The 114,917-nt window shown below is 43.0% G+C and overlaps 6 protein-coding genes and 1 pseudogene across 9 annotated transcripts; 2 read left to right on the forward strand and 5 right to left on the reverse strand.

The window, feature by feature from the left end:
- Positions 1–30,782: 30,782 nt before the first annotated feature.
- LOC118399054 (cocaine- and amphetamine-regulated transcript protein-like) lies at positions 30,783–32,684 on the forward strand. The gene is made up of 3 exons (XM_035794813.2): positions 30,783–31,214; positions 32,075–32,164; positions 32,390–32,684. The coding sequence occupies exons 1-3, from the start codon at positions 31,068–31,070 to the stop codon at positions 32,495–32,497; spliced, it is 345 nt and encodes a 114-aa protein (XP_035650706.1). The 5' UTR covers positions 30,783–31,067; the 3' UTR covers positions 32,498–32,684.
- A 3,411-nt stretch (positions 32,685–36,095) lies between these two features.
- Positions 36,096–41,126, reverse strand: LOC118399376 (protein JTB-like). 2 transcript variants are annotated; one of them, XM_035795416.2, is made up of 6 exons: positions 40,968–41,126; positions 39,741–39,928; positions 39,612–39,652; positions 39,188–39,273; positions 38,617–38,693; positions 36,096–38,294 (listed from the first exon to the last, which is right to left on the reverse strand). In XM_035795416.2, the coding sequence occupies exons 2-6, from the start codon at positions 39,836–39,838 to the stop codon at positions 38,138–38,140; spliced, it is 459 nt and encodes a 152-aa protein (XP_035651309.1). In that variant the 5' UTR covers positions 39,839–39,928; positions 40,968–41,126; the 3' UTR covers positions 36,096–38,137. The 2 variants fall into 2 exon arrangements, with proteins under 2 accessions (XP_035651309.1, XP_035651308.1); XM_035795415.2 differs by having other exon boundaries at positions 38,617–38,696.
- Positions 41,127–42,255: 1,129 nt separating this feature from the next.
- LOC118399377 (CREB-regulated transcription coactivator 2-like) lies at positions 42,256–59,076 on the forward strand. Of its 2 annotated transcripts, none has more exons than XM_035795417.2 (14): positions 42,256–42,522; positions 46,451–46,552; positions 48,323–48,436; positions 53,564–53,625; positions 53,712–53,774; positions 53,857–53,960; positions 54,110–54,183; positions 54,345–54,394; positions 54,492–54,703; positions 54,801–55,252; positions 55,365–56,366; positions 57,385–57,471; positions 57,609–57,765; positions 58,221–59,076. In XM_035795417.2, the coding sequence occupies exons 1-14, from the start codon at positions 42,349–42,351 to the stop codon at positions 58,400–58,402; spliced, it is 2,835 nt and encodes a 944-aa protein (XP_035651310.1). In that variant the 5' UTR covers positions 42,256–42,348; the 3' UTR covers positions 58,403–59,076. The 2 variants fall into 2 exon arrangements, with proteins under 2 accessions (XP_035651310.1, XP_035651312.1); XM_035795419.2 differs by having other exon boundaries at positions 55,398–56,366.
- A 1,302-nt stretch (positions 59,077–60,378) lies between these two features.
- On the reverse strand, positions 60,379–65,716 carry LOC118399378 (glycosylated lysosomal membrane protein-like; annotated as a pseudogene).
- A 1,997-nt stretch (positions 65,717–67,713) lies between these two features.
- On the reverse strand, positions 67,714–77,097 carry LOC118399379 (T-complex protein 1 subunit gamma). Its single transcript, XM_035795420.2, has 13 exons — positions 76,932–77,097; positions 75,981–76,042; positions 75,482–75,532; positions 75,311–75,373; positions 75,099–75,195; positions 73,823–73,940; positions 72,425–72,611; positions 72,049–72,331; positions 71,861–71,942; positions 71,484–71,664; positions 70,990–71,235; positions 70,690–70,821; positions 67,714–68,581 (listed from the first exon to the last, which is right to left on the reverse strand). The coding sequence occupies exons 1-13, from the start codon at positions 76,957–76,959 to the stop codon at positions 68,489–68,491; spliced, it is 1,623 nt and encodes a 540-aa protein (XP_035651313.1). The 5' UTR covers positions 76,960–77,097; the 3' UTR covers positions 67,714–68,488.
- A 591-nt stretch (positions 77,098–77,688) lies between these two features.
- On the reverse strand, positions 77,689–86,514 carry LOC118399380 (protein disulfide-isomerase A3-like). Its single transcript, XM_035795421.2, has 13 exons — positions 86,225–86,514; positions 85,731–85,809; positions 84,792–84,909; positions 84,607–84,714; positions 84,261–84,390; positions 83,880–83,993; positions 83,581–83,706; positions 83,033–83,215; positions 81,328–81,436; positions 81,060–81,188; positions 80,762–80,841; positions 80,569–80,626; positions 77,689–80,121 (listed from the first exon to the last, which is right to left on the reverse strand). The coding sequence occupies exons 1-13, from the start codon at positions 86,383–86,385 to the stop codon at positions 80,032–80,034; spliced, it is 1,485 nt and encodes a 494-aa protein (XP_035651314.1). The 5' UTR covers positions 86,386–86,514; the 3' UTR covers positions 77,689–80,031.
- A 237-nt stretch (positions 86,515–86,751) lies between these two features.
- On the reverse strand, positions 86,752–106,309 carry LOC118399381 (GON-4-like protein). 2 transcript variants are annotated; one of them, XM_035795423.2, is made up of 28 exons: positions 106,188–106,309; positions 104,085–104,368; positions 103,840–103,941; positions 103,382–103,587; positions 103,105–103,179; positions 102,929–102,979; positions 102,779–102,829; positions 102,321–102,416; positions 101,898–102,014; positions 101,527–101,724; positions 100,827–101,025; positions 99,009–99,110; positions 98,843–98,883; positions 98,565–98,680; positions 97,904–98,114; positions 95,656–95,742; positions 95,308–95,485; positions 94,970–95,120; positions 94,599–94,749; positions 92,814–92,930; positions 91,308–92,546; positions 91,103–91,187; positions 90,558–90,739; positions 89,202–89,399; positions 88,865–89,008; positions 88,341–88,669; positions 88,092–88,194; positions 86,752–87,845 (listed from the first exon to the last, which is right to left on the reverse strand). In XM_035795423.2, the coding sequence occupies exons 2-28, from the start codon at positions 104,353–104,355 to the stop codon at positions 87,723–87,725; spliced, it is 4,923 nt and encodes a 1,640-aa protein (XP_035651316.1). In that variant the 5' UTR covers positions 104,356–104,368; positions 106,188–106,309; the 3' UTR covers positions 86,752–87,722. The 2 variants fall into 2 exon arrangements, with proteins under 2 accessions (XP_035651316.1, XP_035651315.1); XM_035795422.2 differs by lacking the exon at positions 106,188–106,309 and adding an exon at positions 105,033–106,119.
- Between the last annotated feature and the right edge of the window lie 8,608 nt (positions 106,310–114,917).

Below are 114,917 nucleotides of genomic sequence, written 5' to 3' on the forward strand. Positions count from 1 at the left end.
GTTCAGTAAACCGATATATTTTTTAAAGGTGTCTTTAGTGTATCTTAACTTCCTCCAGTGTGAAGTAATTGGTAGCTTGGTAAACTATATTTTCAGACTAGCTTCCCCAACACTCTTCCTACTCAAAATATGCTTTAGTCTCCTGTAACAGCATAATAGGTTGAGAACTCAAGCGTCACTTTCTTCTCAGTTAAGCCCATTCATGATGCATTAAATGTTTTCTTTACCATGACAATGTTTAACTTCTTTTGGAAAAAAAACCCCACCGTCTACATTTCAAATAATTAATCCTTGTGCTTGACAGTTTACACTGCAACACATTTCCTGACCAGCATTTGTGGGAACGGGAGGCCTTGCAGGTGCCTGAGTCTGGGATCTCATCCAACTCCCAGTCCCCCACTCTTCTTTCACTTCATAGCCTCAGTCCTTTGCCTCTGTGGGCAGTAATGGGAACAGACATTTCAGAGCCTAACATACCCACAGGCAAAACCCCCTATCAAATTCCATTTGAATCAGATTTTTATCCCACCTAATTATTCTATTAAAATACTGTAGCAATTTCTCCCGGGTGGCGCAATGGTCTAAGGCACTGCATCGCAGTGCTATCTGTGCCACCAGAGACTCTGAGTTCGCGCCCAGTCTCTGCCGCAGCCGGCCGTGAGCGGAAGGTCCATGGAAATTGGGGAGAAAATGAGGTAAAATTCAACAACAACAAACAAATATATATATATATATATATATATATATATATATATATACTGTAGCAATTGATCTTTATCCACACAATGATTAGAGATTTGTTGAATCAGACCGTCTGCAAATGTAATCCTGCCACTGTAATGACTGAACCACATTGCCTCAACATTTGGAAATAGTTTCCAAGTTTTTTCTTCCACCCACATCAGATGTTGGGGATAGGGTTGGGTCGGGATGGGCTGAACAATACATTTTAGAGTTTTTTTATATTTTTTACTGGGTTTCTGTTCGGTTACGTGCTGAGTCCTCCAGTGAAGGGAGTTGCATTCCCCTTCTACACATACTTGTTTAAAACGAACCCATCTGTAGAAGTCACAAAGAATTAAAGTGAAGGGTAGTTCCAGTTTACCACCATTGAATCCTGTCATTGTCTTCTCTCCTTTTGTGTTTATGCTTCCCTGGATCTCCTAGATCATGAGTCTGATGGCTATTCTTATCACTGGTGTAAGTCCCCATCCATCAGCTTTAGTTTCTGAGGATGTCTTGAGGATGGCAAACAGGCACTATTATCTGTGGCTAGATTTAATTCAGGGCTCTAAGAAAAGAGGCGGATAGTTGTGACTTCCTCTTTATGGTAGTAGCCAAACGTCTGTTCCTAATTTTGAACAAAAATTGCAAATCTGTGCATGTTTAACACTGCAGTACAGACTTTCTAATTCATGTGTTTGCTTGAAAATATAAGCCTAGTGCTCAGTATAGGTTCACTCTCAGATATCAACAGTAACATTATTCTCAAGTATCAAAAACCCTTTTAGTCTCATTTGAGAAAGCCTTGGCTATTAGATGGGCCACCGTGGGTGTATTACAGGCTCACTGATCTTTCATGTAGATAATGAGCATTGGGAAGATTTTAAACGAGGAGATGATTGAGAAGCCATGATGGAGAGGGAGTGCACGTATGGAAAACAGTTGCTGGAACCGTGCCCAGATTCCATGCAAATGTCCAATGGTAAACATTCACAAATGTGTTCTCCCGCTGGGTTGGACCCTCTGCAAGCACAACAGATCCATCACAACCCCACCCCCAGGGGCCCCCTGGAGCCCAGAGAATTATCTTCTGGATGCTCCCACGGAAAGAAAAAAAAATCTTGTAGATTTCCCTCACACCCACACACGTTTTTCTGTGGGAGAGAACAAAAGCTGACTCAGTCTTCAGAGAGAGAGAGCTCTGGTATTTATAGTTACACAGGGTGTTTGGACTTTATGGCAGTAGGAAGTTGGGATAATAATGAATGGGGGCTTGAGTGTTGTGTGGATAATGAATTTTAAGAGTGAATATCATCCAAGTCTCGAAGAACTCGGATCATATTGTCGAACGTTCAACGAATGTCCAACAGGACCATCCATCAACGCATATAATAGATAGGGCCGCCAAGGAAGCCCTAGAAAGGAAATAACACCTCAGACCTGTCTATCACCTGCTACCCTAACACTTCATTAAACTACCATTCCCTGTCCTCCAGGGGTCCTCTCATCTGCCTTTCATATTTCTACGTCATTGGTAAATAGCACTTCAAACTGGGCTAGGTTACACTTGCTCTAAAGGAGCACACTCTTGCAGGATGCTGACAAGCCGTGTGGATTAAATGAGATTCTTTGGAATATGTATGTCAGCCTGCAAAGCCGACACAGTGGCAACCACAAAACCAGTCCCGGGACATGGCCTCGAACCAAGTTTTGTCCACTTCATTGAACACTGTCTTACAGCCAGCCTGGGGCATGTTGGGCATCCCTGCCAATCCCCCTGTCCATGACTATTTTCAAAACCCTTTCCTCCCACTCCTGTCCCATATCTCTCCGTCAGGGTGTCAGCAGCGTGAATTGTTTACATGCCCTTCCCCGCCACGTTGTTAATGCTGAGGTCAGGGATGTCACTCTTGCTCTCGGGGCTGGTTTCCCAGACATCCCCGGTCACCCTGCAGTCCTGGAACTGGAGACTTTGAGAAGGGTGCATTTGTGCGTATTCCGTTCGTACCATCTGCCCCTAGCAGTGGACCATTCACATCCCTTGACCAGCGGTTCTCTGTGTAAAAAATAACAAATAGCACAGTTCTGTAAAGATTTTTCCAGGCTCCTGCACTCGCCCTTGCCAACTCTGCAGGGAAACCGACGAGACCCTTGGGGTTTGGGCATTTGTTCACATGGGGAAATAAAACAGGCCTCAAGGAGAGAGGGAGCTAGAAAAGAGTTTAATACCGAACCAAACTCTGACCCCGAGATGTTCTTTGGAACTCAACCCCTGTCGGGAAGTTGATCTCATGAGGAAAGTTTGACTTGGCTCTGGGTCGGTGTACTCTAGGTCATCGCCCGTACACTCCCCTATGCACGACAGTGTCCTTGCTCTCGTACCCATGCAAATGACATGAGCTTTCATCCCTTGCAGTTTGTGGGGCCTCTTAGTTTACTGTGATGTGATGCAAGCAGATGGGTTGGACTCGGACACCAGTCAGACCCTGACGCTCACTGGCGGCGAGAAACAAGAGCTGCTTGTAGGAGGCGAACGCCATGGCTCACATATACACTACCATAGCCAGTCACCTACATGGTCCCACGGTCCTGCTCACAGCCGGAGGTGCTTTACAGCAACAACAGAAACCAGGCCAACTCTCACTGAGTCATAGAGCTGACAGGGGAACACAGCCAAGACACAATCATCAGGAGAGCTGAGAGAGCCATGGGATGAAGGGGGCAGGATTTAGGCATACCCACCCCTCCTACACCTACCCAACCCCCCTTTTCTTCCTCATGGGGCATACTTAAATATACCTTACTCCGCGACCCCCCCCTGCTGACTGGAGAGGATGGGGGCAGTCAACCCCCACCTCTCCTATGTAAAACTCAAAAACATCTGGCATTTGGTAAAGAGCATTTCCTCTGCTACAGATACAATAGGGAGAGGGTAGTTGCTTGTGTCTTAACTGGCCGGCTCACAGCAAGATGTCCAAACAACAATGGCTTTTTTTATAGGCACAATTTAAACACGTGTAAAATATGGATGACTGGATACGCATCGTTATACTATGTTATCTAATGATCATGTTAGAATGTGTATTCATATATTGTGTAAATGATATGAAACACCTAATATTATTCCTAAACTCTCCACTAGTTGTGAAAGGCAGATCCGTTTCAGTGCCTTTTGTACTGGAGTCTGTTTAACTGAACACGTTGTTCGTTTAGTGACTTGACAATTGACCACAACTCCATGTCCTTTATAACCTAAAGTTTTACAACCCAGAATCAGGTCATCCAAATATAATCCCTAACCCAAACTACAGTTTGTAAAAAAGTGGTGCTGACTCAAAATCTGATTAATCCTCTGTAATCCTGACCTCAACTCATCAGTGTTAAAAAGTCACGATGGATCCGGAATCATTTTACCTAACCCTAATCCAGACCACAGCCACTTTGTGTGCCACTGACAATTGTTGAGTATGTTTGGTTTACACCCCATGGCACATTGAGGCAAAGGAGAGCTCCCCCCTACTACCGCCTCCTTCCTTTCCCTCTTCCCCCACCCCTCACTCCCTCCCCTATCACACACACTCACACACCACATTCATTCAGAGCCCAGTTTGGAGTCTGATCACTCACTCTCTCTGTCTGGAGCAACATGCACAGGCTGACCCACTACTGCTTTCTCTTGGTCTGCTTGACTGGAGTGCTGTTGTTGCTACCTCTCTGCTGGGGTGAGTACTGCATTAGGCAGTGTTTTTGTTTGTGGGTGCGTAGTATGGTTGTCTGTGCGGCGATTGAGTAACATGAACAAAACAGAATGTAAGAATTGAGAACCTGTGGCATGTGTATTTGTTTGCATTGAGCTCTGATAGAGACAGGCATGTGTGTTAGAGTATTATTGGGTGATCTAGAACATAGCTTGAGTGAGTACTGAGGGGGGCAGGTGTAAGAGCTTTCCCACTGGTCACACACTGGTTGAATCAATGTTGTTTCCATGTCATTTCAATGAAATGACATTGAACCAATGTGGAATAGAAGTTGAATTGATGTCTTTGCCCAGTGGATTGTGTATGTAGGTGAATTTTAAGAGACTGGGAACTTGCTGCAAGATCATTTCAACGTTTTTTTTTTTTAACCTGAAGTTATTGCCAGACTTGTACAATTGGAGTTACAGGGTAATAGCAGGATGAGGTATTGCCGACTATCAGATTTACAAATCTAGTTAATTTCCATCAAAATATTTTATCAGAGGGCTAGTCAGCTAAAATGCTTAAAAGTCTGCGAAAAGTCTGAAAACACACAAGCCAGTGAATCTATCCGAGCGTAACAATTAACGTTGCGCGGAACAAGGCTCCTCTCTCAAGCACAAGAGAACCCTGGAGGCAGAACAATCAGCCGGCGATGTAATCCCACTGCACTTCCCAGCACAGCTGTTATGTGTAGACATGTTTGTGAAGTGAGCACGCTATCCCAGCATCCTCCTTCACTCCCCCTCACACCAATGTCCCACCGTGGGCTGAGCTGGCTTTTAGTCAGTGAGTGGGAAGTTTGATTGTTCTCAGGATATGTCTGCAAGTCCCTGTCAAACCCTCGGCCCAAACGGATAGCAGTTGTGGGTTCAAGTCTGGATGAAAAACATGTTGCATCTTCTGACATGACCGGATGCTACTCATCTTAATGATGATGAATGGCATGTGTTACTTGACGGTTGCCTTTTTGTTTTGAAATCTCAGCACACAGTGTTTGATTGTTTTTCCCCATTTCATTATGGGTGGAGGCTTAACATGGCATGGTGTTTTCATGAGGCTTGGCAACTTCCTCTTGTGGGGGTGTGACAGATTGTACCGACAGGGATTTTTTTCTTTTATATTAATCATAAAAGATTAGATTAGAGCCGAATGAGGGAAAAATGCCATGTGTCACGCTAACCCTTTTTGCCAGTTTCAAATGTTGTTGGTGAGAATCTTTTCCCCGTGCTTTGCAATGTTCAGGCTGTTTTCAGGCTCCTTAGAATAAATGACATTGGCCTTGACATTGGCCACCTGCCAGATTTAGGAAATTTGATCATCTTGCAAACCTTGGTGAGAATGACACATAGAGGTTGAAATGAAAGCCTAAAAGCCTAACAAAGCTGTATGGGGTGTTAAAGTCCTACACCAGACTACTTTTCACCGCAATTAACACTCTACTCTTATCACCTGGGGTCGGCCCGTCAGGAAGTCCAGGATCCAGTTGCAGAGGGAGGTGTTTAGTCCCAGAGTCCTTAGCTTAGTGATGAGCTACGTGGGCACTATGGTGGTGAACACTGAGCTGTAGTCGATGAACAGCATTCTCACATAGGTGTCCCTTTTGTCCAAGTGGGAAAGGACAGTATGGAGTGTGATTGAGATTGTGTTATCTGTGGATCTGTTGGGGCGGTATGTGAATTGGAGTGGGTCTAGGGTGTCCGGGAGGATGCTGTTGACCAGCCTTTCAAAGCACTTCATGGCTACCGACATCAGTGCCACTGGGCCGTAATCATTTAGGCAGGTTGCCTTCACTTCCTTGGGCACAGGGACTATGGTGGTCTGCTTGAAACATGTAGGTATTACAGACTCGGTCAGGGAGAGGTTGAAAATGTCAGTGAAGACACTTGACAGTTGGTCCAGGCATGTTTTGAGTATACGTCCTGGTAATCCGTCTGGCCCAGTGGCTTTGTGAATGTTGACCTGTTTAAAGGTTTTGTTCACATCAGCTACCAAGAGTGTTATCACACAGTCATCCAGTACAACTGGTGCTCTTGTGCATGTTTCAGTGTTGCTTGCCTCGCACAATGGCTTCTGGTTGGGATATGTATGTACAGTCACTGTGGGGACGACTTCATCGATGTACTTATTGATGAAGCCGATGACTGATGTGGTGTATTCCTCAATGCCGTAGGATGAATCCCGGAACATATTTCAGTCTGTGCTAGCAGAGTCCGGTAGTGTAGCATCCGCGTCATCTGACCACTTCCGTATTGAGCGAGTCACTAGTACTTCCTGCTTTAGTTTTTGCTTGTAAGCAGGAATCAGGAGGATCGAATTGTGGTCAGATTTGCCAAATGGAGGGCGGGGGAGAGCTTTGTATGCATCTCTGTGTGTGGAGTAAAGGTGGTCTAGGATTTTTTTTTTCTGGTTGTATATGCGACCTGCTGGTAAAAAATTGGTCAAACTGATTTAAGTTTGCCTGCATTAAAGTCCCCGGCCACTAGGAGCGCCGCTCCCCATCAGTCCAACTCAGTGAATGCCCTACTCCTTGAAGTTTGAAGTTGTGTCTAAAACACACTACTTTGTCCCCAAAAAAATCTTTACCCTTTAGTGTGTGTGCTGTACTGTATTTATACTTGCGATTAAAAACATTGATGGAGGACGTCTTTAAGCTGATGCCTAATTAAAATCTCAGACACACTGGTAGGACTGTCAAATGTTTGCCTGCTGACAGTATTTAGCACCTCTGAACAGACCCCTACGGAAAAAGATTGCAGTCAGAGTGCAGTACACTGCAGTTATTCTGCAATTACTGCGTCCAAAATACCAGTCGACTGCAGTTACTGCACTTTTACTGCAGCTTCAATACTGCAATCTTTTTTTTTTATAAGGGGAGTGTCGGCAGTCAATCTCTTTTGTGTTCACACAGCAAAGACCTTGGATGTCGTCAGTCACTCAGCCAGAAGGTGGCAGTAGCGTTGTTTGGCAATGCATATCCGTGCATATTGCTTATGGTCTAGATTCCAAGCTATCTGCGCTAATGTTGCTATTTTGTAGAAACCCCTTGTTGGTACTAGCTAGATGGCCACAGCTGGATAACTACCTAGCAAGATGACGAAGAAACAATTCAATTCACCCTCCATAATCCCATAATGCCAGTGCAAGGCCAAAGCCAAATGTTTAGCTAGCTAGCACAACACTCGGCAGCTAACACAGGCAGCAGTTTCATGGAAACTCACTAGTCCATTGTAATTTAATTATAATGTCAACACTAAATACAGTGGTTAACTAGCTTGGAGGGAGTATTAAGTGTTGTGTGCATTGTGTCTACCATCCCATAGCCTACATTACATATGAAGTGTGACAGAGAAAATGCCCTACTTTTTTTATTTAAAAAATTGTTGGCTCCCAGTGTTTCATGCGAGGCAACATTTTGAGTGACTTCATTCATGTTCCCTGTTGGAGGGAGACATGAAAGGACCACTCCTTTAATAATAGGGTGTGTGAAAACGGTCCTTCCAGACCTTACTGTCTGTTTGCTAATATATTTTCCCCTACGGGCTTAGCATGTGATGTGGTGGATATTCTGAACTTGTATCTAGTTTGGTATCAGAGCCCACTAGGTGAATCAGCTGAACCTGCAGCATGCAAAGCAGCAGGAGTGAGATTCTCTTCCCACAGTTCTTTCCCTGTACAACACATACAGTGACCACAATGGGACCTTGTCTTCCTAAACTGGAGGGCATGGTTAAAACAAGCAGCCTGTCTTCTCAGATGAAGCACAGATCCACTTATACTCACTATTTACAGGGTTGTGTCACTCGTGGTTGTGTATGGGAGGGTTTTTCAACACTTGCTCATTGACTTTCATAGAGGTAGCATAAATCTCAGTCCTGAGAGGAGACTGCGACTCACAAGCATTGTGAAGGGATTGAATATAGAGGACAGGAGGCCACACACTGCCTCATTAATGATGCATGTGAGCTTCAACGTAGTTAGCCTTGACCCGAGATTCAACGGTTTTCTTAAGTGGTCCACACAATGGCAATGATACTAGTGCATTGATGTTTAGCTCCGTGTAGCACTCCGCTGCCAGTGGCGTGTTTAAAGAGAATGGGATTGTATATCTGAAGTCACGATGGCAGCCTGCCACAAGCTAAGGAGTATGGTTCATCTCTGGGTTCAACTTTTTTTCTTTTTTTTTAAGTTTCAAAAAGAGAAGCTAGAATCAAAGCCCATCTGATACTATTTCTTTGGTAATAACATTTCCCACGTGTATCTTATCGTTTTACACTGACCCTCCCCATCAGTCATTGTAATGTAGGCTATCTCTTATACTTCAAGGCAGTCATTATGACTTCACCAGAAACAGATGATCCGGGAGCGTGACTGGTGCATGATTTATTGGGGTCGGCTCAAGTAGACAAATTGCAGGAGGATGTTTGGGGCAGTGGTTGCATGTGGGAAACTGGAATGAGGAGGGAAATTAGCACAGAAAAAAATGACCCATGATGATCATGATAAGTCTCACTGATGTAGAGAGCAATTGAACACATCTGGAAAAAAAGTTGATGTAAACTTCATAGCAGGGAGTCCCAGTTCAAGCACAGAGGCAGGCAGATACAGTATATATTGTGTCCTTGGGAAATGCACTCGACTCACAGTGAAACGAATACAGCTGTATAAATGAATCACGTGCAACTGGTGGATCCCTATTTACATAGACATTTTTTGGGGACAAGGAAGTGGGGGGGTCAGTTCAATTCCCATCGTCTGTTCTTCAGAACCTCCGAAACACCAGAGGAGGGTCCAGAGCTTCTGTGAGTTCTAATAGTCCCAGAACCACCACAGCGTTGGCGGGTAGGGTGGCCCCTGTCCTGAGGTCTCCCATATCTCTCATGCGGGACAGCCTGGAGTTTTTTAAATTGTATTTTTAGAAGCAGCCAATCATGTCTTCTTTTCCTGAACTCTAGCCCTGGTTCGCATGGCCTAAGTGATGTGTGACCTTCCTAACCGTTTGATGACGAGATGTCCTCTGGCTGCCATCGTCTTTCCCTGATGTCCAGGTGACTGGATGGAAGTCCTGCAGCTTGAATGCTTGAGTGCTTGAGGAAGTTAGGGGTCCCAGTAACTTTGAGGTGGACAGATCGCTGGTGAAAAATGTTGGTGCAGTAAAGAAAAGTGTTTCAAAGTGTCACTTATTTAATTCCAATGTTTCAGCCTTACAATCTTCATCAGACCTACAAAGGTAAACTAATCATACAAAATACTCTCAACTGAGTGAGACCGATTCGTAACTGTTTCAACACAACATTTGGGGATGCAGTGAAATGAATGACAGACGGATATTCTCACAAAACAATTATGTCAATACTTATATTGGGGTAGTACATTATTTCCTTGAGTGACATCAGTGCTGTCCAGATAAAAGCTGACTTCCTGTAACCCTTTTGCCACGTGTCCACCATCATGACTGACTGATAGAACCAGCTTTGCTGTGGATTTTGTTGTCGCTTCTTTATTTATTTACCTGACCCACCTTAATAACCTGAGTTTGTCTCAAATATTGCCTTACCTGAAAAGCTGTTCTAAATTAAGTTTGAGCAACAGCTGACAGAACATTTTGTGAAACCACTGCTTTTAACTGTAAAAGATGTACAGATTTTTACATGTACGTACATTTTAGTAATTTAGCAGATGCTCTTATCCAGAGTGACATACAATTAGAGATGGCATTCAACACCCGGTATATTTAGGACATATCGTGAGAGAGAGAAATTTCCCTCACAGAAACGTCTGTTGGCCAGGCACGATTCATGGATCCCATGCTAAGCTCCCTCCTCACCACACTGCTTGTGTGATAAAACTAAGCATGATTTCCCTTGAGTCAGCTTCTGTTTTTGAGTCGATCAGCTTTGTTTAGCGCTGGATTCTACATACACGAATCGTCGTAAATTATTACGGCTGTCATTAACGTTCAACAGCCTCTGCTGAATCTTTACTGACCAAATGGCATTAGATTATTCAAAATATAAAGGTTCATCACATAATTTTAGTAGTGTTAATGGGGTGACTGTAAATACTGATTAAAAACACTTTAATAATGCTTGACGATTAAAGAGCTCAGGGAATTTAGACAGAGGGCGAGATGGATTAACCCATTTTAAAGGTTTACTGAGATTTAGGATTGGCACCATGATCTATCCCCCCCTTTTTTACTGTCCATTTGGGATCATTTACTCTAAAATCACTGTTTGCGAGACATTTTCAGACCTCTGAAGTCCCAAGCTATCGGTTGTATATATACAGCTATATGCCTCAACCCTAAATGAATATAAGATAAGCCCTGTCTAATTTACTGATTTTATTTGGCGCCTATCATTCTCATTCTTTTGGAATTGAGGCATATACAGTGGAGAGAACAAGTATTTGATACACTGCTGACTTTGCAGGTTTTCCTACTTACAAAGCATGTAGTGGTCTGTAATTTTTAGCATAGGTACACTTCAACAAAAATCCAGAAAATCACATTGTATGATTTTTAAGTAATTAATTTGCATTTTATTGCATGACATAAGTATTTGATCACCTACCAACCAGTAAGAATTCCGGCTCTCGCCGATCTGTTAGTTTTTCTTTAAGAAGCCCTCCTGTTCTCCACTCATTACCTGTATTAACTGCATCTGTTTGAACTCGTTACCTGTATAAAAGACACCTGTCCACACACTCAATCAAACAGACCCCAACCTCTCCACAATGGCCAAGACCAGAGAGCTGTGTAAGGACATCAGGGATAAAATTGTAGACCTGCACAAGGCTGGGATGGGCTACAGGACAATAGGCAAGCAGCTTGGTGAGAAGGCAACAACTGTTGGCGCAATTATTAGAAAATTGAAGAAGTCCAAGTTGACGGTCAATCACCCTCGGTGTGGGGCTCCATGCAAGATCTCACTTCATGGGGCATCAATGATCATGAGGAAGGTGAGGGATCAGCCCAGAACTACACGGCAGGACCTGGTCAATGACCTGGAGAGAGCTGGAACCACAGTCTCAAAGAAAACCATTAGTACACACTACGCCATCATGGATTAAAATCCCGCAGCGCACGCAAGGTCCCCCTGCTCAAGCCAGCGCATGTCCAGGCCCGTCTGAAGTTTGCCAATGACCATCTGGATGATCCAGAGGAGGAATGGGAGAATGTCATGTGGTCTGATGAGACAAAAATAGAGCTTTTTGGTCTAAACTCCACTCGCCGTGTTTGGAGGAAGAAGAAGGATGAGTACAACCCCAAGAACACCATCCCAACCGTGAAGCATGGAGGTGGAAACATCATTCTTTGGGGATGCTTTTCTGCAAAGGGGACAGGACGACTGCACCGTATTGAGGGGAGGATGGATGGGGCCATGTATCGCGAGATCTTGGCCAACAACCTCCTTCCCTCAGTAAGAGCATTGAAGATGGGTCCTGGCTGGGTCTTCCAGCATGACAATGACCCGAAACACACAGCCAGGGCAACTAAGGAGTGGCTCCGTAAGAAGCATCTCAAGGTCCTGGAGTGGCCTAGCCAGTCTCCAGACCTGAACCCAATAGAAAATCTTTGGAGGGAGCTGAAAGTCCGTATTGCCCAGCGACAGCCCCGAAACCTGAAGGATCTGGAGAAGGTCTGTATGGAGGAGTGGGCCAAAATCTCTGCTGCAGTGTGTGCAAACCTGGTCAAGAACTACAGGAAACGTCTGATCTCTGCAATTGCAAATAAAGGTTTCTGTACCAAATATTAAGTTCTGCTTTTCTGATGTATCAAATACTCATGTCATGCAATAAAATGCAAATGAATTACTTAAAAATCATACAATGTGATTCTCTGGATTGTTGTTTTAGATTCCATCTCTCATAGTTGAAGTGTACCTATGATAAAAATTACAGACCTAAGTAGGAAAACCTGCAAAATCGTCAGTGTATCAAATACTTGTTCTCCCCACTGTAGCTGTATCTATACAACCGATAGCTTGGGACTCGTCTTAACATTAGACCACTTTTTAGGTCTGGAAATATCTGATAAACTTTGCATTTTGAGTGGACTATCCCTTTAAGCAATGCTAACGCTAGCCGTGTGCCAGTCAGTACATGGGAAATAAAACATTGTAGGTCAGCTTTCCCCCTCTCATCTTTGACCTTGATTTTCGTTAAATCTTTTTATTTATTCTTTTTTTTTTTTTAGACCCAAACACAATCTGTTCTTGACTCACTGCATTGACATAACCTTCTGTTTCTGCTCCTTCCCTACAGGCCAAAATGAATATGATGACTACGGTGACACAACGCCGACACCGGATTACGACTACAATGCCACCTTTGAATACACATTTTTCAGTATGTTAAAACATTTACTTTTATACATTTTGACCGATGTGTTTATCCCCGTTGGGGGCAACATAATTACAACAACAAAAATCTTTAATCTGCTTCTTTGTGTTTGTGTTTAATTCTTTTGAAATACAGTAAAAGTACTGGAAAGTTACCTCACAAATAAAATGTTGTTCACTAGGTAACACTAGTACTGAGGACCTGGACAAGTTTCTAAGTGGGAGTGAAGAGGAGGATGATGAGGGAGAAGATATGGAGGAAGAGGAAGACACAACCTTCTCGACCACTATGTCGACCACAGACAGCAGCATAGTCATGGCGAAGGTATCCCATCATATTGCTGTAGTCGCTTGTGTCTGATTAGACTCCCTTTTTTATCTCCCAAATGAAATGGTTGAGTCATATATCTTTTAAGATGGAGGCTTAAACCAAAACCACATACCTCTGCCCTGAGAACACTAATGTCACACTGACCTGTTCCATGCCTGCGGACGTTACGAGGATGATTACTTGTGTTCTACGTGGGTGTGTGGATTACCCAGGGGCAAACCAGCACTGGGGAGATTTGATGGGTTCATTCGGAACAATACATTTACTTGGAATCACAGCAATTTTTGGAGCCGCTTCTCCTGCTATTTCCACCACAGTACTTTGTTTTTGTTCATTTCAAATAAACAGCATTTCTACATCCAAATCTTAACTGACAGCAAGAACAAACTATGGCAACCCACTTTTGTTGAGTTAACCTAGTCCTATTTCAAAATGAGTGGATAGCTTTACCAAACTGATAACTGTACTTGATTATTGAACATGTTAAGTCCTCAGACAGGCATACTTTCCCCGGAAAGACAATACAACTTAATGATGACATCTGATACATATTGCTTTGAGGGTACTTCTTTTAGAAGTACAAATTCAGCCCATTTCAGTGGCTTAGTCAAGATCTCAACAGGTGGATCCTATTATCGATGGGTCGGCAGGGTAGCCTAGTGGTTAGAGCATTGGACTAGTAATCGAAAGGTTGCAAGTTCAAATCCCGAGCTGACAAGGTACAAAATCTGTCGTTCTGCCCTTGAACAGGCAGTTAACCCACTGTTCCTAGGCCGTCATTGAAAATAAGAATTTGTTCTTAACTGACTTGCCTAGTAAAATAAAGGTAAAATTAAAAAAAAATTAAAAAAAATCGATACGGGTCTGTCTGAAAGCCCCATCTGCTTTATATCTGTAAACTCAAGTCCAGGAAACCCTTATCAACAAACACCCTGGGATTTGTCCAAAGCCTCCCAACCATGAGAAAGCAGGAGGACCTTCTGCCAAAAAGCTATATCAATCCCCAACTGTGTGTGTGTGTGTGTGTGTGTGTGTGTGTGTGTGTGTGTGTGTGTGTGTGTGTGTGTGTGTGTGTGTGTGTGTGTGTTACTACTTTGTCACTATTTTATGTTGGTCCTCTTGTATTCCTTTACCATTCATACAAATATAAATTCCAATAATAATAGTGATAAAAATACTAAAACTCCTTAGAGTTTACATTAAGAGATACCACAAACGTTTATGTGTAAGTTATTACAGCTGGTCACGCACATTCACGCGCACTTACTACATCAATAAGATGTGATCACTTTATTGGTCAATTGCACACGGGGTCCAACCAAAATTTGACTTCCGCTTATAACCCAACCCCTCCGAAAGGGGAGGCACCCAGTGTGGTAGTACAGCCTGTCTAAAACCTGGTATATGTATGTGTATGTGTGTCTTTCGGAGGGAAGTCATATTTTGGTTGGACCCCGTGTGCAATTGACCAATAAAGTGATCGCATCTTACTGATGTTATAAGTGCGCGTGAAGGTGCATGACCAGCTGTAATACCTTACACATAAACGTTTGTGGTATCTCTTAATGTAAACTCTAGGGGGTTTTAGTCTTGACATTTAAACAAACACTAGTATCATTGGAATTCATGTTTAGATAGAAACTCTTTCTGTGTCTGTGCAAGAATAAAGAGAGTGTGGGATGGCCACCTTGCTCAAGGCTCATACAGGACCTTTCCAAGAATTGTCTAGTATATATAACACTAAGGTTAAGTAACAATCCAGCGCCATTCTTTAGTGGGTGTGTGATTAAATAATTTGAGCATTGCACATTCATATAGAGTTAGCACTGAAGATGCAGACTGCAATACACAGAATATAGACACTGAGTATATAAAACATTAAGAACACCTGCATTGGAGTCAACATTAGACAGAATCCCTGTGGAACGCTTTCGACACCTTGCAGAGACCATGCCCCGATGAATTGAGGCTGTTCTGAGGGGAAAACGGGGAAGGGGTGCAACTCAATATTAGGCAGGTGTTCCCAATGTTTGGTGTACTCAGTGTATTGTATACATAGTAAAGTGTTATGTATGTACATACATGCAAACACATTCACATAACTGTATGAATGTTAAAGGCAACTGTTATTATTACACCCAAACAAGGGCACTGCGTTCATCCACCTCTGGCCTGCTCGCCTCCCTACCACTGAGGAAGTACAGTTCCCGCTCAGCCCAGTCAAAACTGTTCGCTGCTCTGGCTCCCCAATGGTGGAACACACTCCCTCACGACGCCAGGACAGCAGAGTCAATCACCACCTCCCGGAGACACCTGAAACCCCACCTCTTTAAGGAATACCTAGGATAGGATAAAGTAATCCTTCTCACCCCCCTTAAAAGATTTAGATGCACTATTGTAAAGTGGCTGTTCCACTGGATGTCATAAGGTGAATGCACCAATTTGTAAGTCGCTCTGGATAAGAGCGTCTGCTAAATGACTTAAATGTAAATGTAATATATAAGACAGACTTGAACCATACATCTCTCCCACAGTAGATTACATCGAACCTTTCAGCTGAACGTTCAGCTGTTCATGGCACTGGTGGACGTTGGTGGCAGTGGTTGCATCTCACTCCGTTCTCGTCTGGTCACCTTGCCACTCCTCAGTTTATAACTCTCTTGCACGGTTATCTTCTGTTTTTATCCTTGGCAGGACTATTTTACCTTGTTACGGTTGAGAATGACTTACATTGGTGTTGTGTATTGGTTTGTCCAGGGCTCCAGGACCACTCGTCCTTGTTTGCTGCTGGCCGTGGGCTTAACCGTGCACCACCTGGGCCAGCTCCTATGAGCGGGTCGGGACCAATGACGTTATAGGACACACACTTAGGAGGTGGGTCTGACCCACGCTAAAATACATGTATTGAATACAAACTTGAACATACAGTATGTATACACATTGGCGGGTCAAGGACACTAATGCATAATAGTGCATACTACAGATTTACGTGTGAAAGGTTCTAATAAGTGTGTTCTACAGTTATAATAATAATAACATGGTAGGTAGATGTAGTGATACTTTTGATAAAGTTGATGGTGCTTTCTGCACACTAAATGTGGTGAATATGTCTGATTGCTACAGAGCTATTTGCAACCTACGTGTTGATTATGAAGTGGACGCCATTAGTAGCATGCCTCTTTCTCAACCTATGTGCATTACATCGTGTATAGGGTGATGAGTTCATTCTTATTTGGCGGGAAAAAAAACATGACTGTTTTTCCTCGAACATTTCAGATATCCATGGATCGAAGCATGAAGGCAAGAGCGTGAAAGGACAGCAGTGACTCTGGGGGTCATTTCACCTAAATACTGTGAACTCAAACATTCGTATGTAAAAGAACCCCTCAGTCTATGACTGCGCCCCCCTCAGGACCTGAAGCCCAAACCGGGGACTCAAACCACTGCTCCCACTGGACATGTCACTGCAACACATCACCCGTAGTATTCTATAGCAGTCAAGAGACGAAAACCACTACATAGGATAAATCACTTCACATCCTGTTGTTTTTATGTGTTAAGACGCACGCAACACTGCTTAAGTCGCAAACGCTACCACCGCACGATATTCATATGGTTTTGCATCATTCAGGGAGGTAGCTGATCTGTGAAGTTGGTACAGGCAATATGAAGCTGATAGAAAGAAATGCCCAACGACGATGTATTAAAGGGAAGCAGGTCTTAGAAGAGAAAGGAGGCCAGGTTAATGAGAGGATATTAAAGTGTTGCTCGAGAAGTAAGAAACAGATTGGAAATATATACAATACCGAAGCAACCTGCTACGCGCTTTGCCCATCAGGATGTTCAATCGTATTTTTCTTCTGTTTTGGAACTACTTTGATTCACGTGGCTTTGTGTTGAGAAAATGTGTCATTCTGTTAATGAGAAGCTCCCAAAAGACCCAGTTTGAAAAGATTGTGAATCTCGATACCATGAGCACAGATATATCTGATGTTCCGTTTTACACGTGTTCATTCCGAGATTCACTACTTCCCGTGTGTGGCGCATTTACCCTGGTTTGTCTGTGTTTAGGATGTAAGAAGCATCACACACAAACATTGCACAGCATCCTAATCTGAGCCATGCTATTGACCACACACACAGGCACTTTCCTTAGAAAATGGCACTTCTGCATCACCAGTCACCCCCTCATAAGGGGCCGGTGACCCTCTGCAGCACACTCTTATTACCATGTTGTGTTTTCTATCATTCGTACAAGTGTTTTTATAAGTGTTTTATAGACAGTGAATAAATGAACTCTACAGAGGCGGTCATACCGACTACTCAAATGCACACAGGGTTAATCATGTCAACTGGTTAATGGTTTTGTCAATGTAGTGTATGCATTTATACATATTGTTTATATTTCATAATGAATATTTTTGAATACATTTTTTTCTCCTTTTTAATGATTGTTATGTGTCTGATGGACCTATTCATTTTCACATTATATAATGCAATTTTGTGTATTCAAAAGATTAAACTCTGTGAAATTCCACAAAGATGTGTTAAATTCTGACTTCCTACATTGAGTAATCCACCCGGGTTTCATGTATTTGTTAAGGGAAGCATTTTTGAATTTCTCAACTGATACATTCAGCAAATTTCAGCACCTGGGTACACTTGTGCACTCCACTCATGACAGCTTTATTGAAGAAAAGTGGCAAATAATTGTTTATCTTGACTTTGTTTTTATGAATATCAGTTTGTGCAATCATGTTCCATTTCTTCCCTTGACTATTCCACCAAACTATTGCACCATGAATGGTGTCTGAGGGGAGGGAGACTTGGTCAGGCTTTGCAGGGTAGAACTTCAGGTCAAAAGTTTGGACACACCTACTCATTCAAGGGTTTTTCTTTATTTGTACTATTTTCTACATTGTAGAATAATAGTGAAGACATCAAAACTATTAAAAAACACATTGAATCATGTAGTAACCAAAAAAAAGTGTTAAACAAATCAAAATATATTTTATAATCGAGATTCTTCAGTCGCCTCCCTTTGCCTTGATGACGTCTTTGCACACTCTTGACATTCTCTCAACCAGCTTTCACGAGGTAGTCACCTGAAAAACATACAAATTAACGGGTGTGCCTTGTTAAAAGGTAATTTGTGGAATTTCTTTCCCTCTTAATGCGTTTGAGCCAATCAGTTGTGTTGTGACATGGTAGGGGTAGTATACAGAAGATAGCCCTATTTGGTGAAAGACCAAGTTCATATTATGTGAAGAACAGCTCAAATAAGCAAAAAGAAACGACAGTCCATCATTACTTTAAGACATGAAGGTCAGTCAATACGGAACATTTTAAGAACTGAAAGTTTCTTCAGGTGCAGTCCCAAAAACCATCAAGCGGTATGATGAAACTGGCTCTCATGAGGACCGCCACAGCTGCAGAGGATAAGTTCATAATTTCAGCAAAACTGAAAGCGCAAATCACCGCATTTAACCATGGCAAGGTAACTGGAAATATGGCCCAATACAAACAGTGTAGTTATTCCCTCCATATGGCAATCATACAGGCAAAACATCAGTACAGAGACAAAGTGGAGTCGCAATTCAATGGCTCAGACACGAGACGAATGTGGCAGGGACTACAGACAATCACACATTACAAAGGGAAAGCCAGCCACGTCGCGGACACTGACGTCTTACTTCCTGACAAGCTAAACACCTTCTTCACCCGCATTGAGAATGAAAAGTGCCTCCGACACGGCCCGCTACCAAGAACTGTGGGCTCTATTTCTCTGTGGCCGACATGAGTAAGACATTTAAGCGTGTTAACCCTCGAAAGGCTGCCGGCCCAGATGGCATCCCTTGTCACGTCCTCAGAGCATGCGCAGACCAGCTGTCTGGAGTGTTTACAGACATATTCAATCTCTCCCTATCCCAGGCTGCTGATTCCACTTGCTTCAAGATGTCCACCATTGTTCCTGTACCCAAGAAAGCAAAGGTAACTGAACTAAATGACTAGGACACTGTAGCACTCACTTCTGTCATCATGAAGTGCTTTGAGAGGCTAGTTAAGGATCGTATCACCTCTACCTTACCTGACATCCTAGACCCACTTAAATTTTCTTACTGCCACAACAGATGCACAGACAATGCAATTGCCATTGCACTGCACACTGCCCAATCCCAACTGGACAAGAGGAATACCTATGTAAGAATGCTGTTCATTGACAATACAGTGGGGCAAAAAAGTATTTAGTCAGCCAACAATTGTGCAAGTTCTCCCTCTTAAAAAGATGAGAGAGGCCTGTAATTTTCATCATAGGTACACTTCAACTATCACAGACAAAATGAGAAAAAAAATCCAGAAAATCACATTGTAGAATTTTTTAGGAATTTACTTGCAAATTATGGTGGAAAATAAGTATTTGGTCAATAACAAAAGTTTATCTCAATACTTTGTTATATACCCTTTGTTGGCAATGACAGAGGTCAAACGTTTTCTGTAAGTCTTCACAAGGTTTTCACACACTGTTGCTGGTATTTTGGCCCATTCCTCCATGCAGATCTCCTCTAGAGCAGTGATGTTTTGGGGCTGTTGCTGGGCAACACGTACTTTCAACTCCCTCCAAAGATTTTCTATGGGGTTGAGATCTGGAGACTGGCTAGGCCACTCCAGGACCTTGAAATGCTTCTTACGAAGCCACTCCTTAATTGCCTGGGCGGTGTGTTTGGGATCCTTGTAATGCTGAAAGACCCAGCCAAGTTTCATCTTCAATGCCCTTGCTGATGGTAGGCTTTGTTACTTTGGTCCCAGCTCTCTGCAGGTCATTCACTAGGTCCCCCCGTGTGGTTCTGGGATTTTTGTTCACCGTTCTTGTGATCATTTTGACCCCACGGGGTGAGATCTTGCGTGGAGACCCAGATCGAGGGAGATTATCAGTGGTCTTGTATGTCTTCCATTTCCTAATAATTGCTCCCACAGTTGATTTCTTCAAACCAAGCTGCTTACCTATTGCAGATTCAGTCTTCCCAGCCTGGTGCAGGTCTACAATTTTGTTTCTGGTGTCCTTTGACAGCTCTTTGGTCTTGGCCATAGTGGAGTTTGGAGTGTGACTGTTTGAGGTTGTGGGAAGGTGTCTTTTATACTGATAACAAGTTCAAACAGGTGCCATTAATACAGGTAATGAGTGGAGGACAGAAGAGCCTCTTAAAGAAGAAGTTACAGGTCTGTGAGAGCCAGAAATCTTGCTTGTTTGTAGGTGTCCAAATACTTATTTTCCACCATAATTTGCAAATAAATTAATTAAAAATCCTACAATGTGATTTTCTGGAATTTTGTCATTTTGTCTGTCATAGTTGAAGTGTACCTATGATGAAGATTACAGGCCTCTCTCATCGTTTTAAGTGGGAGAACTTGCACAATTGGTGGCTGACTAAATACTTTTTTGCCCCACTGTATCTCAGCATTCAACACCAAAGTACCCTCCAAGCTCATCATTAAGCTCTGGGCCCTGGGTCTGTCCCCTGCACTGTGTAACTGGGTCCTGGACTTCCTGACGGGCCACCCCCAGGTGATGAAGGTAGGAAACACTTTGCTGATCCTCAACACAGGGAACCCCACAAGGGTGCGCGCTTAGCCCCCTCCTGTACACACGCCTCCAACCTAATCATCCAGTTTGTAGATGACACAACAGTAGTAGGCAGCCTACAGGGAGGAGGTGAGGGCCCGGGAAAATAACTGGACCAGGGAAAATAACCTCTCACTCAACGTCAACAAAACAAAGGAGATGATCGTGGACTTCAGCAGAGGGATGGGACCGCAGTGGAGAAGGTGAAAGCTTCAAGTTCCTTGGTGTACACATCACTGACGATCTGAAATGGTCCACCCACACAGACAGTGTGGTGAAGAAGGTGCAATAGCTCCTCTTCAACCTCAGGAGGCTGAGGAAATGTGGCTTGGCCCCTAAAACCCTCACAAACGTTTACAGGTGTACAATTGAGAGCATCCTGCTACTTAGAGACTGCTACATAGGGCAGCAGTCTCTAAGTCTCAACTACATCCCCCGCAACTGTAGGGCTCTCCAGAGGGTGGTGCGGTCTGCCCAACGCATCACTGTGGGAAAAATACCTGCCCTCCAGGACACCTACAGCACCCAATGTCACTGGAAGGCCAAAAAGATCATCAAGGACATTAACCACCCAAGCCATGGCCTGTTCACACCGTTATCATACAGAAGGTCGAGGTCAGTACAGGTGCATCAAAGCTGGGACCGAGAGACTGAAAAACAGCTTCTATCTCAAGGCCATCAGACTGTTAAACAGCCATCTCTTGCCTGCTTCCACCCGGTTACGCAACCCTGCACCTTAGAGACTGCTGCCCTATGTACATAGACTTGTAATCCCTGGCCACTATAACAACAGAACACTAGACACTTTAATAATATTTAAATAATGTTTACTCATCTCATATGGATATACTGTATTCTTTTGTACTGTATTTTAGTCAATGCCACTCCGACATTCCTCAATCTAATGTTTATATATTTCTTAATTACATTCTTTTACTTTTATATTTGTGTGTATTGTTGTGAATTGTTTTTAGACTACTGCGCTGTTGGAGCTAGGAACACAAGCATTTCTCTACATCCGCAATAACTTCTGCTAAATATGTGTATGTGACTAATTCAATTTGATTTGATTTGGAGTTAACTGCAATCTGAAATAAATGCTTCACAGAATTCAAGTAACACATCTCAACATCAACTATTCAGGGGAGACTGCATGTATCAGGCCTTCATGGTTGAATTGCTGCAAAGAAACCAAGAAACACAAGCAATGGACACTAGACCGGTGGAAATCTGTCCTTTTGGTCTGGTGAGTCCAAATTCACGATTTTTGGTTCCAACCACTGTTTCTTTGTGAGACGCAGAGTAGGTGAATGGATGATCTCTGCATGTGTGGTTACCACCGTGAAGCATGGAGGAGGAGGTGTTATGGTGCTTTGCTAGAGGCACTGTCAGGGATTTATTTAGAATTCAAGGCACACTCAACCAGCATGGCTACCACAGCATCCTGCAGTGTTACGCCATCCCATATGGTTTGTGCTTAGTGGGACTATCTTTTGTTTTTCAACAGGACAATGACCCAAAACACACCTCCAGGCTGTGTAAGGGCTAGTTAACCAAGGAGAGTGAGTGTAGTGCTGTATCAGATGACCTGGCCTCCATAATCACCCGACCTCAACCCAATTGAGATGGTTTGGGATGAGTTGGATCGCAGATTGAAGGAAAAGCAGGCAACAAGTCCTCAGCATATGTGGGAATTCCTTCAAGACTGTTGGAAAAGCATTCCAGGTAAAGCTGGTTGAGAGAATGCCAAGAATATATTTTGATTTGTTTAACCCTTTTTTGGTTACTACATTATTACATATGTGTTATTTCATAGTTTTAATGTATTCACTATTATTCTACATGTAGAAAATATTAAAAATAAAGAAAAACCCTCGAACGAGTAGGCGTGTCCAAACGTTTGACTGGTACTGTATGTCTAAAGAAAAGCACACACACACATCACCTTTGACCGGCTAAAAACAGTCAGTGGCCTGAGCAACTGTCTGCCAAAATGGACATGAAAAGTCACACCGGAGAGAATGCCTGACATTGGTCACTTAGAAAATGACCTAGATTCAGGAAGCAATTATAATCATTTCCCCAGCTTGGCTTTTTAATCTTCACTTTGCATGCTGCCTGTTGTCTGACCTGAACTTTCAAGCCAGGGGAACACACTGTGCTACTGTGCCATAAAGAAATGACTCATCTTATGAATTTGTAGCAGTCTCACACTAACACGAGGTTTTGCCCATCTTATTTATTGTGGAATAAAGTTGCCCCATCTGAATTCTGTTATACACTAAAAGACGCCTCCAGGGCACACATTGACTCTTCAGTATTCAAAAACATGCCATTTTTGGGGGGGACTATTTCCAAGACAAACACCTAAATGTGGTTGTAGCGTTTGTTTTCAGGGCACGTTCACCATGACGTCTATGGAACTAGTCAGTCAACATGGTCTAATTAGTCAAACCTGAGAAGCTATTTAAATCATCTCTTTGCCTGATGGTAGGTTGTACATGTAAAAACAGCCACTACGGTGCATCAACTCACTGTCATAACGTCTATCTTTCTATATACTGTACTATAGCACATAGCTAGTTGCTGCCACGCCAGCTTCTACCCCCAAACCATAAGACTGCTGAACAATTCATCAAATGGCCACCCAGACTACTTACATTGACACCCCCCTGTTTTTACACTGCTGCTACTCACTGTTTATTATCTATGCATAATCCCTTTACTCCTACCTACATGTACAAATTACCTCGACTAACCTGTACCCCCACACATTGACTCGGTACCGGTACCCCCTGAATATAGCCTCGTTATTGTTCTTTTGTTACTTTTTATTTGATTTTTTACTTTAGTTTATTTACTAAATATCTTATCTTTCTTGAACTACATTGTTGGTTAAGAGCTCGTCAGTAAGCATTCCCCGTATTCGGCGCATGTGACAAATAAAGTTGGATTTGATCAGATAATTAATAAACAAAACAAATGGGGAAATGGGCATTGAAACTGGACCGCTGCTTCGGAAATCATGTGTCAGATACTTTCATTTGGGAGAGCATAATATACATGACTCACCGGTGTCAGGACTGGACTGGAGAAGCAGCGTCAGATACTTTCATTTGGGAGAGCATAATATACATGACTCACCGGTGTCAGGACTGGACTGGAGAAGCAGCGTCAGATACTTTCATTTGGGAGAGCATAATATACATGACTCACCGGTGTCAGGACTGGACTGGAGAAGCAGCGTCAGATACTTTCATTTGGGAGAGCATAATATACATGACGCACCGGTGTCAGGACTGGAATGGAGAAGCAGCGTCAGATACTTTCATTTGGGAGAGCATAATATACATGACGCACCGGTGTCAGGACTGGACTGGAGAAGCAGCGTCAGATACTTTCATTTGGGAGAGCATAATATACATGACTCACCGGTGTCAGGACTGGACTGGAGAAGCAGCGTCAGTGTCAATAGGTCAGAGAGAGAATAGCGGTGTCAGAGAGAGAATAGAGGTGTCAGAAGGCATTTAGAAACAAACGCACGGTAAGGTCAGCAGAGATGTACCTGGCCGGCTCGTTGATGTGGAGGAGAGATAACACGGGTCAGCCGGAAGCGTTTATTAATCAGCTCTTTTCAGCTGGATTCCTCTGAAATCTGGACATCGTGACAAAGCATTGTGCAAATAACTCAATATAAGCTCTATTATATCATTCATCTGGAGCTACACCATGTCCCCATTAAGAAGAAAACCAAGCAAGACCTCTGGGTTTACAGAGAAATGTATTGCAGTCATGCTTTGCCCAAACTTAATTGTTGGGCAGAACACTGGACCCCAACTGAAGCGAAATGGCTTTCACAGTGTCCCCTCACATTGTCTCATTCATCTCAAGTCTCTCATACAAATATTTGGTTGTCTTATCTGCGGTCTGCAATTCCACTTTTGACACCAATGTAACAAGGGGCTCGTCTTGAAGCCAGCAACCTCATTAATTTCCTATTTGAGAAACAATAGTGTAACATAATCTGTTGGTCCTTTTCATTGCCCTGAATGAATTGTCGTATTCCCTAGAACAATTGAGCACGTACTAAAAAAACAAAAACAAAATAGGTACAGAGTGGGCTGTTCTTTGGAGATAAATTAGTCTTTGTCTATAGTAGAACATCTAGACGTCTTTGCTTACGGTAGACACCTATGGTAGAGATGCTAGCCCACAACAGATGTAGAACCTTCCCCCTTTATTTTCACACATGCTAATCATGTCATTATCGATCCACTTTCAGCAGAAAACCTCCCACACACACACATTGGAAACGGCAACATGACATGGCAGAGCATAAATTAACATTCGTATGCCATGGCATTCAAACTACAGTACAGGACTATGTTCCTCCATTTCCATGACATTTTTAGAATGCATCTCTACTCAAAAGAACATCTTTTAATTTACTATCATTAGCTACTGGCTGATAATGTGAAGAAATTCATTGTAGTTGTCCAACTGCCTTAATTCAGGCTCCATCAACATTGAATACTCTCGGCTAAAACAGTACATGCGAGTGAACCAACAGAGACATGGAGATGTCCCTCTGATATACTTTTGTCTCTATTCACAGCTCCCAGACCAAGATCATTCCTGAGGCAAGTTCTGGCCAGACAAAACAATACCTAGCATTTACAATAACAGTACAAGGAGGACTGTCAACAAAATGTTTATAATCATCGATACTGCCCACTGTACACTTCCAAAATAACTACTGCCACTACAGTAAACAATGGAATGAGTATTTCCGAATGTTGTTTATAATGAATAATAAGTGCCTAGAATTGATCCCTGTGGCACACCTGAATGCAGGTGTAAAATGTCTGACTCATAGCCACCTGCTGATACAATTATTTTAATCAATAAGCCCAGGCTTGTTAAAAGAGACCGTCTTTGAGTTGGGTAATAAATCCCACCCACTAAGCACACGTAAATATAGGCTTGTTTACAATAGAATACTATAAGATTCAGAGTGATATCCTCCCATGGCCATGAATTACACAACCCGAACTGTTCAGACTTGTATGCTCTCGTCGGCTGGCCCTCGCTACATATTCGTCGTCAGACCCACTGGCTCCAGGTCATCTACAAGGCCATGCTAGGTAAAGCTCCGCCTTATCTCAGTTCACTGGTCACGATGGCAACACCCATCCGTAGCACGCGCTCCAGCAGGTGTATCTCACTGATCATCACTAAAGCCAACACCTCATTCGGCCGCCTTTCGTTCCAGTACTCTGCTGCCTGTGACTGGAACGAATTGCAAAAATCGCTGAAGTTGGAGACTTTTATCTCCCTCACCAACTTCAACCATCAGCTATCTGAGCAGCTAACCGATCGCTGCAGCTGTACATAATCTATTGGTAAATAGCCCACCCATTTTCACCTACCTCATCCCCACAGTTTTTATTTATTTACTTTTCTGCTCTTTTGCACACCAATATCTCTACCTGTACATGATCATCTGATCATTTATCACTCCAGTGTTAATCTGCAATATTGTAATTATTCGCCTACCTCCTCATGCCTTTTGCACACATTGTATATAGACTCCCCTTTTTTTCTACTGGTGTTATTGACTTGTTAATTGTTTACTCCATGTGTAACTCTGTGTTGTCTGTTCACACTGCTATGCTTTATCTTGGCCAGGTCGCAGTTGCAAATGAGAACTTGTTCTCAACTAGCCTACCTGGTTAAATAAAGGTTAAATAAAAAATAAAAATATATATATAAAAAAAATGTGTCTCGTCAGATTAAACAGCTCTTTAGGATTTTTCTTTGAAAACAAATAGCATTTAATCCACATTTCACTAGCTTCTGTTAGAATGCTGTACTGTATTTCTGGAGTCCGGAATTAAGGATACATATATTGAGACATGCTTGTGCCAGCTTTCAGCAGCTTTAAATCCCCACCGACTACATGTGAGTGTGGTGATGTGCAGACTAAATGGCTATGGCAACTCAGAAGTGAAGTGTAGTAAAACTCATAAGTCCTTGGTGGACAATTGCCGACTTGTTGGGTCAGCTAGTACTTCATAGAACCCAGTCCAGAGTGCAACTCCTTCCTATGTGAGAGGTCCTTGGGAGGCTTCGCACGGTGCCGGTGACGCACTGCCTTTACATATTTCAGAGTGTTTGTTCCTCTGTGAGTGTGTTTCACAAGGTTATTGCGATAATCAGGTGAGGGAATGAAAAATGACCTGACATCTTGTAGACGGGGGACATGGCAGACCCCACACCTCTGAATAATGCAGGGCTGTCTGTCAAGGGCTCACACTCACACATATGTGCACACACAGACATGTAAACAATCAAAATCGACCAATATATGTTGCCAAGTTTTAATTTACACTATGGTCTTGGTGAACAATCTACTTTCTGCTCTTTGCCTAAATGATTCTCTCTTAGGGATCTTCGACTGCAAACATTTTCAGTAATATCTTCCAAATAGTTTCTTTCAATTACTTCAAATACTTCAGCCAATTGCTCTGTGGCATGTTTTATTTTCTTCCAGTATTGCATTTCGACAGGACTGCATCACTGAAATTGAGTAGTTAATTTCTAAGATGGGTCACTCCAAAAAAAAAAACGAGGGAGAGTGAGTCATCTAGTCAGTACAATTGTAAGTCATTCAATAATCAATAAAATGCTGGGGGAGCGGATCCCTCGTTTTTTTCCCATCTCTATTCCCTATACAGGAGGATGCACTGCAGGCTAAAGACCAACTGTCCATTCCTATAGTATTATAATGAGCGGTAGTAAGGGTGGACCAAGAATTTACCTGGGAGTCATTATTAGAAACTGGTTTGAACTGGCCAGCAAGGCCCTGGCCATTCCACATTCAGGGGAAGGAGAGATGTGGTTAGGAATTGTGATAGAGAGGTCAGAATGAACTTACAGACTGCCAACATGGGCCAGCATCCATGTGGAAAGCTTTCAACACCTTGCATGACGAATTGAGGCTGTTCTGAGGGCAACTCAATATTGGTGAGGTGATCTTAATGTTTTGTACATTCAGTGTATATTGGGTGTTTGAAGTGCAGAATTTTAGATTTGATTACACGTTGGTTATTTGACATTGTTTCAATGTTGATAGCGAAATGGTATATTTTAATCATCGTTATTGTTTTAAAGTCATTCTGTCAGCCTCAGCGACAATTATTCTAATAATTCAATGGATGTTTTGTGCACAAATGTGATGACTGAAGTGTCTTATTTCAAATCTGACTTCTCTATGTAGTCATCTACGGAGATTGTCTTTCTGGGCCCGGCGTCAGTTAAGCTGCAGTACCGAAGCAAGACTGTAGGAGCAGTCAAAAACATGCTCCTAGACTAGATCCCTGGCCCCTTGGTCCAAACTCTGGCTCAACCCTAGCCCTAACTATGAGTCTTTTGTTCAACTCTGGCTCAACCCTTACCCTCACCCCTCTTAAACTCCTCCACATCCAAATACCTAATATAATCCCAAATTACCACATCAAGAACCACTGTGATGAGGCCAAGCGGTTCACTTTGGAATGACTGAATCCTTTCATTACTTACAACTTTACTTGACCTGTCAATTAGTCAACAATGGATAGCAGCAGCCCGAAGGTGACCAAATGTGAAAGTCCACATCACTTGCACAACAACATGTGCCTTTCTACTCAGCAAGTGCTAATTGCATGTCACCTGTAGCCACTTTCCCAATGGACGTCCATCATGGCTCAACACTGCAGTCCAGTTTCCACCTCCACTTGTCTGTGGCTGGGGAGTGTCAGGAAAGTAGGAACTTAATTACGCCTTGGTGATGGAGAGGGATCCTTGAGCTAAACCTTCTGCAGTGAATTATAATGAGACGACAGTGATGACAGCTGTTGAACTACAGTGGCAAGAAAAAGTATGTGGAAATTACCTGGATTTCTGCATAAATTGGTCATCAGATTTGATCTGATCTCCATCTGTCACAACAATAGACAAACATAGTGTGCTTAAACTAATAACACACAAATGATTGTATTTTCTTGTCTATATGAACCAAGAAAGGATAATATGCTACTTTTGACAAAGACCTGGAGGCGAACAGTGAGGACGAGTCTTATTATATTATATATACGAGTCTGTAGATGTCTTTATAACTTCTAGGTCTAATATAGGACGTATCAAGACCCACGTGGTGCGCACCATAGAGGCCTGAGGCTCCATGCACTTTGAGGTCCACGAAGCGCAAGCTGCTTTCTGACTCATCAAAGTCCTGATGCGAAGAGAGGCCAGTGCATGCTTGGTCCCGTTTAACGCTCCTCGGGAGTCCAATCCCAACGCGCCTTACTAAATTTGAGAAACGCACAACTTGCCCTCATTCTCTGAAACAAGCTGTGCACCTGACACCGGTGCTCTTCCTTCCAGATTTACATTAACGAAGGAAAAAAATCAGTATTGACTGTAGGCAAGTTGTTTACGGACCAGAAATTGCTCAGATGTTACCTAGGCCTAGGATATATCTGCTGGATACCATAGATTGAGTCATTTGACATTTATGGTGGACCTATTCTCTAACCGTAGACTTGATTGCCCTTACACACTAGCAGTTACTTATTGGATTCAATCACACTAGAATAACATTAAAGAGAGGAAATTCCACAGAGGCAATAATTCAAGCCTCAAAGCCTAGAGTGATGTCACCCTCTAGCAAGGGGGGCATGCATGAAGTATCCCAGCAAATTACATATGTACCATTTGCTTAGGTACTTTCGGCACTGTAGGCAGAGTCATTCACACAACATTGAGAAACATCCATAAACCCATTTAGGCCTAGATATTGAAGAGCAATACGGCATTTGATTTAATCACACCAGTTAAGCCAATAGTAAAGGTGACTGTGGGGAAAGGGAAAAGGGGGATAGCTAGTCAATTGTACAACTGAATGCATTCAACTGGAATGTGTCTTCCGCTTTTTACCCAACCCTTCTAAATCAGAGAGGGGGGCTGCCATAATCAACGTCCACGTCTTCGGCGCCCGGGGAACTGTGGTGTAGTGTAGGTCATTTTTGACTGACAATGAGATGATCAGTAATCTCATATTAGGCTACATTACATAATCTTGTCCTATTCGTGACGGTATTAGAAGGCACTTTATGTCCAAGTGAACCATAAATTAATTAACGTAATTCACCAAAATGAAACAATTGCAAAGTAAGTTGTGCTTGATATGCATTTGAACAAGGCATGTTGTAGTTTCCTTCCTTCGGACTGTTGCATATTGAAGAAATGAGAACAACATCAATCATAAAGCATTATACAGAATGTTGACTTCTCTTATTTGATGTAGCACCATAGCAATATGGTAACATGACACCTTTCAACCTGGACTCGGGGATAGATGTAACAAAGTAAATATAAATCTGTCTCCCTCCATTTAGTATGATATGTTACATTTCCGTATGATATGTTACGAATTGCAATTTGTACAATATGTTAAAAAAAAGTGCAATACGAATTCCAATTTGTTGTGGCTAACGTTAGCTAGGTGGCTAACATCAGCTAGGCTAGGGTTAGAGGTTAAGGTTAGGTATTAAGGTTAGGAGTTAGGGGAAAGGGTTGGCTAACATGCTAAGTAGTTGCAAAGTAGCTAAAAAGTAGTAAGTAGCTGCAAAGTTGCTAATTAGCTAAAATGCTAAAGTTGTCTGTGATGGGATTTGAACACGCAACCTTTGGGTTGCTAGACGTTTGCGTTTTATGGCGTCCATTCTCCCCGACCAACCTCCCTCTTTTAGTTTTAGCATAAGTAACCTTCTGTCTTATGTAACTATAACAAAGTAACATATCATACTAATTTGAGTGTCACAGATTTACATGTACTATGTTACGTCTAATCTGAGGCCAGGCTGCAACTTTGGAGGCACAATATAAACATCATGGTAATATATGGATAGGCTCCTAAAGTTTCACCCTGGTCGATGAATTCCTTGGTGTCGCGTGAATGTTTAATATCATTGACCGAGATATCCATCTCACCCAATCCATGCAACAAAAAAAAAGTCTGAGGAGACGACGGTGTGACGTTTGAGCTAAACCGGAGCAGCACGGGGTTGGTTCTGTATAAATAGCCATCAAAAGTTTCCAAGCAACAACAGAAGCAAGTGCAGTATCCACGAGAAGAAAGAGTGAGGACCTGAGCTGTGAAATAGAAAGGGAGAAAATAATACCAAAGACACGGATAGTTGCCAAGAGAAATTAGCTGCAATTCGACGTGTTTCGCATTCTCTCAGTTCAAGCGCAAGATTTTGAGCACCATGGACAGCATCAGGGTTCGAGCACTCTTCTACCTGGGCGTCTGTCTGTCTGTCTTCAGTGTTGTTTGCCAGGGGCAGATGTCAGATGACAACAGATTCTCTTCACAAGAGGAACAATTTCCACTGGGATATGTCACCAGAGATTTGGTAAGTCACTTTACTAATTCACTTGGTTTTGTCCTTTTTGAGGATTTTAGGATAAAGCAGTTTGTTTCGATTCAAACCAATCCAGAAATTGTTCAAGTTTGATCTATTGATCTATTATTTACCATCAACTGATGTGTGACTATTCTTTGATAGAGATGGAGGATAGTCTACTTTTACCTTACTTATTCAAATTAGCTATGTAGGCTATATGTTATCTACATCAGTGGTTCTAAACTGGTTTTGCCTAATTACCCACATTGAACCAGGTTGTCTCAATCGTGGCCCAATATTCGCATAACGAAAAAGCATCTGCAAAATACAACCTGGAAAATTAAAATATATATATATATATATATTACATTGATATTACCTCTTTCATTGTCAATAATAAAATTTGGCCCATATTCTTGATGAAGAATGTTAGGAAACTCGCTGGTTTGAGACCACAAAATCAACCAAAATAGTGCTGCTCTATATTGACAATAATGTGATTGAAGAATTATTTTCAGGGAATACATTATTTAAAAAATTACGTTAATTATCATTTCTGCACACTTGAATTCTAGTCGTTTAACTTCAGACTGTAGTATTTTTTCAAGAAATAAAAAAAATAAAAAGTTGTTTTACTCAGACACCAATGACCCATTCAAAACTTCACTCGACCCAAATGTGGGTCATGACCCACCAGTTGAGAATCGCAGATCTACATGATACATTTGTGCCCATTCTTTCCCAATGTAAAGTAGCCGATTCTATCGTCCCAACTTCAAGCTAATGTCGAAAATTCGATGAAATGCAATATTTATTTAGTCTGATAATGAAGATGGTTCTAATAATCTTTATTGGGGACTTTTTTTCAGGCTAATGCGCTCGAGAGGCTTCTGGAAGGGGTACAGCAAGACGACAGGATAGGTCTATCAGTGGAGAAAAAAGCAAGTCTCATTCCAAGGGTAAGTAAATTAAGTCAAGAACCTTCGTTCTTTCACATCTATCTCATATCTCTCATTTCCAAAACGCAACAGGTTGTACAAGAGACATCTATTTGGAGAGCCAGCATAGCCTATGGTGCTGTGAGAAGTTGTCTGTTACATTGAAGATGCTTTGATTTGGGAACAGAAATGTGCAAGTAGGACCTAATGAATTTAGGGAATTTCTCTCTTCTCTCATATATACAGTGTGATGTTGGAGAGCGGTGCGCTATGAAGCACGGGCCGCGCATTGGAAGGCTTTGTGACTGTCTGCGAGGCACGGCGTGCAACACATTTTTCTTGCGTTGTTACTGACCCCGGTCACATACCTATACCCTCAGACGCACGTTTCCGAGACCCAGGCTTGTGATACTCCCATTCACGCATGCCATTACCAATGTAAATGTCAGTCTGCATGTATGACTGTGTTGAGTTAATTTGTCTTCTCGAAGTATAAGTAAATGTATTTCTTTGTTTATTAAAACGTCTTCTTTAAGCTCCACGCGTCCTCTTGCATTGTAGCCTTTTGATGACCCATTGAAAAAACAGTTCACTTACTATTTTCCTATTGCATTTGTAGCCCTACACCTACATTTGAATCAGTTTTGGTTAAACGCCAAATGGGTTGCTTATAATGACATTGACAATTGAAACATTGGATTAAGTTTCATCCATCACAAATACTGTCTAAAATGCTATTTTTTTGGGGCCTACATTTTTTTAGGTCGGAATTTTGAACACATTTTAGTTCATGGATAAAAGACCAAGGTGATAACTGCATGTTTGGAAGTAATTTTACATTGTTGCAATAGATCCTAGGCCTTAATCTTGCCCGAGAGATGCATTCACGGCTGTCTTGCTGCAGATGTCTTCGCTCCATAATGACTAGGCCTATGACTAATTGTGCTACCATCATAATACTTTACAATCAAATATGAATCAAGCTCTCAAGAATTGATTTGACCTGGATGGACAAGTGTTGATCTTTAATACCAGATGGATTTGGAGTCTGTCTCAGTCATTGGTTAATGGGCCAGTGTATATACAAACATTTATATGATGCACATTTCTATCACCAATAGTTTATATCAACTTGTCTGACCTTTTGGCTGAGATAATATGAAAATAATGTAATTATGCGTGAGATATGAAGATGACATATGGCCTTTTCAACTAGCAGATTTCAGATATTAAAGGCCAGGTGTCTCCAAAAATGTGATTCTCGTGTATTATATATATCTACTTCCACACTATAAGGTTGGAATAATACTGTGAAATTGTTAAAATTATGATCATGCCCTTTAAGTGTAAGAGCTGTTGGAAAAGACCAACTGAGATATCAGCCTGTTTTGGTGGGGTGGCGTTTTGGCCTGCCTGGTGACATCACCAGGTGGTAAATTAGTGGATAGACCAATAAGAAAGAGAGTTCCAAACCTCTCTACCAATAACAGCTAGTTTTCAGTTTCCCCTCCACTCTCAGACCACTCTGGCCAAATTCTTTCTAGAGAAATAGCTTATTTCTAAGAAGTTATTTTTGACCATTTTAATTGAAAACAATCACAGAAACCATGTATTCTTCAAATCTTTTTATGAAAATAAAATAGTGCCTTCAGAAAGTATTCATACCCCTTGACTTAATCCCATTTTGTGTGTTACAGCCTGAATTCAAAATTGATTAAATAGATGTTTTTATCATGACTCAGTATATCACCCAGATGCAGACACAAGAGGCGGATAGTTCGATTCTCAGAACATTTATTATAACAAAGGGGCAGGCAAAAGGCAGATCCAGGGCAGGCAGAAGTTTGTAAACCAGGTCAGAGTCAGACAGGTACAGAACGGAAGGCAGGCTCAGGGTTAGGACAGGCAGAAATGACAGAACCGGGAAGACTGGATAACAAATACTTGAGAACAGGAAAAACGCTGGTAAGACCTAACAAGGCGAACTGGCAACAGACAGAAAACGCAGGTGTAAATACACAGGGGATAATGTGGAAAATGGGAGACACCTGGTGGGGGGTGGAGACAAGCACAAGACAGGTGAAACAGATCAGAGTGTGACAGTTTTTCATCTCACCTATCTTCACACAATGCCCCATAATGACAAAATGAAAACATGTTTGACATTTTTGCAAATGTATTGAAAATTAAATACAGATATATCTCATTTACACTAGTATGACACTCCAAATTGAGCCCAGGTGCATCCTGTTTCCATTTATCATCCTTGAGATGCCACTACAACTTGATTGGAGTCCATCTGTGACCAATTCAATTGTTTGGACATTTAGAAATGAACACACATGTGTATATATATGGTCCTAAAGCTAACATTGCATGTCAGAGCAGAGACTATACCATGAAGTCTAATTTACTATCTTTAGAGCGCCAAGATATAATTGTGATGAGGCATATACAGTATCTGGGGAATGGTGTAAAAACTATTTGTAGATTGTTGAAAGTTTCCAAGCACACAGTTGTCTCCACATTGGGAAATTGAAAAAATATTAAAGTACCCAGACTCTGCCTAGAGCTGGCCGTCTGACCAAACATAGCAACCGGGAAAGAAGGACCTTGGTCAGGGAGGTGACAAAGAACCCAAAGAACAGAGTTCCTTGGCTGAGACTGCAGAACCTGCCAGAAGGACATCAGTGTCTACAGCACTTCACCAATCAGGGCTTCATGGGAGAGTGACCAGATAGAAGCCACACTTGAGAAAAAGGCACATGACAGCACTTCTGGAGTTTGCAAAAAGATGTGAAAGGCTCAGAGCATGAGGCCAAAAGATTCTGGGGTCTAATGATACAAAAATGTAACTCTTTGGCCTGAATGCAAATCTATATGTCTGGAGAAAACCAGGCACAGCTCAGGGTAGCCTCAGGGTAGCCTGACTTGCCTCGTTAAATAAAGGTAAAATAAAAAATGTGCTTTCCTCCAGTTTTGGAACACAGTTTATCCCATCTTAAATTTGATTATTTACATTAAAAAATACCTAAAGTTGTTTGAAATGTTTGGACAAAGATTACGGGTAATTTATGAGATATTTTGTGGTCATGTTGCGTGAGTTAGAACCAGTATTTTTCTGGATCACACGCGACAAATAAATTGACATTTTGGATATAGAACGACAGAATTATCGAACAAAAGGACCATTTGTGATGTTTATGGGACATATTGGAGTGCCACCAGAAGAAGCTCGTCAAAGGTAAAGCATGAATTATATCTTTATTTCTGAGTTTCGTGTTGAGCCTGGTGGATTGAATTATGATTGTCTGTGTTTGTTTGGTGGGGTGCTATCCTCAGATAATCACATGGTTTGCTTTCGACGTAAAGCCTTTTTGAAATCTGACACATTGGCTGGATTAACAAGTGTAGCTTTAATTTGGTGTATTGCATGTGTGATTTCATGAAAGTTTAATATTTATAATTAAATTTTGGTGCTCTGCCATTTCACCAGATGTTGTCAAATCGATCCCGTTAACGGGATTTGAGCCATAAGAAACAGGAAGATTACTGTGCATCGAGGACAGTAATCGTGTCAGTAATCGACGTCGAGACAAATATTGTTTGGGGACAACGGCGTCAAATGACTCACCATTTGACCAGGAATCCGCTCAGCACCTTGGAGTTCTCGCGCGTTGTGAATCGCGTGGCATGTACAGATCAGCAGCGCAACTGCCTGACCACTGTGGAAGTTACCGTGAAATTCATCAGTGTATCGTTTCTGCTGTGTTGTGCACTTTCTGTCTGTTGGAGTAGAGGCAAGATTACCAGACGTCCTGTCGTTGAAAACACGTGACTCACACGAGCATAAACTGGTAAATTAGGTTAGGGATCCTGGCTATGATTCAAACAGCATAGTCATTTGATAAGGCTAAGAGAATAACTTAATGCTACGAATCAATTGTCTAGTATAATTGTTTAATGGTAAGAGTATGATGATTTTTATTATGGTCTCGGCCCCAATATAGCTGTCATTTTCACTCTTCTATTCTAGTTCCAAGATAGGGGACAGCTTCAGAGGGAATGGTCTTCCTTGGTTTTGAGAAATTCCTGGAGTATGTCAACGTTTAACGTTACGCAGAAAGCGAATCACAATTATTGTACATTATGGTCTGTAACTAACCACAGGCTTAGGCCTATCTTATCTGCTTCACAGAGCTGCTTTTTTGTTGAGCTGTTTAAAAAAAAAAATAATTAAATATGCAGTTGGACAACTTGTTTTCAGTAGCCTAACCCTGTCTCCTTTCCTAATTTTTGTATTTTATAAACCAAGGGCCCAATCAAAACCTTTAACCAGGTTCCTGGGATATACCAGTTAGGCCTACAAGCTTTGAGTAGGGCTCCAAGTTTCTCTAGTTGCCTTCAGTTTGATTCTGTGGTACTAGAGCAACATCTAGTGGTTACTCGGAAACCTACACCAACTTCAGTGCCCTTGTTTGGTTATTTCAATCGCTCACAAACAAAATCAACTTTGTCATTTACTTTTCTCTTTTAGTGCAATTCCAACATGAGCAAGTTCTGTCAAAGATGGAGCTCAACATGGCCACATTTTCTGCTGTACAAGAGCATCAAAAGAGTCTGTGGAGCTCAATCTAGATTGCCCATGTCAGTTGTGCTGTTTTGTCTCCCTCCAACTGTATTGATAACAAAACTGCACATTTTCAAGTGAAAAATACAATGAATGCTTTCCTGGTACATCAAAGTGTATTGATACGAATACTGTAGGCCAAGTTGACTCCGGGAAGCATCTTTTTCATATTCTACTTGTGTTGTCGATTATATCCCTGAAAAGTGGACTTAATTACAACAAAAACCCAGATTTTTCCAGATTTCCCCCCCATTTATTTTGTAATCTGTCAGCTGCTGAGGTTTGAAAACATCTTACACCTTTCCTAAAAATACATTATTCACAGTTGAAATGTAAATATGATAATCATTACTTTGAACAAATCTGGGAAATCTTGGCAATCACTAAGCTCAGAGACCAACCAACGTTAAAAAAAGAGATTCACAATCAGTGGAAATCCAACAGTTTTTAAAATGAATGTGTGTCGTGTATATTGGAAACTCTATAGCCTATCAAAAACACTAGTAGTCAAATGTTAGTGTTTGCATTTAGAACCATGTCTGCAATGGAATCTCCAAACACACAAGATTTCACAACATAGTGATTGTAGACGTTCAGTAGAACACCAATACTGAAACTTGGAAATATGAAACCCACGAAGGTGAAAACAGCATTGCAGCATGACACTCTTACTCCAGTACACGGTAACACTATGCAAACCCAGCCTCTTTTTTTTAATGTAACCTTTATTTAACTAGGCAAGTTAGTTAAGAACAAACTCTTATTTATGCCCACATAAGACTGATTTTTGATCCATTCGAGTCACAGACCTAGTTATTAGTCCATGTTTCCAAGTGAGACAGGGCATTTGACACTATATTATATTCTTGGTTCTCTCAGAGAACAGAAACATGTGCCAGAAACTTGTTTGGCATTTGTCAGACAATTCTGTATACAGGCTAAAAATAAATAAATTCAAACGTAATTAAAGAACCATGTATGTGGCTTGAACAAATCCATCAATTGTCCTCTACTTAGAATGCAGCCAGTTCCCAACGTTCATCAATTTCACAGACTTTGTCAGAAGAGCCATTCCCTTTAGGGATAATAATTCCATTGACAAAACGCCAGACACTGTTCATCATTTGTCCTTTGGCAGGTTATAATTAGGGCTGGAGTTTCATTCTCAATCTTGATTTCATTTTCATTTCTTCAATAACAAAATTTAGAAACCGTTTTCCAGTAAGCCTGGCCCATTGTCGGATATACCGTTCTCCAGACCTCCATGCTGTTGAAATTCAGTGGCTCTGTTCATTCTTAAGAGTTTGAAATGAGCTGAGCAACTATGTTGAGGTCTATTAGTCTCTTCACTCTGGTGTACTGTGCTAGATGGACTCAATCTGCCTGCGGACTTTCTCGGAGGCAAGCCGGTCCAGCGAACGTTGCCTAGCGACCACTACGAGGGCGGACAGTATGGTAAGGCCCAACATGGCTCCCTCAAACTTCCAGAAAAGGTGTTCCTCCATCAGGGTAGAGCGGCAGCTATGTGCAGGAGGGAAACAAGAGTCTTTATTATGGAAATATTAGCTTGACTGAATAGTATTTCTGATATGTAAAAATCATAAATAGATCTTCATTCAAACTTAAATCAGTCTGTGTAGTACTCTAAACATTTGAGTTTGTCTTCTGTAATCTATGATGAAAAAGTGCTCTAGAGCGTACTTTTTATTATTAGTCAACTGTTTACGCAGGTTAATTACATCCAATTCACACAAGATCTGGATCCAACCTGTCAAATCAAGAGATCGCTTGGCATCACAGCAACGATCACAAAGAAATGTCAATAGCAGCTGTAGGGACTCACCTCTTGTACTCGTCTTTATTAGACTTGGTGCAGTTGATCCTCTCCACGTATCCCGTCTGAGTACATGCTGCCCATGACTTCTAGAGTGAGGACAGGATGGTTAAGGGTGCCTAGTCTACCAACTGACAAATGATGCATCAAACACAAAACAGTGTTTTAATTACAGTAATGTGTTGGTGGAAGGTGCAAGGCAATTTAATGGGTTTACACCGAATTTACAAGTCCAACAGAAAAGTTGGGGAGAGGGTTCTATTTTGGCTGGGAAGCATCCTAAACCAGATAACAATACCAGTCTTCTCTTTCACTGAGCTATCTCAAAACCCGTCCACTTTAAAATCAGATATGAGTATCTAAGTTTCTCTATAGCTAACAGTTAAAAGGCCTTGTTGCAGCTTGAAATCCACTGTCATAAGCAACCATTTGGACTGTGAGGTGGCATAAACCATGACTACATTCATGGCATACATTCACATCACCCAACAATAAACCATTAAGCAGAGAACTATTGGAGGATGAAAGGAAAAGTCGGCAGAAGTGTGGGGAGGGAGATGGACAAAGAGAGAGATCTCACCGACTGGAAAGCGTTACACTGGGAGCATTCCACCGCAACCACAAACTCCTCCATCTGCCAACAGGGGGTGGTTACCGGCCTGGCCACTAGAAGACAGGCAAAACAAAAAGCCTCGAATCAGTATCTGAAAAGGGCTGAGAATAGTTTTGACAGAAATTGTGCTTAATGACACGAACAGAGGCACACATTTTCTTATCCTGACAGGAGTCAAGCAAACTGGAGCTTCTACTGGAACATTGATATATGTTGCAATTAGTAGATGCACATATCAGCCCCACGCACAAACATTTGCTTCTCCGTGAAACATGTTGCTAACTTGCTATACTAAAAATGTATGAGCACTCTCATTTGTGTTTGCAGCACCACATCAATCCTGTACTCAAGTTCTCCAACTCATTCTTAAATACAGATAAAAGTATAGTACCTGTGGTCTTCTCCTCACTCAGCAGAGCTGCACCAAACACTCTGAAAGAAACAGTAATGACAGTTAATGCTTTATGCTCTGCATTTCTTCAGAACTTATCAGCAAGAAGTACAACACCAGTACACTCACCTGAGAGACACCAAACCCCAGAAGAGTGCATGCAAAGCCAGGACTCTGGGCCTCAAGCACAACATGGGGATTCTGCAATCGCTCTCCATCCTCCCCATGCAGGTGTGTGAGATGTGTGCCACAATTACAACCAAGGCTGGAAGCTTGTCATAGTGGAATTATCCTCTATGGTCCAAAATGGCTGATACCTGTCACACAATCAAATGACCACTAAGAGACAAACAATGGGCAAGGGCGATGCTCATGTTCAACAACTAAACACCTCTTTATCCCTTTTATAATTAGCAACCACTAAGACACTGTTTAAAGGTCAAAGAAGCTTATCTAGTTGCCACTGTTAATCTCATTACATGTCCAATTGAAGCATGCTGGTTCAAGTTCAACTGTGTCTAGAGCTGGACCTCAGACCTCCGTCTTCCAGTCATTTAAAACGACCCCCCCAACAGTAACAGCGTAGGTCGACTGTGGACACCTAAAGTTACTTCTGTGGGGAAGGTCTGCTGCTAAACAGCTGTAACCGACTTCATGATGAATACATTAGCCAGGTGTGGTTTATCCAGCAATTTATCTCTGAACTCACCAGTGAATGAGACAATGCAGTAAATATTTCAACAGTCAACTGGACTTCAACCTTGATCTCATCTTTCCAATAGCGATATTAGGTAGCCCCTTAACGTTGTGAGCAAAGCAGATAACGCGGGTCGCTTTTAGGGAGTGCAGTTGTGGCCAACCAACGTTAGCTGGCTAACAGCTGGAAACAGTTACAACGCTAGCTAAGTTAGTTAACTATTATCAGTTATATAGTGAGAAGATGGCATACTAGCACACTTACCAAAAGCCCTTATACAAATGCTGAAAGCATTTAACGTAAAAACCACGCCTGACCAATGTATGCATCACGAAGCTAGCTAGCTACATGTTAGCTAGGTAACGTCAATAGTAAGCTGGGTTCTTTTTTTGACAACGTGAAGGTAATAATTCGTTTAGGCACTAACTAACCAAGTTAGCTACATGACATACCAAACCAGATGATTAGCAGCTGGCTGTTTTGTTCCAAATAGTCTGGCTAGGTTAACTACTTACTCTACGTTAGCTAGTAACAACGTTATATAGTGAGAAGATAGTTAGCCAGCATAACTCACCAAAAGCCCTTCTCATACACATACGGAAAGAATTTAACATAAAAATGTACCCTTAGATTACGATATTATTCGTTGCAAAACAAACCTTAACAGATGTCGAACAAATTGTTGGTGTGATTAGGTTGCTTTTTCTTTCAGTTCCGGAGGAGCCGTCCAGTGGAGAAGAGCACAGCCATTTTGAGTCATGTTGTAAACGCTGATGAATACGCACGTCATCAAATGCGTTGCACCCGTTCCCAGTACCGACAGCGCCCCCTAGCACTCTTCTTGAAAGCAGGCCTTTAATTAACTGTGTCTAGGTCTGCTGCTAGTGAAAGAACTGGAAAACAATTTATATGACAAATGATGTTGGATAACTGAAATGACTAGGGGCCCGGTCTGCCCAGATGATGACCAACTCCACTCTATTACACTTTCATTCAAAGGTATCCTCTGGGCACACATTGGCCTTATGTATAATATTGCTCTGTAGTATCTAACTTGATATTTGATCATGTAAGATCAAATGTAGGCCTACTTCATTTCCAGTTGACCGTAGCCAATGCACGTCCCAAATACCTGCCCTTATGAAAAAAATATATTGCTGTCGGGGTGCAGTATAACTGCAGTACACTGTAGTATAACTGTATTGAGAGTGCAGTGTAACTGCAGTATGCTTCAAATACTGCTTCCAAAAGAACCGCTTTTTTACTGCATTAATTTTGCAGTGTGTCTGCAGTTACAGTGCACCATAACTGCTGTTCAACTGCAGTTATTCTGAAATTACTGCATCCAAAATACCACAGTTGACAGCAGATACTGCACTTTTAACTGAAGTTTCAAAACTGCCATCTTTTTTTTGTAAGGGTAATACATAAGCAGGTACAGCAGATTATTGGAGATACAGGTCCACTGTGTCTCCAATAATGTTATATACTGCTAGACCATGGCTGTGTCTATTCATAAACAATGGTAGATACTATAATGGTAGATATAATATATAACTATAATGGTAGAAACAATGGTATATACTAGATTCTATAATACAATTATACCAGGTTGGTTGTGGCCAATGATTTGGAAATAAACTCACAAAAGAGAGGACTAAGTGATAAAAAAAAAGGAAAATTGTTCTATGGTGAGGTTGTTATATAAATCTATAATAAATTAGCCATAGTTAACCTGTAAGAAACTATAAACAGGCATTTTGTAACAACAATATAATTACAACGTCGTCACAATGTCATGGGACACAACACTCAAAACCACATATCCCATATCCACAAAGTTGTTTTTGTCTGTGATGAAAAGACTAAGCATGGGTCTTGTAGTTTAATTTTGTAGTTTACACGCCTCCCGCTTCTATTAAAGAACAACATATCCCACAAAGCGCTTCGAAATGACGTGAATAAAGTCGTCCTTCTCGGCTTGCAACTTGTTCTCTGGGGGCTTGTGTCAAGTTAATTGTACACTAATTGTGATCCATTATGTTTATGGCAGGTACAGGCAACGGGGGCTGCGGGGTAGGCCAGGGGCCAGGCTCTAGTTCTGGGTCCTGCAATCCGCGAAAGTTTAGCGAGAAGATAGCACTCCTCACCCAGCGGCAAGCTGAGGACACCGCAGCCTTCCAGGAGGTTATGATGGACATCACTTCCACCAGGGTGAGTCAAGAGTACAGGCCTACGCGCTTTGTGTTGATAAAACTTAGAGTAACCGCAAAGCCGTGAAAAAAAATCAAACGTCAGTGATGTTGACCACCAGACAGTCAGGGGACTTTGTTTTTACTTTTCAGAGACGCAATAAATCCCAGGCCATATTAAGCAGCGCGCTCGATTTTGCAATATAGAGACTATCACCGCAAATAGTCTATACCCTGGTTGACAAATCTCAGTTTAATCCAAAGTGTCGATATAATTTAACTTCAAAACACTCTAACTGTAATCTTTAAACATAATATATGCTTTATATATACTTATACCACATTTATTTCATGCGTATAACACCTGTTGATTTGCCATAGAGCTGCATGGATTGCAGGCTTCCCACAACCTCCAAGGCAATACTTACACATTGCAATCTTGGGGTAGCCTGCATAGTAGATTTGAACAATGTAAATATGTTAAGAGTTATGGGCTATGTCCTCACGTCGCTATTCATGGGGGTGTCTATTAGGCTAGGAGTGTGCTGATTTGTTATTGTGTCAATATTAAATATAATTACTATTCTATTTCTATGGGAGTGTGTGTCATTGTCCCAGTACACAGTTGGAGTGCTACAACCTCAGAGTTCAGTGAGTGTATTAAGTAGTGGATAATATGATACTTTATGTTATCGTTTTGGAATCTAATTGCCTTCTGTGAATTTGACTCCAGCTTTTTCCTGGGGGTGTAATAAATATATGTTTGAAACATGGTAAACGTATGTGTAAAGTGCGCAAGTTTGCGTTCCCCTATTCTGCGTTATAGAGCGCACTGTCCATGTTATAGCTGGGCTACATTGCACCTCAATCTTCAATGTTGTGAACACAATGCAGAATCCTATTGAATAAGCCTCTGGTGTCGCAACCTGGTCTCAGAGCATTTTGTATTATTCTGTATGTAAATCTGGGACACTCCATTTAGTATGATATGTTACGTTATTAATTTCTGGATGTCCATCACCTATTTCGTATGACATGATACAAATTACAATTGGTATGATATGTTACGAATTTGCAAAACGTACAATATGTTATGAATTTGCAAAACCTACAATATGTTACGAATTTGGGAAACGTATGATATGTTACGAATTCAGGCTAGGTGGCAAACGTTAGCTAGCTGGCTAACATTAGCTAGGCTAGGGGTTAAGGTTAGGTAAAAAACAATTAAAAAAAATATTTCACCTTTATTTAACCAGATAGGCTAGTTGAGAACAAGTTCTCATTTGCAACTGCGACCTGGCCAAGATAAAGAATAGCAGTGTGAGCAGACAATACAGAGTTACACATGGAGTAAACAATTAACAAGTCAATAACACAGTAGGAAAAAAAAGGGGAGTCTATATACATTGTGTGCAAAAGGCATGAGGCAGGCGAGTAATTACAATTTTGCAGATTAACACTGGAGTGATAAATGATCAGATGGTCATGTACAGGTAGAGATATTGGTGTGCAAAAGAGCAGAAAAGTAAATAAATAAAAACAGTATGGGGATGAGGTAGGTAAAAATGGGTGGGCTATTTGCCGATAGACTATGTACAGCTGCAGCGATCGGTTAGCTGCTCAGATAGCAGATGTTTGAAGTTGGTGAGGGAGATAAAAGTCTCCAACTTCAGCGATTTTTGCAATTCGTTCCAGTCACAGGCAGCAGAGAACTGGAACGAAAGGCGGCCAAATGAGGTGTTGGCTTTAGGGATGATCAGTGAGATACACCTGCTGGAGCGCGTGCTACGGATGGGTGTTGCCATCGTGACCAGTGAACTGAGATAAGGCAGAGCTTTACCTAGCATGGACTTGTAGATGACCTGGAGCCAGTGGGTCTGGCGACGAATATGTAGCGAGGGCCAGCCGACTAGAGCGTACAAGTCGCAGTGGTGGGTATAAGGTGCTTTAGTGACAAAACGGATGGCACTGTGATAAACTGCATCCAGTTTGCTGAGTAGAGTGTTAGAAGCAATTTTGTAGATGACATCGCCGAAGTCGAGGATCGGTAGGATAGTCAGTTTTACTAGGGTAAGTTTGGCGGCGTGAGTGAAGGAGGTTTTGTTGCGGAATAGAAAGCCGACTCTTGATTTGATTTTCGATTGGAGATGTTTGATATGAGTCTGGAAGGAGAGTTTACAGTCTAGCCAGACACCTAGGTACTTATAGATGTCCACATATTCAAGGTTGGAACCATCCAGGGTGGGGATGCTGGTCAGGCGTGCGGGTGCAGGCAGCGAACGGTTGAAAAGCATGAATTTGGTTTTACTAGCGTTTAAGAGCAGTTGGAGGCCACGGAAGGAGTGTTGTATGGCATTGAAGCTCGTTTGGAGGTTAGATAGCACAGTGTCCAAGGACGGGCCGGAAGTATATAGAATGGTGTCGTCTGCGTAGAGGTGGATCAGGGAATCGCCCGCAGCAAGAGCAACATCATTGATATATACAGAAATGAAAAAAGGGTTAAGCTTAGTGTTAGCCAAAAGGGTTAAGGTTAGCGTCAGGGGAGGGGTTAGCTAACATGCTAAGTAGTTGCAAAGTAGCTAAAAAGAACAATGGTAAAAAGGTATACCCAAATGCGCTTCAGCACAGCTTAAACGAAAAAGGGGGGATCAGGTGCTTGACTGAAGGACTTGAAAATGCAAAAAACATCCCTTACCCTATGGGAGAATAAAGAGCACTCTGTTGCTGCATAAACCGGATCGATTTATTGACGGGACAAACAAACAATAGGCCTACGTTTTGGCATGAATTGCCTTCATCAGAGTGGCCGATGAAGGTGAACCATGCCAAAAGCATAAGCGATTCATGCAAAAAACGTAAGCCTATTGTTTGTTTGTCCCATCAAAAAATGTATCAGATTTACACAGCAACTGAATGCTCCTTTTTCTTTATTATTTTGGATAGTCACCAGTTAAAGTATCCTGGGATAAGGAAGGTTTTTGGATAAAAATAAGTAAGTAGCTGAAAAGTTGCTAATTAGCTCAAATGCTAAAGTTGTCCGTGATGAGATTAAAACACGTAAGCCTTGGGTTGCTAGATATTCGGGTTCCACCCTAGTTTTGTTTTTTCCTTAAGTAACCATCTGTCTTATGTAACCATACCAAATGGAAAAAACATATCATACGAATTTGAGTGTCCTGGATTTACATTTACTATGTTACGTTTAGTCAATGAGACCAGGCTGGGTGTCAGGTGCAATGAGTTGCAGCCCACTGCTCTGGCTTGAAATGGAGGAGCCGAGACTTCATGGCACTTGTTTTAATGTAGATCTTTGACCTCTTGCATAGCCTACACTTTACATATCATTAATACCCTAATTCGACATGTTACCTAACCACCATGCAACACTATCCTTAAAATAGAAGACAGTAGTCAGCTACACTTATTTGATTTTTTTAACCTTTATTTTACTAGGCAAGTCAGTTAAGAACAAATTCTTATTTTCAATGACGGCCTAGGAACAGTGGGTTAACTGCCTGTTCAGGGGTAGAATGACAGATTTGTACCTTGTCAGCTCAGCGATTTGAACTTGCATCCTTTCGGTTACTAGTCCAACACTCTAACCACTAGGCTACCCTGCCGCTGGTTTATTACATGTTGGCTTTTGAAGTATGCCAGGGTATTTCTCCTGCAGTATCTGATTTCCATGTTCATGCCAAGGGTTGGCAGTCAGGGGGTATTCTTTCCGAGACTGAGCCAACAGTAACCTTGACTCACTCTTATAGTGTCACTATATACGGAATATACTTTGTCTCAGTTTTACAATTACCAGTAATTCCATTATTCAAGTGAGACTATTATAACATTGACTGTAAATGCCATTAGCTTTTTCTGGTAATTAACCAAATGAAACTAGTTGTTGTCTTTATTCACTCCTCCTTTATCGGCCAACTCTTTCCGGGTCTCAGATTCAGGTCCAGAGAGCGCGGCAGGCCAGAAGCTTTGGCACCTATTACGGAGGCTCCCTTCCCAATGTCAACCAGATTGGGAGAAGCACCTCAGATGTACAGGTGAGAGTTATTACTAACATATGACTTTTAACTACATGACTTACTATTTACAACCATTTGTCTATTTATTAGCCTATTAACGTACATGTAGGCTATAGCAATGGTTATATGATGTACAGTTGAAGTCGGGAGGTTTACATACACCTTAGCCGAATACATTTAAACTCAGTTTTCACAATTCCTGACATTTAATCCTAGTAAAAATTATCTTTCTTAGGTCAGTTAGGATCACCACTTTATTTTAAGACTGTGAAATGTCAGAATAATAGTAGAGAGAATGATTTATTTAATATTTTATTTCTTTCATCACATTCCCAGTGGGTCAGAAGTTTACATACACCCAATTAGTATTTAACAGCATTAACCTTAAATTGTTTAACTTGGGTCAAACTTTTTGGGTAGCCTTCCACAAGCTTCCCACAATAAGTTGGGTGTAACTGAGTCAGGTTTGTAGGCCTCAAACCTCGCACACGCTTTTTCAGTTCTGCCCACAAATTTTCTATAGGATGGAGGTCAGGGCTTTGTGATGGCCACTCCATTACCTTGACTTTGTTGTCCTTAAGCCATTTTGCCACAACTTTGGAAGCATGCTTGGGGTCATTGTCAATTTGGAAGACCCATTTGCGACCAAGCTTTAACTTCCTGACAGTTGTCTTGAGATGTTGCATCAATATATCCACAGAATTTTCCTTTCTCATGATGATATCTATTTTGTGAAGTGCACCAGTCCCTCCTGCAGCAAAGCACCCCCACAACATGATGCTGCCACTCCCGTACTTCACGGTTGGGATGGTGTTCTTCTGCTTGCAAGCCTCCCCCTTTTTCCTCCAAACATAGCAATGGTCATTATGGCCAAACAGTTCTATTTTTATTTCATCAGACCAGAGGACATTTCTCCAAAAAGTACCATCTTTGTCCCCATGTGCAGTTGCAAACCGTAGTCTGGCTTTTTTATGGCGGTTTTGGAGCAGTGGCTTCTTCCTTGCTGAGTGGCCTTTCAGGTTATGTCGATATAGGACTCGTTTTACTGTGGATATAGATACTTTTGCACTTGTTTCCTCCAGCATCTTCACAAGGTCCTTTGCTGTTGTTCTGGGATTGATTTGCACTTTTCGCACCAAAGTACGTTCATCTCTAGGAGACAGAACGTGTCTCCCTCCTGAGTGGTATGATGGCTGTGTGGTCCCATGGTATTTATACTTGCGTACTATTGTTTGTACAGATGAACGTGGTTCCTTCAGGTGTTTGGAAATTGCTCCCAAGGATGAACCAGACTTGTGGAGGTCTACAATTTTTTTTCTGAGGTCTTGGCTGATTTCTTTTGATTTTCCCATGTTGTCAATCAGAGAGGCATTGAGTTTGAAGGTAGGCCTTGAAATACATCCACAGGTACACCTCCAATTGACTCAAATTATGTCAATTAGCCTATCAGAAGCTTTTAAATTCATGACATAATTTTCTGGAATTTTCCTTGCTGTTTAAAGGCACAGTCAACTTTATGTATATAAACTTCTGACCCACTGGAATTGTGATACAGTGAATTATAAGTGAAATAATCTGTCTGCATAAACAATTGTTGGACAAATTACTTGTGTCATGCACAAAGTAGATGTCCTAACCGACTTGCCAAAAATATAGTTTGTTAACACGAAATTTGTGGAGTGGTTGAAAAATGAGTTTTAATGACTCTAACCTAAGTGTATGTAAACTTCCGACTTCAACTGTAGGCTACTGAAAGTCAAATGAACCCTTGATCTGTCTGACTGTTAGGTTCAGCTCCCCTGTAGTCCAGACAATGGCTGCCCCATAAGACTTCACCCAATGGCAGAGCGGACACAAGGAGAGGGGCGGCTCAGTTTCCCAGTCAGGCCAAACAGGAGACATGTATCCTTTATGCTCAGTCAAGGGCAGGCAGTGACGGGTCACTTAAAGTGACAAAGTGAAGTGAGGTCACTGCTAGTGTAACAATGTCTGTATTGCTTAGTTGATCCCATAGGACAGTGGTCACCAACCAGTCCAGCCAGTCCTAGTCAATCACCAAACATTTAATTTAAAAAACAACGATAAAGCCTTGCGTTCCTATTTTCGTATTTGTTTCGTGCTGTTGACGGTAGGTGCACTTGATTCAGCAGCCCTAGCGCCGGGAAGGCAAGGTGTTCCCATTTTGAACCATTTCATATCTATGGAAGGTAGAACTCCGCCTACCCGGCAGGCCCAGCCTGCATTGTAGATAGCAAATCAAGTGCACCTATAGGCCAATCAGATAGCTCAGATCACTGTGTCCCAAAAGTTTCCTCGCGCCATAGACTGTAAAAAGAAGCCTCAAACGCACAGCGAAGTTGATCATGTGAAATTTCAAAGCTTTTAAAACCATGACTAGAGAGAGACTCAATGAATATAGCAAAGAGCTGCTGTTTTCATGAGTAAATTCATGTTTAAGTTGTTATTCAGCACTGTAAACACTTTGTTCAAAAGCTTAATAAGCCATAAAATGTTTGTTTCGATAAAATTGCGTTATTATTTGCGGCTTGTGTCTTTTTTAATATCGAGGAATATTTCACTTTCTCTGGTCATAGGACTAACAACATGAATTGGTGCACAAGGCAGAAGTAATGCAGTTCGACTTAAGTTTCGCCATCAGCTGGAGGACTGTGTCCCTTTTCTCAGCGGAGGGAGAGAGAAGGGACAGGAAGTCCCCTATTTGACCTAGATAGTTTGTGTGTATGCATCGATATGTAGGCTACGTGTGCCTTTTTAAAAATGTATGTAGTTCTGTCCTTGAGCTGTTCTTGTCTAATGATGTTCTGTATTGTGTCATTCTGTATTATGTTTCATGTTTTGTGTGGACCCCAGGAAGAGTAGCTGCTGCTTTTGCAACAGCTAATGGGGATCCTAATAAAATACCAAATACCAATACCTCCCCTCAGACTGAGCATCAGATGCAGGCCTTCAGTCCAGTAAAAAAATGTTTTTCACAAGTAATACATTAAGTGATATATTACCAGTGTGATCATATACCTTATATACCATTTATTTGAAATATAACTTCAAAAGGGTCTGAGAAGAACAACATTGTCAGGGAAATTCAAGCGTCACCAATATGCAGTGATAAGGTATTGGGCCTATAGCCTACTACACAAACCTCATTGATACATAACTGTTTTCAATGGGTTAATGTTGTATAGGTTTGTGTTTTTTAAGTCATGTTTTTATTTATTTTTTACATTTTTTATTTTATTTAAATCTGAGCGGTAGATCTCGGCTTGCATTTTGACTTAGAAAGTGATCTTGACTAAGAAAAGATTGGTGAACACTAACATAGGACTGGCTGTGATTCATAGTTGGCTAAAGCACAAACAGAAGCTATTAGGGCTAGGTTTTCTAATGGTCAATGCTAACGTTAGCCATTTGCTACTCTAGTAAAGTAAGCACACAGAAATGATGCTCGTCCTCCATGCACTCCAGATATCTGAAGTGCATGGAGGACGACAGTGCTAGACTTGGACTAAAATAGGGGCCTGTGCTCATTTTGGGTGCCAGCACTGTTTACATTTAGGTGCAGGAGCTCCACAATACATTTGAGCTAATATTCTAGAAGAGGAACAGGAGCTCAAACAGTAGTAAAATGGTGGTGCCAGTACTCAGTTCCGGTGAGCTCCTGCCCAAGTCAAGCACTGGAGGACGACCATAAAAGTGGATGTAAAGCAATAGTTATATATTGCAATAAATATATTGCAATAAAGGGGTGAACTATTGCCTTAAATCCACAGTAGCCTACTTCCTGCCTATTGCAAGATGATCAAACATCTATTGTGTGTAAAAGCGGGCTGGGGTCAAATGCCACACGACTGTTCTTCGGCTGTCCCCATTTTGGTTCCAGGTAGAACCCTTTTGGGTTGTAGGTAGAACCATTGTTGGGTTCCATGTAGAACTCTCTGTGGAAATGGTTCCATCTGGAACCAAAAAGGGTTATTACATTTACATTTAAGTCATTTAGCAGACGCTCTTATCCAGAGCGACTTACAAATTGGTGCATTCACCTTATGACATCCAGTAGAATAGTCACTTTACAATAGTGCATCTAAATCTTAAAGGGGGGGGTGAGAAGGATTACTTATCCTATCCTAGGTATTCCTTAAAGAGGTGGGGTTTCAGGTGTCTCCGGAAGGTGGTGATTGACTCCGCTGTCCTGGCGTCGTGAGGGAGTTTGTTCCACCATTGGGGGGCCAGAGCAGCGAACATTTTTGACTGGGCTGAGCGGGAACTGTACTTCCTCAGTGGTAGGGAGGCGAGCAGGCCAGAGGTGGATGAACGCAGTGCCCTTGTTTGGGTGTAGGGCCTGATCAGAGCCTGGAGGTACTGAGGTGCTGTTCCCCTCACAGCTCCGTAGGCAAGCACCATGGTCTTGTAGCAGATGCGAGCTTCAACTGGAAGCCAGTGGAGAGAGCGGAGGAGCGGGGTGACGTGAGAGAACTTGGGAAGGTTGAACACCAGACGGGCTGCGGCGTTCTGGATGAGTTGTAGGGGTTTAATGGCACAGGCAGGGAGCCCAGCCAACAGCGAGTTGCAGTAGTCCAGACGGAAGATGACAAGTGCCTGGATTAGGACCTGCGCCGCTTCCTGTGTGAGGCAGGGTCGTACTCTGCGGATGTTGTAGAGCATGAATCTACAGGAACGGGCCACCGCCTTGATGTTAGTTGAGAACGACAGGGTGTTGTCCAGGATCACGCCAAGGTTCTTAGCGCTCTGGGAGGAGGACACAATGGAGTTGTCAACCGTGATGGCGAGATCATGGAACGGGCAGTCCTTCCCCGGGAGGAAGAGCAGCTCCGTCTTGCCGAGGTTCAGCTTGAGGTGGTGATCCGTCATCCACACTGATATGTCTGCCAGACATGCAGAGATGCGATTCGCCACCTGGTCATCAGAAGGGGGAAAGGAGAAGATTAATTGTGTGTCGTCTGCATAGCAATGATAGGAGAGACCATGTGAGGTTATGACAGAGCCAAGTGACTTGGTGTATAGCGAGAATAGGAGAGGGCCTAGAACAGAGCCCTGGGGGACACCAGTGGTGAGAGCGCGTGGTGAGGAGACAGATTCTCGCCACGCCACCTGGTAGGAGCGACCTGTCAGGTAGGACGCAATCCAAGCGTGGGCCGCGCCGGAGATGCCCAACTCGGAGAGCGTGGAGAGGAGGATCTGATGGTTCACAGTATCGAAGGCAGCCGATAGGTCTAGAAGGATGAGAGCAGAGGAGAGAGAGTTAGCTTTAGCAGTGCGGAGCGCCTCCGTGATACAGAGAAGAGCAGTCTCAGTTGAATGACTAGTCTTGAAACCTGACTGATTTGGATCAAGAAGGTCATTCAGAGAGAGATAGCGGGAGAGCTGGCCAAGGACGGCACGTTCAAGAGTTTTGGAGAGAAAAGAAAGAAGGGATACTGGTCTGTAGTTGTTGACATCGGAGGGATTGAGTGTAGGTTTTTTCAGAAGGGGTGCAACTCTCGCTCTCTTGAGGACGGAAGGAACGTAGCCAGCGGTCAGGGATGAGTTGATGAGCGAGGTGAGGTAGGGGAGAAGGTCTCCGGAAATGGTCTGGAGAAGAGAGGAGGGGATAGGGTCAAGCGGGCAGGTTGTTGGGCGGCCGGCCGTCACAAGACGCAAGATTTCATCTGGAGAGAGAGGGGAGAAAGAGGTCAGAGCACAGGGTAGGGCAGTGTGAGCAGAACCAGCGGTGCTGTTTGACTTAGCAAACGAGGATCGGATGTCGTCGACCTTCTTTTCAAAATGGTTGACGAAGTCATCTGCAGAGGAGGATTCAGGAGTGAGGAGAAGGTGGCAAAGAGCTTCCTAGGGTTAGAGGCAGATGCTTGGAATTTAGAGTGGTAGAAAATGGCTTTAGCAGCAGAGACAGAGGAGGAAAATGTAGAGAGGAGGGAGTGAAAGGATGCCAGGTCCGCAGGGAGGCGAGTTTTCCTCCATTTCCGCTCAGCTGCCCGGAGCCCTGTTCTGTGAGCTCGCAATGAGTCGTCGAGCCACGGGGCGGGAGGGGAGGACCGCGCCGGCCTGGAGGATAGGGGACATAGAGAGTCAAAGGATGCAGAAAGGGAGGAGAGGAGGGTTGAGGAGGCAGAATCAGGAGATAGGTTGGAGAAGGTTTGAGCAGAGGGAAGAGATGATAGGATGGAAGAGGAGAGAGTAGCGGGGGAGAGAGAGTGAAGGTTGGGACGGCGCGATACCATCCGAGTAGGGGCCGTGTGGGAGGTGTTAGATGAGAGCGAGAGGGAAAAGGATACAAGGTAGTGGTCGGAGACTTGGAGGGGAGTTGCAATAAGGTTAGTGGAAGAACAGCATCTAGTAAAGATGAGGTCAGCGTATTGCCTGCCTTGTGAGTAGGGGGAAGGTGAGAGGGTGAGGTCAAAGAGGAGAGGAGTGGAAAGAAGGAGGCAGAGAGGAATGAGTCAAAGGTAGACGTGGGGAGGTTAAAGTCGCCCAGCACTGTGAGAGGTGAGCCGTCCTCAGGAAAGGAGCTTATCAAGGTATCAAGCTCATTGATGAACTCTCCGAGGGAACCTGGAGGGCGATAAATGATAAGGATGTTAAGCTTGAAAGGGCTGGTAACTGTGACAGCATGGAATTCAAAGGAGGCGATAGACAGATGGGTGAGGGGAGAAAGAGAGAATGACCACTTGGGAGAGATGAGGATCCCGGTGCCACCACCCCGCTGACCAGAAGCTCTCGGGGTGTGCGAGAACACGTGGGCGGACGAAGAGAGAGCAGTAGGAGTAGCAGTGTTGTCTGTGGTGATCCATGTTTCCGTCAGTGCCAAGAAGTCGAGGGACTGGAGGGAGGCATAGGCTGAGATGAACTATTATTCAAAGGGTTCTCCTATGGGGACAGTCGAAATAACCCTTTTCGGTTCTAGACAGCAAATTTTCGTACCATTGTTTGCCAACAGTAGGTCTATGCCTAGGTTTTTCTAAGGACACTGTGTGTAGCCTTAACACTCCGTCACAGACTGACAACTCTCCCTACCGCTCAGTTCATCTGTCTCCACCACCCGAGCCCAGCTGGAGAAGGTAACGGATCCAAACTGATATATTTAGTTCACTTCGTAATAAATATCTTAATACATATTTTGACTCTGATTCTGTCACACGAAAAGGAACTGGTCAAGCACAGTGGACAAAAGCCAACAGATGCACCTTCCCATCACAGCACTTAATAGGTGAGCAATGTATCCATGGTGTTTCTCTGCTGTTCTTCTACGCTCTTGCTTTCCCCTCTGAGATGTGTGCTCTCCTCCCCAGAACTAACTCAGACTCGGCCCTGCACACCAGTGTGAGGAACACCCACACAGGGGACCATTTGAGCCCCAACCAGCAGGCTTTAACCTCACGGAACAGACGTGGTGGTAAGTCCACAATGCCTCCGGTCGTATTGAAATAGTCATAGCATTGTGTTCGGTGTTCTTGCGTTCGTCCTTAGTTAATTATAGCGAATGCCTTTATTTTCTATGCCATGCGTTAATCCAATTTGATGGTTTCCTCTTTGTCAACTCAGTCTTTCCATATCCAGTGCCTCCGATTGAGGAGAATGTCCTAGAAGAGGGAAAACCATTAAGAAATACCAAGAAGGTATTATTCTCCTTTTTCCTGCCAATGTAACCATCCACAATGCTTCATATTTCCTATGCGAACGAACGGGTGCGATATTTCTCTATTGAGTCTAGCAGATGCGTGACTATTTTCCCCATTGATGTAGCTGATGTTTCCTTGCTAATTGTTTCTCATCCTAGTGTCCTGCACTTCCCACTGGAATCAAATCACGTAAATTCCCTGGTGTAAAGTAAGTTCCGCTTTTCCAAATGAATATGGTCAAAAGGAAAGTCAACCCCTGGGCCCTAGCTGAACCTCCCATCTTTCCCTCTTGTGGTTTTCCCCAGCATCCTGTCCTCGCCAGATCAGCAGTTCAGTGCTCTCAACGTCCCGTCCGCACTCAATGTGAGTGGCTCCTTGCCCGACCTCTCCAGCCTGCACCTCCCCTCCCCACAGCCAGTAGGTGTGGACCCAGACAAACCCACAGCCTGCAGCACTGGCCACCTACCTGGAACTCCCTCTCACCTTGGAGCCAGGGACCATGAATTTCCCTTGCCAGGTGTGTTTGTCTGTGTGCTAAGTTCTTACTGTATGTCGGTGCCAGTTGAGGTATGTTCACATGGTGATGATGGTGTCCATTTATTCTGTATTCTCAGGTTTGTCGTTGTCTCTCCAAGGCTCATACAGTAACCCATTGCTCCAGTCCTCCCACAGCATCCCCAATATCCAATCCTCTCTCAGCAGCCACTCCCTTTCCAGCTCTCTGAGCTCCACCTCCTTGAACTTCTCACTCAGCAACACTTCCCTGCAGTCATCCCCTAGCAACCAATCCCTCCAGTCCTTCCTCAGCAGTTCTTCCCTAAGCGGCCTATCCCTGCAATCCACAACTAGCCACTGTAGCTACAGCAGTGGGATTGGTGGATCCCGCTCTTGCTCCTCCTCTTCGCTATCCTGCTCCCCACGTCCAACGAGCCAGACGCAGGTGCCGCCGTCAAGGAGGCGGACTCCCCTCAGCCCACTGGTCGTTCCCACTGGTGGAGAGTCTCGCTGGCTCCAATCTAAACAGTTTTCACCGGTTGGGTCTCCAAAGTTATCTTCTATAACTCAGGTATCTCCAGAAAACTGGAATTTAAGTGACATCATTGTTTTCGTTAATACGATTATTTCATATAATTCCATATTAAGACAGTTTGATGTATTGCTCTTATTTAAATTCCAAGGGAGTTCTCCTGAACACCAACCAATTACCACAGGAATCAAGGCCACCAGGGTATCGTCACTGCCAACCTCAACACGAGGGTACTCCAGCAGCTCAGCAGCCCATGCATAGAGGCCTGCCACAGCGGCAGCATTCTCTGACAGAGGGGCAGCAGCAACCCAGGCAGGAACCGCAGAAAACGCCACCACCCCACGAGAAATCCAGGGATCTACAACAACGAGGTGTACATCAGCAGCAGCAGCAACAACAACATCCTCAACAACACCCACAGCAACAGCTCCCACAGACACACAATCTCCAACGAGTGGAATATCACCATCAACAACAGTACCAACACCCAAATCAAGTATATCAATGCCAGATCCAGCATGTCCAGACAGAAGGTCAGGACCTGGACACAAAACAGCAACGTCAAAATGGGTCAAACCAGTGTGAGAACTTACAGCAACAACACTTACATCAATTACAAAAGGAACAGCATCAACGACAACAAGAGCACCAGCAACAACAGAAACAAGTGTACCAAAACCTCCCACAGCAACAGCAAGAGAAGCAAAGGCAACAATACCAGCTGTACCCGCAACACCCACACCAGCAGAACCCACATCAGCAACAGTATCAACAACAAGCATGCCAAAGACAACCTCAGCAACACCAAGCATTTCGACAAGATGAGGTGCCTCAGCAGCAACAGCAGCTCCAGCAGTTTCAACCATACCAACAGCAGCAGCGGCCAAATGGCAACCAGCAGCAGCCACAGCAGCAACATCAGTGGCATCTCCAGTGTGCATACCCGCCATCTCAGAGCCTCAACTTGAGTGGGCAGAACATGTCAAACCCACAAAAAGTACCAACGATGCAGATGACTCGTAAGCATCAGACCCAAGTCCAGGGAAGGAGCTGGGCACACCAAAAGGTGCAAGGTCAGAAGGACCAGATTCAGTCGACCAAACTCTCCTCACAGATTAACTCCTTCATGGACAACAATCCGGACCTCTACAATGTGAGAATAACCCCATCTGTTTTCACTAGTTTGAGTTGGTTTATTTTGACTTTGTGTCCGTGTACATTTTGCACTTTTATCAGCCTTTTTGTTTTGTCTGTGATGTAGGCTATGTTTAGGGTCAGTTTAGGCTATGTTTAGGGTCAGTTTAGGCTATGTTTATGGTCAGTTTAGGCTATGTTTATGGTCAGTTTAGGCTATGTTTATGGTCAGTTTAGGCTATGTTTATGGTCAGTTTAGGCTATGTTTATGGTCAGTTTAGGCTATGTTTAGGGTCAGTTTAGGCTATGTTTAGGGTCAGTTTAGGCTATGTTTATGGTCAGTTTAGGCTATGTTTAGGATCAGTAAGAGGCTATTTGATGTTTGGTCTATCAGTAAGGGATGGTAATGTAGGGCCACACAATATGGGCAAAAAATGGAATTGCAATTTTTTTAATCAAATTCTGCAGTTTGATGTGCGATATAGATCAAAACACTTTGGTGAACTGTTGGAATAGAATGTAGAAGAAAAGTGGAAAACAGCATCGTTCTTGTTTGGAACAATCAGTTGAATGCATTTGACCTACCCATTTAACCCTGTTGCAGGAGAACGTACCTGTAAAACTTGTATTGTATTTTAGGTTTAAAAAGGCATTTGAAGTTTGTAATTTCCACTTTGAAATTTCAGACTTGATTTTCCCTTACCATAAATGTATCAACCCCTACAAACATGTCCATTAATTATAATCCACATCATAATTCAAATGTCCTGTTGATGCAGGATTATTCTCCTACTGTAGCAAACTGGCTCAAATCTGTATAGTGAATCTAACTGGGGAACTGTGCTGCTAGAGTGACCGGGTGCGGGCTTGTTGTGTGAGGGAAGCAGCCGCAAGATAGAAAAAACAAGTCAACTATCAAAACGGATGTATTGCATGCGATATCGATCTCTTGCGATATGGGTATTGCACATGTCAATATTGCAATTTCAATGTGCAGCCCTATTAATGGTTCACTCGCCCCCTTTCTGCTTTCTTAGGCCTCTTCCATACTGGATCATTTCCAGAATGAGTCCTACATGGGCCTACACCTCACACCCAGCCAGACTCAGGCGCTTTCCCAGCAGGTAACCTAAGACCTAAAACTGTAAATAATCTAACAGTATTGAAAGGACAACTCTATTTTACCTGTCAATTCATTCAGTGTCCATACTTTTCATCTAACGGTCTCTAATCTTTGTTGGTTGTCCACAACTCTGCCCAGCTGGGACAACTCAGTAAGGAGCCTCTCTGGGGAGATTCTGGGCCTCAATCTGTGGTTGGGAAAGATGGAGGGGTTTACTGTGGGATCCAAGTACCTCAGATGTCCGTCCACTGCCAGAACCAAAGCAGTGTGGACTGTCATAACATCCTTACGACAGGTAGGACCCACTCCTTCCCCCCTCTTATACTTTTTAATCGCTTGCTGCAGTTAAATAGTTAACATTTGGGGGAAGTGTTACCTTATTTTCAATTTACACAGGGTATTGTTTCATCCAGACAGTTACAAGTCCATTTCCTGAAATGTTGGACCTGGCAATTGAATCATAAACTTTTTTTTTTTTAATTGCCACTGTGATTTAAACCTTTTATAAAGCTTATCTTGTCTATTTTAAAACTTTGGGCGGGATTAAATCAGATTTCGGGTTACAGGCATTGCGGCTTTTAAAGGCAATTTCCGATTGAGCTGACATGTGCAGCATTTACCGTGAATGGGAACTCCACGTACGGGAGCATTACCTTTAAAAGCCATAATGCCTGTAACCCGCATTTGGGATTTAATCCCGGTCATAATCTTTCTCTCTTATCCACTTTATCTTTGTTTCCCATTTAATAGAGAAAACAGCTTTTGAGGATTTCTCTGGAGTTTTGCCCATGCTGGGATTTGATGCAGACCCCTTTGCCCTGGATAACCCCCTTCAGATCGATCCCCTAGACCTGGAGGAGCTTAACAAGCTGGCAGATGGAGACATGGTCGAGGACTCTGTGAAAGGACACTGCTCTAACCTACTTAGGTGACCTGGGGAATTGGATGCATCCAGGAACACTATTTTCAACTAAGATGGCGTTCTTGGTATCCTCTGATGGCAGCAATGTCAGTTGTAGATAAAGTACAGCCAACTATGCGTTTCAGGATCTCTCACTGCTGGACATAATTTGATTGGACATGGTATTTCTTACAGCATCCTCATGTGATTGGACAGGTCCCATGTCATGGGATTTGAAAAGCATGTCACTGGACATTGACTGCCTCACATGACTGGTTAGCTGACTGCACTTTTTCTTAGTTGTAATTTAATGCTTGCCTGCAATGGAAAAATGCAGCCAAGAGCTGGCATCATCTTCGTCTTAGTGTTAATGTAGTTGAATAATGAAAACAGATGTGTAGTTTGTAAAGAAAATATATATTTTGGAATACAATTATGTACATGTAAGTCGCTCTGGATAAGAGCGTCTGCTAAATGACTTAAATGTAATGTAATGTAAATGTACATTCTAACAGTCTGCCTTTTCCCCATCTCTTGTAGAGATGGAAAAAAAAAATATATATATATATATATAATCTAAAACAATATTGTGTATATAAAATGTGGCCAAGAAACCAGTTAGAGGTCCTTGTTGCTTTTTTAAAACATGTTGACATTTCTGTACCAGACATTGTTTAACAAAGAAAATAAATGAGCAGTAAATAACTTGCCTATCCATTTCTTTAAAAAAAAAGACAATTGTATGGATTGAGACAATACATTACCATTCAGTTAATTTAAAGGTAAAGTCTCCTCAAAATAAAAATGACCTGTGTATTAGATTGCATAATAATATTTCAGGTACTGGTGTTTTTGCATTACATTTTGCGTTTAGCTCTGAAATTAAGGTAACATATTGTTGCCTAATTGAAAAACACAGGTAAAAACTCCACAAGGTAATTTACTCTGTGATTACAACCTGATTATGAAGCATGTTTTAAATTCATTCCAAAGGAGAAGTTTGACCATTTTCTTTTGTGTGGCAACAATCAACACTGGGTGTCAAAGTAACATTAATTACAAGATCATACAAAACATTTTCTAATCCCATACCGATTTCTAACTTAATTTAGCTGACACATTGAAGCTCAAATAAACATTAATCAAGAATTTAAAACAAGCCTAAAACATATTTTAGAATGATCACATTTCAGTTTACTTTGAAGAGCACATGGACCCAAACTATGCTTCCCATTTCCCCAAAGAATAACTAACATCCAGGGGGTTGGGAAAGAAAGCAACAAACCTTGTTTCTATAAGGTTCTTCCCTGAGATTTATTTTCCTCTCACTGCTCCAGGTGTGGGTCTCCTTCAGGTGCAGATCCAGGATTAGCTTATCTTCACCAATTATTAAACCATTACAATAAAAAAACTGACCTCAGATCAGTGTTTGAGAAAAAAAAAAACCCTGCTCCCTTCTGACTCTTCTAATGTCGTCAGATATTTATATGTGCGCGAGTCGATCATTAGACAGTGTAGGACCCATGTCAGGTCAGTATATCCTATCTCGGCAGTGCCAAACAGACAGCTTCAGTGTAACATGTCATTGTGTACTGTTTGTTGAGCAACAATGATAATATACTGTTTTACACAGAACTGAAAGTGTGTACTTAATCATGAGTTTATAATAATTATAATAAAGTACAACTACAGTAAGAAGCCTTTTCACAATTTGCCCTATAAAAATGCTCACATGGAATGTTAGAGTTGAGATGGGAGCCTTTGGCATTCACAAGCACAAATAAACACACTCATAAATTGGCTCTCGTCCACAGGATGATTCAGCCCATTCCCAAATTATGCCAGTGGTTAGAAACGAGTTTCTGTCAAAGACTTATTGGTTGATTGTGCCAACAATGGATGGCCGTATTAGACAATGGATGGCCGTATTAGACAGAGCTCCGTGCAAGTGATGTAATCCACATGTATCAGTGCACCTCATTTAAAAAAAGATTGACACCCGCCGGACACTTTCTCTATGCATTTAATCGTATCCGATAGGGTAAATCCAGATAACTTTTGAAAAACTGTGCCCAGAGGTGTCTCTGTTCATTGGTTAAAGGTGGGACACATATGCTGGCTTGGCCTGGATTGGCTCGTAAACCTGCGTTTGGGGCCTGTTCTTGCGGACACACACACACACACCCCGCCCAGCAGGATGATCAGCATTGGAGTGCCCAGCCCCACCACCATGATGACCAGAACCAGAGGAGAAAACAAGTCCACAGGAGGAGAGCCCAGTCCCACCAACACAGTCCTGAATTACGAAGAAGAGAGAAAAAGCAAGATAAGAATATGTTCTTAACTGACTTGCCTGGTTAAATAAAGGTAAAATAAATAAAAAATAAATAAAAAATATCAGTAATGACAATTTCATTATAATTTCAGGTAGTTGGTGGTGTGAGATGATTGGTTAACAGTGGGGCTATAAACTGCAATTTACTGTATAATTAATTTAAATTTTCTAAAATGCAACATATGAACCAATAGGATATAAACAGTTACCTACCAGCTAAGGTAGTTGGTGGTGTTGTAGAATGGGTCTCCAGTGATACTGAAGGTCATGTTGAGCCCGGTGGTCTGGTGCTCCCCTCCAAAATAAGCCCGCACCAAGCCGGAGGGGGGAAGCTGGGCTACAGGGACAGGCGTTGAGTGCCGGCAGGGAGTGGCATCCTCAAAGACAGGCGACGGCCTGCGGTAGGCCACGGGCTTCCATTGGGCGTAGCCAAGAACAGGGGAGGTGGAGTTGACTGGAGAGGACACCCACTGAGATACCTAAGGGAGAGGAAAGACAAGATCACTGTAGAATCTGACAGCTTTAGTGACAGTCTACAGAGAGAAGGTTTAGAACAGTGAATCAACCATAAATGATCAACCACACAAAATTTGTTGAAATATAAACATCTAAACACTCTGTTACTCAGTAATATTTACTACAGTATAACTGCATGTCTATAAACACACACAAACATTACCTTGAATATGGAGGGTGTGTATTCGTCATCTATTGACCGGAGCATGTCCACTCTGCTCATGGGCTGGGTGTTTCCCACAGCCTGTAGCTCTAGGGAAAAGCGGGAGCGATTGGACCTCGGGGCCACGCCGTCCAGCCCCACCCTCAGCTGGGAGGAGTTAGCGTTGTGGAGGAGACTGGGCCAGCCTTGGTCACGACCCTCAACATCAAAGGCTGAGAACTACGTTAGGAAAATAATGGTTGAATACAGGCTAGCTAACATGCAATAAAATGTACAATCAAAGTTTGTCAGACATTTTCAGAACTTTAAAAGTGATGTAATGTAGAGATGAGACCATGTCCCATGCTATCTGTTGAGTGGATCCAGACAAAGGTCTGAATCTAATGATGAAATGTCTAATTTCATCATGCAGGCTTTAGATGATCCAGTTCCACCTACCTTCAGACAGAGCGAGCCATTGCTGAAGCTCTCGCTGGCGTCTCTTCCACAAAGCAGGGCGGTGTGGCCTGTGTGGTCCAATGTCTTGTTCAGGTCGCCCCAGGTGAAATTCTGCAGCTCGTAGGGCTGGAAAAAGCTGGAGGGGGGTAGGTGCTCAGGGTCAGCTGTGTCGTTGACATCGTCATACTCCCACAGCTGATGACAGACAAATTAGTTGGTTTAGTGAAGGAGTTACGCATGGCTGCCCAGTCCGAAATCAACCTGTTTTTAAAACCCAGGTGTTTGTTAGAGCTATTACCATATTGCCAACAACCATCCAAACACTTATGATCTACAAGAAATGTCTAGAGCTAGAATTTTACCATGCAAATGATTACTTTCCATAATCTGGATTATGGTTCAAAACCTAGCACCTCGTATTTATGTTTTATGCATTTGGATTAAATACAGTCATGTGACCTATATCAGCCACCAGAATATCACCTCAACTGACACTTATGAAAACAATGACCATCCATTTAGAACTACTTGTGACTCACCCTGGTAAAGACAAGTGCGTTGCTGTACAGAACACTGCTCTCTGGAGTCACTTTCAGGCTGCCTGTGGTATTTTGCATGAGGAAGGCAGGCCAGTCTACCTCCACCTTGGATGAAATGGAGCTTGTGTGCACCAGTAGTAACGTGGGCGCCCTCTGGCTGCAGAGGAGGTAATGCAGTGTGTTGTTTTTGCCGACCGCCCGCACATGGAGCAAGCCAACACCAGGGGGCAGCGGTGTCAGCAAGGAGTTCAGACCAGGGTTCAGCTCCAGGGATACCTGGGAAGAGGTATGTAAAACAGAGAGTATGTTCTCATTTTTCTATAGCGACACAGGTGAGAATCATACAAGCAAACTGAAATTGTAAACAGAGGTGATTCATGAATCAATAACAGATTTGCACAGAGTCCTGCTCAGGCCAACAACACTAAAAACATATTGATTGCTCATGACTTGGTAAGAAAGCAGGTCTCAAATGAGATCGTTCCTAATCAATATTTATTCATATTTGACATGGCTGGATTGCCAGCACAGAGTAGTGTTTGGTTTATATTTGTTTCAGCACCATTTGATTTAGTTATCTCAGCAACTGGGACGGCAGGTACCCTCATTTTTAGAGCATTGGGCCAGTAACCGAAAGGTTGCTAGAGTATCCCTGAGCTGACAAGGTAAAAATCTGTCGTTCTCCCCTGAACAAGGCAGTTAACCCACTGTTCCTAGGCCATCCTTGTAAATAAGAATTTGTTCTTAACCGACATGCCTAATTAAATAAAGGTTCAATTAAATAAAAAATTACAAAAAATGCAAAACCCAAACTTTCGGCAAGTATTCAGACTACTTGACTTTTTCCAAATTTCTCTCAATCTACACACAATACCCGATAATGAAAAAGCAAAAACAGGTTTAGACATTTTTGCACACATCACATTTACACAAGCATTCAGACTCTTTACTACTTGGTTGAAGCACCTCTGGCAGCGATTACAGTCTAGAGTATTCTTGGGTATGACGCTACAAGCTTGGCATTTGGGGAGTTTCTCCCAATCTTCTCTGCAGATCCTCTCAAGCTCTGTCAGGTTGGATGGGGAGCATCGCTGCACAGCCATTTTCAGGTGTCCCCAGATATGTTTGATCGGGTTCAAGCTCCTGCTCTGGCTGGGCCATTCAAGGACATTCAGACTTGTCCCGAAGCCACTCCTATGTTGACTTGATCTGTGTGCTTAGGGTCATTGTTCTGTTGAAAAGGTGAACATTCCCCCCAGTCAGGTCCTGAGCGCTCTGGAGCAGGTTTTCCTCAAGGATCTCTGTACTTTGCTCCGTTCATCTTTCCCTGGATCCTGACTAGTCTCCCAGTCCCTGCCCTGTCACTGAAAAACATCCCCACAGCATGATGCTGCCACCACAATGTTTCACTGTAGGGATGGTGCCAAGTTTCCTCCAGACATGACGCTTGGCATTCAGGCCAAAGACTTCAATCTAGGTTTCATCTGACTAGAGAATCTTGTTTCTCATAGTCTGAGAGTCTTTAGGTGCCTTTTGGCAAACTCCAAACTTATGTGCCTTTTACTGAGGAGTGACTTCCACCTGGCCACTCTACCATAAAGGCCTGATTGGTGGACAGCTGCAGAGATAGTTGTCCTTCTGGAAGGTTCTCCCATCTCCACAGAGGTACTCTGGAGCTGTCAGAGTGATCATCGGATTCTTGGTCACCTCCCTGACTAAGGCCCTTGTCCCCTGATCGCCCAGTTCACCTGGGCAGCCAGGTCAAGTAAGTCTTGGTGGTTCCACACTTCCTCCATTTAAGAATGATGGAGTCCCCTGTGTTCTTGGGGACCTTCAAAGCTGCAGAAATGTTTTGGTACCCTTCCACAAATCTGTGCCTTGACACAATCCTGTCTCGGAGCTCTATGGACAATTCCTTCGACCTCATGGCTTGGTTTTTGCTCCGACATGCACTGTCAACTGTGGGAACTTATATAGACAGGTGTGCGCCTTTCCAAATCATGTCCAATCAATTGAATTGGCCACAAGTGGACTCCAAGTTGTCAAAACATCTCAAAGATGATCAATGGAAACAGGATGCACCGGAGCTCAATTTCAAATCTCATAGCAAAGGGTCTGAATACTTTTTTATAAATTTGCACACACAACAAAATACATTTTGCTTTGTCATTATGGGATACTGTGTGTAGATGGATTAAAATCTAATACATTTTAGAATACAGCTGTAACGTAACAAAATGTTTAAAAAGTCAAGGGGTCTGACAACTTTCCGTATGTCCCTAGTTCAAAAGCACACCCACCACAACCAGAAGGGATTGTGTAGCCTCATGTCGCTACAGTATGCATTGTTGGCTGGGGTCCAACAATGGGTAAATTGATAGTGGTGGAAAAAGTACCCAATTGTCATACATGAGTAAAAGTAAAGATAACTTCATTAAAAAAATGACTTAAGTAAAAGTCATCCAGTAAAATACTTCAGTGAAAGTCTAAAAGTATTTGGTTTTAAATCTACTTAAGTATAAAAATCCCTTATATTAAACAAACCAGATGGCACGATTCTTGTTTTTATTTTATTTACGGATAGTCAGGGGAACACACACATAATTTACAAACTAAGCATTTGTCTTTAGTGAGTCCGCCAAATCAGAGGCAGTAAGGATGACCAGGCATGTTCTCTTGATAATTGCATGAATTGGACAATTTCTGTCCTGCTCAGCATTCAAAATGTAGCATGTACTTTTGGGTGTCAGGGAAAATGTAAGGAGTAAAAAAATACAGCATTTTATTTAGGAATGTAGTGAAGTAAAAGTAGTCAAATTTAAACAGTAAAGTACAGATACCCCCAAAAACATCTTAAGTATATTAAAGTATTTTTACTTAAGTACCTCACACCACTTGTAAATTACAGTTTTATAGATTGTTGGTCATCATTACAATATGGCTAGAGCTATAAATACAAACCCAAACACGTATATCCTAAATGTTAGTAATCACCAACTAGCTCAAATGTATAACTTGCTATTTAGCAGTAACGTTGGTTAGCTTGCTAACTAAATTCTCAAAGCGTCAGCTAGCTAACGTTACCGCCTTACAGTAGGTTATTACTACTTTATCTGGTCAGCAAAAGATTAGCTAACGTTAGCAACCTTTTATAGCACTTTATCACTGTACAACAGAAATGTAAACAACAATGTACTGCCCAACTTACATTCCGACGGTAGTTATCACCATTGTGGATAAAACCAGAAGAAAACCGAACCGTTAAAAGCAAAAATAAGACATAAACGTGGATTGTGTACAAAATCTCCGCCGCCATCTTTATTTTTCGGCATACACATGGAGGAATCACGTGCCTAAGTACTTTATTTGATCAGCTGATTTGTATTCAGCTGACTCGTCAGTATCGAGTTCAGCAGTGGTGGAAAAAGTACCCAATTGTCATACTCTGGTAAAAGTGAAAGTCACACAGTAAAATACTTGAGCAAAAGTCTAAAAGTATTTGGTTTTAAATATACTTAAGTATCAAAAGTAAATGTAATTGCTAAAATATACTTAAGTATCAAAAGTATGAATAATTTCAAATTCCTTATATTAGGCAAACCAATAGGCACAATTCTCGTTTTTTAAATTTATTTTACAGATAGTCAGGGGCACACTCCAACACTCAAGACATAATTTACAAATTAAGCATTTCTGTTAAGTGGACACTGATGTCTAGCTTCCCGACACCTTCTTCGCCGCTTTGAGGATAAAACAGTGCCACCGACATGGCCCGCTACCAAGGACTGCGGGCTCTCCTTCTCCGTGTCTGACGTACAACCCTAGCTGCATCCTCAGAGTATGCACAGACCAGCTGGCTGGACTGTTTACTGACTCTCCCTATCCCAGTCTGCTGTCCCCACTTGCTTCAAGATGTCTACCATTGTACCCAAGAAAGCAAAGGCAACTGAACTAAATCACTATCGCCCTGTAGCTCTCACTTCCGTCATCATGAAGTGCTTTGGGAGACTAGTTAAGGATCATATCACCTCTACCTTACATCCTAGACCTACTTAAATTTGCTTACCGCCCCAATAGATCCACAGACAATGCAATCGCCATCGAACTGCCCTATCCCATCTGGACAAGAGGGATACCTATGTAAGAATGCTGTTCATTGACTATAGCGCAGCATTCAACACCATAGTGAAATCCAAGCTCATCATCATTAAGCTCGGGGCCCTGGGCCTGAACCCCGCCCTGTGCAACTAGGTCCTGGACTTCCTGACAGGCCGCCCCCAGGTGTTGAAGGTAGGAAACAATACCTCCACTTCGCTGATCCTCAACACAGGGACCCCACAAGGGTGCGTGCTCAGCCCCCTTCTGTACTCCGTTTACCCATGACTGCGTGGCCACGCACGCCTCCAACTCAATCAAGTTTGCAGACGACACTACAGTAGTATGCCTGATTACCAACAGTGACGAGAAACTACAGGGAGGAGGGGAGGGCCCTGGTTGAGTGGTGCCAGGAAAATAAATTCTCATCACTCAATGTCAACAAAACAAAGGAGCTGATCGTGGATCGTGGACTGATCGTGGACAGCAGAGGGAGCACGCCCCCATCCACATTGACAGGACTGCAGTGGAGAAGGTGGAAAGCTTCAAGTTCCTCGACGTACACATCACTGACGATCTGAAACGGTCCACGCAGTGTGGTGAAGGCGGCGCAACAGCGCATCCTGTCGGGCTGTATCACCGCCTGGTACGGCAACTGCACCGCCCGCAACCGCAGGACTCTCCAGTGGGTTGTGTAGTCTGCCCAACGCATCACTGGGGGCACACTGCCTGCCCTCCACAACATCTACAGCACCCACTAGTCACTTTAATAATGTTTAAATACCACTTTTCTCATCTCATATGTATATACTGTATTTTAGTCAATGCCACTGACATTGCTCATCCTAATATTTTTTTGTGAATCCGCCAGATCAGAGGAAGTAGGGATGAGCTGTGAGAATTGTGAGAATTGGACCATATTCTGTCCTGCTAAGCATTCAAAATGTAAGAAGTACTTTTGCGTGTCAGGGAATATGTATGGAGTAAAAAGTACATTCTTTAGGAATGTAGTGAAGTCGATGTTGTCAACAACAACAAAAAATAGTAAAGTACAAAAAAAATCTACTTAAGTAGGACTTTACAGTATTTTTTACTTAAGTACTCTGGATTTCACAATGCAGCAAATGTAATGCCACCGTAGCAATTAATGAAACATTTCACCATAGGCTAAGCTACATTGTTAACAAAAGTGGTGAGAATCATAATCAAACACACATCATGGGCGTCAAAGTGAATGAAACAAACATAGGCCTGTGTCATTTGTATCCACTTTTATTGAGGTTGATTCGATCACAGGTAACAGCCCCAGGCAAAGGGTAATTGAGGGAAATGGTCTGGTGGAGTAACAGGATTCAGAACCAGAGACACCGTAACTCCAACTATTTCTTGCAGAAAAAAAGCACTCATTGAAATGCAAGACGATCCAATCCATATAATGCAGCATTTAAAAAGGACCTTCAGAGGTAGACATTGCAGGCTATAAATAATTTGCAAGGTCGATTTTTCGATAGGATCACAGTGCTTTAGTAGTTCATTCAAATGACTTCGTCACATGATTTGGTCACCATCCATTGGCAACCGTTATTCAACTCAAGTCACGAAGGAGCTCTTCCAAACAAAGAAATGCCTCGTGAGACTAACCGAGGTAAACCTTGATCCCAGGAGAACATATTCAGTCACATCTTACACTTACTGCTATAAAATACTGCACAAACACACCACACACAAACAAACCAAACTAAACTTGAGTTCCTTGGTACCAAATCCAGTACATTCATACAGTATGTAATACATGCAACAACCCTATCCCAGTCTGCTTAGTGACCATAACAAATGTCATATCTGAGTGAGAGGTTTATAAAACATTGCTGTTAAGTTATTAATCATATGTACAGGATACACATGGTATACACCGTCCAACAAAATGCTTACTTGCAGGTTCCTTCAACAATGCAACAACAATAAATAGCTCAGACTGCCTATTCCTCTATTACCCTCTTCCTCCTCTTTGTTCCCAATCCTTCTACCCCTCTACTCGGCGCCCTGTCCTCCTCCTGTGTGCTCATCTCCCTTCTTCTTATGTCCAGAGACGATGTCGTCGATGCGCAGCAACAAGATGGCTGTCTGGAGAGAGAAAGAAGGAGCCCAAGGGAGTAGAACTGCATAGCCAAACAATATGTACAGTGCCTTCAGAAAGTATTCATACCCCCTTGACTTGCACATTGTTACAACCTAAATTCAAAATCTCACCCCATAATGACAACATGTTTAGATATTTTAGCACATTTACACATGTTAGAATTACATTTGGCAGCGATTACAGCTGTGAGTCTTTCTGGGTAAGTCTAAGAGCTTTGCACAATATTTACAGATTATTTTTTATTCTTCACACTCCCTCAAGTTGGTTTTAGATCATTGCTAGACAGCCATTTTCAAGTCTAGCCATATATCTTTACACCAATTTAAGTCAAAACTGTTACTAGGCCCCTCAGAAACATTCAATGTCATCTTGGTAAGCAACTCCAGCGAAAAAAAAACATTAGGAACACCTTCATAACCACGAGTGCCCCCCCCCCTCAAAATAGCCTCAATTCATCGAGGAATGGACTGTACAAGGTGTCAAAAGCGTTCCACAGGGATGTGGGCCTGTGTTGACTACGATGCTTCCCAGTTGAGTTAAGTCGGCTGGATGTCCTTTGGGTGGTGGACCATTCTTGATACACATGGGAAACTGTTGAGTGTGAAAAACCCAGCAGTGTTGCAGTTTGACACAAACCGATGCGCCTCGCACCTACTACCATACCCAGTTGAAAAGGCACTTAAATATTTTGTCTTTCCCATTGACCCTCAACGGCACACATACAATCCTTCTGAAGGCTTAAAAAGATACATCAATAAGGGATCATAGACTGACCAGGTGAAAGCGATGTCACGGAAAGAGCAGGTGTTCTTAATGTTTTGTTCACTCAGGTTATATTTGGCCTTGTGTTTAAGTTATTGTCCTGCTGAAAGGTGAATTTGTCTCCCAGTGTTTGTTGGAAAGCAGACAACCAGGATTCTGCCTGTGCTTAGCTCTATTACTTAATTTTTTTAGGATAAAAATAAACTGTAGTCCTCGCCAATGACAAGCATACCCATAACATGATGCAGCCACCACCATGCTTGAAAATATGAAGAGTGGTACTCTTGTGTTGTGTTGGATTTGCCCCAAACATAACGCTTTGTATTAGGACATAAAACTAATTTCTTTGCAGTTTTACTTTTAATGCATGTTGATACATCTTCAGTTCTCCTATTACAGCCTTTAAACACTAACTGTTTTAAAGTCACTATTGGCCTCTGAAATCCTTGACCGGTTTCCTTCCTCTACGGCAACTGAGGTAGGAAGGACGCCTGTATCTTTGTAGTGACTGGGTGTGTTGATATACCATCCAAAGTGTAATTAATAATTTCACCATGCTCAAAAGGGATATTCAATGTCTGCTTTTTATTTTATACCCATCAACCAATAGGTGTATTCTAGTCAAGGCTCATCCTATAAAGCTACTGCTGTACACACCTTTTCTATTCATATACACACCATCATATAAATATATATTTATTTCGGACTGACATTGCTCGTTCTGATATTTCATATATATAGTTTTGTTAGTTATTACTGCACTGTTGGAGCTAGAAACAAGCATTTCACTGCACCTGCAAAATATGTTTACGCAACCAACATTTGATTTGAGGTGCCCTTTGTGAGGCATTGGGAAACCTCCCGTCTTGGTAGTTGAATCTGTTTGAAATTCATTGCTCAGTTGCGGGACCTTACAGATAATTCTATGTGTTGGGTACAGAGATGAAGTAGTTATTCAAAAATCATGTTAAATGCTAGTATTGCCATGCAACTTATTATGGCGCTTGTTAAGATTTTTTTTTACTCCTGAACTTATTTAGGCTTGCCATAACAAAGGGGTTGAATACTTATTGCCTCAAGGCATTCCAGCTTTTCATTTTTTATTTATTTGTAGAAATGTCTAAAAACATTCCACTTTAACATTACAGGGTATTTTGTGTAGGCCAGAGACAAAATCTCAATTTAATCCATTTTAAATTTAGGCTGTAAAAAAAAATGTGGAAAAAGTAAAGGGGTGTGAATACCTTCTGAAGGCACTGTAACTAATGAACACTTGTGTAGCGCATCAATGCCCTCAACATTGTATTGAGCAGGTGGTTGGAAGTCTCACCTCTACTGCAGTCTTGTAGGTCTGGGCCTTGACGGCCAGTGGCTCCCAGATGCCCAGGGAGGTCATGTCAGCCAGGGTGCCAGTCTCTCCATTCACCCCCCACGACACACTGCCCTTCTGGGTGTGCTTGGCCTGGAGTGGGGATGGATCTCAGTGAAAAGGCCACTATAATGTACAGTAAAACCTCCATCTCCCTTTCACACCCTCTCTCACGCTTGCGCACACACGCTCCCATCGGTCTTCCTCCGAGATGGTATGAGGTTCTACCTTTGACTCTCTCAGTCTCTGTCGCTCTCTTACCCTGAGGGAGGTGAGCACACGGATGGTGGAGGCGCCACAGTTCTGGATGAGGGTGCGGGGGATGACCTCCAGGGCCTGGGCCAGGGCACGGTAGGGCCACTGCTCCACGCCAGTGAGGGTCTTGGAGAGCTCCATCAGCCGCTGGGACACAGCCATCTCGGCAGCGCCACCGCCAGGCAGCAGGCTGGGCTCCAGCAGCACATTGCGGGTCACCTGCATGGCATCCTGCAGGTTACGCTCCACCTCCTGGGAGAGAGACGTAAATGGGGGAAAGAGAAAGATTTCAGAACACAAATAAAACCTCATTTAGTCATCTTTGCGCTGATAACTTGTGACTTACCAAAAAAACAAGTTCTAGGAGGGGAGTGGAGGAAGCAGAGACTCATCCCATGAACGTCATTCTTTACATTATCATCCCTTTCTTTTAGCACTTAGTGATTGTTGCACAATAAAAAGAGCATATTATTTTGAAAGCTTTATTCTCAGTTTCTCACCGCCAGGATTTCCTTGCTGGCTCCTCTCAGCAGGATGGTGCAGGCTTTAGGGTCTTTGCACTCTGTGACGAAGGCAAAGTACTCGTCTCCAATCTTCTTGATCTCAAACAAGCCCGCCCCCAGGCCCACGTCCCCTTCGCGCAGCTCGTCCGTACGGCTGGCAATGCGTGCGCCACACGCCCTAAGGGATAACAAGGAAATAGGTTAGAGCAGTAGTTGTGAAGACTATACACCCTGTTAAAGAAGCTGAAATAAACCAATACGCAATGAAAGTGCTCGGTCATTCGCTAGCTATGTACATAGTAACATGAACACAGAGCAAAACGGTGAAATTTAAACATGTTTTTGTTTGCGATAATTGCTTTCAATTGGCTTACCTGGCGATCCGATTGTTGTCAGTCTTTCTTACACGGCGAATAGCCGTGATGTTAGCCTTCATTAGGTAGTGCTGAGCCAAGTCTGAAGAAAGAGGCAAAATATAGTTGTGGTAAAAAAAATTAAAAAGTCAGTTGCATCAGACATAGGCCTTAAAAAGAACAATGCATTTTGAAGCAGCGTGGGATACCCGAGATGCCCTTCTCTGTGAAGATGAGGTCTGGCTTGAGGCGGATGATGTCTTCACAGATCTGCTGGATGTACTCCTCCTCCATCTGCAGGATGCGGGCAAAGTCCTCCTCACGAGTGATCTCAATATCAGTCTGGCTCTCTCCCTTCTTGTACTCCAGGGAGCAGTCCAACAGCACAATACGGGGATCCTTGATCATTCTGCGCATGCGCGGGTGGGTCACATCCTTGTTTACCATCACACCTCTGAGCACGCACGAGTCCTCGATGATCCCACCGGGAACCTGGACAAACACATTAACACAAAGGATGAAGCAGAACTTGGACTGCACAGGAAAACAAACATTATATTAAAAAAGACACACTTTGACCATTACCTTTTCTACTTTGGCGTACTTCTTTATGTCGATCTCCTTGCGTCCGTTCTCCTCCATCTCCACAGTTTTGACGGCGTCCAGGGCAATGCTGCAGGCCATGTCAGACCAGCGGCTCAGAGCCTTGGTGTTGATGGCAGAGTTGATGATCTTCAGCATCATCTCCCTGTCACTCACGTCCACTGGGGTGCTGGGAGGAGGAGAAGAGAGTTGTTAAACAAATGTTATGAGTGTGAAAGCGGTTGCCACCTAAAACAATGGTTCTCAAACTGGGGGTCACGAGAAGGTTTTTGTGGGGGGGTTAAAACTGAATGGGAAAAATACATATTTTCCCTACAATTTAATAGTCTACAGATACCATTTGTATTGTATATTTATACATTTGCCTATTCTATCTGGTTACTAACAAAATAATTTGGTACAATACTGTAGGCCTGTCTCAAAAACATCTCATCTGTGCCTCAGAACCAAAAAGTGTCTTGACTCTTGACCAGTCATCAGCATTTGGCACACAAAGGCGGGCATGCATATCCAGGTTAATGACCAGAAAGCACTGGTTTCATTTTCTCCAGTTTTTGCTGGAAAAAACAAAGTACGTTTAAGTAAATAAAAAGTTTAGCAATGTGCTACAGATGCATCTTTGCCAGAATAGGCTTTCTGGCGAGTCGTTGATCATTTTCATACCTCAGACAGATCTAGGCCAAGTTTGGGTGGCAACTGGCTATCTGTCTAAAGATAACATAGCTGCAACGTCGCACTGCCTTCAATACTTATGGGATGATGATGTAATACATTTACCAGAATATGTTACAATATTTGTGAGGAAGAAAAAGGCTGCAGACAGACCATGCTTTCCAGCCGATCCTAAAGATGTGGGACGGCAGGGTAGCCTAGTGGTTAGAGCATTGGACTAGTAACCGAAAGGTTGCAAGTTCAAATCCCCGAGCTGACAAGGTACAAAATCTGTCATTCTGCCCTTGAACAGGCAGTTAACCCACTGTTCCTAGGCAGTCATTGAAAATAAGAATTTGTTCAAAACTGACTTGCCTAGTAAAAAAAAAGGTAAAATTTAAAAAATACAACTCGGCCGTAACCTGCTTGCTCTGGACTCCAGAGAAGTAAGATGACAATGGCTGCTAAGATTAATGACTTTCACCTTAAAATGCAGGTCTAAAACATATCTTGCATTTTGAAAGTGGATCACTGTTTGACATGAAACATGCAGTGACCAGAAAAAGTATTTGGGCCAAAGCTCTAGACTTCATATAAAAATCACAGATGAATGGCAATCACAGATTTGCATAAGAAGTGAAGTTATACAGATGTCAAGTTAGAATTCAGCCCTTAACGATTAAAAGGTTGTGTGTGTGTGGGGGTGGGCAGTAGAGGCTGGAACAGTACCTGATATCTTTGAGCAGGTTGAGCATATCATCCAGGGCATGTCTGTAGGCACTGATGACAACCGTCGGGTGCATCTGCTGCTCCAAGAACTGCTCTGACACAGACAGCATCTCACCCGCTAGAGAGATGCACAAAATGTATGGATGTCTCACTGGCCATGGCTGTCGATGCCCCCTTCTGTGGCCGAAACGCCCCCTAAAAAAAATCCCCGCCTTGCGGCCAAAGTGGCTGTTGTGCCCTTGGGCTGAATATAATAATACAAATTCCCTTCTCCCAGATGCCAATCGCCCTGCTCCAAAGCACCCCTCACTCACATGGCTCTCTCAGATATTTATATTCTTATTAGTCAATGCCCGTCACGTGATCAGGTCCTTTTCACAGGCATCGCAGCTCCGAAGACGACTACTAGTGATGTAAGAAACATTGGGGATGCAACGGCACGTGCATCCTTACGGAATTCCAAGGCACATATTGAAGACGTTAGATCTGTCCATGTTTACTTTATCAGCTAACAAGATGAGTAACAAACAGCAAAAGCACTAACCTATGTCAATCTACTATCTCATATATTACATAAGTTGACCTATTCTATGGGTCAGCTTGTCGTTCTGTACAAGAAAGAAACATTCCAAACAGACGCTCTGGGACAGTTGTGGGATGATAAGACCCCAAATGAATACTACTACCATACATCAAAACAACATTTTAAAAGCAATGAGGCTGATGCAACAGATCAGAATTTCTATATTAAAATGTTGATAACCTATTATTTCTTCACATTATAAGCGCAGCAATGCGCACACGGCACCAGGCTATAAATGTTCCAACATACTATTAGCAGGAACGGTCTATCAGGTTGCGTGGAAAACACAACTAATGGGACACAGAGTTAAAATGTACATTTTTAAAATGTTTTTAAAAATAATATAAATCAGGCCCTATTCATTTCTGCATACTTTTAACTCGGATCTCGTACGTGGACAGATAATTGCGTAGTTGGTACGCAAAACGCGTGCATGTTGGCAGGTCTGCAATTGGCCCAACATCGCCCGGGTTTGGCCGGTGTAGACCGGCATTTTAAACACCATTTTTTTTTCTGAAAACATTAGCCTAGTTAAATAAATGCCCCTAAAACCACTAAATTATTGGCCTGGTAGAGACACAGGAGTAATACATGAAGAATAGGCTGGATTGGATTACGAGTGTACTACTACTATGAGAATAGACCTGATGGTGCAGTGTATTTATTCACAGTATTGGGCATGTGGTGACTCACCCAGGATGATGACAGAGGTGGTGCCGTCTCCCACCTCCTCGTCCTGAGTGCGGCTGATCTCAATCATGGACTTGGCAGCCGGGTGCTGGACCTGGATCTGTGGAAGCAGAGACAGGGGGAAGGAGGTGGGCTTTGTACTGGGGCACTGAACATTGATATTTTCTGCATGGAAGTAGATGTATTGGGAATCATAGCAAGTGTGCTCTTCTCACCTCTCTCAGGATAGCGTTGCCATCGTTGGTCATCACAATCCCACCCATGGGGTCCAAAAGCATCTACACACAAAGCATGTTATGGTTTCCCCAATTCAAGTGCTACCATAAAGTATGTTTCAAGCAAAACTGTGACAAAAACCTGAGGATAAAAATAAACCTATAGCTCACTTTCATCATGGCCCTTGGTCCCAGGCATGTTCTGATGACGTCTGCGATCGTCTACAACACACACGAAAAAAGGTTTATCTATATAGTGTCAACAAGCAATGCATCATAGCGATCCTACATTCCTCATCAATTGAGCTACAGAAGCAATGTAATGGGTAGGGATGTGAAGATACCAGTATCGCAATATTTTTTCCATGGCAAAAATGAAAAAGCAGACTCTTTGGTATGTAAAATAATGTGTGCTATAGCTTGGAAAATAAATGTGACTCTAGATGACAACATGTTCGTTTCCAACATTAGGGCTGCTTTCCAAAAGAAGTTTAGACCGCTTCATGCCCCCGCCCCATGCTAGCAATTATCACGATACTGGTATCATCCCAGCCCTAGTACTGGGCCCCATAGTCAGCAATTAAACATACAATTATGTTGAAATAACATACCTAGAAACCATGTTAATTCAACCAAGTACAGTGGAAGACACTAACTAATGGGACCTCACCTTGGCTGCACTGATATTTCCGGTCTGAACCTTCCGTCCAGACTCCCTCTTCATATTCTGGCCTGTAGGGAACATGAGAACGGAGTTTATACTATATTGTGTAAAATATTGCTGCAAAAACACAGCAGACCAAAACATCATTACAGCAATTAGTCTAGTTACCTCTATGATCCAACCAGTCTACGTTTGTTCTACACCTTTTGATTTCCATGTACAAATTAAGATCCCACATCTGTAGCTCACAAGCTACCTACTACCTACACCATACAATAAATAGCTAGCTAGGCGTATCGTGTGTGGATTATGGATGTCTCGTATTTTGGAAGGCTGACATTTTACACTGTAATAATATGCCTCGCAGCTAACAGATACATATTTACTAAACGACACACAAATACAGCACCAAAGTTGGCTTAAATCATCTGACATGTTAGTTACTGACATGCAGGAGCTGTCTGATGTTGACATGCCTGGAAGCTCCGACGACCAGGTTCAAATTGCAGTGATTTGAGTCTAACTTTGAGTTTCACTAATGTTGCCGAAAAGATGGGCAGGACTCCCATGTTTTTAGCCCCAATTATTGTCAATGTGTAACGTCACTGCAAATTGTATTCTTGAGAATGGACATTTTAGTTGAGCACTTAAACGTTAGCGGTTGTGTAAAATGTACTGTAACCAGTCAGATAGGTTTTTGTGACGTTACGGCCAAGAAAGTCATACAAAGAGCAAGTTAACCTACTAGCTAAATACCTTGCTAACGCTAGCTAGCACTGTCAGTGGTCGGCAAGGAAGCAGAAGCACATGCTTTGTTGCTGGCTACCTGTGTAGCCGGTACTGGCCGCTTGTCAGGATATTACAAACGACAAAAACATCCAAATGCGTCAGATTTCCACCGAAATCAAAGTTAAGATGTTACATTTCTCGTTTCTTATGGTTTTTCTATCAACTTACTCAGCACGATAACCTGTTGGCCCATCATCGTGACAGTGTGTGTGGGACAACGGCCTGGAACCTTCTGGGCAGCACAAGAGGAAGAAGATCCAGATGCGGGGCGGATTTCTTCCAGTGTGTTAACCAATAACCTTCGAGCAAATCATAACGTACTGTGACTTCCACCGGTTGGGGAACCGGGGTAAACGCAACAGGATTGTGAGACACACCCTGTACTATATATTCATTGCCCTGTACAAAACCAAGCAACTCCATATACAGTAATCCAATATTGGCCAGACCTTTTCTGAAATTCAAGGATACCTGTATTACAGGATGTTTCCCTTCTTATTTTATTGAAGGGGGAAAAAAATATATAATGACAATACCAAACCACCATGTTGTATTTATTTTACCTTTATTTAACTAGGCAAGTCAGTTAAGAACAAATTCTTATTTACAATGACTGCCTAAACCGGACGACGCTGGGCCAATTGTGCGCCGCCCTACTAATGCAGGGGTCAACTAGATTCAGAAGCAAGTCATTTTTTCTGGAGCGGAACATAATTACAAATAATTTGTTGACTGCAAATTGACCGCAAGAAGCCCAAACATATATTTTTCTAAAACAATCATTTCAGACCTTCCTTACATTTCTATACTATCACGTCTCTCTATTATGTGTGGGAACACTTCGGAACAGATTTCTTAAAATTAAAATCACTTTGAGCTTATTTCCTAGTGTTATTAGTTTTTATACTGAACAAAAATATAAACGCAACATGCAACAATTTAATTGATTTTACTGAGTTACAGTTCATATGAGGAAATCAGTCAACTGAAATAAATTCACTAGGCTCTAATCTATGGATTTCACATGAATTGGAATACAGATATGCATCTGTTGGTCAGATACCTTAAAAAATGGGCCTCAGGATCTCGTCATGGTATTTTGTGCATTCAAATTGTCATTGATAAAATGCAATTGTATTCAATTGTGTTCGTTGTCTGTAGATTATGCATGCGCATACCATAATCACACCACCAGCATGGGACACTTTGTTCACAATGTTGACATCAGCAAACCACTTGCCCACACAACTCCATACACGTGGTCTGCGGTTGTGAGGCCAGTTAGACAGAAAGCCACATTTCCTAAAACGACTTTGGAGGTGGCTTATTGTAGAGAAATGAACATTAAATTATCTGGCAACAGCTCTGGTGGACATTCCTTCAGTCAGCATTCCAATTGCACGCTCCTTCAACTTGCAACATCAGTGGCATTGCGTTGTGACAAAACTGCACATTTTAGAGTTGCCTTTATTGTCCAAAGCACAAGGTGCACCTGTGTAATGATCATGCTGTTTAATCAGCTTCTTAATATGACACCTGTCAGGTGGATGGATTATCTTGGCAAAGGAGAAATACAAAATTTGAGCGAAATAAGCTTTTGTGCGTATGGAACATTTCCGGGATCTTTTATTTCAACTCATGAAACATGGGACCAACACTTTACATGTCGCGTTTATATTTTTGTTCAGAGTATGTCCGACAATGAGTATGTCCAACACAAAAAAACATGTTTGTTTAAATATATATATATTTTTTTGGGGGGGGGCTCGCTAGTTGGGGAACGCTGCACTGTGTCCAGAAAACAAAATATGTATTCACTGATGTAAGTATGGTAACTGTGTTACTACGTTGTACGACAGTAGACTATTGTCTGACTGTTTTCCAAAAGAAAGTCAAAGAAACAACAAAGACCGATTTTTAAAAAATGGTACCAGAATCGTTTAAGTGAGAAAACGCCAAAGACATATCTCAATTTCTTAGCAGATCAAAAATAAATATACTGTAAGGATAATGGGTCCTCTGAGTGCAAAACTCTAGCAACATGTACATCAATAAATTATAAGGCTCTGTCCAAAAAGAGACAATTAAGATAGCAAATATCCTTTGTTTTCACACATTATGTACAAAGTATGTTGCTTCCTGTATACTCTATTCAATAAATATGACTACACACACACACACACACACGCACGCACACACGCACACACCTGTCCTTCATAGCCACATCCAAACATCGTATAGGCCTTTCAGAAGTTAGTTGCTCTAAAAATCCCTGGCAAAATGGCATATAATGATAGAAACATAAATAGAAACCTGAATATTCAAAAACATAGGGTGCAAACATTTGTTTTCAAGAACACCATGGTGGCTACTTGTAATTTTTGCCAATCTGAATATTGCCTTTACAGTATTTCCAATATGGTCAATTTGATATTGGCATGGCCAAAAAAAAAAAGAAGGAGAATAGGTTGGGATGTTTTGGGTTTTGTATGCAGTCAGATAGATCAGGAGTGAAGTGGTTGGTTGGTGCCGTCTGGAATGACACAAACTCAGTAGCTCAAGTGCACATATAAAAAGACCAGCGGGTATTTATACCCGTCTGAACTTTTTTTTTTTTTGAACTAGGAAATATGGAGCCATTTCAGAGTATTTTACACAAGCAAGCATCATTGGTGGAATGGATGGTACGGCTTATGATGGTAAGGAAGACGGATGGTTCTGAGATAGAGGAGAGACAATAAGTCAAGATCTATATAGAAATAGATGTTATTACAGTATCATTATACAGCATATATTAATCTCACGGTATTTGATGCATGACAAACCTGCAACACACTGATCCTTGGTGAGTTCATGCCGTTGATGTACATTTTGATTTAGCCTTTATACGAATGGAACTTGGGAAGGTTTGGTTCAGTCTTATGACAAGAAAATCAGCCTCATCTCTCTTCCAGGTCACTTGACATTAGAAGCTGGCAGTCCTCACTCATTGTTTCTCTTCTTCTGTAGAAATGGTATTCCTCCTCCTGATCAATTACAAGGGGCTCTGTTCCTGGAGAGTCAAACATGTAACTTGGATTTCATTCAAATCTGTTGTTTCAAGGGGAAAAAAACTTTGTGGGTAGAGTTTCTGGAGTTTTATTTCATTAGAAATAAAGAATCTCAGCAGAAGTTGTGACTCTTCAGGAACAGCGTATCCACATTCGCAATTCAAGGGGTCTCAAGCTACATTTCCCATCATACACCCCTGCCATTGCCTAACTTCTGTTCACAAGTCTTCTCTCACGCCGCTGACAACGGGGATGTGCGAGGCTTCTCTCTTCAAGTACTTGATGAAGTCCTTCACTTCACGGGCTCCCTGGAATTACAGAGGAAAACATTTTAAGCTCCCTTTGTAACCCGACATATACAATCTTTGATACATCAGTATATGCAGTGCAAATCTAGTGGGTGAAGTAGTTATGCGAGCCATTGCTTTCAGTCATTGCGCTAACGCCAGTTAGCAACTTCCTTCAAACTGCACACAGACAGAAAAATGGTATCCATTAGTTTATTTTACTCGGTAAGTACAAAAAGGGATTCATTGCGAAAATCGTGCACTATCCCTTTAAAAGCATGTTTCGGCAGAAAGAAGAAAAAAAAAATATATATATATAAATAAATATTATATATATATAAATCTTTTAAATATATTTTTGGGGAGTGGTGGGACGCCACTGCTTAATGAATATAGGGGAAACACTGGTATATGACTAGTTTGTGTCTGCTTATGTAAAATGGAAATAACAGTTTAGGGAGATTTCACCTCATATCGTTTGGGTTGGTCCTTCTTGTCTGCCCGAGCAAAGTAGATGGTGGGAAACCTACAGAACAACACATGAGAGAGCGAGAGAAACACAATGAATGAATGACCAGAGACAGGGTGAAAATGAATGGAAAAATAAGCGAGAGCTGATAGAAGGGAAAGGATAACCAGGTGATAAAGTGTGGTGCTTCACCCTTGCACATCAAAGCCTTGTGGAACATCATTGGCTGTAGCATCCATCTTGGCAATGACAATATTAGGGTCAGAGTAGAGCTGAGAAGAAAACAGGAGAAATAACCAATGAGAACAAACGGGTTTACTTGGCTTTAGCTATTTTCTTTAGTTTACTGACAAATCACAATTTTCAATGCATACAATTGTTCTGAGGAAAGCCATAATAGTAAACAGTGGCAGTAAATAAAATATTCTGTTCTAGATTTAAATTACTTAAAACGTGGCATTGGTGAGTCTGTGTATGTAGTCTTTCTCACCTGTTCTGCCAACTCCTTGTACTTGGGCTCCAGGCTCTTACAGTGACCACACCAGGGGGCATAGAACTCAATCAGCACGTCCTTCTCAGGGTCATTCACAATCTCCTCAAATGACTCTGCTACCACTACCTGGGAGTGGGCGCGCACACACACACAATAAATGTGAATTGTCGCGACAACAAAATCAGAAACACAAATGTACTGTGATTGAGTATTGAATAATAACACAGAAATACAGACACTCGTTCACATAGACAAACAAACATACCTTGACGGGACCCTTGTTTTTCTCAGGGATGGGCTCCGACTTGATGTAACGTTTTAGTCGTCCAGCAAAGTAATCCTCCAGGAATCTTTCCAGGGACTTCCCATCTCTCCTGTTAAATAGGTTCAACAACAAACATAATTAGTAGGGTTGTACGTGGTGGAACTTAAAGGTTAGACTTAGAACCTCAACTAAACTCAGCAAAAAAAAGAAACGTCCTCTCACTGTCAACTGCCTTTATTTTCAGCAAACTTAACATGTGTAAATATTTGTAGGAACATAACAAGATTCAACAACTGAGACATAAACTGAACAAGTTCCACAGACATGTGACTAAATGGAATAATGTGTCCCTGAACAATGGGGGGAGGGGGTCAAAATCAGAAGTAACAGTCAGTATCTGGTGTGGCCACCAGCTGCATTAAGTACTGCAGTGCATCTCCTCCTCATGGACTGCAACAGATTTTCAAGTTCTTGCTGTGAGATGTTACCCCACTCTTCCACCAAGGCACCTGCAAGTTCCCGGACATTTCTGGGGGGAATGGCCCTAGCCCTCACTCTCCGATCCAACAGGTCCCAGACGTGCTCAATGGGATTGAGATCCGGGCTCTTCGCTGGCCATGGCAGAACACTGACATTCCTGTCTTGCAGGAAATCACACACAGAACGAGTAGTATGGCTGGTGGCATTGTCATGCTGGAAGGTCACGTCAGGATGAGCCTGCAGGAAGGGTACCACATGAGGGAGGAGGATGTCTTCCCTGTAAACGCACAGCACTGAGATTGCCTGCAATGACAACAATCTCAGTCTGATGATGCTGTGACACACCGGCCCAGACCATGACGGACCCTCCACCTCCAAATCAATCCCGTTTCAGAGTACAGGCCTCGGTGTAACGCTCATTTCTTCTACGATAAACGCAAATCCGACCATCACTCCTGATGAGACAAAACCACAACTTGTCAGTGAAAAGCACTTTTTGCCAGTCCTGTCTGGTCCAACGACTGTGGCTTTGTGCCCATAAGTGACGCTGTTGCCGGTGACGTCTGGCAAGGACCTGCTTTACAACAGGTCTACAAGCCCTCAGTCCAGCCTCTCTTAGCCTATTGCAGACAGTCTGAGCACTGATGGAGGGATAGTGCGTTCCTGGTGTAACTCAAGCAGTTGTTGTTGCCATCCTGTACCTGTCCCGCAGGTGTGATGTTCAGATGTACCGATCCTGTGCAGGTGTTGTTACACGTGGTCTGCCACTTCGAGGATGATCAGCTGTCTGTCCTGTCTCCCTGTAGCGCTGTCTTAGGTGTCTCACGGTATGGACATCACAATTTATTGCCCTGGCCACATCTGCAGTCCTCATGCCTCCTTGCAGCATGCCCAAGGCATGTTCACACATATGAGCAGGGACCCTGGGCATCTTTCTTTTGGTGTTTTTCAGAGTCAGTAGAAAGGCCTCTTTAGTGTCCTAAGTTTTCATAACTGTGACCTTAATTGCCTACCGTCTGTAAGCTGTTATTGTCTTAACGATCGTTCCATAGGTGCATGTTCATTAATTGTTTATGGTTCATTGAACAAGCATGGAAAACAGTGTTTAAACCTTTTACAATGAAGATCTGTGAAGTTATTTGGATTTTTACAAATTATCTTTGAAAGACAGGGTCCCGAAAAAGGGACGTTTCTTTATTTTGCTGAGTATATGTCTGTAACTCACGTGAACTCCTCCCTCATGGTGTACTTGAAGCCCTGTTGTGTTCTGATGGTTACGAAGGGCAGATCTCCTCCGTCCGACGCACCCAGACCAAACTCCTCCTCTAGCTCATCCACAAAGTCCCTGCGATTGGCCACAGCAAAACTCAGGCCCTGGGACGCAAACTGATAACCCACCTTCATCACTCTGAGAATAGAAAATAAACGACATTTAATAATAATGTTAAGATACTTATATACCACCTTGTACAATATTTGGAATTCAGGTATTATATGTACTGTATGTTGGATAAAATCAAAATACATATCTACATTACTACTTGGTCACACTTTACGTTGCCCAATGACCATGTAAGGTAATAATAGTATCTCAATATCATCCCATAAAAAAAATGAGTGTAACAATTGTAACCAATACAATAATAACATACCTACTATGAATTCAGTATCAAATTAAAAACAGAACTGAACTAAAAGAGAAAGTTGCTATTAAGCATGGGTCATCTAATATTAGTGTGGTGTAAAGCGTTGTGGTATTGGAGGTGTACCAACCTGTTCCTCCAATAGTTGGAGCCTTTGGGGTTCCGAAGGTAGTCCAAATCATAGTACGCAGTCAACAAGTCCTGCCCCTTCAGCTTATCTCTGTTCTCATTGGTCAGATGGGGGCACATTCCGAAACTGACAAAAGGAAACAGGAAGACCAATAACGTTAGACACTCAAGTAGAGGTAGAGAGGGAAAGAGAGTTGGGGATATGAAAAAGAGAGAGTGATATGATAGAGAGAGAGACACTAATGTAACAGACATTCAGGTGATGGATTTAGAGTAGACAGACGGGAGCAGTAGTCTTACATGTTGTCTCTGATGAAGCGGCGCAGTGTGTGGGTGGTGATGGTCTCTGTAAAGCGCAGCACGCTCTCCTCAAACTTACCGCTCAGCCTTGGGGGCCTGAACAGCAGAACACTCCTGGACAGACACAGGGGAGAGTGATAAGACGGTAGTTGATCAGTCTGTTGGTCACACCTTATACAGTCACACTATAGCAGTGTTTTCAGTCCATTCCTGGGTGTACACAATTTTGCCATAGCCCAGCACTAAGACACCTGTTTTACCTCAACAGGGTTATCTTGATCTCACTCTCTATCACGCTCACTTCTTCCCATTCTCTTCCTATCCCTCCCCATCTCTCTACTCCTTCCTCTCACTCACTCACTCACTCACTCACTCACTCACTCAGTGTCCACCCTGTGTTTGAGGCCCAGGGTCATGTTGATGGTGTGGGCGAAGCGGAAGTGGTCCCTCATGACGCCGGCCGCCTTCAGAAACTCTGCCAGCTGAGCACTGTCAGGCCCAGAGAAGAAACCTGGGAGGAGAGTGATAAGTATGGAGAGAAAGTACATTAATCCCTTTCCAACACTGCCAGTGTTGGCTTCCACCATGTTGCATTCACCTCTCACAAGGCTTTTCAGAGCAGTGGACATCAATTAAATGATGGCCAATGTGAAAAGTACAGATTCAGGGAGCCAAAGATTCAGTAAACAACAAACAGGTAACTATACTCTTCTAGAGTATGACGTACCCACTACACTGGCGTCAAAGTGGTTGACAAAGGCCTCGACATCTGCTTCGCTGCGCAGGGTAACAGAGTTGGGCCCAGCTTGCTTCTTCATGTAGTGGACAATCCCATCTGTTTGTATGCAGACAAATGCATTAGTAGGCCTATGTGATTAGTGTACTTTAAATAACGCTTAAAATCACACACACCTGCTGAGCGTGGTCCGTCATAGGACGAGGAGTCTTCTCCGTTTCTGAATATCTTGAGCGTGGGGTACCCTGTGACTCCGAAACGCCCGCATGTGTCTGGGCTCGCTGTGCAATCCACCTGAGGGGTGAGAGAGTGAGATGGACAGAAGAGATACAGAGGATGGGGAGGTAGAGAGAGAAATGGATAGATAGTCAGAGTAAAACAATTATAGAAAGCAAAGGAGGAGTGAGAAAAAGTGGGAGAAAGAAAACAATAGGGAGATGCCAATGGCAATAGACCCATCTGTGTTTTCAAACATTGCTGCAGGAGGGCGATGTGCAGAGGGCGATATGCACAAGTTGGTGGAAAAACACATTGGAGTTCTTTTTTTGGGGAAAGGCTCTATTTTGGAGTGCATTTCACACTACTTTTGGATTACAATTATATTTTAAGGCTCGCGTGAATGTCCTGCTTAATATCATAGTGTCATCATCGCAAATAAACTGGATTATACTTTTTTTTTAAACACTTCAACCAGAAAGATTGCTCCTTGGCTATCTTTAGCGACAGCCTATGTAGCAAAACAACTGCTGCATCCAAGTTATTTTGCAAAGATCAAAACCAAACAGAAACTTAGCAACTTTTCAAGCAAGAATCGAAACATCATTGTAAGCGTATGAGAACCCCGAAAAGTGATTTAGTTTATAAGTAATAAAAACGTAAATCCAGGATGTTTCATGGGCGCATACATCGACGCCTTTCTTACTGCAGCCAAGAGTAGAGTGCATCTGTGCGTGAACTTTGACGCCACTGTGTCGTGCACTGGAAAGGGGTCTATATAAAGTACATTAGCCCCTTTCATATAATGTCCCTGGGTTATATAAATAGCAACTGTACCACAAATTGGCAAACAAAATAAATTGGTAACTATTCTGATAAAGTGGTGTGCTTTATCATACCTTAGCAAGTGGCACTGTCCCTTTAAGTCGACTAGCTGCGGTCTCAAAATCTGGGGCTAGTTTCTTACAATGTCCACACCTGCGAAGCAAATAATGATAAAATAGATTACTGGAGATATAATCCAAGGAACTGAATATGAAGTGACAGGCAATACAAATGTTACCATAGTTATGCGCGGGTATAAATGCGTTATACCTGTAAAACCCATTAACAAATTGGGGTTATAAAGACATATTGCCAATTTTGAAAACATAATACCTCTGATACTATTTGCACAGAGCGGCCAACATGCTACTAGCTAGCTTGCATTGATACAGTAGCTACTTGCCTCGAGTTTGACAGCTGAAACAAAGAATATAGTTAGCTGGCTAACGGAACACGTCTTGGACAGTTACCTAGAGTAGATACTGTACTTACATATTTGCCTTAAATTACATTGCACGTCTATAAATAACAATGGATATAGACATAAGGGAATGTTTCCATTTCTCACCACGGAGCGTAGAATTTCACTAACATCGTCTCGTGCTCCGCTGCCAGGTAATCGAAATCCGCGTCCCCTAGCTCTAGCACGTCACCCCGTGCGACTACCGCGCCAGAAAATATTACAACCGATAACATGAAAGCAGGGATGAGCGACAAAAAGGAAGCCATATTTCTAAATCCTTCAAGTGAACAGGATTATCAAATACAATACAGAAACAAAGAGCACATATATTGTGGAAATAGAGGACCCTCGCTGTCACCCTGCGGCTCCTCTTTCCGGAAAAAGACGAGTGGACGATTGAAAGGCGGGACATAAACGGAATATGAAGGAAACTGACCTTGTCATTGGTCGAGGAGGACATACATTGATGCGATGTAAGTAGTACATCGGTCCACTTTGATGTCAATCATAGTGCAACCAAGGTCCATATCATCACACATGACCAAATGACAGGCTTCATACAGTTCAAGTACAGAGTACCTGTCCCAAATATACGCCATCAATTTACAGACATCAAATAGTATAAGTAAGAATCCCATTCATGTTTTATTTCAACACAACAATAAACTGGAAGGCACCACTGTAAAACAAATATGCACATTTTATTCAACTATACACAATTGCCCACCCACTCAGTACCAGTAGATTAATTACAAAACACAATGGCAAACTGTACAATTGGAAAAAGGGCTGCCCTAGGCAAGAATGGGTTGGGGGGGCTGGTAAGACTAATTTACCAATCTAAAAATGGTTAGCTGACATAGCTAATTTAGTGACTGTCAGTAACTGATGAGAAAAACTGCTGATGCACAACCACATTTCGAAATTGCACCTTGTGTATTCTACTATTCTAACTCAACAGTAAGTTTAAGTAACAGTAAGTTGAGATCCCAAGGCGACCGACTATGTCGCTTATGCATGGGGCCTGACCTGGTTGTTGGAAATCAATTACCCGTTTTCCCCTTTAACAAAATATTACATATATATTTCAGCTGATCATTTCAACATGATTGTGCTACTGTATATGTGTCCATTTTCATTGAAATCCCCTCAACAGCAAACTAAATATTATGTGGAGCCACGACCAAATTAACACATTCTGCAATCAGTCTTTTTTATACAATCAAGACAATTGTACTTCACATTTGCTGCACCTCCTCCCACCTACATGGTTCATAGCACCAGGAACCTCATGTGGCCTGCACATGGCACTCATGCACATAATAGTAAAAAAATACTCTCATTAGTGGACCCATATAGTGCCATCAAAGGGAGACATGTCTTCGCAGTCCCCTATAGTGTTGAGTCAGAGATTCTTATACAGTCCCAGCCAAGTATTCAGAGATTGTTAAATCAATCCTCCTTTTCTGTAGCTTGGACTGCTCCCAGGTCAGTCCAGCTGACTGTTATAACAGTACACCTCCCCTGGGCCACGCTCAGTATATGTCCATTTGAACGTTCCACATTGTTCCCCGCTGATAGCAGCCTTGGTGTTGGGTCCGGTTCAGTCCAGTTCTGGCTCTCTGCTGCTGGTTGGCTGCTCTGTGTCACTAACGTCCTCATCGGAGCAGACCCGTTGCGTGGAGAAACGGAACAGGCGCATGAGGTCCTGGAAACGGGCACCAACCTAGAGGAGACATGTTAAGGGAAGTTACAGTAAAGGGATAAAAGGGTCAAATGGCCACCTCCTCAAAGGAAACATCTTAAAATCACACACAGACCCAATTCCATTTTAGTACCCATTGGTCTAGCTGCTGGCCCTTCACAGATCTAAATAGGAAGTAACATGGTTATGGTTCTATCCTGTTCTTTCAGCTCCATAGTGGGGCTATGGGAAGTGGTAGAAATAGAAGTGGGTGTGGTTCTCGCTCACCTCATTGGCTGTCTTGTTGTCAAGTTGGGTGGAGACAGCCTGAAAGGTGCTTTTATTAGCTCCCTTCTGTTGGCAGGCGGTCAAGATGGCACGGTCCGCCTCCCTGTTAAAACATAACAATAATGAAACCAGATTTAATACAATTATTTATATTGCGAAGCACCTATTTGACAATCCACCAGAATGGTAGAATACACTTTGCACCCCACACCTTAAACAAGCATACAACAGGAGGACAATGGCTCTAACCTGGTCCAGAGGATGACTTTCTCTCCACTGGGTGTAAGCGAGATGTTTTTGGCACAGACTGGGCGGTTAGAGCGATCCCCTTCTTTCTCCTCGTCCGCTTCATCCTCCCTTACTCGTTTGGCTTTTGGGGTTTTAGGACCTTGGCATCTCTTGGCATTTGCTGCCGATGACCTCTGGGAAGTGGAGTTTGTGTTGGTCACATCACCACAGCCTCTGTTCTCAGTCTGACACTGTAGTGAGGGCCGTATGTGGAGCTCGTTGAAAAAACCCCAGAACTCACCCTGCAGGTGGGTGTGACCTTGGAGAAGGGTGGCCACCTGCGCTTTCATCTGAAAGATAGAGAGACATCTAATGTCCTAATAAACTACCTTTCGAATCTGATGAATAAATGGACCCTCCTCCACTATGATATTTCACTCCCGTCTGCTTCGCTAGCTTTGATATTATCTTATATTGCCGTTTTCCAAGATAAAAAGTAGAACATGCTGCTCATGTGAAATCAATGTAGCACCCCCCAAGCACACCTCCTTGATGCCAGCAGGGCTGAGAGTAGGGCCTCCTTGAAGGACGCTCACTATCTTGCAGTAGTGCGAGGAGGTTTCCCCAAAGCTCAGCTCCAGTTGTCGCAAGAAGCGCCGGCTCCGCTCAAATGCCTGCTGTTCTGCGAGCTACGGCAGGTGGAGGAGAAGGAATATTAACACGTACCACTGTCTGTCACACACAAATAACAGACCAGTGGGCTTTAGTTTTGATGAAATCACACACACACACACACACACACACACACACACACACACACACACACAACGAGTTTCCAAGTGTGTATTTACAAAGTGAATAGAAGGCCAAGCCAGCACATACCAGTCCACACTCCTGGGCTTGTTCGAAATGGAGGAAGGCAGCAAAGTCTCGGAGCAGCTCCGGCCACTCATTCAGAACAGGCTTTAGCCTGGTGAAGAGTTCCACAGAGGTGTGCTCATCTCCGTCCTGCTCAAACTCATAGAGTACCTCCAGAAACTCCTTCACACGCCCCGGCACCGCCTGCAGGGCATGGCACACCTGGTCATAAAGAGCAAGAGAGTTATATTTGCAGTAGGATTAAGGATTTCTTAACCTCTTAGCTGTTAAGTCCCCTATATAGGAGATTTTGGGCGGTTCTGGGCTGGTTCCGACTGACATTCTGGTGTACAAAGTGCTCTGTGAATGTCGTACGGTCCTGTTCCTTCTAGTGCCAGAAACCCCCATCTGTCTGCTCTGTGCTACCACTCTCTCAGCGGCGCTGACTTGAAGTGTCAGGTTTTAGACCCCACATTTGCATAAGGAGTGATTTTCTGGCCTATCCAGACAAGTAATCGATTTGTTCTTCCTCTGAGTGACTGAGCCCAGCCTGGGAGACGGTATATGAAAGGGGACAGTCTAGCAAATACAACAGTTGAAGTTTCATTTCACTGTGATATTCTCAGTCAGATTGACAGCTCTCAACAGCAAAAGACTACATTTCATAGAATTTAAACAAGACTACTTTCTCTTGGGTCACAGATGGCCGAAATTAATTCCTGCTTAAAGCTGCAGTTGTAACAAATCTGCACACATTTGAATGGCATCTCTGCGCCGCTCAGTGGACGTTTAGGAGAAAGGTCTCTCGTCAGTTATATGAACTTGTGCCAATATTGTACTGTCACTAAGTAGGATCATTCACTGTTCTAAGGTGAAATATTATAGTAAGTCGCTTAAAATTGGATTGTTTCTATATTTAGAAATCATTATGAAAAATCTGATATTAGTGCAACGTACTTGAACTTGTGTCCTCAAAGTGAGTACACCTCAGCAATTTATAACTCTATTTTTTTTTACCAGAAAGGTGAGTTCCAGACCTTTCTGAAACTACGCAACAGTTGTTAACAGCCATCTCAGGAAAAATAATCATGTTTGGGTATGTCTATTTAGGCAGAAATCTAAATGATGTTGATGAGAGGGTGGCTATAACTGTAAATAGTGCAACAACGTATTGCAAGTGATACACTGCATGCAATCGCAAGCTGCCTTATTCCGATGTAATATCGGATTGCATGCTACCCCAGTCCATTTCAAATGGTTATTTTGGCCAACTTCGCTCAATGCTAGGAGTGTTAATCAGACAGAAAATGTAGGCCAAAGCCTTTTAAGCACTTTGGGTGCGAGAAATGAGCTTTATAAATAAAATAAATTATTATTTACCCTGTTGAGATAATTCTGAGCGAAAGCCATTTCCTTCTTCTCCCTCAGGGGGTCGCTGTCGAGTACGTCGTCATAGTCACAGAGGAATGGTGGGATTTTGGACATGCCCTCGCTGCCAACTTCTCCCGTGTGATGCTGCTCGTGCTTTGAGCTGGGAGGGTTGGGGGTGTTACTACAGCAGCCTGGGAAGGACATCAAATCCAGCTGTTGTGGTTAGATGGGAGAAGAGAAAGACTCCCCCCTAATTCCAAACAGACCCCTATCACTTTGTAGAAATCTGATAGCATTGATATACTTCATAAACCTATTCAATTATATGTGAAGTGTTCCCCCCTATACACATTTATCAGCGGCTGCTTCTGCAAAGTGTGGCCTATACTGCAAAAAAATGTATAATATTTATAATGGAGACCTATAGATATGCCCCAGGAAGAGCGCATCCGCCGCCCTTGCTAACTTTGACACTGCTGCTGAAAAAGACCCTAGTGGAAAAACTGTGTGTCCCCCTACATGTTGTGGTTTTTAAAGATTGGCGGGATGCTAACCTGAGGGTGTGCCTGATCGCTCGCCTTCTTCAGAGTCCTCTGACCTCCCCCCCGACGCCAGCCATGACAGTTTCTCCATCGTCTCCTAAAAGGTAAGATAACACACAAACCAAAACTATGAGGCGTGTGATATACGTGTAAAGAACTTGGTAAATACAATTTATTAATATGTTGTAATATCAACGTGTCACATGATCTCACTCACTTGCAGCTCTGGCACGGACAACGTGGACACCTCGGAGGATGGTGATACCGCTTCCTCTACCTCCTGATCTCCCATCCCCTCGTCACCCTCTCTCCCTCCGTCCCCCATGCTCGACGGTCTAGGTGATTGTGTCAGCGTTATCTCCTGCACCTCCTCTGACTCCTCCATGGGGTCAATGCAGTCAACGCTCCCCGGGGGACTGGCCGAGGACTCAGACAGGGCCAGGAGGGTCATTCCAAAATCATCCCCATCCTCCTCTTCCCTGCCACAGTCCTCTTTCTCTTCATCTTTCCCCTCTTCCTCCATTACAGCTGTGACATAGTCGTCAGGGGTCAGAGCCTGGTCCAGGGCAGGGGGTTCCGGGGAGGCTGAAGGTTGGGGCTGACCCTCACTCTTCAGGCTGCTTTTGAGTTCCTTCGTCACCCGCTGGCTGGTCCTGGAGGATTTGTCCTTGAATTGTTCGATAGGACTCGTAGTAGAGACAGAGGTTTGGGTTTCGGTACTAGTGGAGGCGGTTCTACTATTCATATGTGAAAACCAAAAGAGGTTTGCGCCACTGTTAGGGGTCACAGTATTCAGGTTTGTTTGTGGAGGGTTCTTGTTGTTGGGTGGAGGAGCTGGCAGCAGCCTGGGCAGCCTTCGGAGGTTGGCGAACGTGCTGAACTTCCCAGCAACCTGGTCTTCGGCCAATGGAGCGGAATGGGACAATCGGGAGGCCAATACCCTGGCGGAATGAGCGGGACAAAGGACAGCTGCAGCCACTGGGGCAGGCAAATTGAGAATGACTTGCAGGGGCTTCTGGGAAGGTTTGGGTTGAGGCCTGAGGGGATGTTTCAGATGAGGCTTGGTGGGATGCTGAAGAGGAGGAGGTTTGGATGTTGCAGGGTGGATGGGTTGCAGTTCGTGCTGAATCACAGCACCCGTCTGCAAATTATTTTCTGAGCGTGTAGTTCCACTTTTCAGACTGTGGGGGGAGCTGTGTGATACAGCAAGGGACAGCGAGAGGTCACAGTCTGGTGGAGGGTGACAGCGCCTGAAGCCGCAGCGCTGGAATGAAAGGCTGTCGGGGAGTTGGGGCGGGTAGCGAGTCGCGGGTGGGAAGCTGTAGTCCAAGGTCCTGGAAGAACTGAAGAGAAGCGTGTTGAGTGGGGCTTTCTTTGATTGACAGGCCGACATGGTTTCTGTATCTGGCGAGCTGTTGAGATCTTCGATTGCTTCGTAGATATAAGGCAAACTTCTCTGTAGGAATAGAACATGTATTTAAATCAATATGAACTATTTAGTTACCCAAATATCCAAACAAAGTTGACTTTTATCTAAACTGATACAAACAAACTTTCAGTCCGAAACAACCTTTTTGTTAGCAGACAATAAGTATTTGCAATACGGTAGAAGTTCCCCTAAGAAAATTGGAATGCTAGATAGAAACTATATTGTTGGCTAACTATTCTAGGTGTGGATTTGTGATTGGGATCAAGCAGTAGTATTCTAAGTGTTGGTTGGTACCCCCAGCCATCCGGGCATGGCTCTCTCCTCTCTCTCCACTGAGGGGCGCAGGTCACCCGGGTTCACTCGTTCACAGGCCACTGGCATGGGCTGAACCACCTTCTGGAGCCGGTAGGCCTGAAAAAGACGTAGGGAGAGGCACTTTTTGAGGCCCATTCGTTCGCATTGTTGATGGTCAACGCTAACATTTAGTTGAGTATTAGTTCATGTTAGTGGATGCAGTGGCAAGAGAAAGTATGTCAACCCTTTGGAATTACCTGGATTTCTGCATAAATTGGTCGTCAAATTTGATCTGATCTTCATCACAACAATAGACAAACAGTGTGCTTAAGCTACCAACACACAAATGATTGTATTTTTCTTGTCTCTATTGAATACATAATTTAAACATTCACAGTGTAGGTTGGGAAAAGTATGTGAACTCCTACTGTAGGCTAATGACTTCTCCAAAAGCTAATTGGAGTCAGGAGTCAACTAACCTGTGGTCCTATCAATGAGACGAGATTGGAGATGTTGGTTAGAGCTGTCCTGCCCTTTAAAAACACTAAACATTTGAGTTTGCTATTCACAAGAAGCATTGCCTGATGTGAACCATGCCTCGAACAAAATAGATCTCAGAAGACTAAGAATTGTTGACTTGCATAAAGCTGGAAAGGGTTACTAAAGTATCTCTAAAAGCCTTGATGTTCATCAGTCCACAGTAAGACCAAATGTCTATAAATGGAGATAGCACTGTTGCTACTCTCCCTAAGAGTGGCTGTCCTGAAAAGATGACTGCAAGAGCACAGCGCAGAATGCTCAAGGAGGTTAAGAAGAATCCTAGAGTGTTGCTAACGACTTACAGAAATCTCTGGAACATGCTAACATCTCTGTTGACGAGTCTACGATACGTAAAACACTAAACAAGAATGGTGTTCATTGGAGGACACCCCAGAAGAAGCCACAGCTGTCCAAAAAATACATTGCTGCACGTCTGAAGTTCGCAAAACAGCACCTGGATGTTCCACAGCGCTACTGGCAAAATATTCTGTGGACAGATGAAACTGAAGTTGAGTTGTTTGGAAGGAACACACAACACTATGTTCGGAGAAAAAAAGGCACAGCACACCAACATAAAAAACAACTAAAATATGGTGGAGAAAGATGGTTTGGGGCTGATTTGCTGCCTCAGGGCCTGGACAGCTTGCTATCATCGACGGAAAAATGAATTCCCAAGTTTATCAAGACCAATTGAAGCTCAACAAAAGTTGGGTGATGCAACAGTACAACGATACAAAACACAGAAGTAAATCAACAACAGAATGGCTTCAACAGAAGAAAATATGCCTTCTGGAGTGGGTTATTGCTGTCAAAGGAGGGTCAACCAGTTATTTTTATTTAACTATTAAATCCAAGGGTTCAACATACTTCTTCCACCTTGCACTGTGAATGTTTACATGGTGTGTTCAACAAAGACATGAAAAAGTATAATTGTTTATGTGTTATTAGATTAAGCAAACTGTTTGTCTATTGTTGCGAATTTTATGACCAATTTATGCAGAAATCCAAGTAATTCCAAAGGGTTCACATACTTTTTCTTGCCATCGTATGTCTATGTGAAGAAATCTAGAGTGTAGATTGTAATCTCTCCTGGCCTATAGAACAGGTCCAAGTTAAAGAAACTAGCAAACTAACTAACTAGAAACAAGTCATTTAGAAAAATGTGTGCACTACCCCAAACAATAAATAGCCCCACTAACACTTACTTTAGTAATACTGTATAGAATTTGTAGATCCAGGTTCTACCTTGATGACGTTGTTGGCATGGGTGGGTTTACACTTCTCCAAAATGTGGTCACGGAGCTGAGAGACCTTCTTGGCACGGAGCAGGTAGTGACACAGCAGCTCCTTGGGCTGGAGGGTCTCCCCCAGGTTCCTCAGGCCCAGGACGATCAGGCTGGAAAAACAAAATGGCAAAGAGCAAAAGACTCAGCCTACTATTTCTCAGAGAGTTGTTTACACAAAAAAGCATACAGAAATCAATTTCATTTAGATTCCAAGTTTACGGAAACAAATTGGTTTAGGACGGTGTGCATATAACAGAGCATATACAGTGTAATATGGGCATTCAAGGCGGGTATAACGTTTAGTCATTATATTTAATAGGTGATTCTTACCAGTCCTCTCCTGCGGTGAACATGCTGACGGAGCGAGCAGAATGCAGGGCTGGGTCCAGGCTGACGTGGGGTAGCAGCTCGGGGTACAGGAACACGGGCCGCGTGGCAAACAGCCATGCCAGCTGGGGGGGCATCGACGGATGCTTCCGGACTGGTAACACACAACACACCAGTTAGTGTGAGAAAGATTAAAACAAACATGAATTAGGCCAAACATCCTAAGTGAGTACAAATATTTTCAATTGAGACGGGTATGTTGTAATGAAACAGAGTATATGTTTGTCAGAAGTCGCCTTTACCTCAATTTGACTATCGCTATTGCTCTCGCGATCGCTTACCTCTCCTGCGTGTTCGTGGCTCGTTAGGGGCTTCTTGGTAAGGGATTGGGGACAGTGAGAGCTCCTCTAGCAGTGACAGTGCCCCCTGTAGGTTACAGGCGTTGAACACACTGGTGAACCCTGGCTCCACTGGGCCCCGGGTCAACTCCCCACGCTGGGCAAACATCTGTAACTCCATCTGAGGAAGAGGTAGGGAAATAGTACATTAACTATATATATATATTTTGAGAGAGATGAAAAGGAGGGAGATATGGTGGGAGTATCAGAGAGAGAATGAGAGTATGTTTATAAGTTGGTGCAGCTGAAGGCATCAGTGAAAGTGTGTTTGTCAGTATGTTTCTCTCTCACCAGGAACTGCTTGGTGGTGGCAGCTTCGCTCTGCAGTGCAGCCACCGGGCTGGTCAACATTTGGACCTGGGTTAAGAGCTGGACGTGCTGCAGACAGAGGAAAATACAGTCATTACTGATCAAGAAACAAACAAAGGTTATCTTCATTGTGATTCCAGGATTGACCAGGATTTTACTACGTAGGTTGATTTAGATATTTTTGTTGTTGTTTACACCTTAGCCAAATACATTTAAACTCAGTTTTCCCAATTCCTGACATTTAATCCTAGTAAAAATTCCCCGTTTTAGGTCAGTTAGGATCACAACTTTATTTTAAGAATGTGAAATGTCAGAATAATATTAGAGAGAATGATTTATTTTAGCTTTCATTTCTTTCATCACATTCCCAGTGGGTCAGAAGTTTACATGCTACCAAATACTAATTGAGTGTATTGCCTTTAAAATTGGTTTAACTTGGGTCAAATGTTTTGGGTAGCCTTCCACAAGCTTCCCACAATAAGTTTGGTGAATTTTGGCCCATTCCTCCTGACAGAGCTGGTGTAACTGAGTCAGGTTTCTAGGCCTCCTTGCTCGCACACGCTTTTTCAGTTCTGCCCACAAATTCTCTATAGGATTGAGATCAAGGCTTTGTGATGGCCACTCCAATACCTTGACTTTGTTGTCCTTAAGCAATTTTACCACAACTTTGGAAGTATGCTTGGGGTCATTGTCCATTTGGAAGACCCATTTTCAACCAAGCTTTAACCTGACTGATGTCTTGATGTTGCTTCAATATATCCACATAATTTTCCATCCTCATGAAGCCATCTATTTTGTGAAGTGCACCAGTCCCTCCTGCAGCAAAGCACCCCCACAATATGATGCTGCTACCCCTGTGCTTCACAGTTGGGATGGTGTTCTTCAGCTTGCAAGCCTCCCCTTTCCTCTAAACATAACAAATGGTCATTATGGCCAAACAGTTCTATTTTTGTTTCATCAGACCAGAGGACATTTCTCCAAAAAGTATGATCTTTGTCCCCATGTGCAGTTGCAAACCGTAGTCTGGCTTTTTTTTGGAGCAGTGCCTTCTTCCTTGCTGTGCGGCCTTTCAGGTTATTGTCGATATAGAACTAATTTTACTGTGGATATAGATACTTTTGTACCTGTTTCCTCCAGCATCTTCACAAGGTCCTTTGCTGTTATTCTGGGATTTGCACTTTTCGCACCAAAGTACGTTCATCTCTAGGAGACAGAACGGGTCTCCTTCCTGAGCGGTATGACGGCTCCGTGGTCCCATGAAGTTTATACGTGCATGCTGTTGTTTGTACAGATGAACGTGGTACCTTCAGGTGTTTGGAAATTGCTTCCAAGGATGAACCAGACTTGTGGAGGTCTACATTTTTTTTCCTGAAGTCTTGGCTGATTTCTATTTATTTTCCCATACTGTCAAGCAGAGAGGTATTGAGTTTGAAGGTAGGCCTTGAAATACATCCACAGGTACACCTCCAATTGACTCAAATTATGTCAATTCGCCTATCAGAAGCTTCTAAAGCCAAGACATAATTTTCTGGAATTTTCCAAGCTGTTTAAAGGCACAGTCAACTTAGTGTATGTAAACTTCTGACCCACTGGAATTGTGACACAGTGAATTATAAGTGAAATAATCTGTCTGTAAACAATTGTTGGAAAAATTACACGTGTCATGCACAAAGTAGATGTCCTAACCAACTTGCCAAAACTATAGTTTGTTAACAAGAAATTTGTGGAGTGGTTAAAAAGCGAGTTTTAATGACTCCAACCTAAGTGTATGTAAACTTCCGACTTCAACTGTAACAACGCAGGGTTCAGGTCAATTCCAATTTAATTTGAAATTGCAATTCAATTCACTCATGAAGTGGAGAATTTGAATTCAGAATTGAAATTAAATATTTGTAAATTTCCCAGTTAATGGAATTTACGCACTTAGTATAAAACAATTGACTGCAATTATTTCAACATGTATTCCTATATTTCCAGTATAGCTAGGCTGTCTAAACAGTGACATAATCAGCCCGAAAGCCTGAGGCTATTTAATTCATACTTGTGTAATTGTTTGGGATAATATTTAATTGGGAATAGAATTCTTGGAATTTACCTAACATTGGAATTGAATCATCTCTGAATTCAAAGACTGACTTGGAATTGAATTAAATTAATTTACAGGGACAGGGAATTTAAATAGAATAGAATTTGTGGAATTAACCACAAAACAAAGACAAAGACCACAGACCTGCTGGACTTGCTGCTGCAGTTGGAGTCTCTGGCAGTGGGAGAGGGTGGGGGTGAATGGAGGTGGGGGCTCACGGGGCTTGGTGACAAGGGCCCTGGGGGCCAAAAGGCCCTGGCTCTCCAGCAGGGCCCGGTGATGCCGGATGGCGGCTAGCTGCTCCTTCACCGTACGGTAGCGCCCTGCTGTCACCACCGCCATGGGGTCCCCCAACCTAGAGATCAAACATCAAACTGGGTCAGCTATACAGCGGTCAAATCAGACAAGGTTGAAAGTTGTCACTCAGAGGTATGAAGGTTGTGATTGGAGATTGAAAAAATGTCACTCTGTGGGTGAGTTGAAGGTATAAAGGTTGAAGGTTGAGATTAGAGGTTGACATTAATATTCAGAATTACATTTTGAATGAATTCGTTATTCACTGTGTATTTATCCCTCGTGTCACCATTTAATTTTTGTTGCTTCTTTAACACTGCATTGTTAGAAAATGACCCGTAAGTAAGCAATTTACTGTTAGTCTACACAATTACAAATTTGATTTGAGAAATGGAATTCAATTGACCCCAAAACTTCCTGCAGCAGAGTGTACTTGTGAAGATGACACCGTAACAAAAACAACAGCAGAACAGTGTGTATATGACGTGCACAAGTGTGCGGGTATACTAACGGGATATCTGGTGGGGTACTGAAGGCGGGCTTCCCCAGGGCAGGCGCCTCTTCCTCCCTCTCCTCTTCCTCGTGTCCTTCCTCATCTTGCTCCTGAGCAGTGAGCTCATCCTGGAACTGGAACACACAGAGAGAGATAAATACACCACACATAGACAACCACACAGACAACATAAACACAGACAACCACACAGACAACATAAACACAGACAACCACACAACAGAAACACAGGGGTAAAGAAAGAGGCTAACGAAACAACATAACACAGAATCTCTTACGGTCTCAAACAACTCCTCCATCAACTGGTTCACTTCCTTTTCTGAAAAATAATTACGAAGAATGGGAGATGAGGGTCAGCGCCCAACATGGTCACAGCCTAGATGGGTTGACTCCATCTCTTGGCTGCTAGGCAGCTCCGTCCCTAGGGTCTCCATGGTAACTCACTGGGGATGCGGACGGCTCGGTCGTTACGGTAATCCTCAACGTCGGGTTCGTCGATCTCTGCCAGGAAGTTATACTCCGGGTCGTCATCATCGTCGCCTTCCTCTGAAAAGAGTAAGAGAAAGGACATTTGAGAAAGAGGAACAGAGTGCAAGAGTTTGTGTGCAAGACTCAGTAAATTGGAGAGTAGTAACACTATATATTATATAGATCAGAGATGGGCAACTTGTCCTCATTCGTCTGATTGGTGTCAATTTTCCCTCAGCCCTTTAGCTAACACAACTGATTAAACTAATTGCATTAGTTAATTCTTGGCGTCAGGAGTGTTAGCAGGGGCAAAATGATGTCACCAATCAGGCCCCTGAGGACTGTTGCCCATCCCTGATATATACTGAGCTATGACAGGGCTATTCAACTACTGAAAAAAAAAAATATTGGTCCCATGTTTCATGAGCTGAAATAAAAAAAACTCCCAGAAATGTTCCATACACACAAAAAAACATATTTCTCTCAAATGCACAAATGTGTTTACATTCCTGTTAGTGAGCATTTTTCCTTTGCCAAGATAATCCATCCACCTGACAGGCGTGGCATATCAAGAAGCTGATTAAAGTGCTGGGGACAATAAAAGGCCATTAAAATGTGCAGTTTTGTCATACAACACAAGTTGAGGGAGACTGCGGGTATGTCAACCAGAGCTGCTGCCAGAGATTTGAATGTTAATTTCTCTACCATAAACCGGCTTCAACATAATTTTAGAGAATTTGGCAGTACATCCAACTGGCCTCACAACCGCAGGCCACGTGTAACCATGCCAGACCAGGACAACATCCGGGTGCTGAGGAGTATATCTGTAATAAAGCCTTTTTGTGAGAAAAAAAACAACTAATTCTGATTGGCTGGACCTGGCTCCACCCACCCCTGCCCAGTCATGTGAAATCCATAGATTAGGGCCTAATTTATTTATTTCAATTGACTGATTTCCTTCTATGAACTGTAACTCGGTAAAATCATGTTGCATTTATATTTTTGTCCAATGTTTTTTTTTTTTAATGTTTGTAAATATTTCAGCTTTTATTTGAATTTGTTTTTTTTCCTTTTTCCTGTCTGAAATGTGCTGTATAAATAAAGTTGGATTTGATTCTAGATAGAATAGAATTGTCATAGTGCTTATATCCAGTCCTTTCACATCTGGGTAATTGTTTCCCAAAGTTTATTTCACCTTTATTTAATTAGGCAAGTCAGCTAAGAACAAATTCTTATTTACAATGACAGGGTTTTAACCTTGTCCGCTTGGGGATTCGATCCAGTAACCTTTCAGTTACTGGCCCAATGCTCTAACCACTAGGCTACCTGCCACCCCCATAAGTTCACTTATTTGCTTATAGGTCTTCAGAATTAGGTTTATATTTTCAAAACACCCCTTTTACCCCACTTGTCCTTCTCATTACAGAACTGGCTGAAGAGCTCAAATTGGGAAAAATGTCTATTTTATTTTCAGTGTTATGTTTAACTCATTAGGGGAGCAATGTACAAATTCTTAGGAATATTGATTTGTTATTTTTGGACTTATAGGATAATGAGAATTTTGTGAAAATGTTGGTAAAACACATGATAAAAAAACTATAATAAATTATGAAATAGATAAGTACAGATCCTAATCGCAGTGATTCAAGAGAACATTTTGTGAAAAATAACACTTGAGAATTGGTTTTCTTTTTTGACAGCTTCGTGAGAATGTCCCATCTACACTAGCTGCCGAGAATAGTTGCTTGGAATGGATTTGGAATTGAGCAGCGCACACACGCTCCACCCCCTCACCATCGTTGTACATGTCAGAGGTCATGATGCCCTGAAGCCAGTGGGTCCACTCAAGGTCCTCGGGGGCGGAGCCACACCCGTACATGTCAGGCGTGATGTCGGGGGCACAGAGCTCTGCCTCCAGCTGGCCCATGGGGACATCCCGGAGGGGCCTCTTGGAGCGAGTACGACACGCCATCAGACCGTCCGCCATGGGTGGCTGTGATAGGGGGAGGGAGACAGAGGGTGGTGGAGGGAGAGGAATAGGGAGGAACAGACATAGGAAAGACAATATGGAGAGGTGGACAGGGTTGGGAGAGCAAAAGCAGGAGGTTACCAGATCAAATCATACTGTCAGTATTAGCAGAGCCCCCACTGTAAATGTGATAGAGTATATTGTCCTCAGCAATATGTCTTACTTAATAATTATAAATGCTGAATAAATGAATGTGACATTTTTTAGACATTTTAGAGCACAATATAAGGAGGATAATGACACCAAGAGTTTGTATGTATCATGTTCGGTTCACAAATCATAGGGTTTTACAGGAGGCATGTACAGTATAGGTCTAAAAAGTAACCTAAAATTAAGATTTTCCCAACAAAAAAAAGCATGTGAAATATCATTCCTCCCAATTAGGTTTCTATGTGAGAATTGCCCAAACAATCTGAGACAGCGCAAATATTTTCGTCCTATCATGGCGTGGAATCGCCCTGGTACCTGGTAGGGCTCCAGGCAGACTGGACCGATGGCTAGCTCCTCCTCGACGGCATGGAGCTTCTCCAGGAAGCTGAAGTCTGGAGGGGCCCTGGTGGTAGAAGTACCCTGGGGGCCATGGGAGAAGGAAGGTTGGGGGGGAGGGGGAGGGCCCATGGGGACTACCTCCACCGTCAGGTGTCTGGACCTGCTGCGTTGGACCTAAGAGGAAAGGAGGAGTTCCATAAACATATCTCACAAGAATAGAATAACAAGAGCATATTATGCTATTTACAAAAGGCAATATTCTGGATTTTATTACATTTGACATAAAAAAATTAAAATCTTTTTAGAAATAAAAAAAATCTTTAAAATTGTATTTTAGAGTGTGTCACCTGCATGGGGCTGACGCTCCTGACGTCGTCCCACTGTGTGTGTATTCCCCTGTGGAAGCCTGCTCTGATTCCTCTAGGAGACGAGGCCATGCTCTCAATGTCACTCTCCTGAAATGTCTACAACACACAAAGTTCAATACAGTCACTTATATATATATATATATATATATATATAGAGAGAGATAGAAATAACACATTTTCTATTTAAAGAACTGAAATATACAATCATAACGTATCTATGGCATTCCAAAGGTGATACAGCGGAACCACTTTGTATAGGTTATTTAACTACAACAATGACTCCGTAAGCATGATGAATGCCTTACAATGCACTAAAGATATTTTTTAAATAATAATAATAATAATAATAATTCAGGCCACAAGCTTACAACAAGACACAGACAAATCCTATGAATCTCTTACATCTTCCGCTGTCTCGTCCTCCTCCTCTTCGTCGGGGCAGTACTCTTCATCAGAAGAGTCTTCCTCCGCTAGTTGAATGTCAACAAACTGTGGGGCCTGAAAATGGACAAGCACTTCAGCCTTTTCTAGTATGGTGCCATACTTTCCAGTCAGGTATTAAGTGTTTGATACTAAACTTTAACAGCATTAGCAGGACGATTGATGGATTTTCATTGGTGGTGGCAGGTCACCTAGAGGTTAAGAGCATTGGGCCAGTAAACGAAAGGTCGCTGGTTCGAATCCCTGAGAAGGCAAGGTGGAAAGATCTGCCGTTCCGCCCTTGAGCAAGGCAGTTAACCAACAACAACTGCTCCCCAGGCGCCGATGACCTGGATGTCGAATAAGGCAGCACCCCGCACCTCTCTGATTGTGTTGGGTTAAATGGATTCAGTTGTGCAACTGACTAGGTATCCCCTTACCTTCTCTTTATTGACCTTTTTAATGGGTGAGATGTTCCAAGTGGGAATTACCTGAAATTACACAAAGATTGAATTTCAAGAGGCTCAATAGCATAACATGGCAAATCTAAATATATGCTAAAACGCACACACTAGAGGCAGTGAACTCACCACTCCTTTTTCTACCACTTCCTTGAATTTGGAACGTGTCATCTTGGGTTCCTAAGAGGTAGATGAGAAAGATGTTAAATGTAAGTGCACACAGAGACTTGAACGTGTCAATTCTCAACTGAAACCAACTGAAGAAGTCTTCATTTGGACATGGAAATGCAATGGTTGACACTCACAAAGACAGGCACGGCCTCCGTCTCATTGATTGCGGCTTTCATCATAGCCACCACATGCTCATTGGTGATCACTTCCTGTGGGTCAAAGGTCAAAAACCAGGCTTACAATCAGTCTGTCTGTATTTGTCTGTCAGTATGTGAGGTTGTAGGCAAATTGTTTTTGTAGGAAATCAACGTTTCCACAGGCCACACTACCTGCCTAAGTAACATTGGCACGGTTGCAGCTATGAGTGAGTTAGTGGTAGGGTCGTAGTGAGTGGTCCCTCTCTGCACTCACATGAATGATGTTGCGGACGTTGGCCGTGGTCAAGTTGTGTTGTCTGGACTTGTTCTCTAGTTCACGGTCCAGCTCCCTGTCAATCTCCAGCTCTGGACTGGCCCCTTCCTGCTCTCCGCCCCCCACCTCTCCATCCGCAGCTCTCTTCTTCCTCTTTACCCCTCCCTTCTTCCTGCTGCCCTTGTGTCCCCCGCCCTGCCTGTCATCTGACAGAGAAGGAGAGAGTCAATCAGTCTTGCCCTCCTACAGTATGCTTTACTCATACTATAAAAGGAAAATGGTTAGCTGAGATAACTTCAGGATTGATTGTGGATAAGGTCCTGCTCCAAGGTCATTTTGTGCACCGTTCCTTATCTTGTTCATGTTGTATACAAGATGTGAGTACTGTTTCTTTATTAGTTGCTGTTTCTTTATTAGTTGCTAAGGGCGGGCAGTTAATAGGTATAGGTTCTCCTCACCCATTGTGATGACCAGGTCTGTTTCCTCTTCTGTCTGAGGGGGGCACTGTGCAGGGCTGCATTGGCCTGCCTCCTCTTCATTCTCTACCTGACCTGGAGATCCTGCAAAGCCAAGAGCCTCACATATTTACCTATTTATCAATTGCTTAGGTAGGAGGCACAAAACATAGATAAAACGTATCACTAAAATCTAAATGTGAAGTGAGAACTCCTCTCCTTTGCCCATCTCCCTCTCCTCTACTTACCCTCAGCAACTAGAAGGTCTGAGCTGGGAACCTGGCCAATCAGGCCCTGACTCTTGAACCTGGGAGACCGTCTCCGTGGCGATGATGTCCCATGGATCTCCGGGACTCTCTCCTCCGTGGAAATGGTAACGATGGCACTGGCCTCTGTTCTGAGTGGTGATGATGCATTGTAGGATGCTGGTGTTTTAGTAGACTGTATTTTCCCTGTCCTAATAGACTTGGCAGGGCCGCCTTTGAGAGAGCTGGACTTGCGTTTGCGGACCAGACTCATTGTGTAGTACCATCTGTGAGATTGATTGAGAACAACCATGGAAATAGTTTATGGTGTGCATGTACAACTAGTCTCGAGTATCTCCCCATCCTTGTGTCCTCTGGACCCTTTGATCTGCACTGGTCTGACAAGATGGGGGGAAGCCATATGGCAGAATAGAATATCCTAGCTTGTAAGTACAGATAATTCGAGTTTACCTGTCCAGTTGTCAGCTCCTTTATGGTTTAAATGAGACGCACACTGTTTTGTACACATATGGGCACTAGTGTTAGCTAACGTTACTAGTATTAGCTAACACTCAAAGATAAATATAAATACTTAACTGCCCACCTCCTTCTGTAAAGTACTTACGTTAGCTAGCTAGAGGTGGTATGTATATGAACACGTTTGCATACAGTTAGCTTTAGTTAACAAATGTTAGCTCTCATTGAGTGAGTGGTGTTGGCCATGGCATCAGTCAGTGGCAATGGCATCCTCATAGTGCCAGCTGTGATGGTATGACGGCTAGCAACCTAAGCTTGCTAACTAAGTAGCTAACAAACTGCCTTTGATACTAGCTTGGAAATTATTCTCAACAGAACAACATTTAAACAAACGAATTTCCCAAAAGGCGAATAACGTTACTATGTTCAAATTAATTGATGAATAGGAGTTTTCAAAACAACACTTCATCTTACCCGCCACAAAACCGCTAGCTCCATCAGCAGTAAACGCAGAAAACTAACATTATGTTTCCGGGTGCAACACTGAGTTCATTCCTGTCAGATACACTTTTGAGGAGATGGGAAACTCAATTTCGAATCGTATTGTGTCAGTTGCCCATGCGACGTCAATGGGCCGCGCGGTGCATTCTGGGCGATTATGTGACCAGGAGAGCTCTCCTTCAAAGAGGGAATGGGAGTCTATTGAGCGCTAGCTCGAAAACCCAACATTAGCATGAATTTCGTCAACAAGAAGTACAACATTACAAATATTTTCAGAGATCTGAGATAATTGACTTGCTATATGTAATATCGTATATAGGAATATAGGCACTTTCTTGACTCATACACTGAGAAGGAATAGAGTCCCACAGTGGTGTCATTATACCCCCAAAAAGGGAAATGGTCCACATTTTTTTCCCACCATTTAAGAAACACTTAAAATAAGGGTAGTGTTTTGTGTAGGCTTACCCTGGCGTGATGTTTTGATAACCATGTAAATCTCTCTAGGACAAGATGACTTTTATAAATGTATTCGGTTCTATTTACTCTCAGATTCGAAAATGCTAATTAGCATCAAATACACATAATCCCTGCAAGCTCCTGCACGTCATCTCTATCTGACACATTTGCTAACAGGTATTGTGACAATTTAAAACTTGCACAAGACAGTTCACAGAATTGTCCATTTAAAGAAATGTTGCCAATTTTATTACTACATTTAGTTAATATTAGATGGTTAATCCAGAGATTCTTACTTTTGCCTCTATTTGGCAGTCTCATCCAGATCATCATAGCATGTGTAGTTCTTTATCATAGCCACATTAGCAGCTAATTAGCATTTCATTTTGGGGGGCAAGCGAATATATTGATAAGTCACCTTAACTAGAGAGATTTACACGGTAATCAAACTACAGCCCTTATTTGAAGTGTTTCTAAAATCCCCTATGGGAAAAATGAATGGTGGGAAAACGATTGGAACCATTTCCCTGTTTGGCTGCTAGGTTGTATGGGTATTATGACTCATACTGTGGTACTCTATTGCATGATGATTAAATTAGCAACCACAACGCAACATGACAAGGTGAACACGATTGGTCGACAGTCTGCTGTGTGGGGCGTTATACGTACCTTCATTTATTGGCCAATGGGATTCCTATCTCCTCCTTGATCTGATATCTCTGTTCCCACCCCATAAAGTGCCATACAATGCTAATGCTGCTGCTGCTGCCGCTTCTCCTTCTTATTCTTCTATAGAATGGTGGTCCTCAAACAATTGTTATAGGTGTATGCTGCCACCTACTGTATTGGCTGTGTATCAGCCTACTTTTCTAAAATCAGCTGCCACCACATCATCTATCATCTGTGATTTACATCCCATTCCTGCACTACAATTGACAACCATGGCCACGAACGCCAAAACAAACAACCTTCTTGAAGCACATGTTATTCCTATCTCTCTCTATTGGCCTCAGCCTACTCACAAGGATCCTCTTAGGATCAGGCTGGTCACAACACCATTATCCCAGAAACCCTAGACCCACTCCAATTTGCATACAGATTCACAGATGATGCCATCTCTATTGCACTCCACACTGCCCTTTTCCCACCTGGACAAAAGGAACACCTATGTGAGAATGCTATTAATTGACTACAGCTCAGCGTTCAACACCATAGTGCCCTCAAAGCTCATCAAACAATAAGCTAAGGACCCTGGGACTAACACCTCCCTCTGCAACTGGATCCTGGACTTCCTGACGGGTCGCCCCCAGGTGGTAAGGGTAGGTAACAACCCATCCACCACGCTGATCCTCAACACAGGGGCCCCTCAGGGGTGCGTGCTCAGTCCCCTCCTGTACTCCCTGTTCACTCATGAATGCACGGCCAGGCACGACTCCAACACCATCATTAAGTTTTCCGATGACACAATAGTGGTAGGCCTGATCACCAACAATGACAAGAGAGCCTATAGGGTGCCAGGACAACAACCTCTCCATCAACGTGATCAGGACAAAGGAGATGATTGTGCTCTACAGGAAAAGGAGGACTGAGCACGCCCCCATTCTCATCAAATGGGCTGCAGTGGAGCAGGTTGACAGCTTCAAATTCCTTGGTGTCCACATTACCAACAAACTAACATGGTCCAAGCACACCAAGACAGTCGTAAAGAGGGCACAACAAAAACTATTTCCCCTCAGCAGACTGAAAATATTTGGCATGGGTCCTCAGATCCTCAAAAGGTTCGACAGCTGCACCATCAAGAGCCTGATTGGTTGCATCACTGCCTGGTATGGCAACTGCTCGGCCTTTGACCGCAAGGCACTACAGAGGGTAATGCGTACGGCCCAGTACATCACCGGGGCCAAGCTTCCTGCCATCCAGGATCTCTATACCAGGTGGTGTCAGAGGAAGGCCCTAAAAATTGTCAAAGAGGCCTCCCGGGTGGCGCAGTGATCTAAGGCACTGCATCACAGTACTAGCTGTGCCACCAGAGACTCTGGGTTCGAGCCCAGGCTCTGTCGCTGCTGGCCGCGACCAGGAGGTCCATGGGGCGACGCACAATTGGCCTAGCGTTGTCCGGGTTAGGGAGGGTTTGGCCGGTAGGGATATCCTTGTCTCATCGCGCACTAGCGACTCCTGTGGCGGGCCGGGCGCAGTGCACGCTGACCAGGTCGCTAAGTGCACGGTGTTTCCTCCAACACATTGGTGAGGCTGGCTTCCGGGTTGGATGCGCGCTGTATTAAGAAGCAGTGCGGCTTGGTTGGGTTGTGTTTCAGAGGACGCATGGCTCTCGATCTTCGTCTCTCCCGAGCCCGTACGGGAGTTGTAGCTAACAATTGGATTCCACGAAATTGGGGAGAAAAAGGAGGTCAAATAAAATAAAATACAAATAAAAAATTGTCAAAGACTCCAGCCACCCTAGTCATAGACTGTTCTCTCTGTTACCGCACAGCAAGTGGTACCGGAGCGCCAAGTCTAGGTCCAAGAGGCTTCTAAACAGCTTTTACTCCCAACCCATAAAACTCCTGAACATCTAATCAAATGGCTACCCAGACTATTTGCATTGCATTGGATTAGATACAAAGTATCTAAGATGAGAAAAACATGTCTAGACTTTGGTTTGTCACTCTACTATCTCGGGCCTTGAGGCTGCTGACTATCAGCAGGTGCAGACAATTCTCAACCTGAGAACTAAAGCAGTACATCTCCATTTACCCAGTACTTTTCCATCATTGCGCATTGCAAGCATACAAAGGTTATCACATATATACACAGTAATCATGGCATTGGTGTAACACTCATAAAATGCACATGGGCAACTAACAGCTTACTACGCAACATACTTAATAGCTACAGTCTACATATCTCCCTGGCATATTACATCATTTATGCAGCAGCATACAATACATTTTTGGACTCACCTAATGTGAATAGTTTTTCATCAAACTTTCATCAAAGTCTGTCATTCTCTGGATTTATGGTGCATTCAAGACAACTGGGTCGAATCATGACGTCAGTGATCTTCAGGTCGATGCTTTAAAAAGAGGCCAGAGTTCCCGACTTGGAATTCCGAGTTGGATGACCGTTCAAAACTTTTTTTCCCAGTCGGAGCTAGTTTTCTCCCCAAGTTCCCAGTTGTCTTGAACTCACTGAAGTCTGAGATTTCCCAGTTCCTGAGTTTCTAGTTTTTTGAACGCGGCAGAAGTCTTGCTCAATTGACAGCATGGCAAATGTATTCAACCTTTTCTGATCCATGGTGTTGAATGTTTATCCTTTTTCAGCTTGGAAAAGAGACCCTTAAACCCACATTTGGACCACACACCCACTACACAAAATAACAGGCTAGTGATTGCTTTGCAACGCTTGCAGTTAGCCACTGATTCCTTTCAAACCACTCATTGTTGAATTTGCAATTTCCAACTTGTTGTGTAATGTTTATGTACAATGGCCGATGAGCACGGATACATTTTATCTATCATTTCTCTTCATATGACAAGGATTGAAATGGATTTGCCAGTAGATTGTCAACTTGGTTCATGATGATGACTGCTTGTCCAGCTTGCTAGCTAAGATTGATGTAAGATTGAAAGTATGATGCTGACATGATCAGCCCAATCAAAGCTACGGTAGATATAATGTGATTTGACATCATTCTATCTGTGGCCATTGACCTCAAGACTTCTTGGATGGGCACTTCTAATGTAACTCTATGGCAGCACCCAAGGGGCTTGAATTGTCGAGCTCTCCCCCTAGATTCTGCGGGGACGTAGTGTCCCCATGTGTGACAGAACACTGAGCCAATCACGGCGCAACTAGAGAACATCATCAACCCCTACGCTCCGTATTTGCTGGATGGCTGACCCACCACCACAGAAAGCACTGAGCTAGGCTGAAACACCTGCCTTTTGGAGCTGCCTTACTCAAGAAAGCAACAAAAAAAAGAGACCATGTTTGTATGCAGCTTTATTAATTCAAAGATCTATTCTTTTTTTTTGTTACATGGTTTGCAAACTGATATGTGACATGTATTAATGGCAAAATAACATGCAAAACAATGTATTATTATTATTATTTATTCATGTTGCTAAACAGGTGGGGCTCAAAACAGGTGCCCTGAATGATGGGTCCCCACTGAGCCTTGTACGTTCCAGTCTCAGCCCTGTGATTACACTTTCCTCCCTTCACTCTTGACCTGATGACCTCGCTGACCCCACCTTTTCCTGGATCTTATACAGGCACCTTCCCCTTTCTACAACTCTTGCCATTTGTTTTTAACCTCTGCTATCATCAACCCCTTGGCTTCTGCTTTACTGGTGGACAATTCCATGTCAACATTAGGATGTTTAAAAAGAGCCTGCTTGGTGATAACATCCACCTCCTTATTCCACTGTACTCCCACATGAGCTGGTACCCAGAGGAGCATCACAAATACCGAGAGGTTCATTGGGCAAAATAGTAAGCAGCATCATCTGGATATGTGTGCAACAACAATTCAACATTCACCTTCTGCTGCCATTGCTGTCAAGCCGTCTACGCATACAGTTTAACGCACATGTTCGATAAATCCAACGTATGCACCACACAGAACGAACACTACAACGCAATGCTGCAAGGCAAACGCAGCGTTCCATTGGAAATAAGTGTACGTCCAGTGTACCAAAATGCAATGACACTGTCGGTGTGATCGTAGATTCGTTTTTTACAGAAACGTTTGGAATGCCTTGGCCAGACTTCGGTCAATTAACAGAACCTGTGAAATTGTCTAATTAGTTTAGGTCATTGGTTAATTAAATTCACCTGGTGCTCCATTAGCCTAGGCTATGAAAATACCAGGTGGGTTACCTAGGCAAACCTGCAATTGAATACTACGGTCATTACGACGTTTTTAGAAAGGGCTTTGTTTGAAAATATACAAGTAGGTTTGGCTCGAAGTCTGTCACACATTGTTTTACCAGCTTAAGTTGAACGTTACGCACACCAACTATCGACGCTTTCTGACCATGCAAGCATCAAAGGCAGGTGTGTCTCTGCGTAACATTGCTCTAACTCCTGAAAGGATTCCTACCTTTATAATTCCGTCAAGGCTGCGATATCCCCGTATGCAGCTAGATTCAGAAACGGATCAGTCAAGACTGATGTCCCCGATTAGCCCCAACCAACACCTGTCCGCATCTACTCCGTCCTCTCGGCTCCCTCGACTACCATCAACACCAACTATGAGGGCCAAGCTTCACCGGAACCTCTCACCGGGAGAGGACCTATCTGACCCATCCACCCGAGCTGCAATGTCCCTGCCACACGTGGATAAAGTCACCACCTCATACGGCTTCCGTGCGCTCGCCCAGAGTCCATGTACGCGGCGAAGGGAATCGCTATTCCACAAGGGTGTGACAACCACAGGACCTTCCTTTGAACCCAACATGGACTGTCTCTCTCGCACAACTCGTCCAAGTTATTCTGTAGACCTTGGAGACCAGCGCAGGACCACAAGCACCAACTCTAACCTGGCTGACGTGCCCCCAAGCACGGTAGCCCCTTCTCCTTCTGTTCAGATTCTGAAGACCGGTAGAGTGGCTGGTCTACAGGTACTGTTCACCAAACCTCTCGCTGCTTTGAAAGCCTTAACACCAGTGCGTAGACGGAAGGACCAGGTCTAAGCCCATGGATGGTCGTAGGAGAACTAGGGGCCCATTTTGCTACAACAGTGCCAGTCCAATTTGTTTCAATCCAAATGTATGTCATTTTTGTGAGCTTTGTCAAAATAAATGTATTTTAATACGTGTCTTATCTTCCATTAAGACTAGTTTTTTAATGTCTACTTTCATCTTTGGTGTATAGGCCTATTGTCAATATCTTAAAGTAACGTTTGGATTGTGGACATACAGCATGCCCTTGCTCATTTCCAGTAATGAGGCAAGCCCAGGGGCCATAGGCTAACTTATAAGAATCCCATGGAAAAAGCTAAAGTGTTTTTCACAAAAAGTCTTATTTAAATGATTCCTGTGAAGACAAAATATCTTCTAAAGTAGAACTCTATTTCAGGACTGTGGGATGAGTATTTCATATTCTGTTGCTTTATCCATTTACAAAACAACTTATTAAGCTACATGACAGGAAAGTCTTAGGTTTATATATCACTGATTGTTCTTCCATGGCTGCGCAGTGCCGACTGAGTCCTTTCAGAAAGGACCGATATACATTCTAATGATTTATATTTGAGAATGTTTCCATGTTTATTTAATGTTAAAAGGCCTTCAACCTAATTAAACCCCCTATGTCTTTAAGTTGCTTGCTCTTTCTAACCCCACCCCTCTGGCAGAACCAGGAAGTCGCTCCTACAAACTCTTCATGTTCTCCCTGTGTCTGTCTCTGTCTTCTCTCAGTCTTACTCCAATCGTAGTGTATCTTCTTCAGACTTACCCGCTATCGTTGCTAGTCCTCATCAGTACTTTGGAGACGTGAGCGAGGCTGTCTGAGCTGAGGGTGAAACTACAAGGCTTCCTTAAAGAACAACGGACCAAGATCTCCAGCGCAGGTGGGTTAAACAACACAGAAATAATAAAAACATTCAACTTTAGACAAAAGGTCCCAGACTTAACGTTATACATGTGTAATATTGTAGATGGGATGGTAACATTCCCCATCTCTCTGTGAACATTTTTGTGTCTAGTGAATACAGTGGATGTTCTATTACCTCCTGAGCCCAAGACCAGAGAACAGTTCTTACAATGTGAGTCTCTTCATCCTGACGTAACTTACAATCTTACACTTCTCACACACCCTCGTATTGAATTATACAGCAATGGTAGATGTAGTCAAAAACGAGGTAGCTATCTGACTCCTGCACCGATTGGATCTCTGCTCTGCACTAATCAAACACAGGGTACAGGCCAGGGTACAGTATAATATTATAGTATTATTCTCCCCTCATTGGCCTCTGTTCTTCTTCCAGATTCCTGTCAGCTGACTCTGGACCCAAACACAGCACATTTTTCGCCCCCAGAAACCTCCTTTTACTCTCTGTTCCAGACGTTCTAGACGACAAATTCTTATTGCTTTTAGCCGCAACCTTATTCTACTCCTCCTATGTTCCTCTGGCGATGTAGAGGTGAATCCAGGCCCTGCAGTGCCTAGCTCCACTCCTATTCCCCAGGCGCTCTCTTTTGACGACTTCTGTAACCGTAATAGCCTTGGTTTCATGCATGTTAACATTAGAAGCCTCCTCCCTAAGTTTGTTCTATTCACTGCTTTAGCACACTCTGCCAACCCGGATGTTCTAGCTGTGTCTGAATCCTGGCTTAGGAAGACCACCAAAAATTCTGAAATTTTAATTCCAAATTACAACATTTTCAGACAAGATAGAACTGCCAAAGGGGGCGGTGTTGCAATCTACTGCAAAGATAGCCTGCAGAGTTCTGTCCTACTATCCAGGTCTGTACCCAAACAATTTGAACTTCTACTTTTAAAAATCCACTAAAAACAATTCTCTCACCGTTGCCGCCTGCTATAGACCACCCTCTACCCCCAGCTGTGCTCTGGACACCATATGTGAACTGATTGCACCCCATCTGTCTTCAGAGCTCGTGCTGCTAGGCGACCTAAACTGGAACATGCTTAACACCCCAGCCATCCTACAATCTAAACTTGATGCCCTCAATCTCACACAAATTATCAATGAACCTACCAGGTACCTCCCCAAAGCCTCAAACACGGGCACCCTCATAGATATCATCCTAATCTACTTCCCCTCTAAATACACCTCTGCTGTCTTCAGCCAAGATCTCAGCGATCACTGCCTCATTGCCTGCATCCGTAATGGGTCAGCGGTCAAATGACCTCCACTCATCACTGTAAAACGCTCCCTGAAACACTTCAGCGAGCAGGCCTTTCTAATCGACCTGGCCGGGGTATCCTGGAAGGATATTGATCTCATCCCGTCAGTAGAGGATGCCTGGATATTTTTTTTAAATGCCTTCCTAACCATCTTAAATAAACATGCCCCATTCAAGAACATTAGAACCAGGAACAGATATAGCCCTTCGTTCTCCCCAGACCTGACTGCCCTTAACCAACACAAAAACATCCTATGGCGTTCTGCATTAGCATCGAACAGCCCCCGTGATATGCAGCTGTTCAGGGAAGCTAGAAACCATTATACACAGGCAGTTAGAAAAGCCAAGGCTAGCTTTTTCAAGCAGAAATTTGCTTCCTGCAACACTAACTCAAAAAAGTTCTGGGACACTGTAAAGTCCATGGAGAATAAGAACACCTCCTCCCAGCTGCCCACTGCACTGAAGATAGGAAACACTGTCACCACTGATAAATCCACCATAATTGAGAATTTCAATAAGCATTTTTCTACGGCTAGCCATGCTTTCCACCTGGCTACTCCTACCCCGGTCAACAGCACTGCACCCCCAACAGCAACTCGCCCAAGCCTTCCCCATTTCTCCTTCTCCCAAATCCGTTCAGCTGATGTTCTGATAGAGCTGCAAAATCTAGACCCCTACAAATCAGCCGGGCTAGACAATCTGGACCCTTTCTTTCTAAAATTATCTGCCGAAATTGTTGCCACCCCTATTACTAGCCTGTTCAACCTCTCTTTCGTGTCGTCTGAGATTCCCAAAGATTGGAAAGCAGCTGCGGTCATCCCCCTCTTCAAAGGTGGGGACACTCTTGACCCAAACTGCTACAGACCTATATCTATCCTACCATGTCTTTCTAAGGTCTTCGAAAGCCAAGTCAACAAACAGATTACCGACCATTTCGAATCTCACCATACCTTCTCTGCTATGTAATCTGGTTTCAGAGCTGGTCATGGGTGCACCTCAGCCACGCTCAAGGTCCTAAACGATATCTTAACCGCCATTGATAAGAAACATTACTGTGCAGCCGTATTCATTGATCTGGCCAAGGCTTTCGACTCTGTCAATCACCACATCCTCATCGGCAGACTCGACAGCCTTGGTTTCTCAAATGATTGCCTCGCCTGGTTCACCAACTACTTCTCTGATAGAGTTCAGTGTGTCAAATCGGAGGGTCTGCTGTCCGGAACTCTGGCAGTCTCTATGGGGGTGCCACAGGGTTCAATTCTTGGACCGACTCTCTTCTCTGTATACATCAATGAGGTCGCTCTTGCTGCTGGTGAGTCTCTGATCCACCTCTACGCAGACGACACCATTCTGTATACTTCTGGCCCTTCTTTGGACACTGTGTTAACAACCCTCCAGGCAAGCTTCAATGCCATACAACTCTGCTTCCGTGGCCTCCAATTGCTCTTAAATACAAGTAAAACTAAATGCATGCTCTTCAACCGATCGCTACCTGCACCTACCCGCGTGTCCAACATCACTACTCTGG

The sequence above is a fragment of the Oncorhynchus keta genome, chromosome 20 (genome assembly GCF_023373465.1).
Source record: "Oncorhynchus keta strain PuntledgeMale-10-30-2019 chromosome 20, Oket_V2, whole genome shotgun sequence".
In the NCBI taxonomy this organism is placed as follows: Eukaryota; Metazoa; Chordata; class Actinopteri; order Salmoniformes; family Salmonidae; genus Oncorhynchus; species Oncorhynchus keta.

Excerpts from the sequence above, each read along its gene's own strand:
- LOC118399054 (XM_035794813.2), top strand. The coding sequence starts at position 31,068 with ATGGACAGCATCAGGGTTCGAGCACTCTTCTACCTGGGCGTCTGTCTG. Across the intron at positions 31,215-32,074 it reads GATATGTCACCAGAGATTTG|GCTAATGCGCTCGAGAGGCT; the intron begins GTAAGTCACTTT and ends ACTTTTTTTCAG. Across the intron at positions 32,165-32,389 it reads AAGCAAGTCTCATTCCAAGG|TGTGATGTTGGAGAGCGGTG; the intron begins GTAAGTAAATTA and ends TCATATATACAG.
- LOC118399376 (XM_035795415.2), bottom strand. The coding sequence starts at position 39,838 with ATGGGGAGGATGGAGAGCGATTGCAGAATCCCCATGTTGTGCTTGAGG. Across the intron at positions 39,653-39,740 it reads TGGGGTTTGGTGTCTCTCAG|AGTGTTTGGTGCAGCTCTGC; the intron begins GTGAGTGTACTG and ends TGTTTCTTTCAG. Across the intron at positions 39,274-39,611 it reads GAGTGAGGAGAAGACCACAG|TGGCCAGGCCGGTAACCACC; the intron begins GTACTATACTTT and ends CCTGTCTTCTAG.
- LOC118399377 (XM_035795417.2), top strand. The coding sequence starts at position 42,349 with ATGTTTATGGCAGGTACAGGCAACGGGGGCTGCGGGGTAGGCCAGGGG. Across the intron at positions 53,961-54,109 it reads CTCACGGAACAGACGTGGTG|TCTTTCCATATCCAGTGCCT; the intron begins GTAAGTCCACAA and ends TTGTCAACTCAG. Across the intron at positions 54,704-54,800 it reads CCATGAATTTCCCTTGCCAG|GTTTGTCGTTGTCTCTCCAA; the intron begins GTGTGTTTGTCT and ends CTGTATTCTCAG.
- LOC118399379 (XM_035795420.2), bottom strand. The coding sequence starts at position 76,959 with ATGATGGGCCAACAGGTTATCGTGCTGA. Across the intron at positions 71,236-71,483 it reads CCAGCAAGGAAATCCTGGCG|GAGGTGGAGCGTAACCTGCA; the intron begins GTGAGAAACTGA and ends TCTCTCTCCCAG. Across the intron at positions 68,582-70,689 it reads CCTACAAGACTGCAGTAGAG|ACAGCCATCTTGTTGCTGCG; the intron begins GTGAGACTTCCA and ends TTCTCTCTCCAG.
- LOC118399380 (XM_035795421.2), bottom strand. The coding sequence starts at position 86,385 with ATGGCTTCCTTTTTGTCGCTCATCCCTGCTTTCATGTTATCGGTTGTA. Across the intron at positions 85,810-86,224 it reads GTGAAATTCTACGCTCCGTG|GTGTGGACATTGTAAGAAAC; the intron begins GTGAGAAATGGA and ends TTTGCTTCGCAG. Across the intron at positions 83,707-83,879 it reads CGCTTCATCAGAGACAACAT|TTTCGGAATGTGCCCCCATC; the intron begins GTAAGACTACTG and ends TCCTTTTGTCAG.
- LOC118399381 (XM_035795423.2), bottom strand. The coding sequence starts at position 104,355 with ATGAGTCTGGTCCGCAAACGCAAGTCCAGCTCTCTCAAAGGCGGCCCT. Across the intron at positions 103,180-103,381 it reads ACGTCCGCAACATCATTCAT|GAAGTGATCACCAATGAGCA; the intron begins GTGAGTGCAGAG and ends TTTGACCCACAG. Across the intron at positions 94,750-94,969 it reads TTCACCGCAGGAGAGGACTG|CCTGATCGTCCTGGGCCTGA; the intron begins GTAAGAATCACC and ends TTGTTTTTCCAG.